The following is a 121896-nucleotide window of genomic DNA, read 5'->3' as shown; positions in this document are numbered from 1 at the left end:
GCCATTCAATCTCTCCATGATTTAACTTGTCCATGTTTCAGGTTTTTCCTTGTAAAATAGTGATAAATTATAATACCTACTTCACTGATTTTCTATGAAGATTAAAGGAGAATATACACTAGATTTTATTTCTTTCCTTCTTCCTTGCCCTGTTTCCGGCATTTTCCCTCCCCTGTTTCCTGCAGGGAAACCGTGTGGGGAATTTGAACCATTTACAAGATGGAAGCCAAGCGGACAGAGCCGGTCACCATCATTAGCCTTCGGGAGTTGAACCTGGGGACCCCAGAGCCACAGCCAAAAGGTAAGGGGATCATAGAAATCTCTGGACCTCAAGTTACCGTTTAATTCCCCCTCTTCCCTGTATTTACTATTTTTGTAATAACAAATTGGTTTTCCAGCATCCTCTGGGGTGAGTGATAATCTGCATACATTCCCTTCCCACAGAGGCTGTTGCTTTCACTTTGCCTTTCCTTGTTAGAGTCAAAGACATTCACTGTGGAGGACACCGTGGAGACCATTGGATTCAGACGTTTCCACATTGCCCTCTTTCTGATCATGGGCGGCATGGGGGTGAGTGCTTGGAGATCCTCTGAGTCTCCCAAGCTAATTCATCGTCGGACATGTAGAGTCTTCCACTTCCCTCCAGCTCGGGGTTGTCCGCTCAGGGACGGATGTGAGAGGGAGCGGGAACCCTGTGGGGTAGATAATCCCCAAATACTTTTCTTCCACCTTCGGCAGTTGTTTGGTTATGAGCAGATGAATATCTGTGTTCTATCCTCTGGAAATTCAATACCCTTTTTTTTTTTTTGCTAGCTATAGAACTTTTATTTCTCCTGTAGTTTCTGTTGGGTCTGACATTTAATCTTTTTTTTTTTTTAATGGACGTGTAGTTGATTTACAATGTTGTATAAGTTTCAGGTATAAACAAAGTGATTCGGTTTTATATATATTATGTATACGTGTGTGTGTGTGTGTATATATATATATATGAATATATATATTCTTTTTCAGATTCTTTTCCATTATAGGTTATTACAAGATATTGAATGTAGTTCCCTGTGCTAACAGTGGGTCCTTGTTGTTTATCTATTTTTTTTAATTAAAAAAATTTTTTTTGTTTTTTAGTTTAGTTTATTTATTTTAGGCTGCATTGGGTCTTCATTGCTGTGCGCGGGCTTTCTCTAGTTGCAGTGAGTGGGGGCTACTCTTCGTTGTGGTACGCGGGCTTCTTATCGCAGTGACTTCTCTTGTTGTGGAGCACAGGCTGTAGGTGCACGGGCTCAGCAGTTGTGGCTCGCGGGCCCTAGAGCGCAGGCTCAGTAGTTGTCGCGCACAGGCTTAGTTGCTCCGTGGCATGTGGGACCTTCCTGGACCAGGGCTCAAACCCGTGTCCCCTGCATTGGCAGGTGGATTCTTAACCACTGCACCACCAGGGAAGCCCTGTTTATCTATTTTATATATAGTATTGTGTATCTGTTAATCCCAAACTCCTAATTTATCCCTCCACACTCCTACCCAGGGTAGCACTAATTTTAGCACTAATTTTGCTCTATAGTCATTCTTTCCCAATGGTGAACTCATATTGTTTTGTACTCGTTGCTTTTTTGCTAGCTTTCATGAATCTTGCCTCTCCATCCCAGCTTCTTGAAATCAGGGACTATTTCAAAGACCCATTTGCAAGGGATGTGCCCTAAGATCTTGATGATGGTGAGTATAAAACAGCAATGCTGGGTTGACGTGGATGCTGGTGGCTAGCTAGGGTCACCTGCCAGCTACGTGGCTCCCACACAACACCTTCATAGTGTTAAATGCAAAAACATAGATCAGCAACGTCACAAGGGAATACGTGTCATAAATCCTGAGGGATACTCTCAAATTGTTCAAACCATAAATATTACATCCACGAAAGCCAAAGTTCTTCTGCACTTCTTTATCCAACTAGCAGTGCTGAATCGGCACATAATAGGTCCTCCCTATGTGGGGTAAGGGAAGGAGGAGTTTAGGACTAGAAGGATGATGGACAGACAGATGTGGGAAGAAGTGATGACAAGCTAGCACTTTGACATGGTGTTTTCCCTCCTTCTTTAAGGTTGCTGAGGCCATGGAGAGCACGTTAATAGCGGTTGTGTCTCCTGTCATCCGCTGTGAATGGCAGCTGGAGAATGGGCAGGGGGCGTTAGTGACCACGGTAAGTGACTGCTTCCTGTGCTGAGAATAAACCAGCTGAGGACCTAGGGCTTCTGCTTCCTTTCCGATCCCACTGGGCTGAGAGCCACAGGATCCGTCTCCACTTGGTGTGGTGGCTTCCCAAACTCATGCGTTTGCAGGCCCAAACTAGCATTTGAGGCCTTTCTCCTGTTTCTCTTTTCCTCTAGGGAGCATAACCTTGAACTGCTCGTTTTCCAGACCCTAGCAAGAGCCCGGAAGAGACAGATGCAAATCAGGGAAAGTGAGCCTTAGCCATGGGTTAGTTATGGTTCAAGTCAGATCACTAAGAGCCTACTCAGGCCATAGTGACCTAACCAATCACCAACTTACTCTCAGTGAATTGTGTGTGTTATGCATTAAATTTTTCTCAGAGACCATCATGAATAGCTTTATGAATTGGACACTAAGTTTTGCTACGAAATGGATTTAAGGATGTTACTCTTCATTCTTTCAAGAGGTATTTATTAAGCACCAAGTAATTGCCAGCAGACTGTGTGTGTGTGTGCGTGTGTGCGTGTGTGTCTGTGTGTGTGTCTGTGTCTGTGTGTGTCTGTGTGTGTGTGTCTGTATGTGTCTGCGTGTGTGTGTCTGCGTGTGTGTGTCTGTGCGTGTGTGTGCGTGTGTGTGTCTGTGTGTGTGTGTGTGTGCACGTGCATTCATTTACTTGAGTACTGAAGCTGGTTTTCATGAAGGTGAGACTTAATAGAGAGAAATCCCATGAGCCAGATGCCAACTCCTCACTGAAGGAGGGGAACATATGGGAGGTAGGTAGTTGGTGATGGGTAGAGGATGACAGTCAGATGGCAGAGGCCTTGAAGGAGGGTAAGGCTGCAAGAGACTAAGACCTCCCTCGCCCCCAACCCCTGGGGAGCTACAGAAGGCTGTGGGGTAAGGGGGGCCCCTACCCTCTCACTTACTGCCTTAACCAAATTTTACCTGGGAATTCTCACCTGTATTGGGTACTAGGAAAAATTCCCCCTCACCTGAGGAACTGATCTCTGTTCTCCTCCCAGATAATGTATATTATACGCCCAGTTGTGTTTATTTCTGTGTCCTGGAGGCCAGGAAATTTGGAGCCCAATTTTATGCCTAATCGTGGCAGCAAATCTGCCATTATTCTTTTTTTTTTTTTTTTTTTTTTTTTTGCGGTACGCGGGCCTCTCACTGCCGCGGCCTCTCCCCCTGCGGCGCACAGGCTCCGGACACGCAGGCCCAGCGGCTATGGCTCACGGGCCCAGCCGCTCCGCGGCACGCGGGATCCTCCCGGACTGGGGCACGAATCCGCGTCCCCTGCATCGGCTGGCGGACTCTCAACCACTGCGCCACCAGGGAAGCCCTGCCTTTATTCTTTTAGCTCTGTTTCCTTCTTTAAAATTGCACTTGTTCCATTTTTAAGTTTTCCTAATACTTTTAGAAGAGAGAGAGGGTATAAATAAAAATAACTAAAGACCTTATTAGGGCTTGTACCAATAGTTAAGTGACTCATTGTGTTTTGTTTTCTTTTACGTATAAAATATGTACAGTTTAGAGCTTCCCTGGTGGTGCCGTGGTTGAGAGTCCACCTGCCGATGCAGGGGACACGGGTTCGTGCCCCGGTCTGGGAGGATCCCACATGCCGCGGAGCGGCTGGGCCCGTGAGCCATGGCCGCTGAGCCTGCGCGTCCAGAGCCTGTGCTCCGCAATGGGAGGGGCCACAACAGTGAGAGGCCCGCGTACCGCAAAAAAAAAAAAAAAGTACAGTTTTGAAAGCATGCCTTGTCCATCCTTGTAGCTTTAGGGTTACTGCTGTAACGTTTTGTGTAGTTATCAGCGTACCACAGCTGGTTTGTAGGTCTGCACGTCTTCATTCCTGAGAATGTTGGTGGTTGAGGTGTGGTGCTTGCATCTGTAACTGTCATGAAACTATATTTTATGGTACCATTTCTATATTTATAGCTCACATTTCGTTGGTTGCTTTTTTTTTTTTTGTGGTACGCGGGCCTCTCACTGTTGTGGCCTCTCCCGTTGCGGAGCACAGGCTCCGGACGCGCAGGCTCCGGACGCGCAGGCTCAGCGGCCATGGCTCACGGGCCCAGCCGCTCCGCGGCATGTGGGATCTTCCTGGACCGGGGCATGAACCCGTGTCCCCTGTATCGGCAGGCGGACTCTCAACCACTGCGCCACCAGGGAAGCCCTCGTTGGTTGCTTTTATGTTGTTCCTACTGGTGCCTAAAGAGGCTCCTCGATGTCAGCAGTAACCTGGCTTCCCTTGTTAGGTGGGTCACAGCTCACAAGTCTTTTCTCTAGGTAATTCAACTCACCCAAGATGTGACTGCTCCCTGCTCCAAGTTCCTTGCCTCCTCCTGTCATTTAGTCTGTCATCCTGGCTATGAGTCCCATCTGTCCCCTGGGCTCACTGACCACAACCTTACTAACAGGAGGGGCTCAGACTGGTTTAGCAAAGAGGCAGCATTTTCACCATCTCCCAGGCTTCCCATCCCCCAACTTCAGCTCCACTTTCTGGACGGTCTGGCCATGAAGACTTAAGGCCTTAAGGATTGTGAGTGAATTATGTCCCTCACATCTTTTGTGAATAAGAGAGTTAGTGCTGGAGAAACAAAACTGTAGAAAGAAGCAGGCCCTCCAAGGTAGGGGAGGGAGAGGGGAGAGGGGAGGGAGAGAGAGAGAGAGAGAGAGAGAGAGAGAGAGAGAGATATTAATCCCCGTCTCTATGTGGTCCCCAGGATTAGAGTTCACAAGCTTTGGGGTTCACATAGGCTTGGAGTTAAGGTTTATTCTCTAGACAGGCTTAATAGTAAAGAACTCAGCCTTAGGAAAGTCACTTTTTTACACTGAATGGAAAGAAAGCAAGGAGTAAAAATCTGTCACTTATGCGGGAGAACAGAGTAAAATTTGAATTTAATTTTAGTTGACTCTTTACTTTTTTTTGTTGTTGCTGTTAAAGATTGTTTTTTTGATGTGGACCATTTTTAAAGTCTTTATTGAATTTGTTACAATATTGCTTCTGTTTTATGTTTTGGTTTTTTGGCCACGAGGCACATGGGATCTTAGCTTCCCGACCAGGGATCGAACACGCACCCCCTGCATTAGAAGGCAAAGTCTTAACCACTGGACCGCCAGGGAAGTCCCTGTTTCCTTTACTTTTATTAATCAGCTAATTCACTTTAATACAGTGTTATTAACACAGCATCTCAATAAAGTTTTTTTTTTTTTTTTTTTGCGGTACGCGGGCCTCTCACTGTGGTGGCCTCTCCCGTTGTGGAGCACAGGCTCAGGACGCGCAGGCTCAGAGGCCATGGCTCACGGGCCCAGCCGCTCCGCGGTATGTGGGATCTTCCTGGACCGGGGCTCTAACCCGTGTCCCCTGCATCGGCAGGCGGACTCTCAACCACTGCGCCACCAGGGAAGCCCTCAATAAAGTATTTTAAGTCCTAAGAACTAATTTCCTCCCTGCCACAGGCAGTTTGTCTATCGTTTCCTATTATTCAAGTTGATTAAAAAAAAAAAAAGTTCACCTTTCCCTTCTTGGAGGGAGTTTGATAATTGCAGGTTCCACAATAGAAACTGCTTATATCAGGAGACCCAAAGTTTGGAGATTCACCAACTGATATGACTTCTCAAAAAAATGGTGTGGCTGACATAAGGTTAAGATTAAAAATATATATATTTGACAAGGAAGGCCATCAGAAGAAGAGGAAAATGGAGCAGAACATGTGACCCCAAAATATGCCCCTTTGGCATGTGAATTATTTTGAGCTGAAGGCAATCAAGACCCAGCCGACTCAAGAAAAACTTTTACATTTCCCTTAACTACCTAAAAGAATTTAGATGGGGGGCCTGGCTCAGAGAGAGAGAGTTATTGCCAGAGATGACTTTCATCTGAATGACCTATCTGTGTGGCAGGGCAAAGATCTAATCACCAAACATCTGCTCTTCTTATTGTCCTGTGAATTACCACCCCCCCCCCCTTGAAGCCCCAGGTCCCCTCCCATTCCTCAGCTCAAGGTGGCACATAAGCCTCTACTGTCCAACTTGCCCTTGGGTCTTATATTTTTATGGGACTCCTGTACATACAAACTTAAACTTGCTTTTCTCCTGTCAATCTGTCATAAATCAATTTAATTATTAGACCAGCCAAAGAATGTAGAAGGGTAGGAGGAAAATTTTAACCTCCAACCAAGAGAAAGAGGCAGAAAATCTTGCCATCAACTACCGTCATCTTTCAAAAAATAAGGGCATGTTAATACCAACAATCAGAAAGAAAATTCTTCCAGAATAAAAAGCACCCTTCATAATGAATAAATTTGGATTTATGCAAAATGTGTCCCATTGTCCTTATTTTTATCATTTTGCTGAGGACTGACTAGATTTCATTACGGTGCGGCATCTATCCCAGGCTGGGCATTGAAAATATTGGCTTTTCCTTCCTTCAACTCTATCCTAGAGAGAACAGTGCACAGAGGAAACATATGGCTTTTGTTGTTCGAGTATAAATATGATTTTTTTTTTTATAGTTCCCTGTAGAAGAAATGCTTTTGAGTCTTCCTTATGAAGAGTCGGGGGAAAAAGAAAAAGCAAAGCAGGCAGCAGAGAGAAAGAGCTTTTTCACTGAAAAAGTGTTAGAAATGCCAGCTAACACCTTTCCTTTGACTACCCTGGAAGCAATCAGTCAGGGATCTTACTAGAAAGGAGAGTTAAGTAAAGCTTGGAACTGCTGGAGGCAGAAAAATAAGTCACCTAAAGGCTTACATGTAAGAGTACAGCTCAGGCTGAGTTACATTGCTGGTATCACACCCAAGTTCTTGAATTTTATCAAGGAAAAGCTATTGTGAGAACAAGTAAGGAAAAAAAGTAGGTTTATATTAGTGATGAAGAATGTTTCTAAATGGATGACTGGTTTTGGTGTTTGTTGAAAGTTAGGTTTCCCTGTAATAACCTGAAGGAAGACTGCTTCTAGACGTCTCAACTTGAATAAGACAGAGCATGCATGAATAGACTTTTTGAGTCTTCTTATTAAAATGGAAATTCACAATTGTACATCTGAGTAGAATGAGGCCAGTGCTGTCATCTTGGATCAGAGGCAAAGCAGTTACCTGCTTCTAGGACTCCTGTTTCTACCTGGTGTCAGTGACTTCAGGTGTGGGAATCGTCAACCTCTGAAGCCCTGAACATATTATACAGGAGTCAGGGGAGAGCTTTGTGAAAGCCTGTTCTTCAACTTCCAATCCTCCCACGTTTCCCGTCTTCTTTTAGTTCAGGTGGGTGAATGCTTAAGGTAGTAATTAGCATATTATGAAAACGCTGCTTAGAGGATAATTTCTTTTCACCCCACCTCCAGATGGTGTTTTTTGGCTACATGGTATTCAGCATCCTCTTTGGCCTCTTGGCTGACAGATATGGCCGCTGGAAGGTAGGTTGGCTCTGAAGGATGATTTAGAATTTTCTTTTGTGTGTTCTTTTGTGGTGACATCACCACTGCTTTTCTTTTGTGGACATTTCTCTGTCAATACCCAAGTTAGATAGTACGGAAACATCCTTCTCTGACACCACATGCCTGAATTCCAGGCTTGTCTTCCTGCTTTCTCATCCTTCCCCGAGATACCTGTCCCCATACCTTGTCCCCATAGTCCAGGTGTACAGCTGATGGATGAGCCTAGTTAGAACATAGCAGGTAGAATGTGAGAATTGCATGTATAAACATAAGCAGTTTCACATTAGTTAACTTGGGTGTAGCTTTGAAACTAACCCACTTGCTTGATGTCACACATGTATTGAGATTCCACATCAAGACATAAAACTATATCTCCTGATGATAAACCCAGGTCTCTCTTCTCTTCTTGTCTGATTTCTGGTGGTAAGGACCTCTCTAGACGTAAATACAAAGGGAGAAGTCCCCCACAAAACAGTAATAGGCTTGGATGTATGTTTTGAAGTGCACAAAATATCATAGATTCTTACAAATTAATATGAAACCACAAGTATCTCAAAAAAATGTGGAGAGCACAAAAAAGGCATTTTACAAAAAGAGACATACAAATGGTCAAGAAACCTTGAAAAAACTTTCAATCACAGGAGTTATTAGAAGCAAGATATCATTTTTTCCCTGTTATCAAAGCCATATCAAACACCAAATCCATAAGGAATTTTTACTTTTCTTAAAGAAATCTGCAAGTGTCTAGACACCCTCACATACAATTGATGTAATTTTTCTGACCATCAATTTGGTAGCATAAGCCAAGAACATTGAGAATATCCATTCTCCTTATCTGATAATTTGTCTTCCAGAAATCTAGACTGTTTAGGTCATCAGAGAACCACAAAGATTTATGCACAGACATTGTCACAGCTGATTTTAATAGAAAATGTGAAACCACTTCAACATTCAACCAGAGGGGAAAGAAAGGTTTATGTGTTATATTACATGGATTATAGTATGTCTTTTCACTGGAATATTTTGCAGCTATTAAGATTATGTTTTCCCTTATAATCAGTGAAAATAGGATAAAACTGTGTTAATAGTATTTTCTCTGGGTTGGAGAATCAAAAGTGATTTAAATATTTTTATATCTTTTTTTTCCCCATATTTTCTACTATAAACTTGTTCTTACGATTAGAGAAAAAGCAAATCCTTACATTTTCTCCTTATACTCATTCCAGCACAGTGCTTCGTTGTGCTCCCAACATCCCTGTAAGCAGGGAGGACAAGTTTCTACATTCTGATTTACAAGTTCAGGTCCCTGCCACCTGTGAGGGCGGAGGCTGTGGGGAGTTTTGAAGAATGGTCTAAACTCGGGATGTCTGGGCTTTCAGACAATAAAATGATATGAATTGTATTGTCTGATGATTGTGAGTGATCAGTAAGCTCGCTAAAAATTAGCTCCACAGAGAAGCAAACATCTGGAGGAAACTAAAAGTCACCTTCAGAAGTTAGGTTTGCTTCCTGACCTTCCATGGGGGCAGGTCCCATTAATGTCTCCTTTTGTTGCTTCAGATTTTGCTCATCTCGTTCCTGTGGGGAGCCTACTTCTCCTTGCTGACCTCATTCTCTCCCTCGTACATCTGGTTTGTCTTCCTGCGGACGATGGTGGGCTGTGGCGTGTCTGGCCATGCCCAAGAGTAAAGACATCACCTAGAGGACCCCAGAGGGAGATATGTGAACACCCAGAGACACATCCACTTAGTCTGTTAACCACATTCACTGTGGTTAATAGACTAAGAACATCAGTAAGTTTCAAATCTATACACTTCGCTTGTGCTAATCATTTTTGAGTCCCCCCCCGCCACCCAGTGATGGCTGCTTATTCCGCTAGGAGCTCTTTGCCCGTCAAAATGATGTCTGATGGTGAGGCTAGCAGGGTGCTAGACTGAGCATGTGTTAATTTCTTTGTTCCTAAGGCTAATCAGCATTTTTTAGATAAATAATATTTTGTTAGACTAAATGCTAACAAAAAGTGCCATATGAGGTAGGTAACAAAAATGTCAACCCAGACACAATCCATTAATTTATTGAGAATTTCTGGAAGACTTTAGTTTGACCATCAGCACCTGTAACATTCAGGAATAACTTTTAACGTGCCACGGCCCTGTAACTGAAGACGGTGTCAAAGTGAATTTGCAGAGCAGGTGAGACAGATTGAAACAGCTATGCTGCTGCTTGTCATTTTTCTGCCCTGGGTTAGGTGTGTAATACCTCATCATTCAGGGATGTGAGAGTTGTAATGCTAAATGTTCAGCAACTTGGGAGCCTCCCTTAAATTAACAAGGCTCCTCAAGCTGTTTTCTCCTGGGTGCCTTGGAGCAAGTTGCCCTTAGAATATATTAGGAGATGTCAAAGCACCTAATTATTACCCTAATGTGTTAGGGAAAGAATCATTCTTCTCTGGGGGCATAAGTTAAGCATCACTCTGTGCTCTGGAGCCCTAAAGGCGGAGAAGTTAAGTAGAATTTGAAAACATCCCTGAGGAAGCAGCTCAGTAAATATGTTAAAACTCCAAACCCTGGTTAATAACTGCAACAGATAAGAACAATTAGAAAACAGATGAGATATAAGTCCATTTGTTCTCCTATTCAAAAAATTAATATGTACTTAATTAGAAACCTGTGCTTTGACTGTCATCATTAGTTGGAGAAACAATTTGCTTTCTCTTGGGCGTATTTTAATTTCCCACATATGTTTTAGAAAAGGGAATCAGGCTTGGCAAAATATTTTGACAGTGTTTCTCTTGGTGAAAGAAATGAGGCTAATATCTCTTACATGGCTGAAGGTTTAAAATAACTTTGGGAATAAAAATGTAAACAGAAGAGCACTTAGAAGTTTATTTTATATTGTTTTCTTACATGGGTTAATAATTGTATTTTGGTGTGTGATCGTACAGGGAAAAATCTCTCTTCTGTTTTTCTTTACACACTCACTCAATAATTCTGCCAGTACTTCACTTCTGGCACCAAACGTGTGGATTTCTTTACACGCCAACAAATTCTCCAACACCCGCTGGGTGTCCTATAATTCCATTCAATTCTGACCCTCGCTGGAGTTTGCGTAGACCCCGCAGGTTTAGGGCTCGGTCCCACAAGACTGTCCTCCACTTCAGACACCAATCACCAGTAGTAGGTCCCCAGGTTACCCACAACTTGTCTGACTTGCTACAAATTGGAAGTTCCCACAAACTCCTCAGGTTCAATAATTTGCTAGAGTGTCTCAGAGAATCCAGGAAAAGTTTACTAATTGCAGATCTATTACAAAGGATATTTTAAAGGAAACATAAATAACCAGCTGAGGAGAAATACACAGGGCAAGGTCTGGAAAGATCCCAAGAACAGGAGCATCTGTCCCCGTGGAGTTCGCAGTGCACCGCCTCCCAGCACATAGCTATGTTCACCAACCTGGAAGCTCTCCGAGCCCGAGCCCTGTATGTTAGGAATTTTTATGGAGGCTTCATCACATAGGCATGATTGATTATTAACTCATTTTCCAGCCCCTCTCTTCTCTCCAGAGGAGTGGAGGTTAGGGCTGAAAGTTCCAAGATTCTAATCATGGCTTGGTTTTTCTAGACCAGCCCCCATCCAGGACTCATCAAGAGTCTCTGCATTAGAACAAATGATGCTCCTATCACCCAGGAAATCCCAAGGTTTCCAGGTTAGCAGGAACCAGGGACAGAGACCAACACACCTATTTCTTATCATTTTACAATGATGAATATTTATGTTTTTGAATTCTTTATCCCTGTGACAAGGAAAATTACGATTTTTTAAAAAAAGTTATTTGGTTTTATAAAAGCATGATTGTGTTTTCCCCCCTTCCTGTTTAGGCTAATCATAAAGACTGAATTTTTGCCTACAAAATATCGAGGCTATATGCTCCTCTTGTCTCAGGTAAGGTAAAATGGGAATTCTTCTGATCACTCTTCTGATCCTGTAGGATATGGTGTACATGGTGTTTCTTCTGGTTGGTTGATTGTTCTTTGATTAGCATACTCCTATTACTTGGTACCAACCAAAGAGCATTAGGGATGCTTGACACCAGAAGTCCAATTCCAAGGTTTTCTGAGCCAGGATGTATATCATCCAGCAGCAGCATTTAGAACACAGTAACCCCTTCCTTAGGAAACATTCTGCTGGCTGGTTTCACTAGAATGACAGAAGCTCAGGAATGCATCTGGGATGAACGTTCTCTCCCCACTGGGTCTTCGGTGGAGGGATACAGCTACCACCCCTTTTAGAGTCTCCCTTATGGATACTCGGGTCTGCAATTCCATAACTGGCTCATGCCTGTGGGAACTTCTGTAATTGTCTCCTCCCAGCTGAGCCATTTATCCAGGTGAGAAGGTGGGGATGCGCCCCCACCCTCCTCAGACCCCTGCTGGCTACTGACTAGAGGTTTTGCATCCAGAAGCAATCTAGGTGCCCTTGTACCATCTTTGATGTCATCATTATCCAAAAGCCCTGACTTTCAGAGCCCAGGAAAGTGATGACGCTTCCCACTGAAGCATCATATGTTGGGCAATAAATAAGGCAGTAGGAGAACATTTTAAATTTTATGTTTAATTTTTCTGACACTAAATTTAGGCAACAAAAAAAATTAGAAAAACCCTAATAAATACTGAACGCTAACTCTTTACATTCTTCCCAGCTTTCTTCTTCTGATCTTTGTTAAGATGAAGACCCATACTTTCAACAATTAGGGGTTAGATTTTACACTTAATGGTATTTAATGGGCACAATCCTGTTCAAGCTCATCTGTGAACATTGTCTCTTCCACCTGCTACTCATTCTTTGTCCTGTTTCCTGGTTATGTCTTCTCCTTGCTGGTCTTATTTTCCAGGTCTCCTGGGGTCATCTACTGATAATTGAGGAGTCCAGTGGTTTTAGCTATCTATGTACCTATTACCTCCCCCAAAATTATCTACAACCAAGAGCATCTCCTTGAACTGCAGACCCAGGTGGCCAGTTACCTGATAGCCACTTGAATATCCTGCAGGCTCCTCAAATACAACATTCATAGACCTGATCTCTTCATCTTCGTCTGGAGCCTCTTCTGTCCATGTCTCCACTGTCATTTCATAGCAAACTCTGTCCCCTCAGTTTTCTGAGCCACACATTCAAGAGCTGTCCTGGACCCCTCCCTTTATGTCATCATCATTCAATCAATCACCAAGCCCCACTGACTCACCCCCTATTAGTGGACCTATAACTCCAGTGTCCATCAGCAAATCCTGTTGCCTTTACCTCCAAAATGTGTGCGAAATCCATCAGATAAAAATTTTTTTTTTTTTTTTTTTTTGCCATTTCACTACTAAAATCCTTTTCAATGCCACATCACCTCTTACCTGATCTACTGCAATGGCTTATTACTGGCCTTCTTACACGTTGCCTCTTCAGAAAGATCATCCCTGATCATTAAAAGTCACTCTCCATCACATTACTTTCTTTTTTTCATAGCCTTATCACTTTCTGAAATATTCTTTTTTTTTTTAATAGAATTCTTTGGTGATGAAATAGTCACCCCTTAATTAGCCCCCCAAAGGGTCTTTTTTTTTTAACATCTTTATTGGAGTATAATTGCTTTACAATGGTGTGTTAGTTTCTGCTTTATAACAAAATGAATCAGTTATATATATACATATATCCCCATATCTCCTCCCTCTTGCGTCTCCCTTCCTCCCACCCTCCCTATCGCACCCCTCTAGGTGGTCACAAAGCACCGAGCTGATCTCCCTGTGCTATGTGGCTGCTTCCCACTAGCTATCTATTTTACGTTTGGTAGTGTATATATGTCCATGCCAGTCTCTCACTTTGTCACAGCTTACCCTTCCCCCTCCCCATATCCTCAAGTCCATTCTCTAGTAAGTCTGTGTCTTTATTCCCATCTCGCCCCTAGGTTCTTCATAGGTTCTTCATGACTTTTTTTTGTTCTTCCTTAGATTCCATATATATGTGTTAGCATACAGTATTTGTTTTTCCCTTTCTGACTTACTTCACTCTGTATGACAGACTCTAGGTCCATCCACCTCACTACAAATAACTCAATTTTGTTTCTTTTTATGGCTAAGTAATATTCCATTGTATATATGTGCCACATCTTCTTTATCCATTCATCTGTTGATAGACACTTAGGTTGCTTCCATGTCCTGGCTATTGTAAATAGTGCTGCAGTGAACATTTTGGTACATGACTCTTTTTGAATTATGGTTTTCTCAGGGTACATGCCCAGTAGTGGGATTGCTGGGTCATATGGTAGTTCTGTTTTTAGTTTTTTAAGGAACTTCCATACTGTTCTCCATAGTGGCTGTATCAACTTACATTCCCACCAACAGTGCAAGAGGGTTCCCTTTTCTCCACACCCTTTCCGGCATTTATTGTTTGTAGATTTTTTGATGATGGCCATTCTGACCGGTGTGAGATGATATCTCATTGTAGTTTTGATTTGCATCTCTCTAATGATTAATGATGTTGAGCATCCTTTCATGTGTTTGTTGGCAGTCTGTATATCTTCTTTGGAGAAATGTCTGTTTAGGTCTTCTGCCCATTTTTGGATTGGGTTGTTTGTTTTTCTGATATTGAGCTGCATGAGCTGCTTGTATATTTTGGAGATTAATCCTTTGTCAGTTGCTTCGTTTGCAAATATTTTCTCTCATTCTGAGGGTTGTCTTTCGGTCTTGTTTCTGGTTTCCTTTGCTGTGCAAAAGCTTTTAAGTTTCATTAGGTCCCATTTGCTTATTTTTGTTTTTATTTCCATTTCTCTAGAAGGTGGGTCAAAAAGGATCTTGCTGTGATTTATGTCATAGAGTGTTCTGCCTATGTTTTCCTCTAAGAGTTTTATAGTGTCTGGCCTTACATTTAGGTCTTTAATCCATTGTGAGTTTATTTTTGTGTATGGTGTTAGGGAGTGTTCTAATTTAATACTTCTTTTTTTTTTTTTTTTTTGGTATGCAGGCCTCTCACTATTGTGGCCTCTCCCGTTGCGGAGCACAGGCTCTGGACGCGCAGGATCAGCGGCTATGGCTCACGGGCCCAGCCGCTCCACGGCATGTGAGATCTTCCTGGACCGGGGCACGAACCCATGTCCCCTGCACCGGCAGGCGGACTCTCAACCACTGCGCCACCAGGGAAGCCCTAATTTCATACCTTTACATGTAGCTGTCCAGTTTTCCCAGCACCATTTATTGAAGAGGCTGTCTTTTCTCCACTGTATATTCTTGCCTCCTTTATCAAAGAGAAGGTCAAAGGGTCTTTTTTAATATTCTCTTCTCTCCATCTCTGTGAGGTGGAATGGAGTTATCATCTACTTCTCATCTTCTGATGGGAAAATAATGCTCAGAATAACACTCAGAATTGTTCTAGTTCCAAATTCATGGGGCCTGGTCATAGGTGGCTCTCATGTTATTTGTTGATATAAAATGATCTCAAGATAAATTTTTCAGTACAAAAAAGCAGTGTTGAGAAATATTTTTACTATGTTACCATTTGTGAACAAAGAGCAAATATCCTTATTAGCTTGTATATGTTTCAAGCAGCTTTGGAAGGATATAAGAAACTGGTGATATTGGTTTCTTTGGAGAAGAGGAACTGGACAGCAGGGAACTAGGAGTAGAGGCGGGTCTGTTCACAGTGCTCTCCTTTGTACCTTGAGTTACGAACCAGGGAATGTATTATTTATTCAAGAGAAGAAAGTCAATGTCTTGGGTCCCAGATTTGTAAAACTTTGGTGACATTGCTGACCCCGTCTTGCTGAGTCTTCTACTTATAGACAAGCAAACAGAGTCATGGAGAAGTGAAGTAACTTCCCCAGTTCATCCCGGTCCTGGAGATGGTGCTGCTCCTTAACTAAAGCCTCTCTCCCATCTCACCTTCTTTCATTCTTTCTTTCTTTTCTTTTTCTTTTTGGGGGCGCAGCTTATGGGATCTTAGTTCCCCAACCAGGGATTGAACCTGCACCCTTGGCAGTGAGAGCACAGAGTCCTAACCACTGGACCGCCAGGGAAGTCCTCCCATCTCACCCACTTACAATGCAGAAGAGGGTGGCTCCTGGCGGGGGCTGTGCAGCATCAACAGGAGGACATTAACCTTCCCTCTCCCCCAGGTTTTCTGGCTAGCCGGCTCCCTGCTCATCATCGACCTGGCTTCCGTGGTCATCCCCACCATCGGGTGGCACTGGCTCACCTGCATCACCTCCATCCCTGGCATCATCCTCATCATGGCCTTCATGGTAACCAAGCTCATGGGCTCCCTCTTGGCCTCCCCCTCCAGCTGGCCCAGTGGCCTTGTTGCCCCACAGATATCTTTCTCATGTTCACCTCTCTCCTTATTTAAGTATGTGTCTCAGTTGGCTCACTGTGGAAAGGGTGTTTTGGCAGAGTTAATGCACAAGCCCAGTCATGAAGGTGTGAATGCAGAACATGTTTGGGGGAGAGCAGGCAGGCTGGAATGGCTGGAATGTGGGGCGCTGGTGGGAGGCCGGCTGGGAAGACAGGCCTGCGTGCAGATTACAAAGGGCCTTGAGGACCAGGGGCACTGGGGGTTTGGAAGGGGTTATGTACTGGGAAGCTGGTACATGGCGGTGTGGAGGCTGTAGGAGGGAAGACAGAAAAGGTCAGAAAAGCAGTTAGAAATGATCAGATTAATCCCAGTGGGTGATGAGGATGACCTGAACTGCCCCCTGGCTAGGGAATGGTGAAGAGGATGCTGCTGGGGAAGAACCCACTGGCCTTCATTGCGTGGAGGTGCCAATGTCCCAGCATCAGTGGAGGGCTGTGCTGTTTTCTGAGTGTGGTGTTCAAAATATGCCGTAATCAGTGGGTTGTAGGCCTCTACAGTCAGGATGGTTCCTCCACTCGTGGGTGCTGGAGGCCCTGCCATGGTCACCCTTTAGGTTCTTGCACTGTGGGAGGTCCTGGGATTCCTGGGGGAGTGGCCGGGTGATGGAGGAGTGGAGAGGCGCGAGGGACCCCGGGCAGCGGCTGTTCACACATTGGATGGAAGAATTTCATTGTGTTAAGTAGGTTGGGTCAGACTGGGGTGAAGCTCTGTATCAGTCCACTGTCGTCCGAGATGGGACAGCGATAAGGAGAAGGCAACTTTTTGTTCCGCTAGGGTTGCAAGAGTACACCTGCTATATTTTTGCTGTAAAGCTTGCTACATCCTTTCCCATCTCGGGGAACTGGGACAGTGTAGTGTATGGAACCGTGATAGTGGTACCTCTGAGGTCCACAGCAGTTGCAACTCTGGTGTTCTTTGTCATCTGTGCCCAGTTTATTCCTGAATCTGCTTGGTTCAGTGTCTCTACCGGGAACACTCAGGCTGCCCTGGTTACACTGGAGCGCATCGCCAAGATGAACCGCTCAGTCATGCTGGAGGGGAAGCTCGTGGAGCCTATCCTGTGAGTTCTTCTCCTCCAACCAGGGGTCGCCAGAAATCCCCTTAGTGGTGGAAGGCTAGAGGGAAGGGCAACCGATCCCTCCAGTGCGGAAAAGAGCAGAGGGAACTGATACTAAATCCAGCTCCACCATGAGCCAGGTAGCGCTGTTACCTACTACCACTTTTTAAAAAAAAATTTATCGAAGTACAGTTGACTTACAATGTTGTGTTTAATTTGTGCTGTACAGCAAAGTGACTCTGTTATACATATATATATATTCTTTTTCATAATTCTTTTCCATTATGGTTTATCACAGGATATTGAATATAGTTCCGTGTGCTATACTGTAGGACCTTGTTGTTTATCCATCCTGTATATAATAGTTTGCATCTGCTAATCCCACACTCCCACTCCTTCCCTCCCCCTGCCCCGCCCCCCATGCTTGGCAACCACAAGTCTGTTCTCTATATTTGTGAGTTTGTTTGTTTTTCTTCATAGATGAGTTCATTTGTGTCATATTTTAGATTCCACATATAAGTGATATCATATGATATATGTCTTTCTCTGTCTGACTTACTTCACTTAGTATGATAAGCTCTAGGCCTATCCATGTTGCTGCAAATGGCATTATTTCATTCTTTTTAACGGCTGAGTAATATTCCATTGTATATATGTGCCACATCTTCTTTATCCATTCGTCTGTTGATGGACACTTAGGTTGTTTCCATGTCTTGGCTACTGTAAACAGTGCTGCAGTGACATAGGGGTGCATGTGTCTTTTTGAATTATAGTTTTGTCTGGGTATATGCCCAGGAGTGGGATTGTTGGATTATATGGCAACTCTATTTTTAGTTTTTTGAGGAACCTCCATACTATTCTCCTTAGTGGCTGCATCAATTTACATTCCCATCAACAGTGTAGGAGGGTTCCCTTTTCTCCACACCCTCTCCAGCATTTATTATTTGTAGACTTTTTAATGATGGCCATTCTGACTGCCTACCATCACTTTTCTCATCAATGAAATGGAAATAATAACACCTTGCAGAGCTAGTCTCATGATTTAGCCCCACTGTTTATAGGGGAGAGATTGTTTTATAATTTTATGTTCCTTGTATTGGCCTTGTCTTATTGATATCAAACGTATAAACCTTATTAAATGATTTTTTAAAATAAAATTTGGCATTTAAATTCTATTGGTTCCAGGACTGTCAAGGTCAATCTGCAATCATTTCTCACACCAGCCCAGACCACCCACTTCACCCATCTGCAGGCAGGTCAGTCACAGGCTCCTGGAAGAGCTTTCCAGCTCTGTCCTGCAATCTCCAAGACAGTTTATGTGAGATAGGAATTAACCTCTTGGAATGTTTGGTAAAACTTATCTGTAAAGTAGTTTATCCCTAATATTTATTTTAAGGTGCGTGGTAACAGAATAATTGGGGGTATCAGAAAGAGGAGTTCTAAAACTATCATTCAGTTTGTGTAAATGTTAATGCCTACTTAGTTTAATACTCTTGATTGAGTCAATTTTGGTAATATATATTTTAGAAAATTGCCCAGTTCATCTGGGTTTTCCAATTTATTGGTATAAAATTATTCCCAGTGTTCCCTTTTGTTTCAAATATCTACTGTGTATGTCTTCTTTTTCACTTTTAGTATTGTTTATTTGTGCCTTCTTTTTTCTGTGGTCCTCTTACTAGAGGTTTGTCTGTTTTATTAAACTTCAAAGAATGAGGGCTTTTTTGTTTCTGTTGTTTTTCTCTTTATTGGTTGTTTTGGTGGTCTCATTAATTTCTACCCCTTATTTTGTTTACTTCTTTGGCTTTTTATGTTCTTCTAGCTTCTTGAGTTCAGTATTTAGCTCATTTATTTTCAGTCTTTTTGATTTTTAATAAACCATTTAGTTGCATTCAGCAAGTTTTGTTACAGAGTAATTTTATTTCTATTTTGTAACTGCTATGAGTTTCTCTTTAACCAATGACTTATTTGTTAATGATTTTTTTATTCTTTGTTTCTAATTTAATTGCATTTTGACCAGAGCATGTTATCAATTATTTGGAATTTGTTGAGACTTCTTTTGTTCTCTACATAGTGACTTTTTATTAATATTCCATGTGTGCTTAAGAAGAACATGTGTTCTCATTGAGCATATATATTGTTATATTCAATATAATTATGCCATGTAAATATCTGATACCTGTTCTAGATTTTGCCAGGTTCAGCTAACAGTTTTTCAATAAGACGATGGTTTTGTTAGTTTCTCCTTATAAGCCTGACAGTTTACTCCATATAGTTTGAGGCTATCTTGCTGCATCCTAGCATAAGATTGACTTATTCAGTGTGTGGATTGATCTGACTACCTGAAATATTTCTTTGTAATGCTTTGGGCCTTAAATTTTATTTTCTTTCATACTAATATGTCAGAACTAGTTTGGGTTAATGTTTTCCTGGTGTACCTTTTTCTAGCTCTTCATTTTAGCTTGTTTATGTTGCTTTGCTTTAAACATATTTCTAATAAGTAAATAGCTGATCTTGTTTTTCATTCAGTCTGAGAGTCTGTATCTTTTAATAATGAGTTTGATCTATTTGTATCTATTGTGATTACTGGCATACTTGCACTTACCTCTGTCGTTCATTTTCTATTTCTTCTTAACTGTGTCTTTCCTTTTCTGCTTTCTTTCTCCTTTCTCCTTCTATTAGATTGATTCAGTTTGCTCCACTCGCCAACCCCTACCCCCATACTTCCTTCTACTGGCTTGGAATTTACGCATTCTCTTTCTTTTATTACAGCCCTTAAATAGTGAAAATGTGCGCCTACAATAGCTAATGTCATTTGGTATCTTTATCTGCCTTCGGAACAATACAAGAACCTTAAACATGTTCATTCTGATTTGCCCATCTCATCTTCCAAATCATTTTTGCCTGGTATTTTAATTTCATATTGTTCATAAGTTGTCCTGAATGAGACATTATTTTAAAGTCAGTATCTATTTAGATTTATTAATGTTTTTATTACTTTTTTATTAGTGTCAAACTTAATTTTTACAACCACATTCTTGTATCCCTCTCCTTTTTGTTGGGTTAATTTGGTTTCACATTAAATATGTAAATGTTGGATCTATGTCGGTTTAATTGGATATAAGAAGCATGATAGAGATCTAGCTTTGTCACATCCAAATAGCTAACCAGTTGTACTTATGTATTTTTACTGAATAATCCACCCTCTATATATTTGAATCTATTGTTGAATATTATGTTCTAATTGATAGGTTTGTAGATTCAAATATATATGAGATTTATTATATAATAAATAGAGCATTTTATATTTTTGGGAAAAGGATACAGGTTAATTGTAGGTCTAATATAGCACTCTTAATTATAGTATTTTATAATACAGTTTTCATATTTAGTAAGGTACTTACCCCTTGTAAAAATTCTTTTTCAGAATCTTCCAAGCTATTTTCTCAGTCCTATTTTTCTAGAACAACTTTGAAGTGAAGTGGGCGTGAAGATCTCTTTGAGATCCTATTTTCATTTCCTCTGGATATTTACCCAGAGGTGGGATTGCTGGATCACACAGCAGTTCTATGTTTAATCTTCTGAGGAATAGCCATACTGTTTTCCATAGTGGCTGTACCACTTTATGGCAGAGCCTCTTCTTGACCCAGCTCTTGCTCCATGCCTGAGCCGGGTCCAGAGCGGCAACAGCTCTTCCCACCCACCTCCCCAAATCTGACTCTGTCAGGGATTATGTGGCAACAGCAGGACAGGTGATATCCAAATGTACAGTTCTTAAGTGTCCTACACACAAGTGAGAGGTAGGCTTTTCTGGGTGTTTCTGACTGGTTTCCCAGGACATCACTGATGACAAAAACACTGTAATCCCACTGCCACCTGGCCTGCTGCTGGACGTGTTAAGTGTGAGATAGAGTGTGCTCAATAATAATGTGAAAATGAGGATTAAATGTCCCAAACTTCCCCACACTCACAATTGTAGTTTGGTAAGGTATTCTCACTTTGCTTTGTGGAGTGTTTCCCCTAATTATTACACATGCCTCAAAACCTAATTGGGAAATAAGAAACTCAAACTTTTGGGAAGCTCCCTGGCGGTCCAGTGGTTAGGATTCTGTGCTTCCACTGCAGGGGGCACAGGTTCAATCCCTGACTGGGGAACTAAGATCCCATGTGCTCTATGGTGTGGCCAAAAAAAAAGAAAGAAACTCAAGCTTTCTTCCAAAGAATTAAGGATGATTCTGTTATTTTAATTTATTTTCTGGAGTTTGGATATAAGCCCTTGTGGTTCAGAGGTCAGGACCCTACTAGTAGGCAGTATCAGATAACCCCCACCTTCCTACCAAGATACTGACAGTTACATCTTATCTTGCAAAGCATGGTGGGAAGACTAATTAGTTGCTAGGCAACAGTGATTAAATGAAGGAAGTGATTATGCTTTGAAGAGACTGGCACATAATCTTTAAGTGGCTATGAAATTTTGATTGTCAATATATAAAAAATAAACTTTGTTGCAGAGAGAGAAAAAAATCTTAGCAGAGACAATTAACTCAAAACCATGGACAGTTGAATGATCATGAGCATCCAATTCCAACCATTTTTGATGCGTATTTTTTACTTTGAACCCAGTAGTTGTTCCAGGACTGAAGAGCACCGAGGTTGCTTCTCTCCTCTTTCCTTTTTTCCTCCTCCTTTTCCGTCCCTCTCCACCCTCCTATCCCCCATCCTTCATCCCCCACCTTCCCTCTGCCACTGTGTATTAGTTCACCTGGGCTGCCATAACAAAATAGCACACACTGGGTGGCTTAAACAACAGAGATTAATTTTCTCACAATTCTGGAGGCAAAAATCCAAGGTCAAGGTGTTACAGAGCTGATTTCTTCTGAGGTCCCTTCCCTTGCCTTTTAGATGTCCATCTTCTCCCTGTGTCTTCACATCATCTTCCCTCTGTGTGTGTCTGTGTTTTAATCTCCTCTTTTCATAAGAACATCAGTCATAATTGGATTACAGTCCACCCTAATGACCTCATTTTAGCTCAGTTACCTCTCTCTTTTTTTTTTTTTTTTTGGCTGCACCATGCAGCTTGCAGGATCTTAATCTCCCTGACCAGGGATCCAACCCAGGCTCCGGCAGTGAAAGCGCCAAGTCCTTACCACTGGGCCACCAGGGAATTCCCCAGTGACCTCTTTAAAGACCCCATCTCCAAATACAGCCCCACTCTGAGGGTTAGGACTTCAACATATGAATTTGGAGCAACACAATTCTCATAAGAACCGCCCTCCCTCCTCCAGCCTCTCTATATGCTCAGCCGTCCCTCGACATTCTCCTTCCTCCTCCCTCTCACTGTACATCCTGCCCCTTTCTCCTCCTCCCTTCTTCCTCCCACTTTACTTCTCTTGACTTCACCTTGCTGCCTCCATCCATCATGCCCATTAGATGATCTTGTTCTTCTCCACGGTGGTCTATAGAGCAAGGCCCTGTGGATACAGAGCTATAAACAAGAGACCCTGCCTTCAGGGCTCTTAAATCTGGTTAGAGAGATGAGACGCACGTAGGAAAGAATTTGTCACAAAACAGAGCCCCGATGCTTAGAGCCAGGTGAGTGGACCAGGGAGCAGAGTGCGTAGGATCCGAGCAGAGAGGTGACCATAAGCTGGTGGGAGCCACCCCCAGAGAGAAGGGGGGCAGTCACTGCGCACTGAAAGGAGAGGCAGCCTCAGGGGAGGAAGAAGGCCACTGATGGCAGGAGGAACAGTGTGAGGCCAAAGGTGGGAATGCGCAGTGAGTTTGGTCCATTGGTGGCCGTCAGAGTGCCATGCAGAGGAGGCTGGGCAAGATGCTGTGGGCAGTGGAGCCTCTGCAGCTTCACTCCCAAGACACTGAGATGAAAGGCTTTGGGGGCTGTCTGAGGACGGGTCACACCATGCAGGAGGTGAATAAGTCCACCCATTTGGATTGCAGCCAAAGGTTCAGAACCAAATGACTTATTAGGATAAAAGGTATATATTTTATAATGACATGACTCTCCAATGACACTTGGGGCGGTGAGGGGACCACAGTCACATCTAAACCCAGGGGACATGGCAGAGAGGCAGATGGGCAGGACTCAGGACTGGTGCATGGGAAACTGGGAGTCCAGACTGGCTCTGCCTCCAAACGGCTGTGTGATCTTGGGCAGGTCACTTACCCACTCTGGGCCATATATTCTGTGTTGGAAAATGGGAGGATAGGGCTAGATCAGAGGTTTTCCAAAGATGAGTAACCAGAGCCCCGATACGTAAAGCAGATGAAAGTGGAGTGTCAGTTGCTCAAGTCCACCCACAATGAAATCCAGGAACTGAGCCTGAAAGTTGGGGGCGGGGGGGGCGGTGGTGTATGGGGCAAAAGACCTCTAAGTTCTCTGCAAGCTCTTTCGGTGACAATAAAATCCAGGACTCCCAGACCACACTTCTGGACTCCCTAGAGGGGGCCTGTAATCCCAGGTCAATTTGTGAGAAAAGAATAGTTGGTTTTCAACTGAGCACCTCCTCCAGCCCCCAAGCATTCCTAGCTTTACGTAAAAATCCATTACTGCCCAATCATCTGTAACCCATCCTTACTTATTTTGATCCAAACATACTTAATAGGCACTGACTATGGACAAGAACTTTTACAAATTACCCTGATGACACACAGAGAAATTGGGCACTGTATCCTCTTTTCAAATTCAGGCTGCTTGTTTTTTGCACAAGCCTCACACTCTTTTTTATTTATTTATTTATTTATTTTGCGGTACGCAGGCCTCACTGTTGTGGCCTCTCCCGTTGCGGAGCACAGGCTCCGGACGCGCAGGCTCAGTGGCCATGGCTCATGGGCCCAGCCGCTCCGCGGCATGTGGGATCCTCCCAGACCGGGGCACGAACCCGTGTCCCCTGCATCGGCAGGCGGACTCTCAACCACTGCGCCACCAGGGAAGCCCCTCACACTCTTTTTTAATGTTAGGTTTTTTCATCTTAATGTTAAAAGATTCTCCCATCAGTTTTATAGTTGCTTTTCATGTATACTCCTATTTTCCATACTCCACCCCACCTCTTGCCAGCACTGGTGAGAAGAGGAAGAGTGAAAGGGTTAGAATCTTAAATTCAATGAGTTTTGGTACTTGACAATGATAACAAAAAGTATGCAAAGACTGATTGGCTGAGACGAATGTGTTAAAAACAGTATTTATGTGAGGGGTATCCGGGGAGCTGAGTGGCTATCTCACCCTACCACATTCCCATGTTGTTCTTGTTTTCTGTGATCTAAAATATTAGAGTCACCTTTGCCTGTCCTTAACCCACTAAATCTATTCTGTCTCCCCCTTTCACTACCCCAGGAAAAAAGAGGAAGATTTACAGACCTATTGGATGCTAAATATTTACGGACCACATTACAGATCTGGGTCATATGGTAAGAATGGTATTATTTCAAAGCTAGGTTTAAATAAACAAGCATTTCAGTGGGAGAAAGCCCACTGAAGTAAATCCCTTCTGAGTGTTCTGGGGAGAAAACACAAGGCAGACACCAGCAATGCTTTATCTTTCTGCCACCAACCAAAAAATAGATATAAAATAACAATATAAAAAGAAAGAGAAAGAAAAATATCCAAATCATCTACAAACAGCTTTTAAGTTTTTCATCTGAGTGTATGAGCTCTGTACTAACCTTTTGCAGCCTGGTCTCTTCCCTCACCACATTCCAGGAACTGATCCTTTGAGGTCACTGATAATCAAATTCAAAGGAATAGACTCAGTGGTCCTCTTTATGCAGCCATGACCTTGAGTAAGCAAAGATTTTCTAAACAGGACGCAAAAAGTGCTAACTCTAAAGGAAAAGATTGATGAGTTTGCCTACATTAAGTTAGGAACTCTGTGTCCTGAGAAATCATGAAGAGCCTGAAAGGTAAGCCACCAACTGAGAGAAGAAATTTCCAATATGTATGTCCAACAAACTATATATACATGTTCTATATATTATTAATATATATTTCTATTATATAATTTTTTTTCAACAAGAAAAACATACACAACCCAGTAGAGAAATAGGCAAAAGACTTGAACAGGCACTTGACCAAAAATGTGTATCAAATAAACATACAAAAACATGTTCAACCTTAAAGTCACCAGGGAAATGCAAATTAAAACCAAATGAGACACCATTACAAATCCACCCAAATGGCTAAAATTAAAAAGACTGAGGACTTCCCTGGGGGTGCAGTGGTTAAGAATCTGCCTGCCAATGTAGGGGACATGGGTCTTCTCCCTGGTCCGGGAAGATCCCACATGCCGAGGAGCAACTAAGCCCGTGCGACACAACTACTGAGCCTGTGCTCTCGAGCCCGCGAGCCACAACTACTGAGCCTGCATGTGACAACTCCTGAAGTCTGCACACCTAGAGCCCGTGTTCTGCAACGAAGAGTAGCCCCCGCTCGCTGCAACTAGGGAAAGCCCGCATGCAGCAACGAAGACCCAACGTAGCCAAAAATAAATTAGAAAAAAAAAAAAGTTTGAAAAGATAACCTTAAAAAAAATAAAAAATGAAATTAAAAAGACTGACCATGTTGGGAAGGATGTAAAGTAACTGGAATTTTCCTGCACTCCTGATTGGCATTCAAATTAGTACAACCACTTTGGAAAACTGTTTAGAGGTTTCTACTACAGTTGGAAGTATGCATAGCCTATGGCTCAGCAATTCTACTGCTAGATTTCTACCCAACAGAAATGCATTGTAAAATAAAATAGCATTATATTATTTGTAACAGCTCCAACTACGAACAACCCACATGCCCATCAACAGGTATAATGGATAGATTCTGTTATATTCATAAAATAGAATACTACACAGTAATAAAAATGAGAAAACTGGTGCTCTGTGCTCAACATGGCTGAATCTTACAAATGTAATAATGAGCAAAGAAAGTCAGACACACAAAATACATATTCTGTGGTTCCATTTATATAAAGATTCAAGACAGAAACTATAGTGTTTGAATTCAGGAAAGTGGTTGTCTATCTGCCTTTCCCAGATATAATCACTAAAAATAGGTAGGCGTCTCCTCTTGAGACTCTTTAATTTTTAAAATGCTCTTAATATTTGGGGAATTCCCCGGTGGACTAGTGGTTGGGACTCAGTGCTTGCACTGCCATGGCCTGGGTTCAATCCCTGGTTGGGGAACTGAGATCCCGCAAGCTGCGTGGTGTGGCCGAAAAAAATATATACTTCATATTTGGAAATTAAACCAAAAAAATATTAAAGCTACCTTAATAACAAGGAGAGATATTGTGATTATTGTCTTCCTCTTAAATATTTCATTATGAGAATTTATAAACGCACATGAAAGTAGGGAGGATACCATGATGAACCCTGATTTACTCATTGCTCAGGTCTGACAATCACTCATATCTACCCATATTTACTTCAGCTGTTTTTTTCTGTTCTGAAGTATTTTCAAGCAGGCCCTAGACTTCATGCCATTTCATCCCCAGATACTTCATTAAGAGTCTCAACTACTTGAGGACATTTTCTTAGATGATTCCAATCCTAAAATCACACCAACGAGATTAACAATCGTCACTTTAACATCATCCACTATGCAGATCACATGTGATTTTCCTTGATTGTCCCCATCTGTCTTTTACACGTGACATGTGTCTTTTACAACCATTTATAAAAATGAGAGAGGCATGAGGGGGGCTTCTGGGAGGCTGATATTCTTTTTCTTTTTTTTTGGCCACACAGCTTGTGGGATCTCAGTTCCCTGACCCAGGATCGAACCCGGGCCCTCGGTATTGAAAGCACAGGGTCTTAACCACTGGACTGCCAGCGACTTCTCCTGATATCTTTTTCTTGACTTCGATATAGGAACTTTTCTGTATGTTATGTTTATATTTCAATAAAAATATCTATTAAAGAATAGAACAAAAGATAGTAAGAAAACATCAAGCAAAAGCAAAAACCTTCCATAGCTTCATGGCGCCCGAAAGGCAGAATTCTAAAGATGATGCCCAAGAGTTCCAACACCTGGGGATTCAATCAAACACTAATTTGGATGTAGATGTGAAGGGACTGTAGATGTAATTAAGGTTATGAGCCTTAAAATAGGGAGAGTATCCTGAATTAGGCAGGTGAGCTCAATATTATTGCTTGAGTCTTTAAAAGTAGAGAAATTTCTCCAGCTGGAATCAGAGATGCAGCAGAAGAGGAAGCGCGAGGTGAGGTCGAAGGAGAGCTTCAGTGCATGAGAAGGACGCGACCTGCTGTTGCTGGCTTCACAGACAAGGAATGAAGGAAGCCTGCAGAAGCTGAAAACCACTGGTCAACAGCCAGCAAGGAAATGGACACGAGTTCTACACCCCCGTGCAGCTGGATTCTGCCAACCATCTGGGTGAGCTTGGAGATGGATGCTTCCCCAGAAAGTGGAGCAGCCCTGCCTGCACCGTCATTTCTGCCACGTGAGACTCCGCGCAGAGAAGTCAGCCAGAGCTGCTGAACTGCTGACCTCCAGAACTGTGAGATACTCACTGTGCTAAAGCGCTAAGTTTGTGCTAACTTGTGGCAGCAACTGCAGAAAGCAAACTGTTGCAGAGTCTAAGCTCCTACTGCTTGCCACATGGCAGGTCAAGAAGAGACAGTGTGTTGGGGCGAGTAATATCGACTTTATTTGGAAAGCCAGCAGACGGAGAAGATGGTGGACTAAACTCTTTTTTTGCAGTACGCTGGCCTCTCACTGTTGTGGCCTCTCCTGTTGCGGAGCACAGGCTCTGGACGAGCAGGCTCAGCGGCCATGGCTCACGGGCCTAGCCGCTCCGCGGCATGTAGGATCTTCCAGGACTGGGGGCACGAACCCGCATCCCCTGCATCGGCAGGCGGACTCCCAACCACTGCGCCACCAGGGAAGCCCTGGACTAAACTCTTAGAGAACCATCTTAACTTGGAAGAGAATTCAGGCTGCTTTTATGCTAAGGGAAAAGGGGAAGTCGGAGGGTTCAGGATTAAAGGTGGGCTGCAGACTTCCTGGAGCCACCTGACCTTCAAGGGAAGCATAACATTTCTCTGTTCTGCTTGCTCACAAGGCTGCATCACGAGGCTGCTGCAAAACTTCGAGTCGTGAGCAATTACTTTTACTTTACCACACTTATCTCTGCTTATTTGCTAGCTGAAAACGAACTTATCTACAAGTAGTAGCCATAACTAACCCAGGACCACCTGGGATGGGAACTTGCTTCAGGGAACTTAATGAGCTGTTTGGGCACAAGCCACGTTTCTCTAATATTTAACTCTTTATGGTCAGGGCTACAGTACATAAGCTGTAGAATGAGGGAGACAGTTTCAACGCAGTGTTAGTTCTGTTCTGCCTCTTACAAAACTTCTTCCTGGCCTGAGCGGTCCTCCCCCATCTAGTTCCATCCTGTTTTTTCTTGCAAATGCATTTCCCACCATACAGCCTCCGCTAAAGGGCACCCCCTAGTATCCCCTTGAAACGTGTCCCCACTTTCCACTCCCCTCCCCTCCCTACACCGTGCCTTCTACCTGAGAAGCTCTCCCCACTTCTCCCCACCTCTCACGGTGCTACACCTCCTTCAGGCCTGGTGACAGCCTTTCCTAATGTCCATCTTTTTTTGCTTCCAGGCTGGGCATCTCTTTTCGCCTACTACGGGGTCATCCTGGCCAGTGCGGAGCTGCTGGAGCGGGACATGGCCTGTGGCTTGCGGTCGGAGTCTGAGGCAGTGGTGACCGTAGGGGTCTCGGAGGAGAGCCAGAGCCCCTGCCACTGCCAGGTGTTTGCCCCTTCCGACTACCAGACCATGATTATCAGCACCATTGGCGAAATTGCTCGTAAGTATCTCTCTATTGGGTGGCTCTCTGTTTTGGGTGGGGGACGTGCAACTCAGAGTCTCAGAGGAGAGAAGAGTGACTTGTCATACACTTGACTCCTGCCTGGTAGAAATGGACGAGTCCCCACATCATGCTGAGTTGTCTCCAGCGCGGATCCGTGTGGGGAGAAGTCTGGAGGAGTGGAGCTTTGAATTAGCGCACGTATCAGTTCTAACACGCATTCCCCCACATCGTAACGTCTCTGAAACTGGGATGTGTCTCACAATGGCATGTTAGATTTCAGTTGGAAGCACTGTTTCTGCTTTAATAGACATAAAATAATGGTACTTAAAAATCAATGGCACCTTGAATTTGAAAAACAGTATAAAACATTTAAAGTATAGGTCTAGCAAGTTGGCAGTTTACAATAGACCTGCGTGCTGTAGCAAGCATCCTGGGTGTAAAACGTCCTTCGTGTACCCCAGTGCTTGTCGTTCTCGGATCCCCGTGGGAAAAGCATATTGAAGGAGCCATGAAGTCGATGACAGTGTGACTGGGTCTTGGCTGGAATACGCATGACGTTTGGATTAAGTTGCTTCTTTCTGAAATGACAGGGAGGAATCCACGCCATTGTTAATAAATTTCATTTTCTTTCAAGGTTCTGAAAATTGCCTTTGTCATTTTTTTCCTAGTGAATCCTTTAACTATCCTGGGCATTAATTTCCTGGGAAGACGGCTGAGCCTTTCTATTACCGTGGGATGCACAGCTTTGTTCGTCCTTCTCCTCAATATTTGCACTTCAAGGTATTTGCTTTCTGTTTGCTTTAAAGCAATCTAGTTTTGTGCAGTGGTTTTAATATGAGGTCTCCTGACCCATGGCCTTCAGTGGAGGTTAGGGGCAAGTCCCTTTCACCAAGAGAGTAGAGTACAGGCTGCTTGTTTGACTAGAACGATCAAACAAGCCCCTGGTACCTGCCCCTCCCCTCTTCCCCCTGAGCAGGTCCATCGTCAGCACTCACAGGACATGGGTACCAGCTTGGGAGTATTCAGTTCACTTACTGAGATATTTAGGATCTTTATGCAAAGCTTCCTGGAGAATGGAGACTCTGGTTGTTTACCAAATGCTCTGCACCATTGTCAGGATAGGGATGTAGACAGCATACCTGTGGTGGGAAAATTCATTGCACTCTGAATTTGTGACCCTAGAGTGGGCCTCATTTATAATATATATGACTTATTCTGCAAACTGTCTGTACCATTTTCCAAGGGTGGTGGCAGAGGTGTGCTCATCTTGGGGGGCTGGGCTGGAATGGCACACTCTGGGGGGACAGGATTGAAGGATTGAGTCCGGCTTTTGCTTTCGGACCCCACGGTCAGGCCAGCTGAGGAGCAGCCCCTTCCTCAGGACCTGGTCTTCAGAGATGTGTGTTGGCATCTGTAATGTCCTGGGATCGGGGCCCCAGAAGGCCCTCTGTGTCGCCTGTGGTAACGTCTCGCTCTGGTTCCCTAGTGTCGGTCTCATCGGCTTCCTCTTCATGCTGAGGGCTTTGGTGGCGTCCAGCTTCAACACCATCTATATTTACACTGCTGAGGTTAGTTTTGGGGATGGGGTTGGTTCCATCAAGGTGGGCGAGGTGAGCTACTTAGAGCAGGTGTTTGTCTATAGATCACGCATCCCTGGCTTCTGTTGACTTTTGATGATTTTCTAAAGACATCCTATTAAAATGACACCAGAAGGTTTATTTGATGGGGCCTTTCTCCTGCCCCATGGGGTCTAGTGAAAGCCAGTCTGTGAGAAGAAAGATAGGACCTTCTCCCTTTCTCACTAAACTGCATCCATGTAAAAAACAACTCTTGCCCTCATACCATGCTTCCCGAAGAAATAGGGATAGGGCCCGGTACCTGCATGTTGCTGATAAAATGCAAAACACCCTATTTCTCCCTTTTTAAAATTAGAATGTAGTTTTCGCCTTTATTCTTTTGAAAGATCACATCCCACTCTGTCTGTTGTTTGTTGTAGGTAGCTTAAATTCAAATATAATAGTAATTTATTCTTAATTTATTGAATTACTGTATCTCCTTAATACATCACTTGTGAGGAGCTTCTCAGAAACCACCACTTTAAAGAGCAAATATTCCTAGAAATAAGCAATATCTGAGTAGGGAACTTAGTATTTTAACTGGTTTTGCCTTTCGTTGAGCCAGAGAAAGTGGTGCTATAGGGACTGCTATAGCTGCATTCATCTTCATCTTGGGAAACGTAGAAGTCTGTTTAGAATACAGATGACATATCAAAACCACAGAGAAAAAGATTCTTTTCCCCTCACATAGATAAAAATAGGAAATTATGACACATTTGACATATCTGTAGTATTTCATTTAGTTCCATTAACAATCTTCTAAAATTATTGTGAATTTGTGAACTTAAAAGTCTATGTGTATCGTGGTGTGCCTCTAAAATTATATTTGAAATATTCAATTTAACATTTTGGGATGTGTTCATTTAAAGGGTCATTCCTAAGTATTTTTTCCCTGATACTTATTGCTTAAAAAAAAAAAAAGATGTGTACCTGAAGTTGCTTGTCTTCTGTTATTTCATCTCCTAGAATTGTCAAAAATGAACAAAATAAATTGATATTCGAGCAAAGATCATCTGTATGTATCTGAATCCATTGTTTTCAATAGCCACTAGCCTCATTTTCTAGAAAAAGAAAAAGTTTCTGTGAAAAGGCACTCCACCCCCAGACATTCTTATAAATATAGCAGTGCCCCCCAGGGCAGGAAAGCGTCTTGTTTTTTGCATTTGACAGATGGTGGCTAACACGATGTGGCCAAGTAAAGAGGCCACGTGCTTTGCTTCAGTGAATTGATGAAAACTGATCAGTATTTATAGTGTTAAGAGAAAAATTTCTAAAATTAAAAGAAGCATTCTTTCATATATTCTCCCTAAAATCTTCTTTATTAAATACTATTTGCTTATTTATTAAGAACTCTGAATCAGATTAATGAGGTTTTACTGTAAATGCAAGAAAGTTGCAGCAAGAAAGTAGATTGCACCATAAGATCTTACAACACAAACATGGTGAACGGTGTAGCATGTATGTGGCACTCCCGTCAGTTCTTTTCACTGTATCTGTATTAAAGGTTTGGTTGGATTGTTATTACTTGGGGAGTATTTTCTTTCCATTCAGTAGAACCACCTTTATATGTTTATAGCTCTAAAGTGGAAATCTTCTGTCTGACTGCAAGTACCTTTCTAAAATTACGTTTGGAATATTAAACACCTATTTTGGAATTTGCTCACTTAAAGGATAATTTCTAAGTGTTTATTTTCTGATATTGTTAAAATTCAAACTTGTGTACCTGAGAAAATGAACATCTTTCTATATCCTGTGTATCCATATAGAATATTTGGCCTTTTATATATACCAAAGCCTGACCTGTGGAGGGAAGGGCAGAGGACTTGGGAGAGAGGGGTTTAAGCTAACTGATGCTTTCTACGCTTCTCCACTCCAGGTGTACCCCACAACGATGCGCTCTTTGGGGATGGGGACCGGTGGCTCCCCGTGTCGCATTGGTGCGAGATGGTGGCGCCATTTATATCCCAGGTACAGCCCAGGGAGGATATGTCTAAGGGAGGTGGGGAAAGAGGGACCTGGCTCCCTTCAGGTTAAGGGTTTAACCAAGGATTTGTTTACTTGAGTTTCCTTGAGGTGTTGTTTTCCCATTGTCTGGTTAATTTGGCTGGGAAAAGAGGCTAAATTGATGCTTCCAGTCTTCCAGTCAATAGCATGTATTGCATTGCATGCAGGGTTTAGATTTTGCTGGACATTGTTGGGGGAGGATGCAAAAGACATGGACGACACAAGGAGCTGGGGCAGCTGAACGACAGTGAGCTCCAACCCTGACACTGTCAAGGGTGCAATCGAAAAACAGCCCAGAAGTGCAGGGAGGCTGCACCAGGGTGCAAGGATGTGGCCCTGGGCAGGTTAAGTCCAGCATTTAGACGAACCAGGCACAGGCTGGGAGAAAATCCAGGGGTGATCTGGACCGTTGGATGGGCCCTGTTTCAGGAGAGAAACAGAGGCAGATATGGTGCCCCACATGGTCATGGTTCCTCAGAGGGCCAAACAGCTTGCCCCTCTGCTCTGATCTTTCTCTTTTGGCCATGAGAAATGGAAATCCCCCTGAGCTGGCTGCAGCCAAAGACGAGAGTGAGGCTGGGCCCTGGGTGGGCCTGATCCAGGCAGTGAGGGCTGTCCGGGACCCAGGCTCTGTCCTCCTCACATCTATCTGGGGCCCAGGGTCACTGAGCATTCAGGCTGTACTGCCTCAAGACCAGTGTGCCATGCTTGTCCACGGACATGGCCGCCCCGCAAATCCCAAACATCTATCCTTAGTTCCAGGCACCGGAAGACACCAAAGTACTCTCTGCACCCCAGAAGGATGCGCTCTCTGGCATCTCACTGGTCAGGCCTGGTCAGTTGTTCATAGTTGAGCTAAATCAGCTGTGGCCAAGAGTCAGGCTTATGGATGAATGCAACCTGGGAGGGGCAGTTTTCAGAGAAAGGGGGTTGACATGGGCTAAACAGACTGTAACGTGTATTTCTTATAATTTAATGGGATTTTGCTACCACCCTTATTAAAACTATTTTGGGAATATTTTGCCTACTTAATTAAAAATGAGGGCAGTTTTGGTCTTGCAGTTGTACTTTTCACAGTTCTTTTGCACTTATTATTTCAGCATGTTCAGAAAAGAACATAATGCTGAAAGGCAGCAGTAAAATATTGATCCTATTTCTGGATGGTCAGACCGAGGTAGAGTTTATTCTCCAAGCTTTAATTAGGAATAGTCTCTTGGTTCTCAACCGCTTGGAACATTTTCTCTGGGTATTTGTGGGCATTTATCTTTGAGGCCACCCTGCTTTCGGTGACTTTGTGGACCAGGAAATATCTCAACTAGGACCAGGTCTCCTGGGGCATAGGGCTTTGTTCTGCTTAGCATCCTTCTCGGGGAGCTCTCAACTCTTCACAGTGACGTCACCCAACTTTCTATGCCCCCCTCATCTGTAAAATGAAGATAAACAATAACACCCACTACGTAGGTTTCTTCTCAGTATTACGTGAGATTAATACATACAAAGCACTGAGCCCAACATTTGACACATAGGAAGCCCTCAATAAGTGTTAGCTAATAACCATAACGGTGATCAACAGCATCAAGGCCAAATGCTAAATATTCAGATAAGAGTATTTCTGTTACTGAGAAATATTTAAGCCCAGTTGAGTGATTTCAATCACTATGCAATTGGAATGTTTTGCTTTCCTCACCAGGTTTAGGATGGGAAGTTAGAATCTGGGAAGCTTTGTGTTTGCTCGTAGAATATTTGCCTGGGTTTGGAGTGGGGCCGGCTGCTCCAGGTAGACAGGAGAGCTTGGTGACACTCTCGTGAGCTCAGCAGGCAGTGTACCCTTGGACGCGGTTCTCAAGCTTCAGTGCATATCAGAGTGACTAGGGTAACTTGATACCGTGAAGATTCCCGGACTTCACCCAGAGATTCTGATTCTGTATATGGGACCATCACCCACAGTTTTAGCAGGAATCCAGAGTGAATCTGATGATATTGGTCTGGGGACCAATGAGAGGTGTGGCCATCAGCAAGGAAATTGACTTTACTTTCACTTAATTCTTCTTCTTCCTCCCCTTCCTTCCCTTCCCACTCCCCTTCCCTTTCTCCTCCTCTTTCTTGTGTCCTTCATTTAGGAACTTATTTTGGTGACTCATTCGACAAGTTGTTTTCAGGGTAATTCTCTACAAACCGCCTTTTTCACAGTTTGGCAGTTAGAATGCCAGAAAGGACTCCATAAGCTACCATCTATATTTGATAGAGTAGAAGCAAGACTTTATAAGGGAATTCCTCACTTCCACTGCAGGGGCCGGGGGTTTGATCCCTGCGTGCCGCGAGGCATGGCCAAAAAAAAAAAAAAGAATTTATCCCAGTTCAACTTTCAACCAGCATTTATTGCACGCTTACTCTGTGCCTGACATTGTTCTCTTTATTTATAGCAGTAAATAAGCCAGACCAGGGTCCAGTGGTGTGCTGCAACTGGCCTGCACTGGCTTGTGAAAACTGATTGTTAAATTTTCAGGAAATTACTTTGCAAGCCAGTTGATGTCACGTTGTAGCTTGAAATTAGCACGGTGGTGATTTTTATCCCATGGCCACAGGCAAATGCTACCATCAGGACTGTTTCTGGAAAGCCTGTTAAACATTTCGCAGCGCATCACCACAAGATTCCTGCTCTCAAGAGGCTTACTTTCAAGTTGGGTGCTTTACAAACATGCACAAAATTAAGATGATTCAAATTAATTATTTGCGTATCTTAATTATTTGCATATCTGTAAAGCACTCAACTTGAAAGTATGTTGGGAGGCAACGATAATGAGTGAAAGGGATGACAGGCCTTCCCCCCACCCCCTCTTTTGGCTCAAAATTCCTTTACTGAAGGATAAATTGAATTAAAATCCATACGTTCCATGAGGGACAGGCCTTTTTAAAAGACAAGGCTTCATATAGCCAATATTTTAGAGTAACTGTAAATGGAGAGTAGCCTTGAAAAATTGTGAATCGCTGTATTGTAGCCTGTCTGTAACTCACGTAATAAAGTACATCAACTGTACTTCAACTTAAAAAAGTTATAAAAAGAGGCAAGGTGACTTTGGAGTTGAGACCTGAAGTATAAGAAGCTGACAACTTGTAACGGGTAACAGCATTTCAGGTGGGATGACATCTGGTGCAAAGTCCTGGGGATGGGAAGAGCTTGGTGTCTTCTCGGAATAGAAGCTACCTGTGATGAGCAAAGTGCAGAGAAGTACAGGGAGAGAGTGTGCCTTGCAGGCATACTTTGGATTTTTTTTCTTAGGAGGAGTGGGAAGTAATTGAAGGGTTTTAAGCAGCGTCATGATCAGTTTTGCAATTTACAAAGAGCACTGTGGTTGCTGAAGAGTGAACTGGCAGGGGATTGGGAGAGGGCAAGGGGGGAACAAGCTTATCATAAGACTCTAATTTCACATCGCCATGTGCTCAAATGAAAAGGGAGATTTCAGAATTCTGGAAAACCATTTCTCTTATAGAGGGAAATACTACATAAAATTTTTTAATTTCTGCCCAGGAAAAAAAAAATACTAGACAAGGATGAAAGACAAACCTTTACTTTTCAAGGGTTTCAAAAAACCCTAATTGAATTGTCACAGCTGAGCAATGATTTTGTTGTCCTGTTGAATGCCTGACCTTCCTCAGAAGCATGGAAACAATGAGTCAACGCATAAGATGATACACAGAACTTCACCAGTTAATGGGAATAAAAAATCTATCCATTTCATAGTTTCATTAGTGATTTCTAGTAAGCAGTAAACTTACTGAGAAACTATGTTGTCCAAGATAAAGTCAGACACTAGTTAAAGTGGTAGGGACAGATTTTGATTAGTAATTATTGCAGTAGGGAAAAAGAGTCCAGTGTGAACTGAATTCAACTTTGATTTGTACAGAGGTGACTGGGCTTTTTAAAGGGAGAAGAGGGAGTAGGACAAGGAAGGTCTCAACAGAGAAAGGGAAGTGAAAATCGGCAAAAAGTGGTAAGAGGGGTTGGTCCACGTGAAACCCAGACAGGAGCCCTATCTCCAGGTATCGATCGGAACAAACAGTAAATTTTTTGGAAGCCTTGAGTATGTTCAGGTAGGCACTTTTAAGAGAGCTAGGGTCATCCGAGAGGTGTGGCTTTGAGCTGTTAGAAACTGTTAGTCTTTGTTCAAATTTTTATATACCAAGATTGAGGCTTAGGTGAGAAGCAGCTTAGAAAAGCCTGGCTAGGGTTTGGTCAAGGAGAAAGTTTTTCTCAATGTCAAGTGTGGTTCATAAATACATTTGTGTTTATTGTATTTTCAGTGATTTAAGAGATTTCCAAAGGCAATTTTGACCACGTGATTTTTTCTTCTTCCACACTGAAAACACAAAAATTAAAAACTTAGAAATAAAATTTTACTACCCTAATATTTTACTGGAGATAACAAATATAAATATTTTAATGAAGCCCTTGCAATATATCTAAGCATATGTACATATAAATATGCATATACATTTTACTCAAATATGATCATAGTTATATACTTTTTATTTTCTTAATAGATTTAAAATACTTTATTGGAATTCAATTGTTAGCATGATATTTATGGTAACATTATTCATAGGGTGATTCTTTCCACTTTAATGAGGTCTATTTTTATTAATTTTTAAATTTTACTGAAGTATAGTTGATTTACAATGTTTTTAGTTTCAGGTGTACAGCAAAGTGATTCAGTTATACATATACTCATTCTTTTCCAGATTCTTTTCCCATATAGGTTGTTATAGAATACTGAGTAGATTTCCCTGTGCTATACAGTAGGTCCTTATTGGTTATCTATTTTATATATAGTAGTGTGTTTACGTTAATCCCAAGCTCCTAATTTATCCCTTCCCCGTTTCCCCTTTGGTAACCATAAGTTTGTTTTCAAAATCTGTGAGTCTGTTTTGTAAATAACTTCATTTGTATCATTTTTAAAAATTAGATTCCACATATGAGTGATATCATATGATATTTGTCCTTCTCTGTCTGAATTACTTCACTTAGTATGATAATCGCTAGGTCCATCCGTGTTGCTGCATATGGCATTATTTCTTTCTCTTTTATGGTTGAGTAATATTCCATTGTATATATGTACCACATCTTCTTTATCCATTCCTCTGCCTGTGGACATTTAGGTTGCTTTTATGTCTTGGCTATTGTAAAAAGTGCTGCAATGGACATTGGGGTGCAAGTATCTTTTCTTTTTTAAAAAAATTAGTTAATTGATTTTTGGCTGAGTTGTGTCTTTGTTGCTGCGCGCGGGCTTTCTCTAGTTGCAGCGAGTGGGGGCTACTCTTCGTTGCGGTGGCGGGCTTCTCATTGCACTGGCTTCTCTTGTGGCAGAGCATGAGCTCTAGGTGTCCAGGCTTCAGTAGTTGTGGTTCACGGGCTCTAGAGCGCAGGCTCAGTAGTTGTGGCGCACAGGCTTAGTTGCTCTGTGGCATGTGGGATCTTCCCGGGCCAGGGCTCAAACCCGTGTCCCCTGCATTGGCAGGCGGATTCTTAACCACTGTGCCACCAGGGAAGCCCCAGGGTTGCATGTATCTTTTTGAATTATGGTTTTATCTGGATACATGCCCAGGAGTGGGATTGCTGGATCATATGGTAGCTCTATTTTTCATTTTTAATGAACCTCCATAGTGGTTATACCAATTTATTTATTTTTATTTTTTTAATTGAAGTATAGTGGATTTACAGTGTTGTGTTAATTACTGCTGTACAGCAAGTGACTCAGTTATACATATGTATACATTCTTTGCCATTATGGTTTATCACAGGATATTGAATATAGTTCCCTGTGCTATACAGTAGGACCTCATCCACTCTATATATACAAGTTTGCAGCTGCTAATCCCAAACTCCCAATCCATCCCTCTCCCACCCCCTCCCTCTAGGCAACCACCAGTCTGTTCTCTATGTCCCTGATTCTGTTTCTGTTTCATAGATAGGTTCATTTGTGTCATATTTTAGATTCCACATATAAGTGATGTCATATGGTATTTGTCTTTCTCTTTCTGACTTCACTTAGTGTGATAATCTCTAGTTGCATCCATGTTGCTGCAAATGGCATCACTTCATTCTTTTTTATGGCCGAGTAGTATTCCGTTGTATATACGTACCACATCTTCTTTATCCATTCATCTGTTGATGGTCATTTAGGTTGTTTCCATGTCTTGCCTATTGTGAACAGTGCTGCTATGAACACAGGGGTGAATGTATCTTTTTGAATTATAGTTTTGCCTTGATATATGCCTGGGAGTGAGATTGCTAGATTATATGGTAATTCTATTTTTAGTTTATTGAGGAACCTCCATACTGTTTTCCACAGTGGCTGCACCAATTTACATTCCCACCAACAGTGCAGGAGTGTTCCCTTTTTCTCCACGCCTCCTCGATCATTTGTTGTTTGTAGACTTTTTGATGATGGCCATTCTGACCAGTATGAGGTGATGCCTCGTTGTAGTTTTGATTTGCATTTTTCTAATAATTAGTGATGTTGAGCATCTTTTCATGTGCTTTTTGGCCATCTGGCCGTCTTCTTTTTTTTTTTTTTTTTTTTTGCGGTACGTGGGCCTCTCACTGTTGTGGCCTCTCCCGTTGCGGAGCACAGGCTCCGGATGCACAGGCTCAGCGGCCATGGCTCACGCGCCCAGCCGCTCCGCGGCATGTGGGATCTTCCCGGACCGGGGCACGAACCCGTGTCCCCTGCGTCGGCAGGCAGACTCTCAACCAGCTGTCTTCTTTGGAGAAATTTCTATTTAAATCTTCTGCCTGGGACTTCCCTGGTGGTACAGTGGTTAGGACTCTGCATTTCCAGTGCGGGGGGCACGGGTTCAATCCCTGGTTGGGGAACTAAGATCCTGTGTGCAGTGCAGTGCGGCACCTCCACCCCCACTAGATCTGCTGCCCATTTTTCGATTGGGTTGTTTGTTTTCTTGACATAAGCTGCATGAGCTATTTGTATGTTTTGGAGATTAATCCCTTGTTGGTTGCTTTGTTGGCACATTATTTTCTCCCATTCTGTGGGTTGTCTTTTTGGTTATGGTTTCCTTTGCTGTGCAAAAGCTTTTACGTTTAATTAGGTCCCATTTGTTTATTTTTGTTTTTATTTCATTACTTTAGGAGGTGGATCAAAAAAGTTATTGCTGCGATTTATGTCAAAGAGTGTTCTGCCTATGTTTTCATCTAAGAGGTTTATAGTGTCCGCCCTTACATTTAGGTCTTTGATCCATTTTGGTCTATTTTTGCATATGGTGTTAGAGAATGTTCTTTTTTTTTTTCTTTTTTAAATTATTTATTTATTTTAACATCTTTATTGGAGTATAATTGCTTTACAATGGTCTGTTAGTTTCTGCTTTATAACAAAGTGAATCAGCTATACATATACATATATCCCCATAGCTCTTCCCTCTTGCATCTCCTACCTTCCCACCCTCCTTTTTAAATTTAAAAAAAATTTTAATTTTTGGCTGCATTAGGTCTTCATTGCCATGTGAGCTTTCTCTAGTTGTGGCGAAGGGGGGCTACTCTTCATTGTGAGCAAGGGCTCTAGGTGCATGGGCTTCAGTAGTTGTGGCTCAAGGGCTCTAGACTCAGGCTTAGTAGTTGTGGTGCACGGGCTTAGTTGCTCTGCCTCATGTGGGATCTTTCCAGACCAGGGCTCGAACCCATATCCCCTGCATTGGCAGGCAGATTCTCAACCACTGTGCCACCAGGGAAGTCCCATTAGAGAATGTTCTAATTTCATTCTTTTACATGTAGCTGTCCAGTTTTCCCAGCACCACTTATTGAAGAGTCTGTCTTTTCTCCATTGTATATTCTTGCCTCCTTTGTCATAGATTAATTGACCATAGGTGCATGGGTTTATTACTGGGCTTTCTATCCTGTTCCACTGATTTATATTTCTGTTTTTGTGCCAGTACCATACTTTTTTGATGACTGTCGCTTTGTAGTATAGTCTGAAGTCAGGAAGCCTGATTCCTCCAGCTCTGTTTTTCTTTCTCAAGATTGCTTTGGCTGTTTGGGATCTTTTGTGTTTCCATACAAATTTACAATTCCTTTGTTCTTGTTCTGTGAAAAATGCCATTGGTAATTTGATAGGGATTGCATTGAATCTGTAGATTGCCTTAGGTAGTATAGCCATTTGACAATATTAATTTTTCCAACCCAAGAACATGGTATATCTTTCTATCTGTGTCATCTTTGATCTCTTTCATCAGAGTCCTATAGTTTTCAGAGTACAGGTATTTTGCCTCCTTAGGTAGGTTTATTCCTAGGTATTTTATTATTTTTGATGCAGTGGTAAATGGGATTATTTCCTTAATTTCTCTTTCTGCTCTTTCATTATTAGTGTATACAAATGCAGGAGATTTCTATGTATTAATTTTGTTTTTTTGTTGTTTTATTTATATTTATTTTTGGCTGTGTTGGGTCTTTGTTTCTGTGCGAGGGCTTTCTCTAGTTGCGGCGAGTGGGGGCCACTCTTCATCGCGGTGCGTGGGCCTCTCACTGTCGTGGTCTCTCTTGTTGCGGAGCACAGGCTTCAGACACGCAGGCTCAGTAGTTGTGGCTCATGGGCCCAGTCGCTCCGCAGCATGTGGGATCTTCCCAGACCAGGGCTCGAACCCATGTCCCCTGCATTCGCAGGCAGATTCTCAACCACTGCACCACCAGGGAAGCCCTGTGTATTAATTTTGTATCCTGCAACTTTACCAAATTCATTTATGAGCTCTAGTAGTTTTCTGGTAGCATCTTTAGGATTTTCTATATATAGTATCATGTCATCTGCAAACAATGACAGTTTTACTTCTTTTCCAATTTGGATTCCTTTTATTTCTTTTTTATTCTCTGATTGCTGTGGCTAGGACTTCCAAAACTATGTTGAATAAAAGCGGTGAGAGTGGACATCCTTGTCTTGTTCCAGATATTAGAGGAAATGCTTTCAGTTTTTCACTGTTGAGAATGATGTTAGCTGTGGGTTTGTCATATATGGCCTTTAGTGTGTTAAGGTAAGTTCCCTCTATGCTCACTTTCTGGAGAGTTTTTTTTTTTTAATCATAAATGGGTGTTGAATTTTGTCAAAAGCTTTTTCTGCATCTATTAAGATGACCATAGTTTTTATTCTTCAGTTTGTTAATGTGGTGTATCACACTGATTGATTTGTGTATATTGAAGAATGCTTGCATCTCTGGGATAAATTCCACTTGATCATGGTGTATGATGCTTTTAATGTATTTTTGGATTTAGTTTGCTAGTATTTTGTTGAGTATCTTTGTGTCTGTGTTCATCAGTGATTCTGGCATGTAATTTTCTTTTTTTGTAGTATCTTTGTCTGGTTTTGGTATCAGGGTGATGGTGGCCTCATAGAATGAGTTTGGGAGTGTTGCTCCCTTTGGAATTTTTGGAAGAGTTTCAGAAGGATGGGTGTTAGCTCTTCTCTAAATGTTGGATAGAATTCACCTGTGAAGCCATCTGGTCCTGGACTTTTGTTTGTTGGAAGTTTTTAAATGACAGTTTCAATTTCACTACTTGTGATTGATCTGTTCATATTTTCTATTTCTTCCTGGTTCAGTCTTCAAGGTTCTACATTTCTAAGAACTTATCCATTTCTTCTAGGTTGTCCATTTTATTGGCATACAGTTGCTTGCTGTAGTCTCTTATGATCCTTTGTATTTCTGTGGTGTCAGTTGTAACTTCTGTTTCATTTCTAATTTTATTGATTTGAGTCCTCTCCCTGTCTTTCTTGATGAGTCTGGCTAAAAGTTTATCAATTTTGTTTATCTTTTCAAAGGACCAGCTTTTATTTTTTATTTATTTTAAAAATTTTCTGTATGTATTTAATCTCCAGTCTTGTTCAACTGCTACAGTCTTTGTCACACATTTAACAGATATTTATTGAGTTTCTACTATGTACCAGACTATGTGCTAGAAGAATTCAGATACATTGATTTGATTGATTGGATTTCAAAAAGCTTAGAGTACAGTGGGCATCCAAAGGTTTGATATACATAAAACTTCTTAATAAGGCACCATCATTCTACAATTTTTTCTCAGTTTCTAAATTTGGAGTCTTTTTAATACTTGGGGAATGACCTAATTAACCAACAGCACTATGATGCTGAAAGCACTTATATTATAAAAAATATACATGATTATTCTGTAATTTATTATAAGGCAAATATGCAGGGCATTTGCTTAATTATTATTTTAATAGAGTACTTTGTCCATTTAGGGAGTTAAATTTAAAGTATCATGATAAAATCATAATAATTATGACATTTAGGTAACCTCACCTAAACCTATAACTTCAAATAAAATCAGTGACTCCCAAATGTGTATTTTTGGCCAACAGCTTGCTTTTGAGTTTCAGAAACTTGAAACCAATGCCCTGCTATACATTTCTACCTAAGTATCCCTCAAGTACTTCAAATTCAAAACGTTCATATATAAACACAATATTTTCTCTTACAGAGCTGCTTTACCCTCAGTATGTTTTAGATTAGTTATTCATCCCAGTCCCAAGAGTTAACCTAATCCCCTGCTTCATATTTTTTTTTCACACACACACACTGTATTTTATTTTTACAAGAGATAAATAAACTGACACCAAGCATTGTAAATGGATGACCACAACAAAAGCAACAGTGATTGCAATTACCAAACACAAAACACACTCATACTATGTCATAATATTGACATTCAGTCCAGGAATCCTCCACTGTAACAGCTCCTTTACTTTGCAGTGAAAACTGCTTTGTATATTTTTTGCCTCTGAGTCCTTGTGGGATTTTTTTTTTTATTCAAACAAAGTCACAAAAATTATAATTCTCATCAGTTCACTCAGTCCCATGTATTAATTTTTTTTCATCTTGATCTTTTGTTAGCACTTTTATGAGTTCATCAGTTTTCCATTAGAGTTCTGAAAATGCTTATTCATTCAGTTCAGCAGTATAGTCAGTTACCAGAAACCTGTGCTTGTCAGAGTCTTTTCCATGAATCCTTGAAGATGAAACCCTTTTACAGGAACATTTTTGCAAAACCATCAGAGTACACCCAGAACTGTCTGTAAATGACAAGAGACTTAAAAATGACCACGGTTAAAGATTTGATGAAAGTTCATAATAATGCAACTGACAAGGAAATTTAGTTATTTCTGAGATATGCATTTTAAAGTAATAACTAGAATTATGACTTATAACATTATACCAGAACATATAAGATTTTTAGAAATTTCATGTAATGTCTGAAACATTTATATTAATATATTGCCATACATATAACCCAAAAAAAGTTTAGTATTAGTTGTTTTTTTTGTTTCTTTTTTTATACTGTAGGTTCTTATTAGTCATCAATTTTATACACATCAGTGTATACGTGTCAATCCCAATTGCCCAATTCAGCACACCACCATCCCCACCCCACCGCGGTATTCCCCCCTTGGTGTCCATACGTTTGTTCTCTACATCTGTGTCTCAACTTCTGCCCTGCAAACCGGTTCATCTGTACCATTTTTCTAGGTTCCACATAATGTGTTAATATACGATATTTGTTTTTCTCTTTCTGACTTCACTCTGTATGACAGTCTTTAGATCCATCCACGTCTCAACAAATGACTCAATTTCGTTCCTTTTTATGGCTGAGTAATATTCCATTGTATATACGTACCACATCTTCTTTATCCATTCGTCTGTCGATGGGCATTTAGGTTGCTTCCATGACCTGGCTATTGTAAATAGTGCTGCCATGAACATTGGGGTGCATGTGTCTTTTTGAATTATGGTTTTCTTTGGGTATATGCCCAGTAGTGGGATTGCTGGGTCATATGGTAATTCTATTTTTAGTTTTTTAAGGAACCTCCATACTGTTCTCCATAGTGGCTGTATCGATTTACATTCCCACCAACAGTGCAAGAGGGTTCCCTTTTCTCCACACCCACTCCAGCATTTGTTGTTTGTAGATTTTCTGATGATGTCCATTCTAACTGGTGTGAGGTGATACTTCATTGTAGTTTTGATTTGCATTTCTCTAGTAATTAGTGATGTTGAGCAGCTTTGCATGTGCTTCTTGGCCATCTGTATGTCTTCTTTGGAGAAATGTCTATTTAGGTCTTCTGCCCATTTTTGGATTGGGTTGTTTGTTTCTTTAATATTGAGCTGCATGAGCTGTTTATTTATTTTGGAGATTAATCCTTTGTCCATTTGCAAATATTTTCTCCCATTCTGAAGGTTGTCTTTTCGTCTTGTTTATGCTTTCCTTTGCTGTGCAGAAGCTTTGAAGTTTCATTAGGTCCCATTTGTTTATTTTTGTTTTTATTTCCATTACTCTAGGAGGTGGATCAAAAAAGATCTTGCTGTGATTTTTGTCAAAGAGTGTTCTTCCTATGTTTTCCTCCAAGAGTTTTATAGTGTCCGGTCTTACATTTAGGTCTCGAATCCATTTTGAGTTTATTTTTGTGTATGGTGTTAGGGAGTGTTCTAATTTCATTCTTTTACATGTAGCTGTCCAGTTTTCCCAGCACGACTTATTGAAGAGACTGTCTTTTCTCCATTGTATATCTTTGCCTCCTTTGTCATAGATTAGTTGACCATAGGTGCATGGGTTTATCTCTGGACTTTCTGTCTTGTTCCATTGATGTATGTTTCTGTTTTTGTTCCAGTACCATATTGTCTTGATTACTGTAGCTTTGTATACAAAGCTTTGTATACTATACAGTATAGTCTGAAGTCAGGGAGTCTGATTCCTCCAGTTCTGTTTTTTTCCTTCAAGACTGCTTTGGCTATTCGGGGTCTTTTGTGTCTGCATACAAATTTTAAGATGATTTGTTCCAGTTCCGTAAAAAAATGCCATTGGTAATTTGCATTGAATCTGTAGATTGCTTTGAGTAGTATAGTCATTTTCACAATATTGATTCTTCCAATCCAACAACATGGTATATATCTCCATCTGTTGGTATCATCTTTAATTTCTTTCATCAGTGTCTGACAGTGTTGTGCATACAGGTCTTTTGTCTCCCTAGGTAGCTTTATTCCTAGGTATTTTATTTTTTTTTTGCATTGGTAAATGGGAGTGTTTCCTTAATTTCTCTTTCAGATTTTTCATCATTAGTGTATAGGAATGCAAGAGATTTCTGTGCATTAATTTTGTATCCTGCAACTTTACCAAATTCATTGATTAGCTCTACTAGTTTTCTGGTGGCATCTTTAGGATTCTCTAGGTATAGTATCATGTCATCTGCAAAAAGTGTCCGTTTTACTTTTTCTTTTCCAATTTGGATTCCTTTTATTTCTTCTCTGATTGCCGTAGCTAGGACTTCCAAAACTATGTTGAATAATAGTGGTGAGAGTGGACATCCTTGTCTCATTCCTGATCTTAGAGGAAATGCTTTCAGTTTTTCACCATTGAGAATGATATTTGCTGTGGGTTTGTCATATATGGGCTTTATTATGTTGAGGCAGGTTCCCTCTATGCCCACTTTCTGGAGGGTTTTTATCATAAATGGGTGTTGAATTTTGTCAAAAGCTTTTTCTGCATCTATTGAGATGATCATATGGTTTTTATTCTTCAGTTTGTTAATATGGTGTATCACATTGATTGATTTGCATATATTGAAGAATCCTTGCATCCCTGGGATAAATCCCACTTGATCATGGTGTATGATCCTTTTAATGTGTTGTTGGATTCTGTTCGCTAGTATTTTGTTGAGGATTTTTGCATCTATATTCATCAGTGATATTGGTCTGTAATTTTCTTTTTTTTGTGGTATCTTTGTTTGGTTTTGGAATAAGGGTGATGGTGGCCTCATAGTATGAGTTTGGGAGTGTTCCTTCCTCTGCAGTTTTTTGGAAGAGTTTGAGAAGGATGGGTGTTAGCTCTTCTCTAAATGTTTGATAGAATTCACCAGTGAAGCCATCTGGTCCTGGACTTTTGTTTGTTGGAAGATTTTTAATCACAGTTTCAATTTCCTTACTTGTGATTGGTCTGTTCCTATTTTCTATTTCTTCCTGGTTCAGTCTTAGAAGGTTATACCTTTCTACGAATTTGTCCATTTCTTCCAGGTTGTCCATTTTATTGGCATGGAATTGCTTGTAGTGGTCTCTTAGGATGCTTTGTATTTCTGCAGTGTCTGTTGATACTTCTCCTTTTTCATTTCTAATTTTATTGATTTGAGTCCTCTCCCTCTTTTCCTTGATGAGTCTGGCTAATGGTTTATCAATTTTGTTTATCTTTTCAAAGAACCAGCTTTTAGTTTTATTGGTCTTTGCTATTGTTTTCTTTGTTTCAATTTCATTTATTTCTGCTCTGATCTTTATGATTTCTTTCCTTCTACTAGCTTTGGGTTTTGTTTGTTCTTCTTTCTCTAGTTCCTTTAGGTGTATGGTTAGATTGTTTATTGGAGGTTTTTCTTGTTTCTTGAGGTAGGCTTGTATTGCTATAAACTTCCCTCTTAGAACTGCTTTTGCTGCATCCCATAGGTTTTGGATCATCATGTTTTCGTTGTCATTTCATTTGTCTCTAGGTATTTTCTGATTTCCTCTTTGATTTCTTCAATGATCTGTTGGTTATTTAGTAGCGTATGGTTTAGCCTCCATGTGCTAGTGTTTTTCCGTTTTTTTCCCGTAATTGATTTCTAATCTCATACCGTTGTGGTCAGAAAAGATGCTTGATATTATTTCAATTTTCTTAAATTTACTGAGGCTTGATTTTTGACCCAAGATGTGATCTATCCTGGAGAATGTTCCATGCGCACTTGAGAAGAAAGTGTAATCTGCTGTTTTTGGATGGAATGTCCTATAAATATCAATTAAATCTATCTAGAACCAGCTTTTAGTTTCATTGATCTTTTCTATTGTGTTCTTCATCTCTATTTCATTTATTTCTGCTCTGATCTTTATGATTTCTTTCCCTTTACTAACTTTGGGTTTAGTTTATTCTTCTTTCTCTGGTTGTTTTAGGTGTAAGCCTAGGTTTTTTATTTGAGCTTTTTCTTGTTTCCTAAGGTAAGATTGCATTGCTATAAACTTCCCTCTTAGTACTGCTTTTGCTGTGTCCCGTAGGTTTTAGATCATCATATTTTCATTGTCATTTGGCTCTAGGTATTTTTTGATTTCCTCTTTGATTTCTTCAGTGATCCATTGGTTGTTTAGTAACATATTGTTTAGCCTCCATGTGTTTGTGTTTTTTACAGTTTTTTTTCCCTGTAATTGATTTCTCATCTCATAGCACTGGGGTAAGAAAAGATGCTTGCTGTGATTTCTATTTTCTTAAATTTACTGAGGCTTGATTTGTGTCCCAAGATGTGCTCTATCCTGAAGAATGTTCCATGTGCACTTGAGAAAAAAGTGTATTCTGCTGTTTTTGGATGGAATCTTCTATAAATATCAATTAAGTGCATCTGGTCTAATGTGTCATTTAAGGTCTGTGTTTCCTTATTGATTTTCTGTCTGGATGATCTATCCATTGATGTAAGTGGGGTGTTAAAGTCTCCCACTATTATTGTGTTACTGTTGATTTCTCCTTTTCTGGCTGTTAGCATTTGCCGACCCCTGCCTTCTTAGGAGATCCTCCAAGACCTGCAGGTAGGTCCAGCCCAGGATCCTATGGAGTTACTGCTTTGTGTTGGGTCCCAGTGTATTTGAACCCTTGTGAGTGCTCTCCAAGAGTGCAGTCTCTGTTTGCCCCAGTCCTGTGAAGCTCCTGTACTCAAGCCCCACTGGCCTTCAAAGCCAACTGCTCTGGGCGGGTTCCTCCTCCCAATGCCAGACCCTCAGGCTAGGGAGCCTGACATGGGGCTCAGAACTCTCTTGTGGGAAAATCTTTGTGATATAATTATTTTTCAGTTTGTGAGTTGCCCACCCAGTGGGTATGGGATTTGATTATGTCATGAAAGCACCCCTCCTATGGTCTTGTTGTGAATTTTTTTTGTCTTTGAATGTACAATACCTTTTGTTGGTGGGTTCCAGTCTTTTCTGTTGATTGCTGTTCAGTAGTTAGTTGTGATTTTGGTGCTTTCAGGAGAGGAGGTGAGCTCAGGTCCTTCTACTCCACCATCTTGTCCAGAATCAAGGGGCTGCTTTTAGTTTGGATGCTTGCTGCCTCTTTCATCAGTGTGTGCCTGCCGTTATCCACTTGATATGGGGTGTGCAGGTGTGGTGGCTCTTGTGCAGTCCTAGGATGGTGGGGGAAGCACTTGGCGCCTGCTTGAAGGTCTCATAGTGGCAGCTGTGGCCAGTGCACTCCCGGGACAGCAGGGGCAGGGCTTGGTACCTGCTTGTGGATATCCTAGGGATGGCTGTGGTCTGTACACTCCCGGGATGGGAGGGCAGTGCTTGGCACCTGCTCACATGTCTCATTGTGGCAGCTGCGGCCAGTGCACTTCTGGGACAGCAGGGGCAGGGCTTGGTGTCTGCTTGTGGGTTTCCTAGGGGTAGCTGCAGTCCGCACACTCCTGGGACGGGAGGGCGGTTCTTGGCACCTGCTCACAGGTCTTGTAGCAGTGGCGGTGACTTATGCCCTGCTCCTGTTGGCAGTGTCCTGTTGCTTGAGAATGCTTGTAGGGAAAGAACCTCTTATGGTGGTCCTGCCCCCTCTCCTTGTGCACCCCCCATTAATGGCAGTTTGCCTCTCTGGTGTGCCCAGGCTTCTTCTGTGTACACCCTTGGTTGCCACAGTCCAGCCTCTTCAGGCTGTCTCTGCACAGCCAACCCCAGTCCTACCCCTGGGTCTGGCCTCTGAAGCCTGAGCTTCAGCCCCCAGCCCCCACCTGCAGCAACAGATGAGTGTCTCAGCCTGGGGAGTGCAAGATGGCAGTGCTGACCTTCTGTGCAAGTTACTTTCTGTTTTGCCTTCCACAAACCGGTTTCTGCGCTCTCCTCCAAGGCTCTGAAGCTCCCCCTCCATCCAGGCTGATCTCCCCCGCCACTGAGGGGGCTTCCCAGGGTGTAGGAACCTTTCCTTCTTCACAGCTCCTTCCCTGGGGTGCAGGCCCCATCCCAATTCCTTTCTTTTTCCTTTTGTCCTACCTGGTTACATGGAGATTTCCTTGCCCTTCTGGGCAAGAAGTCTGAGGTCTTCTGCCGGTGTTCTGTGTTAATCCTCCTACTTGTAGATCAGTTTTTAATGTTTTTGTGGAAGAAGGTGAACTCCATGTCCTACTCCTCCACCATCTTGATCCCATCCCCATATACTTTTTAAGTTGAGATACAACTGACATATAATGTTATATTAATTTCAGGTGTACAGCATAGTGATTCCATATATTACAAAATGATCACAATAAGTCTAATATCCATCACCATACATACACATTTTTCTTTTCTTGTAATGAGAACTTTTAAGATTTAACCTCTTAGCAACTTTCAAGTATATAATACAGTATTAACTGTAGTCACAATGCTGTACCATACATCCCCAGGACTTATTGATTTTACAACTGGAGATGTGTATGTTTTGATCCCCTTCACCCATTTCACCCCCACCCCTGCTGCTGGCAACCACCAATCTGTTCTCTGTACCTGTGACAGTGTTTGTTTTTAGATTCCACATAAGTGAGATAATACAGTATTTGTCTTCCTCTGTCTGGCTTATTTCACCGAGCATAATGCCCTTAAGGTCCATCCATGCTGTTGTAAGTGCCAGGATTTCCTTCTTTTTCATGGCTGAATAATATTCCACTGTATATATACATACCACATTTACTTTATCCATTCATCCACTGATGGACACTTAGGTTGTTTCCATGTTTTGGCTGTTGCAAATAATGCTGCAATGAACATGGGAGTGCAGATAACTCTTCAAGCTAGTATTTTTGGTTCTTTTGGATAATTACCCAGAACTGGAATAGCTGGATCATATGGTAGTTCTATTTTTAATTTTTTGAGGAACTGCCCTACTGTTTTCCATATTGGCTGCACCAATTTATATTCCCACCATTGGTGAATGTGGGGTCTTAAAGTTCAAAAGAGTTCCCTTTTCTCCACATCCTTACCAACTCTTGTGATCACTTGCCTTTTTGATGATAGCCATTCTGACAGGTGTGAGGTGCTCTCTCACTGTGGTTTTAATTTTCATTTCCCCGATGATTAGTAACGTTGAGTAGATTTTCACATACCTGTTGGCCATCTGTATGTCATCTTTGGAAAATTGTCTCTTCGTGCCCTCTGCCCATTTTTACATTGAATTGTTTTCTTGTTATTGAGTTGTATGAGTTTTTCTGTATTTCGGATATTATTCATTCATTCATTGGTGAATGTGGGGTATTAAAATCCCCTACTATTACTGTATTGACATCTATTTCTCCCTTTAGATCTGTTAATATTTGCTTTGTATATTTAGGTGCTCCTGTATGGGGTGCATAAGTATTTACAAATGTTATATATTCTTGTTGGAGTGACCCTTTTATTATTATGTAATGACCTTCTTTGTCACTTAAAGTCTATTTTGTCTGATAAAAGTATAGCTACCCTAGCTTTCTTTTTGGTTTCCATTTGCATGGAGTATCTTTTATCATCCTTTCAGTTTCAGTCTGTGTGCATCCTTACATCTGAAGTGAATCTCTTGTAGGCAACATATAGGTGGGTCTTGTTATTTTTTGAAAAATCCATTGTCACTCTGTCTTTTGATTGGAGAATTCAGTCCTTTTACATTTAAAGTAAGTATTGATAGATATATACTTATTGCCATTTCTCTGTTTTCTGTCTTTGTTCCTAGGTTCATTTCTTTTTGTCTTACTCTCCCTTTCTGATTTGACAATTTTCTGTCATGCTATGCTTGGATTCCTTTCTTTTTCTCTTTTGTGTATCTACTCTAGATTTTTGCTTTGTGGCTACCATGAGACTTACATAAGACATTTTAGAGATACAGCTGTTGATTTGATAGCAGCTCCAGTTCAAATGCTTTCTAAAGCTCTACATTTTTACTCCCCACGCACACTTTGTTTTTGATATCACAATTTACATATTTTTATCTTGTGTATCCATTAACACATTATTGTAGTTATAGTTATTTTTACTACTTTTGGAGTGGGCAGAGGAAGAGCAGGAAGATGGTACCAGGCAGTCTTCTGGTCTCTGGAGAGGACTATAGTTGGTCCCTAGATGTGTGTTTAATTAGAAGCCTGCCACTCAGGTTGCAGCTGTGAAGATAAGCTTACAGGCCTCTTTCCCAGAAAGAAGGTGTTTCAGTCTGCTGGCTCTCTGTTGCTGTGCCCTGGGGTGTAGGTAGTTAAGAACTCTTTCTCTGTTAGTGTCTTGTGGGACCCATAAACATAAACCTTGCTGGCCACCAGAGCCAGTTGATCAAGGGGTGTTCCCTGGGCAGTAGCCACAAAAATTGGGACACCATACATGTACACAAGCTCCTTTTGGGGAGATAGCAGAGATTTGGAGCAAGGCAGAGAGACAGCACAAAGATGGCACCTGCCAGCCTTCATCTTTGCAGAGTATTTCAGTAGGCTCCTGGATGTATGTTAAAGCAGATGCCTGCCCCACAAGGTGATGGTTTAAAATAAGCAAATAAGCCTCTTTCACAGAAAGACTGGATGTGTTTCAGTGGGCTGACTCTGCACTGGTCCCCAGGTGGGTAGCCAGGTGAGTCCCTGGGAGCCCTCTAAGGAAAATGCTCAGTTTGCTATAGCCTTGTCTTATAGTGGGTGCAAGCCCTCTTGGCTTTCAAAACTAGATGTTTTGCGGGTTCATCTGTCAGGTGCAGGTCTTAAAAGTTGTGGTGCCAGATGTGGGGTTTGAACCCGTCACTCCTCATGGAGAAGCTCAAGGTTGTGAGTTCCCCTCTTTTTGTGTGTCACTGAACCGGGGGCGGGTTCATGGTAAGATTGTGTCTCAGCCTCTTCCACCCATTTTGATGTGGGATTTTCTTCTTTGCCTGATGTGTAGGAGTCACTCAGCTAGTTTTGGGGTTTCTTTCAGAGGATACTATTTTGTATGTAGCTGTAGATTCAGTGTGTCCGTGAGAGGAGGTGGGTTCATCTTGAACCCAAACCTTCATGGACTTTTTTTTTTTTTGCAGTACGCGGGCCTCTCACTGTTGTGGCCTCTCCCGTTGTGGAGCACAGGCTCTGGAGGTGCAGGCTCAGCGGCCATGGCTCACGGGCCTAGCTGCTCCGCGGCATGTGGGATCTTCCCGGACCGGGGCACGAACCCGTGTCCCCTGCATCGGCAGGCGGACTCTCGACCACTGCGCCACCAGGGAAGCCCTCATGGACTTTTTATAGCCTGCTTTTGGCATGCAACAATATGTTACATTTCTCAATGTTGATAAAAATAAAAGTCAAGCCCTTTTTCACACTGAAAAATGTCATATGTATACTCCAAAAATTACTTCCAAGAACTTTGTCAGTTCTGTATTGTTAAATGTCTAGACTATTTGATATTTGTCTATTATAAACAACAGTTATAAGCACTCCTGTGCTTACATTTTTATCCAACTGTGCAATTATCTCTTTAGGATAATTCCTAGAAATTGGATTGGTAGGTCAGGGGGTCTTCTTATTTTCCATTTTGATACATTGTGCTAAAATTCTCTTTGGGAAGGCTGTACCAGTGTGTTAGGCCTTGCTGCTTCACATACTGGCCAACTAGTTTTGTTTGTCTATTTCATCTTTGCCAATATTACTGGCAGTAAATGATATCTTTGATATTGTAATTCATGTTTCTTTGATTAGGAATGAAACTGAATGTTCTTTTCATATTTTAATTGGCTATCTTTTTTAGTTTGTTCACTCAGGTCCTTGTCCATTTTTCAATTTGGTCTTTAATAAATTGATTTGTAAGAGTCCTTCATATATATAAAGGATTTTAATCATTTTCCTGACATACTGCAAATGTTCCTCCCAACTTTGTCCTTCCTTCTTGTTTATGGTCCTCTTTCTCTGTACAGAAACTTAAGGTTCATAGACACTCAAATTTATCAATATTCATGATTAGAATTCTGAGAATACACATCTCTTTTCTTCCAGTCCTTCTCTGGTCTTGTCTTTTTTTGGGGAAAAGGTATGCATACTTTTTATTGAAATATGACATACATATAAAAGTGGCCATAAGTGTACAACTCAATCAATTTTCTCAAAGTGAAATGCATCCCAAATTCTGACCTAGAGATCCCTGACGTGCCCTCTTTCAGGCCATCATAGTGTCGAAGTGTGAGGTCTGATGTAGGAAACAGCTTTATAATTTCCTATATGGCAGGCCAGTTGTCCCTACACTATTTATTTAACTTTTTTTTTCATTTATTTACCTGTATTTTTACTCATGGATTAGAAATGTCTGCTTATATTCCCACAATCACTTGGTCTGTTTCTAGCCTTGCTATTTTAGTCCATTGATCTGTGTGGTTTCGTCACTGTCATATTCTTTTCATTAATCAGGTGGGGTTTATAGTACATTTTCAAAACTGGTTGTGTAAGCTCCACCTCATTGCTATTCTTTCTAAGATTTAGAATCATTTGCAATGTGCCTCCCTTGTCTGCCCAAATCCTATTAAGATTTTAATTGTTAAGTCATTAAATGTATCAGTTAATTTAGGAAAAGTTGACTTTTTTTCTTAGTGTTGTCTTCCCATATAAGAACAAGGTTCTTCTCTCCATTTGTTCAGTGTTTCTTTTGTGTTCCTTGCTGGGATTTTGTTTTCTTCAAATAGATCCTGCACATCTTGTTAAGTTTATTCTTAGGCATTTTAAGGCTTTTCATTGTTATTGCAAATAGATGATTTTCTTCCATTATAACTTCTAGTCTAACATTCTAACTAGCTATTGGTATTTAGAGAGGCTATTCAGTTTTTTGTCTATTGATTTTTCAAACCGCCAGCTTACTGAACTCATTCTGATGGGTTTTCATTTGAGTCTCTGAGTTTTTCAGGTTTGTCATTGATCTGCCCTGTGCTTTCAATCTATCCCTCCACGTTGAATCCTTCTGGTCAGCACTTTAATGTTAAGATTCCATAGCTTACAAACTGTAATGTGAACTCCATTGACTCACTCTTTCCTCTTCTTTCCAGTCAAGCTACTTAAAAGAGTTCTTCCTCCTCACTGTCTCATTTCCTTCCCCCCATTCACTCGTCCACCCGCTCCAACTGGCTGCAACCTTCCTGACTCCATCCAACAAAATGCTTGGTAAGGTCCCTGTGAGCGCCACGTCTCTAAATCGAAACGTCGTTTTAACCCTGCATTTTGCGGGACCTCTCCTTCACATACGGTTCTGATGGCCTCGCCCTCGCGCGCTGTCCCCTTCCTACGGTATCGTCACCTTGCATTTTGTGGTCTTCCTCCTGCATCTTCCACTGCTCTTCCTCAGTCTCTCCGTGGTACACCTTCCTCTACTCTTTATTATTGAGGATTCTTTATTTTTTTATACAGCAGGTTCTTATTAGTTATCTAATTTATACAAGTTAGTGTATGTATGTCAATCCCAATCTCCCAATTCATCCCCGCTCCCCCACTGAGGATTCTTATTGCTTAATATTAGATCCTCATCTTTTCATATTTTACTCTCCACTTAGGTGATTTCACCCATTTTTATGATTTTAATCACCAACTATATGCTCATGACTCCCATCTTTATATCTCTAGTCTAGGCCTTTCTTCTGAGCTGCGATTCATATATCCATTCACCTCCTCCACATTTCTGCTTGAATGTCTCAAACTCACCTTAAATTCACCACGTCCAATATTAAAATCATGACATTTCTCCCCAAGTCCACTCCTCTTCACAGTTTCCATCAGTGCATGGCATCACTACCCAACCTGGAACTGTCCTTTGCTGTTCCCTTCTCTCTCATCATTATAGCCGGTCCTAAAACCATGTGGATTTAACATCCTAATAATAGATGCTGAATCCTTAATCTTGTCTCCTTTTCCACCACCAGCATCACTCTGGTTTGAACTACCATCACCTTTCCCTGGATGGCTAAGGTAGCGTCCTGCCTGGTCTCCTCTGTGCTCTTACTCTCCTCCAACTCATTTTCCTCACCGCATCCGTGCAGATCTTACATTGTTCTTGTGCTTAAACTCTTTGTCATCTTGCCCTTGCCATTCCTCAACAATAAAGACCAGAATCCTCAACATGTGCTATGGGGCTGTGGCAGTGAGGCCCCCGTCTTGTACTCTTACCTGCTTGTAAAATTTCAAACACAGAAATGTGTAACTGAGAAAGGAATAATTCTCTGTAATTCTATCACCAGAGATAACCACCAGTGTATGTCTTAATGGTTTGGGGTATATTCTTCCAGATGCTTTTTTATGCATATACATTATGTCTCTCTTGGTATATCTGTTGTTATCAGTAATATACCAGAGTTGTATGAGTGTATCTATAAACTTATTACATACATATTATACTAGAGGCTTGTAAATATGTAGATAGACTTACTTAATAAATAACTACATCTATCTGTGTATCTACCTGTTATGGTCACCTGCAGAGACAGATGGAACTTCCCTCCACTCCTCCCCACCCCCCCAAAAAAACTGGGGGTCAGATGTCAAGACTGATGTCACATACACACACCAAGAGGGTATAAAAGGTTTATTGTTTAATTACATAGCTGAGATCTCTGGGAGAGCAGGGTAGCCCTCTCAGGCAGATCCAAAATGGCCTGAGAGAGCAGGCAAGGAGATTGGCTGGGGTTTTTCTTGCGGCCAGATTTGAGTGTTTCCATGCTAGGGCAGGGGCTTGTGTGGTTTGAATCTCCTACCAGTACCAAAGGATGAAGCATCCAGGCTTTCTTACCAGTTTGTTCAGAAATAGGGGTACAAGGGGAAGAGGGAAGGGTGAGGCTTAAAGGCTGTCAGCAGTCATCAAGTGGAGTCAGACTCCTCTTTACACTATGTATCCATGTGTGTGTGTGAGTACACATGTGGATAGGCCCATGTTCAAACATACACATACACAAACCTGTCCATCCGTCTGTCCACACATACCTACATACATATCTACATATTGCAACTGCCTTTTGTCATTAATAATCATTTTATGTTAGTATGTGGAGATCAACCTCATTCTCTTACGTAGGTGCATAGATTTCTATTGTAGGGATGTGTACAATTAGATGGCCATTACCTTGTTGATGAAGTTGTTTCTAATGTTATTTCTTTCTACTTTTACAAACAACGGGGCACTGAACATCATGCACAACTTTGTGCGACTATGTTAGTCATTGAGCTCTCTTATGTTCCGGATACTGTGAAAACCCAGGTCCCAGATTCTTTGAAGTGACGTTCTAGTGGAGAATAGACAAGGGACAAACAAACAGTTTGCTAACATGTTCAATATGATTACTGATATAAACACATATAAAACAGGGGAAGGAGATGGTGATGGGAGCGGTCTGCTATATCGGGTGGTTAGGGAGGGCCTCTACAATAGGGCGGAGTCATGTGGGAATGGCCACAGAGTATGTCTAAGGAAAAGCATTCTTTTTTAATAAATTTATTTATTGTATTTATTTTATTTTTGGCTGCATTCGGTCTTTGTTGCTGCGCGCGGGCTTTCTCTAGTTGCAGCGAGTGGGGGCTACTCTTCATTGCGGTGCACGGGCTTCTCATTGCGGTGGCTTCTCTCGTTGCGGAGCATGGGCTCTAGGAGCGCGGGCTTCAGTAGTTGTGGCATGCAGGCTCAGTAGTTGTGGCTTGCAGGCTCTAGAGCACAGGCTCAGCAGTTGTGGTGCACGGGCCTAGTTGCTCCGCGGCATGTGTGATCTTCCCAGACCAGGGCTTGAACCTGTGTCCCGTGCATGGCAGGCGGATTCCTAACCACTGTGCCACCAGGGAAGCCCAGGAAATGCATTCTTACGTAGAAAAAGCCTACTGAATAATTTTTGAGGTCAAAGGGTGTGCATATTTTAAATTACAATGGATCTTTTAAGAAAATTTATATACTCCTTGATATATTAACACACTCTTAAACAAGCAACCCTGTTTCTTTCCGTCATCACTAAAAAGCCTTTTTTAACCTTTTTTGATATGGTGGACAATAACTCATATCTCCTCTTAATTTGTACTTTGTTATTAGTAAGGCTGAGCATCTTTCATCTGTTTATTATCCATTTGTATTTCTTTGGTAAACTGCTTATTTATGGGATTTGCTCTAATTTCTTCAGGCCATTAGCTATTTATTATTATACTACAGATATTTTTTCATTGTTCATGGTTTACCTTATGATGTTACTATCAAAGTTTTTGGCATGCAAAATATAAATTTTTTTGTAGTCAACTTACCAATTATTTTCACGTAAGGAGTTAGTGTTTTGGGTCATGCTTAGTGGCCTTCATTAATCCATATTTCTCAAAATGTTTCTTAAACACTGAAAGTGCAAAGGCTTTCAATGTTTCAACTAAAACATTAAATTCTTTGATTTATTCACAATTTACTTATGCTTGAGACCTGAGGTAAAGGTCCAGCTTTAAAAAGCAACAACACAAACTGACTTAATGAGCCTGATTCAATAAAGCCAAGAGAGAGAACTGGGGAACCGGAGGTCTTCAAGTCTTTCCAGCACTTTTCTTTGGCCAGGCAGAGGAAGAGGCTGCTGAGGTTACTAGGAAGCTGGAGAAACAGAAGAAACACTTGAAGAAGGAAAAGGCTGGCTGCGATTGCCCTTGCGTCTTCAGAAAACAGCAGCAGGACCCTGGAGGAATGTGAGGGGACAAGTGAAAGAGCCGAAAAGAAGCCAAAGCAAAAGCCCCAGGAGGCTCCTCAGGAGAATGGAATGAAGACCCACCTGTCTCCTCCAACCCCCCCCCCCCAAAGAAATCTTTTTCCAAGGAGGAGCTGGTTAGCAGTGATCTTGAGGAAACAGCTGGCAGTGGAAGTCTCACCAAGAGGAAGAAATCTTTCCCCAAAGAGGAACCAGTGAGTGACCCTGAAGAGTCAGGAAACAAGAAGGTCCCCAGGCAAAAGAGGAAATTCTCTTCCAAGGAGGAGCCACTCGGCAGTGGACCTGAAGAGGCTGCTGCCAGCAAGAGCAGCAGCTCCAAGAAAAAGAAAAAGCTCTGAAACCTCCCCCAGGAAAATCAGAATGGACGTTTCCCTAGTGGGGCATAACTTGCAGACGTATTTCCCAGCCCATCCCCTATCTCAATAAAAACCAAACCAAAACAGAACAAGCAAACAAAGCAACAAAACAGTGCTTAGCTGGTTGCTCCCAGGCCATTCATCATCCTTTTGTCTGGCTCCTCTCGGTTGATTTAACACGCCCCTATTACAATAACCAAATTTCCATAGATTCTTGGATCTGTTTTGTGACTCACTGTTTTACTGATCTATTTTGGCACTGATATCATATTGCTGATGACTGGAACTTTGTTTAGTGCCTCTTAGCCGAATAACCTCTCCAGATTCCCTCACCCGCACATGTTTTCAGAAGTGTCTTGATTTTTATAGATATGTTAATGCTTTCAAATTAACTTCAGAATCAGTTTTTCCCCCCAGATTGACTCAAAAATACTACTGGGATTTTGACTGAGAATCCATTAGAGTTACTACAGATTACTTTGAGAACCATTTTTTAAAACAATACTGCATTTTTCTAAGAACTAAACAAATTTATTCAATTTTTCATGTCCCTTAGTAGGGACATGAAAAATACCTTCATATATGTAATACATTTCTTAAGTTTATTCCTAAGTACTTTATTTTTGTTCCTATTTATCTGTGTCCAACAAAGTTAATATGCTGTATTTTCATTCCAATGTTATTTTGTATTTTTCTTGAGACTTCTTTGACCTGTGGATTGTTTAGCAGTGTTTGGAGATTTTGCTGTCATCTTTATTTGTAGCTTTGATAGCATTTGAGTCAGAGAACACATTCTATAATTTCAGTTCTTTTAAATCCTTTGAGGTTAATGTTATGGCCCAGATATCTTGGTGAATGTTCCATGGGCAGAAAAAAATGTGTATTCTGCTGTTTGTTCGGTGGGTGTTCTATAACTGTGAATGAGATCCTCTTGGTTGATGGTGTCATAAAGTTCTATATCCAGCTGATTTTGTCTAGTAGTTTGTCAATTGAAGTCTCCAACTATATGTAGATTTGTTTCTCCTTTCAGTTTTTTCTGAAAGAATGTAATTTGAAGCTCTTTGGTGTATAAACCTTTAGGAGTGTTTTCTTGTTGGACTGAACCTTTTATCATTGTGTAGTATCCCTCTTTGTCCCTGGTCTGGGCTGATTTTTAGAAGCAGAGATTTACAGATCTCTGTTTTTTGATACAGTGAATCTGGAGTGGGGCCTGAAAATATGCATTTTAACAAAATTCCCAGATGATTTTTAGTGGTTTTGGTTTATTTGGTTTTTTTCGATATATACCCAGGAATGGAATTGCTGGGTCATATGGTAATTCTGTTTTTAGTTTTCTGATAAATCTCCATACTGTTTTCCACAGTGGCTGCATTCTCACCAACAGTGCAAAGGTTCCCTTTTCTCCACATCTTCGCCAACATGTTATTTGTGTTCTTTTTGATTATAGCCATTCTGACAGGTGTGAGGTGATATCTCATTGTAGTTTTGATTTGCATTTCCCTGATTAACGATGTTGAGCACCTGCTAACATGCAGATGTGCCTGTTAGCCATCTGCATTTCCTCTTTGGCCGGATGATTTTTATAATTAGGTATTACTCAGAGTTCTTGCTTACAAACAATAGAAATTGACTTTGGTTAACTTAGGCAGAAAGGAATTTTTTATTTTTTTAATCAATTTTATTTTTGGCCATGCTGTGCAGCATACAGGATCTTAGTTCCCTCACCAGGGACTGAACCTGTGCCCCGTGCAGTGGAAGTGTGGAGTCTTAACCACTGGACTGCCAGGGACATCCCAGAAAGGAATTTATTGAAAGAATATCCAGTAACACTGACTTGATTGCTAGAGTCCTGCTAGGAAGCAGAGCCCTAAACCCCTCTAGGGAAGCCAAAGAAATGAAGGAATTGCTCTCTCCGATCCTAGTTGGTAGAGCACAAAGTTTTATGACCTAAACTTAACCATGAGGCTCTCACAACATTTCAGACTTTGAATCTGGTGCAAAGAATATGAAGTAGAGCTAGTTTAGAATTCAGCCTGGTGGTGGTGAGAATTTTGGTGTCAAAACAGAAGTGGCAGTAGTGGCAGAACCTAGACACATGCCTAACTGTGGCATCATTTGGTCATGGGTCAGACTGCCTGGTCTCCTTTGGTTTCTATCCCTTTTCCCTTTTATCATCCTGGTTTCCCAAAACTCCTGTTTGGCGAAAATTGTAACATTTTATTTTGGGAGATAAAATCAGAAAATAGTAACTATCACTTGCTAGGTCAACTACGAAATAGTAAATGTGGTTAATACCATGGGTTCTGTTTGCCTGACAAATGGCATGATTTATACTGTTTTAGAAGGCAAACAGGCGGACTTCCCTGGTGGTCCAGTGGTTAAGACTCTGCGCATCCAATGCAGGGGGTGCGGGTTTGATCCCTGGTTGGGGAACTAAGAGCCCACATGCCGTGTGGCACAGACAAAAAAAACAAAAAAAAAGGTCAAGTAGGCCTTATACACAGGATGGGCTCTCAAATTGTGTATCTTAGGGGAACCTTAGTGGTGGTGACAGCAGTAGGGATCTGTTATGTGTCAGGGATCTATCTGTGACTTTGGACAAGTAGTCACTTAGCCCTTCCTTACTCTAGGATTATCTGTAAAGTGAAAAGGTTGGACTAGACCAAAGACTAGACTAGTGTCTAGGTCTCCAAACTGCAATATTCTGTGACTCTAGAGAGCCTCGTTGTTCCTTAATCATTTCAGTTAACCATCCTTGTGAGATTAGTTGACAACTACTACCATGTGTTTGGCTTTTTGCTAACTTTGGGCAAAGTCCTAGGGAAACTGATGTGTGAGATGGAGTGTCTAAACCAGTGGTCTCCAACCTCTTTGGCACCAGGGACTGGTTTTGTGAAGACAATTTTCCACGGATGGGGGTGTGGGTGGGGGAGATGCCTCAGGCGGTAACGCGAGCGATGGGAGCGGCAGATGAAGCTTCGCTCGCTTGCCCGTCACTCACCTCCTGCTGTGCGGCCTGGTTCCTAACAGGCTGCGGACCGGTACCGGTCTGTGGCCCGGGGCTTGGGGACCCCTGGTCTAAACTAACCAGTATCAGGATGGGAATGGTGTCCGTTTTTTCTACGGTAAGTTTTGATTGGTTGTGACCCATGAAGCATCATGAACACACACACGTTATCATTTCAGAGACCAGGAAATTACATCTATTCCCAAAAGGCTTCCTCCTGGTTGATCCTGTCAGAACTGAAGAGGGAAAGTAGACTTTTAGCAGAGGGGGTACTGCAGGAAAGGAGAGGGTTACAAGTTAAGCTGAATTGGTATGGGAGAGCGGGTAGGAAAACAGGCAGCTCTCCCGTCTTCCCCAGGTACTGGGTTGCTCTGGAGAAGCCTGAGGGCTGAATGCAGGGAGAAGTCTGACTTGGCCAGTGCATGTTAATGTCACTCGCAGCTCATGGAAGAGTGGCACAAAATTGCCTACAGTAGCTTGGCCCAAATAAATAATAGACCTAGGATGTCAGGAATGCACAAGTTACAGAACGGCTGCAAAGCCCTTTGTTTACGTATTTGGTGAAGTGAATTCTTATTTTCTCTTTAGCATAAAAGTCAGTTTAAAAGTGACTGGGGCACAATCTATTTAGTCATTCCTTGTGCTTTGCAGGTTCTCATGAGTGCATCATTTCTGGGAGCCTTGTCTTTTCTCATCTGTGTTGTGTGTGCCATTTCTGCATTTACTCTCCCTATTGAGACCAAAGGACGGGCCCTACAGGTAAGTGATGCAGGACTCTCGTAAGCATTCTCAACTAACACCTTTTGACTAAAGGAAATAAGCTTGGAGTATGGAAATTCTTTTAAGCAGACGATGATGCCCAAGTCTGTGCTAACACAATGGTACATCTGTTTAGCAGGTTCCAGTAGAAAAAATGGGTATCCACTGTTCCTGCATATAACTTTGAGCAGCAAACCAATTATTCATTTCAAACCTTTCCTTCCTGTAAAAGTTGACTAAGATGAATGATATTATTGACACCTCAGCTTTCTACCCTTCACTTTTCTGTTTGTAAGCATTGCTGCAGAGCTAAATGTGGCCAGAGGATCAGAAACAGCTATTTGCATTGCCCTTAGGATCACAGGGTCATTACTGTTGGTCCAGCTACCTTTCCCCCAATTTTGTCAGCTGCCTGTGGTAAGACTGGAGGCAAAAACTTCTGTGCTGCCCCAGTTGTCATCCAATACTAACAGACACAAAGTGCATAAAAAAGGATATCCCAAAAGTATAAGGTATGCTCCCGGGGGCAAAGTTGTATCAGAGATGGCCTCTCCTAGCCCCCTTAAGGTTGGCTCCATCTCAAAGTACAGCTGGTGGCTCTGTTGTTTCCCTGCCTTAAACGTAAAGCTTGTTGCTGGTATGCAAGGGTGTGTGTGTGTGCGCGTGCACACGCCCACAGGGAAAGGGGGAGAACACCTGGGGTTAGCTGTACACGGGTGACCACTGAACAGCAGGGGAGTTAGAAGCACCAACCCTCCAGGCTGTCAAAAATGCCAGCATAATTTATAAGCAGCCTTTGGTATCCAGTTACTCGCATCTGTGGATTCAACCAACCACGGATCGTGGATTGTATAGTACTAGAGTATTTACAACTGGAAAAAAATCCACGTAAACGTGGACCTGCACAATTCAAACCCACGTTATTCAAGGGTTAACTGTGTCTTATCTGAGCTGCCACATCTAAATGGGACTGTGAAGTCATCGTGCTCCTTTGGCTGAACATGGCTTGCCTTCTCTCCCATATCCTATTTATAGTGAACCAAGGACACTTGTTAATGTCTGTGAGTAGTTGGAAAGTATTTTTGAGTAAAGGGGGCGGGGGGGGAGCAAAACTAAAAAAAAACCCCGGTTTACACCAGTCTTCATGTTTTTTGCTTGCCCTAGATCCAAAATGTGTTATTCCATTTTCCCAACTTTTTTTTTTTTTTTTTTTTTGCGGTACGCGGGCCTCTCACTGCCGTGGCCTCTCCCGCCGCGGAGCACAGGCTCCGGACGCGCAGGTTCAGCGGCCATGACTCACGGGCCCAGCCGCTCCGTGGCACGCGGGATCCTCCCGGACCGGGGCACGTACCCGCGTCCCCTCCATCAGCAGGCGGACTCTCAACCACTGCGCCACCAGGGAAGCCCTTCCCCCTAACTTTTACTCTTCAAGGTAATACTCATTTTAATCACAGATTAGATAACCTGCTATGTAATTATAAATTTAGGGCTTTGTTTAGATTCCTTACGTGGAAAGGTGACCCATTCATTGCATACCTGAAGCCAGGGATTGAATTAGGTGATTCAAATGATTCCTTTTAATCTTAAAGGATTGTCACATGCTTCAAACAGAAACTAAGGCAAAAGGAGAGTTGTGTAACTCGAATAAAGGAACATACTGTCGGACTGGAATTTAAATTAGACTGCAAAGTTAAGTGATGCTAAATCTTATGCTAATTTTCTGTGATGGTGGCTTTTTTAAAGTAGTAACAATACATATAAAATGAAACCTGGCTCATCTCACGTGCTTTACGGATTTCCAATTCAAGCCCTATCCACTTATGATGACCATTCCCTCTTTTGTTGACTGGGACTTGGTTTTAGGAGTGTAGTGAAATTATTTTGCATGTATGCTTACAAGACATTAATCAGTCCCTACCACTTTAAAATGCGGATACAATAAATACAGTTGTATGGGCATGTAGCCCTTGATGGCTCTGCCACACAATGGCTATATGTCTTTGGGCAAATCTTAAAACGTGTCTGTGTGTATCTCAGTGTTGTGAGCACTTAACATATGAAACTATCTGGTGACTGATACAATAAAACTCCTAGAAATATTTAAAACATGCCAAAAAATTTAACCTTCTACAGCACAGACAGCATCCCTAATAATTTGGATGAACCAACCTGGTCAATAGTTTAATAGTAGTAATTCCACTTTAGAATGACTCTAAAAAGCTCTTATTTTGATGAACCTGGTAAGTAATCAAAACACTCTTGAAAGAAGTATTTATAATGTGACTTTTTTCCTGAATGATGTCTGTATTGCACTAGAATAACTGAATTATAAAGGTACTATTGCACTGTCAGGTACACAAAGGTAAATGTTAGACCCTTAATTCCTTATAAGCTTATTAAAGAACCTTCTATTACTAGTTTTTAGTGCCAGATAGTTGAATATGGAGAAGACTTTATAAAAAATTAAATGTATTATCTAATAAATTACTCATTTTCCAGCAACTTAAATGAATTAAATAAAGACCTGCAACACTATGTCTACCAAAGAAGAAAAATATACTTTTATCTTCACAAAGAGCTGTGGCACATTTAAAATACACCTGGCTTGGGCCTTCGTGGTAAGAATCTGCCTGCCAATGCAGGGGACACGGGTTCAAGCCCTGGTCCGGGAAGATCCCACATGCTGTGGAGCAACTAAGCCCCTGCACCACAACTACTGAGCCTGCACTCTAGAGCCCGCGAGCCACAACTACTGAAGCCTGTGCACCTACAGCCCGTGCTCCAAAACAAGAGAAGTCACTGCAATGAGAAGCCGTGCACTGCAATGAAGAGTAGCCCCTGCTCGCCACAGCTAGAGGAAGCCCGTGCACAGCAATGCAGACCCAACGCAGCCAAAAATAAATAAGTAAAATGTATTAAAAAAAAAAAAAACCACCTGGTTTAATTTCAGTACACTACTTGGTAGTTAAGAAATATTGATTATGTATTTTTGAACAATAAGACACATGAGAATGCAGTAGGTTAGCTGTATATGTTGTCTCAGGGAAGAGATCAATAGAGGACTTTTATAAAATATTCATTAAAGTTGGCAAAGTGTATCTAGGAGAGATGGGTAGGGGGAAGGTGGCTTTCTTCCTTGGCATCAAGTCTGTTCAGGTATATATGAATATGTAATAAATATCAGACAAAACATATACTTGATATTCTCCCATGAGGTTTATAGCAAAAATTGGACTGAAATTTTGTATCTAAGACTTGAATTTGAGGTGGTATCATTAAGCGTTTCAAAACAAATAGAAGTCATCCAACCTGGAAGAAATGGACATATTCTTAGAAAAGCACAACCTTCCAAGACTGAACCAGGAAGAAATAGAAAATATAAACAGACCAATCACAAGCACTGAAATTGAAACTGTGATTAAAAATCTTCCAACAAAGAAAAGCCCAGGACCAGATGGCTTCACAGGTGAATTCTATCAAACATTTCAAGAAGAGCTGACACTCATGCTTCTCAAACTCTTCGAAAAAATCGCAGAGGAAGGAACACTCCCAAACTCATTCTACGAGGCCACCATCACCCTGATACCAAAACCAGACAAAGGTGTCACAAAAAAAACTACAGGCCAATATCACTGATGAACACAGATGCAAAAATCCTCAACAAAATACTAGCAAACAGACTCCAACAGCACATTAAAAGGATCATACAACATAATCAAGTGGGGTTTATCCCAGGAACGCAAAGATTCTTCAATATACGCAAATCAATCAATGTGATACACTGTATTAACAAATTGAGGGAGAAAAACCATATGATCATCTCAATAGACACAGAAAAGGCTTTTGACAAAATTCAACACCCATTTATGATAAAAACCCTCCAGAAAGTAGGCATAGACGGAACTTATCTCAACATAATAAAGCCCACATATGACAAACTCAGAGCCATCATCGTTCTCAATGGTGAAAAACTGAAACCATTTCCACTAAGATCAGGAACAAGACAAGGATGCCCACCCTCACCACTATTATTCAACATAGTTTTGGAAGTTTTAGCAGTCAGAGAAGAAAAATAAATAGAAGGAATCCAAATCGGAAAAGAAGAAGTAAAACTGTCACTGTTTGCAGATGACATGATACTATACACAGAGAATCCTAAAGATGCTACCAGAAAACTGCTAGAGCTAATCAATGAATTTGGTAAAGTAGCAGGATCCAAAATCAATGCACAGAAATCTCTTGCATTCCTACACACACAGATGATGAGATATCTGAAAGAGAAATTAAGGAGACCCTCCCATTTGCCATTGCAACAAAAAGAATAAAATACCTAGGAATAAACCTACCTAAGGAGACAAAAGACCTGTATGCAGAAAACTATAAGACCCTGATGAAAGAAATTAAAGATGATACAAACAGATGGAGAGATATACCATGTTCTTGGATTGGAAGAATCAACATTGTGAAAATGACCATACTACCCAAAGCAATCTACAGATTCAGTGCAATCCCTATCAAACTACCAATGGCATTTTTCACAGAACTAGAACAAAAAATTGCACAATTTGTATGGAAGCACAAAAGACCCCAAATAGCCAAAGCAATCTTAAGAAAAATGGAGCTGGAGGAATCAGGCTCCCTGACTTCTGACTATACTACAAAGCTACAGTAATCAAGACAGTATGGTACTGGCACAAAAAACACAAATATAGATCAATGGAACAGGATAGAAAACCCAGAGATAAACCCATGCACATATGGTCACCTTATCTTTGATAAAGGAGGCAAGAATATACAATGGAGAAAAGACAGCCTCTTCAGTAAGTGGTGCTGGGAAAACTGGGCAGCCACATGTAAAAGAATGAAATTAGAACACTTCCTAACACCATACACAAAAATAAACTCCAAATGGATTAAAGACCTAAATGTAAGGCCAGACACTATCAAACTCTTAGAGGAAAACATAGGCAGAACACTCTATGACATAAGTCACAGCAAGATCCTTTTTGAACCACCTCCTAGAGCAATGGTAATAAAAACAGAAATAAACAAATGGGACCTAATGAAACTTAAAAGCTTTTGCACAGCAAAGGAAACCATAAACAAGATGAAAAGACAACCCTCAGAATGGGAGAAAATATTTGCAAATGAAGCAATTGACAAAGGATTAATCTCCAAGATATATAAGCACCTCATGCAGTTCAATATCAAAAAAACAAAGAACCCAATCCAAAAATGGGCAGAAGATCTAAATAGACATTTCTCCAAAGAATATATACAGATTGCCAACAAACACATGAAAGGATGCTCAACATCACTGATCATTAGAGAAATGCAAATCAAAACTACAATGAGGTATCACCTCAGAATGGCCATTATCAAATCTACAAACAATAAATGCTGGAGACGGTATGGAGAAAAGGGAACCCTCTTACACTGTTGGTGGAAATGTAAATTGATACAGCCACTATGAAGAACAGTATGGAGATTCCTTAAAAAAACTAAAAATAGAATTACCATATGATCCAGCAATCCCACTTCTGGGCATATACCCTGAGAAAACCATAATTCAAAAAGAGACATGTACCACAATGTTCATTGCAGCACTATTTACAATAGCCAGGACATGGAAGCAACCTAAGTGTCCATCGACAGATGAATGGATAAAGAAGACGTGGCCTATATATACAATGGAATATTACTCAGCCATAAAAGGAAAGGAAATTAAGTTATTTGTAGTGAGGTGGATGGACCTAGAGTCTGTCATACAGTGTAAAGTAAGCCAAAAAGAGGAAAACAAATACTGTACGTTAATGCATATATATGGAACGTAAAAAAAAAAAAAAAAAAAAAGTTCTGAAGAACCTAGGGGCAGGACAGGAATAAAGACACAGACATGGGCTTCCCTGATGGCGCAGTGGTTGAGCGACTGCCTGCCGATGCGGGGGGACGCGGGTTCGTGCCCTGGTCCGGGAGGATCCCACATGCCGCGGAGCGGCTGGGCCCGTGAGCCATGGCCGCTGGGCCTGTGCGTCCGGAGCCTGTGCTCCACAACGGGAGAGGCCACGCCAGTGAGAGGCCTGCGTACTGCAAAAAAAAAAAAAAAAAAAGACACAGACATAGAGACTGGACTTGAGGACACGGGGAAGGGTAAGCTGGGACAAAGTGAGAGAGTGGCACTGAAAATATATACACTACCAAATGTAAAATAGATAGCTAGTGGGAAGCAGCCGCATAGCACAGGGAGATCAGCTCGGTGCTTTGTGACCACCTAGAGGGGCGGGATAGGGAGGGTGACGCAAGAGGGAGGGGATATGGGATTATACGTATATATACACACACGTATAGCTGATTCACTTTGTTACACAGAAGAAATTTACACAACACTGTAAAGCAATTATACTCCGATAAAGATGTTTAAAAAAAACCCAAAAAAACAGAAGTCATCAAATTCACAATTAAAATTAGAATACGTAAATTGTGACCTCCATACTTTATAATGAAATTGCTTATTCATAAAATAATATGTTTAAACTCATTGCAGTTTTGTATATAATAACCAAAGCAGCTGGGAATAAATTAATTTTTTCCCAGAGAATGTCTGTTTCTACTGTAATTTCATTAATTTTATAGGGGGAATCTGATTCCCAAGATGGAATAAAAAATTAGAGTACATCAAGCTCTTCTACCTCGTGTAATCATATGCCCTTTGTTGAGCAACCACTTGCATGCATGGTATCATACCTGTTCACACAGGTATGCTGTGGAAGAAAAATAGCCAAGGTTTTACATTTAGATTTAGTCTTTTACTGCTGTTCAGGCTTATTGTAGAGACTTCTGAAATTGGGATCCCCAAAGACTTGACTCACCTACTTCTTCCCCTAACTCCTTCCACTCCCATTTTGCACTGGAAAGAAAAAGAATTTGCTGCTACCATGATGAAGTGTCCCTGGACTAGCAAACTAAGTGTATGACAGGTTTATACCCCTGCTTCAATAGCGGTGCAAATCATTCCTATTTGAACTACAGGCACAAATGGCTTAAAGTCAGGAAACCTTTTGTATATAGGGCCAGAGTAAACACTACAGACTTTGAGCTACATATGGTCTCTGTCAACAGCCCCCGCCAGCCTTTAGAAATGTAAACATTATTAGCTCTCAGGCTGTATAAAAGCAGGCCATAGGTTGAATTTGTCTAACAGGCCATAGTTTTGTTGAAACAAGTTGTAGGCCCAAGACGGAGCCACTCCTGCCTGGGTGCGGCCTCAGCAAACCAAAATTTAAATAACCTTCATGTCCCTGTAAATGCTCCGCTTGACCAGAAACACAGTATATCCAGTTGGCCAAACACCAAGCCAACTTTGGGCTCTCTACTCACCTCTTTGTTCCTTATTCTTCATCCTCCCACCTTCAGCCCCACTTTGCAGTTCTTTGAGCCCTTGCAAATGGAGAGTGCCTGCTTCATCAAGTGTCAGTTTGTTTGGACTGCCTAAATTGTCTTCTTTGATCATCTTTAACAGTCTCTGGTGATGAAGATGGAATCCAAAGCTGACTGCTTATGGCCTGTGGGACAAGATGCACAGGCGAACGACCCACTGAACCCTTTGCATTCATTGTTTTCTCATCAAAACCGAGGGCAAGCCACTTTTGGATTTGAGCCTCTGATCCCCCGCACACAGCTCTGATCCAAACCAACTTTATGTGAGGAAAAGCAAAATGTATTCACACACACACACACACGTGTATATATATTTCCCAGAGAAGTTCCAGGACAGCTATAATAGGAGCCTACAATGGGTGGCAGCAGTTAGGGGATGCATAAAGATAAGTCCACAGCATAAAGCACGGGGAGACTTGGAAAACTAAAACAAGAAATTAGTACTACTTGAACTAATGGCACAACAAAATCTAAGTAGCACAAGTCATACTATTAAAGTCATTTAGGGTGACTGCCACTTTCATAAAGAAATCTTCTCGGGCTTCCCTGGTGGCGCAGTGGTTGAGAGTCCGCCTGCCGATGCAGGGGACACGGGTTCATGCCCTGGTCCGGGAAGATCCCACATGCCGTGGAGCGGCTGGGCCCGTGAGCCATGGCCGCCGAGCCTGCGCGTCCGGAGCCTGTGCTCCGCAACGGGAGAGGCCACAACAGTGAGAGGCCCGCGTATGGCAAAAAAAAAAAAAAAAGAGATCTTATCATTTAAGGATTAAATAGGTCAATTGCTAATGTGAATCTTGAAGCCAAAGCTGCAAAATTGGTGGGCATGGATCAAACACTTAAAAGATGTTAAAGCACTCGCCACCTAAATCTAAGGCTCCTGTGCTAAGTTGGTCATGCAACGGGTTACACTGACACTGCGCCACCTGACAACCTCAAGAAAAATTCTGTGCAACAAGGTACGCTGTAAAATACCACAAAATCCCCAACCTAGCAGTACACCTCTCTTAGGTATTAATTTGGTTCTCAAACATCCAATGCTTACCTAAGAATCGGGATCCTCGAGTTTCAAAGAATTGAGCACTCCACCTTCCGGCACACCTGCTTATTTTGTCTAATAATTGTGGTCCTGGAAGCTGTAGACATCTACAAAAATGGCAAGTCTCACTAAGACAACCTAGCATTACAATGGCTATCATGGGGAACATTCCAATTAGACATATTGTTTAAGAACCACACTTGAAAGTGTTTCCAAATCAACCAGAATGGGACACCTATTTTAATTGGTATGCATTAGATTCCAAAAGGCTTCAAAATTCCCAATCAACTTCATTGAAAGATTCAACGCAAAAGGCTAATTTTTCATTAAAGAACGAAACAAGACAATAAGACCAACGTGACTCCTAAAACTCCCCTCTATTTTCCTTTACCCAAGTACTCACTGTCTACTAATCCTCTTACCTGAATTGCCTTTCCATTCTGAAGAGACAAGACCAAAAACAAAAATTCAAGTTGGTTTTCAAATTGCAGCATCTCCAAGGCCAGAAACCTAAGATAATAATACCCACCCCCTCCCCTGAACTTGAATACCCCCATATCTACTCTCAAAGGAGGGCCCTCATGTGGGTCCCTCCCAGGGTTGATGGGACTCTGAAGGATTCTGATAAACTTCTATCAGTTATTCCCTGAAACAGCCAAGTGGAAACTAAAATTAAAACTCATGGAAAACCTTGTCAAATTCTGGTAGATACCAGAACTTACACTCTTCACTATAAACTCCACTCTCCGGGGTATGCAGAATGGGGTTCTGGGGAAACTGACAGAAGCCACAGCCAGAGGTGAGAATTCCTACCAATGTCACCTCTTCCTGAACCCTGTAGTTGCTGGTCAAGAGAGAAATTTCACGTCCTTCCTTTTCCAAATTCAGACCCTTGGGAATTTGATTTGGGGAACTCATTGGTTATTGATCCTTTCTGTCCCAGGGATAACTATTGCCTTCTTGTGTCCTGAGAACTTGGCTTTCTGCCTGCTGGCACATGCAGGTTGTTGGTTCTCATGTATGGAGGCAGCTCAGCCATCAGGCCCCAGAATATGGTTGGACGGAAATGTGGGTTGTATCCCATTTGCAGCCTACCAACTGTTGCCAGCTCTCAGAGGAACTGTCCAAGTACTTCATTCTTTTGGCTATCTTTGGGAGTGGCTCTAGATCTTGGGAGTCTATTTTGGTGGTGTTCAGTACTGCCAGGAATAGTTACTGTTTGTCCAGTTTGAAACTTGATAAGGTATTTGAAAGAATTTTTTTTTTTTTTAAAGTAACTTTATGGTCAGAAGTTGGCTGAACTAGAAGCTGATATTCAGAGCCAGACAGAAACTTTTTAGGCTTTCTCCCCTCCCCCACCCCCAAGCTAAAAATAAAACTATGTACCCAGAGGGAAGAAAAAAATATTCCAAACAACTCTAAATCTAGAACATAGGAATCTTTTAATTTTTATCTTAGTTGAAGATCTTCTCCCTGATATAAAGAAGCAAACTGAAGATAAAGTAGATGGTCAAGAGGATGATCAAAAGGTGGTACTAGGCCCATTCTAGGCCCAAGACAAAGCCACTCCTGCTGGGGGTGCCACCTAGGCAAACCAAAACTTAATAACTTTCATGTCCAATAAATGCTCTGCTTGACCAGAAACGCTGTATATCCAGTCAGCCAATCACCAAATACCAAGCAAACTCTGGTCTCTGTACTTACTTCCTTGTTCCTTATTCTTTACCTCATAAAAACTTCCTGCCTTCCACCCCGTTTTGCTGTTCTCTGAACCCCTGCAAATGGAGACTGCCCTCTTCATGAAATGTTAAATGAAGTTTGTTTGGATTACCTAAATTGTCATCTTTAATCATTTTAAATAGTTTGCAGACCTGTCTTAGTCTAGTTATTAGAAAGTCTTAGGCTAAAATATTTTTGATGCAAAGATGTCTAGGCTACACATGTAGGGTTAGCTAAACAACCCATGACAAACTGTAATTCAAAACACCAAAGCTGACATTAGCAGCAATTTATAATTAAAACCAAAGGATAGCAGTGATTGAAAACCACAGTCAACCACTGATAAAACTGATGCTTACGCACCTTCCCAAGGATTTTAGGAACTTTCAATACCTGTGGAGGTATCCAGGCTTAAGATACTTTACAATGTTGTCTAGTACTGTCTAGTACCCAGGCTTCCTAGAAGACACTACATTAGTCTATAGCAAATTTTATCAACATAATTTAATTCAAACACTCAATTTCAGAAACCCTTTATAAACTCATATATATTGCTTACCTTAATAGTATCAGGCACTAGTAGAAATGGAAGTCAACAAATTTTAAGTCATTGACTTGTAAGAACTTTTTTGGATTGGTTTCACAGCCCACTAAAAGACAATACTGGTTGACATAAAACCCAGCAATCTCACTACTGGGCATATACCCTGAGAAAACCATAATTCAGAAAGAGTCATGTACCACAATGTTCATTGCAGCACCATTTACAATAGCCAGGACATGGAAGCAACCTAAGTGTCCATCAACAGATGAATGGATAAAGAAGATGTGGCATATACATACAATGGAACATTACTCAGACATTAAAAAGAAACAAAATTGAGTCATTTGTAGTGAGGTGGATGGACCTAGAGTCTATCATACAGAGTGAAGTCAGGCAGAAAAAGAAAAACAAATACCGTATGCTAACACATATATATGGAATCTTAAAGAAAAAAAAATGGTTCTGATGAACCTAAGGGCAGGGCAGAAATAAAGACACAGATGTAGAGAATGGACTTGAGGACAGGGAGAGGGGGAAGGGTAAGCTGGGGCAAAGTGAGAGAGTAGCATTGACATACATACACTACCAAATGTAAAATGGACAGCTAGTGGGAAGCAGCTGCGTAGCACAGGGAGATCAGCTCCGTGCTTTGTGACCACCTAGAGGGGTGGGATATGGAGGGTGGGAGGGAGATGCAAGAGGGAGGAGATATGGGGATATATGTATATGTATAGCTGATTCACTTTGTTATACAGCAGAATCTAACACAACATTGTAAAGCAATTATACTCCAATAAAGATGTTAAAAAAAAAAGATAATACTGGTTGAGGTATTAAAAACAGTAACAACTGGAATCTCTATAAAGCATATTTTGCTTTCTGCAATAGGACAGAGGTGGAATTTGTCTGAATCCATAGTTTTATGTATAGAAGGGAATTTGATTTCTGTAAGTCTCTTCAGAGCACAGTCTATAGTGGCAAAAAGAAAAAAAATCCTCCTGTAAGATGAACGTCAAAACCTTTATTCTGGACTTTTTGTATTTTGGGCTTTTCTAACATACACCCTCATCAGTAAATGCCTTAAACAATCAGATTAGAGAACCAGCATCACTGCCAAAGCATGGGACCTGGTGGCTCACTGAGCTTGTTGTCTCTCCTATTAAGAATGCCCTGATTTTCTTTGGGAAAATGTCACTTCTCATATAAGTACCTTCCCCTTCCAAGGCTGAGACATTTGTTTAACCCTGGTTGATCCTTATATTCCATCCCCTCCCCTCAGTGAGAACTAGGCTTCAGCCACTGTTTTCTGACTGAATTTTCTGGCTCACTTGTCTTGGATTAAAGGCAGTAGAGGACATGGGTAAGGAATTCACATTCACAAGTATGCTCATATATGGCAGACGATATTAAAATAGCCTTTCTTCCACACCACATTTGAAAATGTGGGAAAGATAGAATTTTGCTAAATGTTTAACTTCTAAGGAAGGATTTTTTTTCTAGGACTCAAATTAGGACTATTATTCTAGTTAAAAACACATTTAAGAATCAAAGAGAAGGCTTTTCCCACCCCCATCAATGTAACATCTAGAAAATATTCAAAACGGAGTTTTAAAAATACTTGTAATATCTGAGAGTCAGAACTTTCCAAACTTTATAGGTGAAATTAACATAGGCAAACTTTCAAAGTGACTTATAAATTCCCCACTTTTTTTGTCCCCCCCCCCCCCCCCCCCAAGCCCCACCTCTTCCAATAGGTTTCAGACAAGTAGAATATTTCATGGCATCTTTGGTTCTCCTTTCAGGGGGGTGGGACTCCTCGATTGAATATTATCTATCACCCTCTTCCTTCCTGTTTGCTAAATTAACTTTCTGCTTAGTTAAAGCTGGTGAAATCCATGTGTTAGAGTTTTTAAAAAAAGTTTTCCTATTATTTTATGGACTAGTAGATCATCCCTATATGTATTGATTTTATAGAGGAACACACAAAGGCAGTAATGGAGACCCGAACTAGTTAACATTCTACTGCATGACATACAGTAATTTTTCCATTAAAAATACCTTGTTGTGGTAAAATATTCACAGTAAAAATTCATCAAAGCTGATTTTTATTAGAATCAAAGCACCAGTTGACTCCCGCAAATTAAAAACAACAACGAAGACTACTGTCTCAGATATCCTTCACAATAAGTGAAACCTTCATGGGCAGAGAAATCTGTGATCTGATTGGCTAGCATTATTCTCACTCAAAAGCATGAGCCACCAACCTGTGAATTTTAGTAAATTCACACCAAAGATGAAGGGGCAATATAAATAAAAAGACATGAACTCTTAACTTACATGAGGTTATATAATACTTTAAAAAATATGTATATGCATGGTTATTTTAAATGAGGGCCTCTATTTCAATAATTAGATGGCTGAACTCATGGTTATGTCCATAATTTTAATGGTCAATCAGATCACTCAATTTCTCTCATTCATAACAGATACAGATAAACAGAAAATAAATATACCTTCTATTTAAACCTAAAAACCTTTTGCTTCAGTGCAGCAACCTACTGTTGGGATTCACGTTCACTTGTAGATCGGGCCTCAACAAAAGGGGGAGTTCCTCCTTTCATTGTCTAACTAGTCTCTCCACGGAGCCCCAATTTAAAAGTTTAAACACTGTAACAGAATAGAAAGTTGAAACACAAATTCATAAATGGAGCAATCGGCTATATACTCACCCTTTTGACTGTGGAGTGAATCTTTTTTGAAAGCATTTCTAAGTTGTATTACATCTACACTACTGTGTAGTAGTAAAATGTGGAGCCTATTCTTTAGCTTGGAAAAGAAAGTAAAGCTACCAAGGGAAGAGGACATTTTCCTCTCAGGACCTTCCAATTTCCTACACTTCCATTCAGAAAAGATAAGCAGGGCCTGTTAATTTAAAGGACAAAATAACTGCATTGCCAAGTGCTGAAGTACAGTAGTATTTTGAATTTAATATGGTATACATTATCCATTTATACTTCTACCAAAGCCATGTAAGTCACTAACTGTGTACTGGGTTTCCTTTTTGCTGGAAAGATCAGATGCTTGGCACCTGGGAAAGCTTTCGATGAGTTTCCCAGGATTGAGTATATTCTAGCTGCCACATGGCCTGCTCATCATGTGATCCTATTCAGCATTGGGGGGTCTTGCAGATATGACATAAGGCTATTGGTTCTAAATCCAGAGGGTAATCTCCTGGAGTTTTTGATCAGAGGTAAACACTGGAGTTTTTTAAGTTTAGGTCAAGGTTGCTTGAGTTGCACTGACCTTCTGAAAGGAATGCTCTCCAAATGGGCATGAGGTATAGTTAGGCTCATCTTATAGCTTACTACTATTATAATTTAAGGACTACTTTGCTGGGATCCACCTGGACACACAGGCACCTGTTAATAAGGTCATAGGACTTTAATTTTCAGATCATTAAGAAAATGTTATTTGGAGAAATACTTTTAGTATATATTATGTATGATTACAGGAAAGATGGTTTTCAAGTGCCTTTCATTCTGCAAAAAAATGATAAAGGTGAAAGAAAAACATTGTTTGAAAAGATTAATATGGCACTGAATAATAACAGTGAAAGTTTTGGGTATATTAGTAGAAATTCTGGCTCAGATGCATTTACAAAATTATAATTTTTCTCTCTTAAGTGCTACTTCCCTTTGTGATCATCCTCAAAATTTACCTGTGGTGCCCTGCTTTAACTCAGGAGACAAGTATCGAAGAAAAAACTATCATAAGAATAGTATTCTAAAATAAAAACAATAAACTTATTAGGAAAAGCTCCACGGCTGCTGTGCTAAAAATGCTGGAGCAAAAGAAGACAATTGGTGGTATATGCACTATTATCAAAATTTGTTCAAGTCTTTGGAGAATAAATGTCAAACACATATTCAGAACAATACAACAACTACCACCACCCTAAAACACATATTTGGAAAAGTGATTAAGACTTTTTAACCTTTAGTACATAACTGACATATTATGGACTAAACCTAAGTGTACACAGAAAAGATGCTCTTGCCAGGAAGTTCTTTTCTCATTTTATCTTTAGCAGTATCTGAAAACCCAGTGACTTAGCCACAGGATATTTTCAAATTGTCCATTTTAAGAACTAATGCCTTGTGGATACAAGCAAATCCTCTAGGTTTAATTCATGGGAGATGACACTATCCAAAGGATAAAATTCTTTCAAGTCAGCTATATTTTCATTCTATCAGCCTAGAGAGGAAAATTTCCTCAGCCAATTAATGTTTTATAAATAAAGGTTTACTTTGGCAAACTAAAAAAGTTCACATATAAGTATACTGTCAATTGTTAGATTAGCAAATGGCACAATAATTTTCTTCTATCTTAACCTAGTTTCCTTCTTTGATACTGAACAACAAGTAAAAGGAATAAATGAAAGTCAGTAAACTAGCTAGGTCTGACCCATTAAGAATATGCTTGCCCTCAGAAGGTAGGTCTTTTGTATCTCTATCGGGAGAATGAAAATGAAGTCGAGAATTAAGTCAGATGAAAGATTCAGTTTGAGGTTCTGACTCTGAAGAATGGGAAATAGATGCTTCAGAAAAAAATGTAAATTTCACTCTAATTTCCTCCAGTTGCCTGCTCCCAAATTCCACAACACACTTCATTCCAATTTATGAAGACAGATGAAAACCACAAAAACTGGTCCCTTCCAGGGGAATTTATATTTAATGCCCAATAGGGTATAAGTTGAAGAATCCTTACATCAAATACGGCACACACTGCTGTATTGCATATTCTGGACAGCTCCACTAAAAGCCATACTGAAAACAACGAGTCTTGTTATAAAAGGATCACCTGCACAGTTAAAAAGCAAACAACAAACCACACATAGACACACAGCAAAACCAAACGAGTACACTTACTTCCTCAGTGGAAGAAGGTAGGTTTAGAAATGTACGAAAAATGGGCTTGAAAACCTGCTATACCAAACACACCTCTATAGACAGGAAAAAAACAAAAACAAAAATCAAACATCTGTTTTCCTTTTTCTTTAATACAATTGCCATCTTACATGATATACTATTAGGTGCCTTCTTAATAGCATCTAATCTACTTTTTCGTTGCACCAGTGGGCATCCTAGGATAGAACTCTTATTACCACTCATAATCATTGGAGTACTGCTCTTACGTACAGTACACCTAACTCATGGTTGGTCCATAGTTAATGAGTAGTGGTATTTTCTAAAAATGGATTAACGCACACATCCAAACCACATTAAATTTTCAACTTAGAGTTCAAACAAAGTCTATTTCCTTTCTATAGTTGCTATCACTCCAGACTGCAGTTTGAAATCCAATAAGTGGGGAGAATGTCTTTTTATTTTGTTGTTGATGCTTCTTTCTTTATTCCTTTCTCCTTCCTTCCTCCCTCTTTTTCTTTCTTAATAAGGTTAAAAAAAATGGGTTATTAAGGAAATCAGAGTCTAGTAAACATTGAAAACTTAAAGTGGTGACAAGCTCTTCTTGGTAATGATGTTAAATTACTGACAAAAATGTTTTTTGAAAACAAAAAAAAATCTAAAAACCAGCACACGCCAGTGGTGTTGCTTATTTAAGCAACTGGCGTTCCTCTATGCTTTTGAGGCGTTTCTTCCGGGGCTGTACAAAGTCATCATCTGAGTCATCACTAAATTTATTATCTTCTGATTCATTCCTGAATTCTACTTTAGGAAACCGTTTTTCTGGATAAAGGTTCTTCAGAAGTTCTTCAAAATAGCTTTCAAGTTTTATACCAGCATTGGCTACTTCTGAATCAGGCTGTTGAATAAAAATAAGAATTAAAAAAAATTTTTAGATAGTCAATAAAGTCGTGGATTTCTCACATTTTTGTTCCCTTCTAGCTGAAGATTATGAATATCAGTGGATTGTTTTGGAAAAAATGTTTATGTATAGCTATGATATAAAGTAAACAAAAGTCTGGGGCTAGACAAAATCTAGAGAAGATCAGATAAGAAGTAAATAAAAGGCTTTGACTCATCTGGATTACCAAAGAGATATCACAGAGATGCCATAATCAGAGAATCATCTAACAGGTATTTTTAGAACAAATTAAATGAAACGTGGAACTCTGGAATGAGTAGCCAATACAAAGGACAAACTATCAACAAAAGGCTGTAAGTCTGATAGATGTTTAGATAAACTAACAGATGATAAAGTTTTTGAGAAAATTCTTAATTAAGAACTGTCTAAACCACATTCTTAATATTTTAATATCAACATCACAAAGACTAAACTCTGGTGAAGTGCCATATTTCAAGAAATAAAGGTGCTTCTGGGTTAGATAAAAATATTTTCTAAATTGTTTTCAAGTTGTCACCATATAATAAATCTTTGAATATACATGTGGATAAAGTCTTCCTAACTACCTCTTTCATTCCCTGACAGACTTGAACTTTTGGTTATTTATGCTACCACAGATAGATATCTTGATCTCCTCGTTTGTCGGTAAGGTGTTTGGTTTAACATTACTTTCACATTGCTATTATTTTTTTTTCTTCTCACCTCATTGAATTCAGCACAGTTTTGAAAGATCAATCTAAAATCAGCTACAAAATCTTCAGGCTTTGTATACATGGAATAATCTTCTTGTAGTCTTTTCTTGATGGTTGACAAGTCCATTGGATTTTTAATTATTTTGTAATAATCTGGCACCTTTCAAAAGATATGAGATGCTATAATAAATAAATTCTACCTGGTCCTATATAAATCCTATAAGAAGTAGTATAAAATTCAGATTGTTCTCATTGCTTTTCTCTGTTCTATTTTGTCATTGATAAGGAAATCTATTCAGCAAAATTTACAAGTGCCTGAATGCTTCCACACACTGGTAAATGTTTAGTGTCACTTTTATCAAAAATCTTCACCAGTTATTTTTCATGAAAAAAACTTACCACATTTTCCCTCTTACTATTCTCCTTCATTATTAAACAAAAAGCAATCACTAGAAAAAGTATTACTTCTAGTAAGATTTGACATGCTTTTGCTGCATGTGTTACAGCAAGTGGGCTTTGAATCTGGGTTTGAACCCCAGCTCTGCTACTCACTAGCATTCTCCTGGGTAAGTTACTGGGTTCAGTCATTTCACTGAACCTGTTTCTTCATATTTCAAATAGAAATAATTCTACCAATCTCATAGGATTTTGTAAAGACTAAATGAGATGATATATATTAAGAAAAAGGGGGCTATTTTGCTGCTGCTATTAATGCCAAATGTAACTACAAGCCAACATCATAAAAAGTGCCAAATTCTAGGTTAACTTTTTAAATGAATAAAGTGTTTACTGGCATATTTTTGCCCTGGCTCTTTTGGGTACAAAGGGCCCTTCCCCCTAAAAACTATTTACAGTGGATCCTTGAACTGTGCAGGTACACTTATACACGAATTTTCTTCACTGAATTCATACTATATTACTACAGGATCTGTGGTTGGTTGAAGTTGCAGATACAGAGGGCTGACTGTAAAGTTATATGCAGACTTTCAACTGTGCAGAGAGTCGGTGCCCCTAACCTCTGTCTTGTTCTAAGAGTCAACTGTATTCCTTTTTCCTATCTCAACTTCTCAAAACTTGTTTTCAGGACAGAAGTTCACTGTTTATCAGCTCAATGTATTTGCTAAGCTTGTTTTCTTTTCTAATGTTGCATTAAATTTTCTAAATTTATTGAACTGTTCAACAAATCTATTAGCTTTTAAAAGGAATTTCAGACCTCAGAGAAGAACACATTTTGAGTAGCAGGCCATTTCCAGCACTCTAAAATTATGCACTGAAGTCACATCAAATTTTAAATATGAAGCTTTTTGAAGTCAATGGTAAACACACACAAACACACACCTCTTCCTCTACTGTTAAAGTCTACTTATTACTTGAAGTTTGGACCTATAAATCAAAATGTGTACAGAGATTTGGAGAGGTCTTTATCTCAAATGGCAAGTTTTTTTCCCAACAGCTTTAGGATATATACCTAAAACTCCTGAGAGAGAAACAATTGATAGAAATCATCCCAGGGAATAGTAGGTAAAATACATGAGATGAGAAGAAAGAATATATGAGAAAAGAAGTTTTGGGCCAGTTTGTTAACCTTAAAATGTGCTTAAGATTAAAGCATGCAGTATGTATTAATAAGCTTTAAGATTTGGATTAATGTAAGAAACTTACTATTGAAAAATGGTACAGAAACTAGATTGTCATAAATTTCAGAAAAATCATCCCACTGTACAAAAAAAGCACAAAATAACATCCATACTTACAGTTAGAGGAACTGGGTCTTGAAAAGCCAGGCTCATTTCATGGCAATAAAGAAATAAAAGTAGGCGTTCACACTTCTAAGCAATAAATAAATAAATAAAATGAAAATATAATGAAATAATGAAGTCACGGCTAATTTTTAGCAACAACGTTACAGGTCTCAAAGTATCAGAATAAAGGTTAAAACCAGATGAATACAAGAAAAATACTGATACTTGGAGCTTTGCTGTCCATTTCAATCATTTACTACAGTGTACTGTTTGACATTTTGGGGTGTATGTCATATATGAGAGCAGTCGTTATAATTAGAGGAACAAAAGCAGTATCACTAGAAACCTATCTGAAGTTCTTTAAAAATATATTTCCACTTCTCTCTCCAATTTGTGTACTGAATTATTAATAGTACACAAATTAACAGAAGAACATCCATCTGTTGAGATCCAGATATGGAGCCCCTGCCATGGGGTGTTGGGTCCTAAAGACCCCCCTCTGAATGCAGATGGTTCCATCATGTACTCTGCTACTTCTCTGCTTACAAGTTTACCCCAATAAACACTGTGTAGCAGTGGCAGTGCATGCTTCAGCTCTCTCTTGCACGACAACTTTCATACTGACTGTTCTACTTAATAATTTAGCAAAGGAGCTTCTTTAGTGATAAAGAAGTGTTGACTTAGTAGCTTTAAATGTTAATTACAGTTAAATATATTAGCTAGCTTTGAGGTATAAATCTAGTGCCATTTGGTGAAAGGATGTAATTATTTCCAGGAAGAGTAAACAGAAAAACCCATCTCTTTGGTGCCAATTCTTAACAAATTCTGAGGAAGAAAACATATCTGAATCAAACCCGAAACTGACTAAAGGTAGACTAAATTTAAAAGTCTAAATCTGCCATTATTTAAGACTGTTATTTTTTTGTGGAAAAAGAGTACTAAAGAAAAAAGCAGTATAAAATTGGACTGAATATACACTTCTTTGATGAAGACACATCTGCATTACAGTAATGCATCTAACCAAAACAACTTAACAGTCTAGGTTGGAAACTTACCCTTTTATCTATTGGTGTTAGTTTGATAAGGCCTTCAGTTTTCTTTTTTTCTGAGTTGTGAATGGGAGCATCACAATCATATTCAACCTCTGGTTTAGATAAGTCTCGGCAGAAAGTGCAAATCCACTCTCCACTGTTGGGGAATAAAGTATCTGGCTGAGTTCCTAATGCATCATTGCTCTCTTCACCACCTCCCTTTCCCACCTCCCTCCATGCCATCTATTATGCAGAATTACTTATTTGGCATCAGTGTTAATCACTGAGGATTTAGCACACATCTGCTTTGTACGTGGCACCATGCTGAGTGAGCTTGCAAGCAGAAATAGAGTTCACAGGCCCAAGTGGTAAACGTTAGCCTAGTTAAGGAGGCATGAAATATACACAAAATAAAAAAATAAACACACACATTAATCTATGGCTGATGTGAGGCACAACTGACCTTTCCCCCTAAATGATTTAAGAAAAAGAAGCACTCTTGGTACTGTTCTTATAACTTTAAAATTATATTTATTTATTTATATATATATATATTTTTCGGTACATGGGCCTCTCACTGTTGTGGCCTCTCCCGTTGAGGAGCACAGGCTCCGGACACGCAGGCTCAGCGGCCATGGCTCACGGGCCCAGCCACTCCGCGGCATGTGGGATCTTCCCGGACCGGGGCACGAACCCGTGTCCCCTGCATCGGCAGGCGGACTCTCAACCACTGCGCCACCAGGGAAGCCCTGAAATTATAAATATTTAAAAGTACAGCCTTGGAAGGGACTTCCTGGTGGTCCAGTGGTTAAGACTCCATGCTCCCAATGCAGGGGGCCTGGGTTCGATCCCTGGTCAGGGAACTAGATCCTGCATGCTGCAACTAAGAGCCCGCATGCCGCAACTAAAAGATCCCTCATACTGCAACTAAGACCCGGCACAGCCAAAAAAATAAATAAATGTTAAAAAAAAAAAAAAAAAGAGTCTTGGGGACAAGGCTCACTTAAACAAACAAACAAACAAAACCTACAGCCTTTGAAGAACTAAGATATCAACCCAATGGCTCTTCTCTATGACCATGATCATCTCATAGGGTTTGAGAATTTACTCAAGGTATTTGTGAACAATACAGCTCAATGGCTGGCAAATAAGATGCACTAAATTATGGCAGTGTTGTGCATAAGGATAACACTTTATGGTACTTCCCTTGTAATAATTTAAAGGGCCAGTTATTTTTTTTTCTCGTCATAACAGACTAGGTTTTTCAGAGAAGCACTGGGAATGGGAGGCAGGGTATGGGAAACCCTGTGTTGAAAATTTTGGCGTATGCATTTATGCCAAGTGGACTTCTATTTAAGTTTTTACAAAGGTTTTATGTTACAGTGATCATCAAAAGTTTACTGCTGTTATTATTTATAATGAAAGAATGTAAGAAAGGGAAGCAAGCACCATCTTACCTTGGAAAATTTGCCAATGTGGGCACATGACAAGAGAGATGGAATACTTTGGGACATTTCTCACAGCATAGGAGTTCCCCTCCGTTCTGACAAACTGCACACCAGTCCTCATTGGGGTCATCCTCTTTCCTTGTCTCTCCAACGTGAAGGGGTGACTTCTGCGAGGCATCTAGCCACTCAGACTTTCCATTTGAGGAATTTTCCTGGTTAAGTCCAGGTTGATCTCCTGTGCTGTCAGGGGCATCTGATCTTAACACAGACTCTTCAGATGCAGAGCTCTGACTGCTATTTAAGAGCAGGGAGGTGAGTATGCTTCTTGGATAGTTGGTCTGCAGTGGAAAGAGTTAACATATGCATATGGGTATCTTAAACTGCCATTCTTTATTAGCACTACTGCAATTCTGGACTGCAGTCTGCCCACTCATGAGCACCTGGTTATTTCAAAGGAGTCTGTGAATCTGCATGAGACCAGAATACGTTTACTGCTAACTGTCCCTAATGGTAAAGAAGACATGGACCTCTACTGAAAAATATCTTCAAAACAGAAGATCAGCAGCTGTAACAGGGTGTGGATAACACAGGGAAAATCTTTGAATCTGCAATGGCTATAGCAACGGGTGGGTACTGTAGAAGTCAACCACGTGAACTATAAATACATTTTACTGGAGCTGTTAATTCAAAGTATATCTAAACACAAAACAGGCCTACTATAGATTTTTTATCATTCATAAAAAGGTATACTGCTTTAATTCTTAGAAGTAATTTCACCTCTGCAAGTGCCATTAATAACTTTAAAATGAACCTAAATGTTATGTTTGAGCCTAGAATGGTGAAAATTTCAAATTAATAACAAAATCTATTATCTCCTTTAAACATTTTTAAACATTTTGAAGTAATAAATGTAGATTTAGTTAAAAGCACAGGTATATAATATCATTCCTTGGAGGCAATTATTTTCAAATTATTTAGCTTTTTCCTCTGCTATTTACCTCCATACTTCTAAACAGTATGCTTATAATTTTTCAGATTTTCAAAGTTAAACATATTTTCAGTTTTTTTTTTTTGCGGTACGTAGGTCTCTCACTGTCGTGGCCTCTCCCGTTGCGGAGCACAGGCTCCGGACGCGCAGGCTCAGCGGCCATGGCTCACGGGCACAGCTGCTCCGTGGCATATGGGATCCTCCCGGACCAGGGCACGAACCCGTGTCCCCTGCATCGGCAGGTGGACTCTCAACCACTGCGCCACCAGGGAAGCCCTTCAGTTTTAAATGTATATGTTTTCTCTTCTATGGAAGGTCAGATTTTTCCTTCCTGATTCTCCACACCCTCCTTATACTTACACACACCATTCATACCATCCTCTGAACATAGTTTTATTAAGCACTGTTTTCTTTTTAGTTGGTAGGCGCCAGTATAACTGTTTATAGCCAGCATCTATTCCAGCTGGTCAGTATCATTGCTGTACTGGTTAAGTATCCTGAAAAATCAATTTTTTGTCAAATGCATATTCACGTTATATCCTGATTATATCTAGTTTTTATTTAAATTTGTATTCAGGTGTTTGTTTATATCATTATGACTATATACTGTTCATTGCATAACCACAGAATGTACTATGACTACACTTCCTTTTTGTCTAACTTTTTGTTTTTCCTGTGAGTCAATAATTACCATATTTTAAAATTTAATCCATTTGCTTATTTTTCTAGATATCTAAGTCATTCTCACAATCCCCAACAGGGTTATAAAATGTTTCTCAATACTGTCAAAGCATTTTTCTCCCACTACATACATTCCTAATGGAGTCTTCTGTCCTCCTCCTACAGGGTGTACTGGAGGAGCTGTTGTATTGGGGACTAACTACCCTTTTCTTTGCCTCTCTTCTGTGTTAGATCCCAGAAATGGGATCTTATGTCTTTCTCTTTCTGGTTTAATTTATTTTTGATGAAGCATATTCTCAAATATCTTCTCAAATGAGTGCATGGAATTAAGTTTTTGAGAATCTGCATGCATGTCTAAAAATGTTTATTTAATCTTTACACATAATTGATAATTTGCCTGGGTACAGAATCCTGGCTACAAAATATCTTTCCTCACAATTTTGTTATTTTCTCTATTGGCTTCCAGCTTTGAGAGTCTATGTTGAGGACTTGGTGACACTATGATGTCTGATCCGTTATGTAAGGTGTTTTTTTCCTTTGGAAGCTTTTAGAACCTGTTTAGAATCTGTTTAGAATTCTGAAATCGATGAGGATATGACTTGAGTCTTTTTTTCATTTAATTGTTCTGGTACTTGGTAGGCCCTTTCAATTCAGATGCTCATGCCCTTCAGTTACAGGAAGTTTCCTTGTATTATTGCTTTGGCAATTACCTTCCATGTGTTTTACTCTGTTCTCTCTTTCAAATGCCCAACCTCCTCATTTAACCTCTGACTTTTCAAACTCTTCTCCCTGTTTGCCATCCATCTTTTTGTTTTGATCTACTGAAAGATTTAAATATAATAGTTTTTATCTCCTACGAGCTATTTAAAAGTTTCTCTCATCCTATCCCTCAAGTAGGAGTAGTATTGCAATCATAATATAATTACATTTTGAGCCCTAGATTCTTCATCTGATTCTTGTTTCACTATAACAACAGGAAAATCATAATTTTCAGGTGGTCCACTGTTTTCTTGTTTTATTCGGATTGGCTCCAACATGACCACTGGGACTTTGTGTGTAGAATCAGCTCCTGCTGGTTTGCTGGAAGAGCCAGAGCTATAAGTATAAGAAAAAAAGAAAGAAAGAAAGAAAGAAAAAAATCTAAGAAAGCTACCTTAAGTATCTTAAAACAAGGTATAATAATAGCTTTTCGGAGTAATGCTGTATCTTCACAGCAATGGTAACTATGTTACATCAGCAGTAAATGATACATAACTGAAATGCATCTGCTGTATGCAAAACAGTTTCATTTATGTATAAAAAATGTTCCACATATTAACCTATCAAAATGGTTACATTACATACCTGGAAAGGTATTTAAATAAATTTAAATAAAACCTGAATTAAAACTGACTTCAATATCCTGAGGCTCTAAAATTGGGCAGCCAGATCTTAGAACTATCTTAGAATTAGCATCTTTTTTTAGGATTTTCCTTTCGTTCTCAAGTCAGTGACAAAGAGAAGTCTAGGCTCACATTAACGATTTACTGTCACAAAGTGTGAAGATAATTAACTAGGTTCATAATTTACTGGTGTTCTGCTATTTTAAAAAATGTAGTGCAACAAAAAAGCCATTTACAGATAGCTACTCTGTTCTCATAGGATTAAAGGCAAACTTTTCCCCTTCAGAGTATGCTACTTCCATACAATTAGGAAAGTAAGAATTGGGTTCACTATCTAGGAGAAATTTGCAAGCGTTATGAGTGGGTGTGTAACACATAAAATACAGTTTCAACAACTGTAAAACAGAATCAATGTTTGGTTATTAGAAATGTCAGAACACCAATTTTAGTATAAAATTATTATTTGTTTTCCCTAAGTTTTTATTTGTGCATGTTCCTATATAGTGCAGTGTGTTACACAGAATTCATTTTTGTTTTTTCCTTGCTATTATACTAAAGTCAAATGTATTTTCTTATTTTCAACAAATAAACATTTTTGTATCTCTAAAGATAAAATTGTACTCTACTAAACCCATTGATTTATTACATTAACATATAATATATAATAATTATTAAACATTTAACTTAAAAATAAGGGAAATTGCTTAAAATGTATTGAGTACCAAAGCATGCTGAACACTGGCGAGAGAAATCTAGTTACAGATTTTATAGGCTAGAGAATAAGTTAAGTCAGTTTACCTTCCTCGGCTCCCAACGCTGGAGGCACTAGGTGAACGTATTGGTGGGTGTACACTTGTCATAGTAACAGGTCCTGAGATCATACACATTCGTAAAATGAATTAATAACTGTATTTAATCCCTACTCAATGTTCTCACTTAGTACTACATTGAAACTGGAAACACATAATGAAACTATATAAAACAAGAGTAGCTGCTGAACTCCCAGCACAGTCTAAAGTCCCCCTAAACTGGCAGGGCTGTTCAACCTCAGCAGTACTGACATTTGGGCACAGATAATTCTTTGATGTGGGGGCTGTATGTGCATCGTAGGGATGTTGAGCAGCGCCCTCGGCCCCTACAGTTATTAGATGCCATGGCACCTCTACATACTCAGCATGCAGGGGTGTGACAATCAGAAATGTCTGCAAACACTGTCGAATGTCCCATGTTAGAGTAACCAGGGTAGGAGCTTAGTGAGGACACTAATGCCAGCAAAAGCTACAGAGGACAATAAAACGTTGGTAGGGCTGGTATAAAAGCAGTCCAAGAGAGAAAGCCCCACAGAGGCTAATGAACAGAAGACACTGAAGCAATGTATAGAAGATACTTTGTCCCTTGCCTGACACAGAGTTAGTACTGGATAAACGTTAGCTTTAGTAATAGTGCCAAAATGGTTTCCAGAAATGTTTTGTCAAGTTATACTCCCACCAGCTATGTATCAGAGCACTTGTCCCATCACATCCTCATCAATGAGTATTTTCACTATTTAAATCTTTGCTTATTCAATAGTTACAAATTATGTCTTTTTGATTTTATAATGACTACTGGTGAGACGGAACCACCCATCTTTCTTCCTCTCCCCTGTTTTACTAACTAAATGTATTTCCTCTTTAGGGAATAATCTACTCATGTCCTTTTGCAATACTGTGTACTTTCCTTATTAATCTGTATGAACTTGTTACATAATTAAACAGTTTCTCTACCACATTTTGTCAACAATTTCCTTTCAGTTTATGTTTTAAATAAGTACCTCCTTTAAAATTCGACAACTGCTTAATTATGCTTGTATGACTGGTGAATGGCTTAAGAAACTCTCCTCTTTCCTTATTTTGGTCTAAGCCATCTAATTTGTCAAGGTCTCCGCGAGTAGCATTAGTCAGAGTGCCTCTCTCTTGAAGGAAATATCCAAAATTCTTGAACACAATTAAATAGCGAAAAAAACCACCAAGAAGAGTGATTGTCACTGATAAATTTTGATGCTAGGAGAATTCCATGCAAAAAGAGATGATACTACAGGCAAATTATCAAAAAGAGAAAGTACAATACTAATTTCCTCCTGGGAGCACTATAGTGCCCATAAGTTCCTTTCAAATTGAAAATGTACAGAGGTTTAACTTTTGCTTCCCACTTCGAAAGTACATTAATTATAAAGAGTACCCAAAACACAGACCCATTTTAATCATCCAACAGAAAAAGGGAGGAGGCATAGGGTGATTTTTTTAAAAAATTATTATAAATAGAATAAAAACTGAAAAAAAAAAACACTAATAAAATTTTTAAAAAGCCCACTTTACCTGTAAGGCCTGGAGATGGCACTGATGAATTCGGTGACTGGACGGTTCTGTTTGAGGGTGGTCTTGGCTGGCCATGATCTGTACTAGTATCTTTCCTCACAATATTGTCCAGCATAATAGTACTTGAGCAGTCAATCTGATGAGAAATTATTTCACAGCATTGTGACTTTGCAAGTTAAAAGCTACTTTGAATTTATAAGAAAATTTTAATAGTTTAATTATTATCAGGTAATAAAACATGTAAATATCATATTTGAGAAGTTCTGATCCATACTTTCCCCATAAACAACCTTGAAAAAAGCTTTCACACTTCTTAATATTTCACCTTAGTAAATATACTGAGTCACACTATTTCAGAAGTCATGAGCCAGGAGAAAAGAGTATTGTGTGCTACATCCTTAAAAATTAAAACAAAATTATAAAAAGAAATTCTAATAATGTTTCTTAATTTATTTAAAAATAATAAAAGGTACCAATTTAAAAAAAAGCAAACTTGGTAAGAGTAGCAGTTTCACATTTTGCAAATTTCTTTATTGTCTGGCTTAATAACAGCCAACTGGAAACTTGTATCTTTTACTCAGTCTGCTGAGATGTGTGGTTTTGGCTGAAGAATAAGAAGAAAATCTGGTCTTACACAGAGAGGACCTTGTAGAGCCTCTAAAAAGGTTGTACGGACCCCCATGTCCTTGGCCCACACTTTGAGAACCGATGCTCTGGTATGCACTAGATTGATGAAACAAGTCTACGCATAACACATTTTCAGAACAGTAACCTCACTTAAATACATTCTTAATGTTTGGTATGAAAAAATTGATCCCTTAGAGATTCCTGCTTTAATGCAACAGGTATACAAATAATTGACTGCTTTCCTAATTGACTGCTAAGCTAAAATATCGATAAATTTCTACTGAATAAGACTTTAACACATTGTAATTCAACTATTCTTCAATGAAAAAATTAAAAAAATATTTGCATCTAAAGTATTAATTTCTGCTGTACAGAAAAGTGATTCAGTTATTCATACATATATTGTTTTTCATATTCTTTTCCATTATGGTTTATCACAGGATACTGAATATAGTTCTCTGTGCCATGCAGAACTTCATTGCTTATCCATTTCTATATATACCAGTTTGCATCTGCTAACCCCAAACTCCCAATCCAACCCTCACCCACCCCCCTTTAAATGCAAGTATTTTTAATGCTTAAATATACCATTTATTCCCCAAGAACGTTTTTGTGATTAAAATCCAATTTAATAGTTCCAGCCTTTCTCAATCAAGATTCTCCAAGAGAATTAAGTCCTACAGTCCGAGGGCATAGACTGTATATAATGAATTTACTTCTTGCCTCTGCATCTAGAATGGTACTACTTATGAACCATCCTTGGGAGGACTGAGGAAATAGTCACTCAAATCAGTTTCTTTATTCTGTGGTTCAGATGAGGAATTTCAGTTGAGAAAGCTGGTGGACAAAGTGTCATCTGTATCTGAGGACGGCAGAGGAAAATTTACTTTTTGTGGGTCCTCTTTCAGTAGGGGAAGGAGGAAGTACACAGGGTTATTTATGTTTAATATTCTTTGGGCACTACCTTGGCCAATACTTTTCAGAGAGTGCAAAAAGTACTGGAATGACTAAATTTGTTAGATCTTAATGTAAAAAAACGTATTTACATTGTGGAATAATCCTAAAAGCTAAAATAAAATTATAGGAATGACACACAGAAAGTTTCCCTATCGATCGCCTATGCGTGAAAAATACATGTACTCTACCCATTTGAAGTATAAACAATTATTTTAAAAAAGAAATAACTCTGGTAAGGTTAATGATGCAACTTTTAGGAAATATTAGTTGATCTCAGTAACTTGAAAAACAAACTAAATAATACAAAATTTTAGATTCCTTCACATCCTACAAGATTTCTTAAAAGTTTTTATTGTCTGTATGAGTGATTACCTTAAGCTTATAAGATGAGAAAAGGTAAAACAAGTATCAACTTATGTATAAAGATTTGTTTATTCAATGTTATATTTTCTGTCTTTGAAAAATATTTTTTAAAAAGTTATACTGACAAAGAGCTTAGAGGGTAAATGTGTTTAATTTAAATAAAAATGAAATCAGAGGTAATTTTGCACTGGTTAGTAAATGTTATCATTTCTATTATTATGATGATGATTTTTATTTGAGGGGAGCTCTTCCTGTGCCAGGCACTGGGCTTTACTTGCATTAGTTCATTGAGTCTTTTTTTTTTTTTTTAACATCTTTATTGGAGTGTAATTGCTTTACAGTGTGTGTTAGTTTCTGCTTCATAACAAAGTGAATCAGCTATACATATACATATATCCCCATATCTCCTCCCTCTTGTGTCTCCCTCCCACCCCTCTAGGTGGTCACAAAGTACCAAGCTGATCTCCCTGTGCTATGCGGCTGCTTCCCACTAGCTAGCTATTTTATATTTGGTAGTGTATCTATGTCCATGCAACTCTCTCACTTCATCCCAGCTTACCCTTCCCCCTCCCCGTGTCCTCAAGTCCATTCTCTACGTCTGTGTCTTTATTCCTGTCCTGCCCTTAGGTTCTGCCCTTCAGAACTAATTTTTTTTTTTGATTCCACATTTACATGTTAGCATACAGTATTTGTTTTTCTCTTCCTGACTTACTTCACTCTGTATGACAGACTCTAGGTCCATCCACCTCACTACAAATAACTCAATTTCATTTTTTTTTATGGCTGAGTCATATTCCATTGTATATATGGGCCACATCTTCTTTATCCATTCATCTGTCGACGGACACTTAGGTTGCTTCCATGTCCTGGCTATTGTAAACAGTGCTGCAATGAACATTGTGGTATACATGACTCTTTGAATTATGGTTTTCTCAGGGTACATTTCTATTATTAAACTTGTCTCCATCTCTTCTGGTGTCTTAAATGTTAGACTCCTTCTCTAACCTTATTCTACTGTAATATATCACATTCCAGCAATTCAACCTTCCAGTACCTCCTCCCATGTCCTCACCCTTCCTTCCCAGCTTAGATTCCATAATCCATCACCATAATCATTCATTTACAAACACTTTAACTCCAGTGCCCTGAAAGACATTCTGTAGTATGTTCAAGTGTTAATATTAATCTTTTTATTATTCCTGCTGTTACCATATTTCTAAAGGATAAAAACAACTTCTAAACACAAACGCACAGCCTATAATCCAACAAACCCATGCCTTTTACCAGATCCAAGTTCACTTAAAATTTTTGAAACAGATTCTTAGAATAAATTTTATGTATACTTACATCTGGAAGAGAAGGAAGATTATAGGGACCTCCCACGGGTGAGCTCAAATCAATCATAGGTGACCCAAAAGCCTTTCCATCGTATCCTGCTGCACTAGTAATGGTGGGACTGGAAGGAGTAGAGGACGTGCTGTTGGCAGCTGATGGGGTGGCCTGCCCACTGCTGACCTGCCACTGTGGTAGCAAGAAGGAAAGAAGAAAGGTTGTCTATCAGCAGGCCTGTAACATAAAATGTCCATCTAATCCCTGTTCCAGACACAAAACAAAGTAAAAGACACAGTCTGCTATTTGAATTCAACTGTAATTTTAATGGAAAGGGGAGAGGACACAAGTATATATAATTTTCATTAATCCTGTCCAAACGTAAAAAATAAAAAGAACTGATTTTTACCAGAAGACAACAGTTAGTATTCACAAGAAAACCACAGCACCCAATCTTGGAGAGCTTACACATATGGAAAAGAAATATAGACATGTACAAAGCAACTTCAAGGTAAAAATGGAGGGCTGAAAACATACATTTTCTTCTGTCCCTACCTGATACACCTGAAAGTAAAATGACAGTTAAGGGAATTTTTTTTTTGAAAAAGGCACTGACCCATAAAGACAAAGAAAACAGGGGAGAAGACAGAAATCACATTTTGGAAGCTGGAAGGCAAATGGACAAAAAGCAAATGAACTAGTCGTAGCCATTTGGATAAAGCTGAAATCTAAGCTGGCAGTGGGAAAAACAGAGAAGCAAATCAGCATATACTGTAGAACCCCTAAGAGCCTGAGAATTTGAAGCATAAGAGGTGAAACTGGGACTAAAACCAGGATGATCTGTTGAGAGTCTGTTTAAGAAGGATTAAATCTCACGTTCGTTTGCTACTTTACCTGTAGCTACCCCAAGATAATAAGGACCACCTCCACCTCTGCAAAAGAAGGCTGGAAATTAATTTTCTAGAATAGGTAAAACAGTCTTTGGGCTGACGAGCATCAGGCTCAGCTGAAGGCAGAAGTATTGCACTTGGGCTTCCCCAGTGGCACAGTGGTTAACAATCTGCCTGCCGATGCAGGGGACACGGGTTCGAGCCCTGGTCTGGGAAGATCCCACATGCCACGGAGCAACTAAGCCCGTGCGCCACAACTACTGAGCCTGCGCTCTAGAGCCCGTGAGCCACAACTACTGAGCCCACGTGCCACAACTACTGAAGCCCACGTGCCTAGAGCCCGTGCTCCGCAACAAGAGAAGCCACCAAAATGAGAAGCTGGCGCACCGCAAGGAAGAGTAGCCCCCACTCGCCACGGCTAGAGAAAGCCTGCGTGCAGCAACAAAGACCAAAAATAAATAGATAAATAATTTAATTAATTAAGAAAAAAAGAAGCATTGCACTGAAAATGACGAGTAAGAAACCATACAGACGCTGAATGCCGAGCTTCCTGCCCACTCTGCCTCCGGCCCGCTAATAATCTTCTTCCCCCAGCTGGCTTCAATGAGCAGCCAGGCCCTGCATTTCAGGCATGAAACAGAAAGATCTTTTGGGAATTGGACCACTACCTATGGACAGTGACCTTAGTAACTCTCCTAATAAACATGCCTAGCAAACCTCACGTAAGAGTGAAATTCAGCCATCAAACGTTAGCCCCACACCCTGGCTTTCAGGTTTTTTTTTCCCTAAACACCCATTTCTCATATACAAACAGGTACTTAAGCATCAATAAACATCTGAGGAAACTCTTTGTCATTTATGTTAGAGGCTGAAATAAACACATTAATAAAGGAACGCTACAGGGTATACAGAGATGAACCATGCTGCTATCTATACTTTACTTTGAAACCTATCAAAAAATGAGAAGGTTTGATTGACAGATGGATGGATAAATGGGTATATGGATAATAAGTGAGAAGGCAAATAGAGCAACCTGTCCCCTATACAACTCTTTCAACTTACTATGTTTGAAAATTTTTATAATAAAATATAGGGGGGAAAAAAGCCACTAAGAGGTATCTTAAGACTATGCAGGGGAAAAAACTCCCAAACTCAGTTTCATTTATATATGGACTACACAATATAGAGTGACAGTGATGGAAATATTCTAACTTTGAAAAATCTAATTTACATGCTCCACTGAAAAAACTAAGTAAAAAGCCCTGTGAATATGAATGTCATCTTTACCACCTACCCACCCCTCGTATCCATCCACCTGTCTGTGTCTCTCTCTCTTCCTCCTTCCCTCCCCAGAATAAGCAGTTACAGTTGATGTGTATCTTTCCAGGTTTTTTCTATATATATATGAGATTTAAAAAAAAAAACAAAACCACAAAATTGAAAATAACTCACAAAAAAATCCGACAAAGTTTTTTGCCGTGTAGTATACTTCGCAGATCATATATAGTTTACTGCCTTTTCTTAATAGCCAAAAAGCATTTCCACTGTACAAGTATACTATAATTTGTTAAGCTACTCTATCAATTAAAACAAATTCCCCATTATCTTTTATCCTAGCTCGTTCATTTATTCATTCATGTTTAGACTTTTGACCAGGAAACATTTTTAAAAACCTTCTTAGAGTGCATGTCTACCCATTAAAAATAATACATAGGGACTAGGTGAGGAAATATTTGAGTACCCAGAATGCTCCAGGTGCTTTTATATACACTAGCACTAAGTCTCAGCAAAACTCTGCAACGTACTCACTCACTCTACAGTGGGGGCAAAGGAGACTTTAAAGAGTACACTTGTACAAGGCCACAAAAGTATTAGGAAAATAAACAGAATTTAAGACCAAACTGCAGTCTCGTCCCTTTTCACCTCACCTCTAATGATGAAACAGAGATAGGTATAAATTTTATTGAAAATAATTAAAATATTATTTTAGAAAGTATTAATATTTTATCGAAACCAAACTAATTATAAACATATACACACACACACACTTAGTGTATGTACTTTTAGAATACTACTTTCAAATCATTTGATTAAAATGAATGTCACAGAATTATGGGAATAGCATCATATTCTTTATTTTGGTCTTGGCAAAAAAATTAAACTGAAATCAATCTACTAGTCCTAAGCTGGAAAGGCTTGACACAAGTACTTGGAGAAGACAAAGCACTGGGAGAACTTTTTAAAACAGTGTAATAGGGCTTCCCGGGTGGCGCAGTGGTTGGGAATCCGCCTGCCGATGCAGGGGACGCGGGTTTGAGTCCTGGTCTGGGAAGATCCCACATGCCATGGAGCAACAAAGCCTGTGCGCCACAACTACTGAGCCTGCACTCTAGAGCCCGTGAGCCACAACTACCGAAGCCCACGCACCTAGAGCCCGTGCTCCGCAACAGGAGAAGCCACTGCAATGAGAAGCCCACGCACCTCAGCGAAGAGTAGCCCCCGCTCACCACAGCTGGAGAAAGCCCGCGCGCAGCAACGAGGACCCAATGCAGCCAAAAATAAACAAATAAAATTTATAAAAAAAATAAAAAAAGTGTAATACCTAAAAAATATTTTTACCTGTAAACACTAAGAATATATATATAATATATATTATAAATTTATATAATACAAATATAAATTATAACTTAAACATTAAACCTTCTAAGAGTTAATATATAACCTTAAATATTAAACTTTATCAGATGTATACGTACTACATATTAAAACTGTGTGATACTAAGTTTGTGCCCAAGAAGTCTCCCTGAAACACTTTGAAGATTTGTTTATTGGTCTCTCTTTAAGTATGCAATCTGTATTTGTTAGAATAATTCTGTCTTAGGAAATTTAATGCACTCACCTAAAAGCTACACACATTAACATTGAAAAATTCATACCTATGACTCACCCTCCTTCACTTCTGTATAAGTGGCTTGATTTCTCTTGTTAATTACAAAGCATCAAGATCCTCTCTTAGCTTTGTCTCTCTCTATAGGGCAGTCTGTAATAAACTTTGTAATCCACATTTATTTAAAAAAGGAAAAAGCTTACTCTTGCTCTTTATCACCATTGCTCTATCCATAAATTCAATGTGATTTGGAAGTAGAGAGAAGCAGAACAAGCAACTGTGGAGAAGTAAATATATATACCTGTTTTATGGCTTGTTGAGCCAGGAAAGCCATCTGCAGGGGGTTGGGCTTTATTGCTTGTCGTGGCGTACTCTGGTTTGGTGGATATCTTAGCTGTTGAGGATGAGGAGGAAGGACTGGTCCATTGGGTTTGGGGCTGTGATTCTGAAAATTTATCAAACGTGGAGGAGGTTGCTAGAAAAAAAGAAATTCAACCAACTCAGTGACAATCATCTCCTGAAAGACGAAGTATAAAGAACTCCATTTTATAACTTTTACAGAACGACAGCAATTCTGTCACAGATGAATCATTTATTAAAATTACAGTAAGGGTACGGGGGGAGGGGACAGCCTTCCAGAATGTGTATAAGCAATTTAAAGAAAAGAAGTTTTATTAGGAAAGACCCTTGGGAGAGGATTTTCCAGCTGCAAGTAGGTTAAACTAGGATTAGATCTAGGCCACACTGGGAAGTAGGGAAAATTTGTCGTTGGTATTCTTCTAAGTCCCTGATGATTATATTCTGTAAAGAATTGCCCTCTTCAATCTTCCTAAAACAATGTGATGGTAGAATAATTACTAACATTTACTGAGTAGTTATTACATGTCAGGTACTACTTTAAGTGCTTTACATGTGTTAACCCATTTAATCTTCACAATGATCCACTAAGGTAGGGATTACCTCTGTTTTACACAAAAGAGAACTGAGATATAGAGAATTTAAATAACTTGTCCAAGAGTAACAAAGATAGGAGGAATGGAGCTGAGATTTGAACTCAAGTCCTCTGGCTCCAAGCAGTAAAACATAAATAATGAACAGATGAATATTAATAACATTTAAAAATTAATGAATCGGATCTTATTGAGATCAAACTATGTGCCAGGCATTGTGACTGGCATTTTACATGTGTTATCTCATTATTACCCTCCCCTCATTTTACAAATTAGGACACTAAACATTAAAAAGCTGGGATAACTTGAAAAAAGTCACACAGCTCGTTAAAGGCAGCACTAAGGCTTTAATCCAAAACTAGTCTGCCATTTCATTACCCAAACAGGTTTTGGTGTTTAGCTGGGGGTTAAGGTACTAATTACGGCTTAGAGGATGAGTCTCTCTAAAAGAAAACAGATTTTGAAAGGACACCCTTCAAGGATAACACTGGTTGATTATAGGGCAGGGTAGGGGCTGGGAAGGCAAGCCTAGTTTGCTCAATAAATGCTAGCCCTAGAAATTGAGACCAGTGTTCTAGAAAAAGGTAACCGTATACGCCAGTCTCACCTTGACTACCCAATTCTCTCTAAGGCTGGCAACTTATTGCAAAGTAAATACTTACTTTCAGGCTATCTTAACTGCATATGAATAAGAACTTCTCAGAAAGGGAACTATTAACTCCCACATTCAAGGTGGGAAAAATAAATGTGAAATTTATAAAGGCTGAAATAGCAACATCTTAAACTTTGACACTGTGAAGGCAGACAGCCATAAAGTGTAGCTCTGCCCTCTTTTTGTTCTTTTCCTTCTCCCATTTTTGGAATTCATCTCCTTTCCTGGGTAAATTATTTCTCTTTCCCCTCTCTTGCAAATTAGTTGGCACTGGGTTCACCGTCAATAACTTTCAAGAGTGACCAGCAATTACAGACCCAATGAAAAGTAGATTTAGACACTATTTCAAGATCAAGGGAAATTCTTGAAATTCTATTCTTCTGGGTGAAGAACAGAAAAATATTACAGAAAACGAGAAAATGAAAACATCTTATAAAAGCGTAAGCCTGAAGCCATAGCAATTCTCTTTGATTCTTCTATTAAAGTTTTGTGACTTGAAGGGTTTTGTATCATAGAAACACAAACAGAAGAACTGGGGAATCATAGTGGAAAACTTCTAAGTTAATCAGAGAGACAATTTTTTAAAAAGGGGAAAAGCACCCAAAATGATCCTTAAGGGAGAACAGAAGTAGTTATAGAAGTCTTCTGCCTACCCCTGCCCTGAGATTTATATATTGATTCAGTCAAGAAACGACACTTGATGCCAGAGTACTGTACTCTGTGAAAAATCAGTGTGGGACTGGATGTCGACTCTCCCATCAAGGAATCCCAGTGTGGTAAGATGTAAGGTGATTTTTCTTTCCTCTCCCAAACTGTTATAGTTGATTGAGTTAATTTCTAAGAACCCTGTGACAGGAAAAGCAACTTGAAAGAATAAGACTAGCAGCTAGTTATAAGCATAGAAGAAATAGCAAAACCAGTGCTATTTTAATTAAATGGAATCAATTAATTTGCAAGAAGGAAAAAAGGGAGAGAATAGAGAAATAATTGAGAGCTTAAGCAAACTGACATATAATCATCACTATCCTCACCTTCACCGTAAATACTTTTATTATTACAGGTTTTCATTTTATTCTAGGTCAGTATAACCATGAAGCATAGCAGATGCCCTTCTAACATCCACCCACTGTTTAGGAAATTAATGTATACATATAAATGAGAGTTATCTCCAGAGCAGTAAATCTAGCCCGGGAGTGACAACCATTATGTATAAAATAACATACTTAGATCTAACAAACTTAGCCCTGTCCATTAGAGTATGATAGAGTATACTGTACACCGCTCAAAAACAGAGATGCATAATGTTTATCAAGTTTGTACCACTCAGTCATATAACTATGTATTCTAGCTCTGTATCACACAACTCTTTAATCATTCAGATTACACGGCTCATCTTCAGAGGAAGAAATAGGGAACTACTGTATAAGTGATTTTTAGAAGGAGGCCTTTAAATTGACCTGGCTCCTATTGGACAGATGTAGAGTATGATTTGAACACACCCACAAAGAGGCACACATACACCCTGCTTACAGACAGATATTTTCCCACATATATATGCAAATAAACTGTTAGAAAACTAAGAAAGCAGGTGGGTAGGGCAGTGTAAAAGTTTACAGATGAGGGGAAACTGATGAGTGAAAAATGTAGGAGTGGGTATTTGGTACGGAAGAGATAAAATGAGAGATGAGAGTACTGGAAGGAAGTTCGGGAGTCATTGAGAGGGGACAAAAAGAGAGGTGTGTGAGGTAATGGCCAAAAGATGAGAAAATGACTTTACAGTTGATCTTTGAACAACACAACATGGGTTTGAACTGTGCAGGTTCACCTAGACATGGATTTTTTTCAATAGTGAATACTTCAGTACCACACAATCCGTGGTTGGTTGAATCCTCAGATGCAGAACAGTGGATACAGAGGAACCACAGAGAGAGAGGGCCAACTATAAGTTATACATGGATTTTCAACTATGTGGAGGGTTAGCACTTCTAACCCCCGCATTGTTCAAGGGTCAAATGTATTGATAAGTGGGAAAATTAGGCTGCATAATAAAGATTGTACATTATATATATCATATAGCAGTAAATCCTAGAGAGAAATAATAAGATCAAAAGCAAATTTCTGAGATAAGCAGGCTAAAGGCTCGATCAAGGTCACTTCTGGTTTGTCACTGCTTATATAAAAAACTGTTTGAGAATGTGACCAAGTCACGGAGTATATATTAAAATGCCTCAGTTCTTCACTCCTTAGTGAAAAGGGAATTAATACAAATGATGGATTTACCTTATTTCAGGTTAAATATTAAATAAAAAATCACTGTAACATCTCTCGGACACTTAAGATAAATAATCATGCAAATGCTTAGTACTAGTCACTTAACAAGTAATTATTTTCTCTCTCTTTTCCTCTTCACATTTATCTTCAGAACAATTTGGGTGCTCTGCAGTCTACCTGCAATATGTCACCCTGCAGCCTGCAGAGGTAGTGACAAAATTATTCCTCAATTTTCTTAACAAAATCTCAACTCTGCCAGTTGCACTCCTGATATCGAAAGCGTACATGTCTTTTCCCATTGAACACTCACCAAACAAAGACCACTTAAATTGCTTGTTATTTACTTCCTTTTAAAACCTAGGTTAAAACAAAGTTCAAGAGGAATAATCAACTGGTCATACTAATATTCTCCTGGATTTGACATGCCTTCTTAATCAAATTACTAGACAGCCATAAACTTCAAATACATCACACCTCAGGCCTTCACAGAAGCAATTTAACAAAATCAGTATCTACATATGCCCACAACTTTTATTCAGGGTTGAAATAAGAGTCCTATGAAAATCATGTTTTGTAAAACTGCTACCAAAAAATGCTATTATGCCATTTAATTGCTTTTTCATAAAGAACCACATTATATATTCCTCTTAGTGCTAGAAAAATACTAGTAAAAAATTTCTCCTCTAATGGCATGTTCCTTTTAATCAAATAATATAGATATTATTCCTGTTTCTTTTTTTGTTTGGCTGACAAAAAGTTGAGCTAAGTCTTGCTCTCAAGCATGATGAGAACCCTTAGCCTAGCTCTGCATGCTTTGAGTATTCTTAACACTTATTAATCCCTCTGCCATTTCATTTGTCATTTACTGTAAATCAGTTCAAATTCTTCTGAGAAATAGGGAGTATAAATTAATAAATAAAAGTAACTGAAAATAACAGACAATTTGTATGGATTAAAATAAGAATGGTTCATGGAACATTTGCTCAGAAATAAAGTTTGAAAAAGGTAAACTTCTAACGAATCAAACCCTTGCCCTTTTCTATTTCATTTTGTCCTAGTTTCTAAGATGCAATGTGATTTTCTAAACACTGCATCCTTACAGAGAAGAGATAACCTAAAGTATTAGTCATCCTGAAGCACTAATATAAGAATTATGAATTACAGGTACACAACTTTTCCCATCAATCATATGCATTGGTTATTTAGGAATGGAATCATTTATCCTCTTATAATCTGAAGATGAAAGAGAGCAGATGAGAATAGGTGTCCCAATTAAATAAACCATTAATTTCTTTTTGAGAAGGGCTAAAATCTAGAGTTAAATCAGGGATCCTTAATGTGATAAATTTTTATAAATTCATGTATTTAAGTCAGGGATGAAAGATGCCTTGGTTATTTTAGGAGCTGCTGAATACAACTGTACTATAATTATCTAAGTTAGGACAGGCCTGCTTCCAAATTTACCTGATGAGAGATGGAAGGTTGCTGGATGGGCCCCTGCATTCTAGGGTTTGGTAAACCCACAGGTGCTGGCCTCCGTTGCACCTGTTGCCTCTGAGCCATTACCTGTTGCTGCATATGCTGGAGTCGTAATTGAGCTAGGCTGATCTGTGTTGGAAACTTGGATAACTGGTTTGAAGATAAACCACCTGGTGGCTGTGAATTCTGTTCCATGACAGGATTCTGCTTAGGCATTTGTGGTTGACTCTCTTTATCTTCGATTACTAAAGAACCTAATTAAAGAGAAAAGGTTAAGTTCTAAAGATTTTCTGGTAGTGAAATACCGTATTTTGTAGGGCTATTTTTACTGATCTTTAGAATTGCCAAGGAACTTCTTTTTCTCTCAGGAACCCTTTATACTCTTAAAAATAGAAACCCCAAAGAGCTTCTGTTTATGTAGGTTCTATCAATCAAAATTTATCATATTCGAAACTAAAAATGAGAATTAAAAACATTTTTCCTCACTAATTCATTTAAAAGTGACAACCCATAATAACACATTTTTATGAAAAAATACTTATTTTCAAAAAAATGTAGTGAAGAGTGGCGCTATTTTACATTTTCGAACATCTCTTTAAATGTCTGGCTTAATAGCTGAACTCTCATACCTGTTTCTGCATTATCTAATATATTGTTTAAATATATGAAGAAAATCCAGCCATACATGGATATGTACTTGGAAACAGGAGGCCTGTCATCACCTGAAGGAGCCTCAGACCCTACTTTGAGGACTGCTGTTGCATATCAAAACACAACAAGCAAACCTGACACTGGATCTAAAAACAATACCACAGTATTTCTGATTTAGTTATCTCTCAAGTTCTTTACACCTTCACAGAGTACACTGTTAGTTCTCTGATGGAGAATACTCTGCCTTATACCTATACTGTTAGAGTTTAAAGGTACCTCTAACAGGTGTGGTCCAAGCATAAGGCAAAGCTTGATTTCTTCAACAGCAGAGACTCAGTTAAATGTTTCTGATTTAATAAACATTTGTATCCTAAAAAATACAGTTATCATTCATTAAATACTTACTCTGTATTAGATACTGCGACAGTAGGTCTATGTATATTGTTAAAGTCCTCTGTACAGATAAGGGATTTAAGGTTCAGAGAGATTGAACAACTTACCCAAAGTCACAAAGACACTAACTGAATATTCATCCAAATCAACATTTTTCCCTTGCAGTCTTCTATAACATGTTTCTCAGAAGCCGTAAATAACCAAGTTTGGGAAACTTGTCTCCTTAGAAGATTTAAAATGTAAATCTCATTGTAAATGGCAATTTACAGAGCTGTATAGGACAGCTCCGAGAAGTCCTACAGTAAAGGATATTGTTTTACAAACTCCTCACAAACAGATGTTTTTGTTTTCGCTGTAGACTTATCTAAAACCATATCCATTTATGTGTATACAGTTACACATATTCTTAATTTTATTTATGTTTACATCATGTGGTCTATCTTTTAAATGATATGCTTACAAGTACATACAATTCTACATATGACTATTTGTGTGGATATATAACTGTGACAGGTTCTCTATATAGCTGCATGTATGGTGGAGGGTAGGAGATAGTTAACTTATATACACGCTTTGTATTAAGATGCTTCTTTTTAGTTACATAGGTGAGAGTGTGTATGATTCCAGTTGCTTGCTATGTATCAATCAATCAATAAATATGTGCTTCTAGACTGAGCTGCAGGAGTCAACTTATGACCTTTCCTTCAAAGGGTCACCTTATTACCATTCCTTCTATTCTTCCCATGTATGAATGAGGTTTGCGTAAGCCTATTTCTTCCTTTCCTGGTGTGTTCTGAGAGCACTGGCTCTCTCTCCAGCCGTTTCTTCCTTTCTTACCCAGAATCTAGCTTAGGGATTGAGAGAGCAACCATCTTTCAAGATTTTGAAACAAAGTCAATGAGCCCAAAAACTGTCATCAAAGGGAATACTGGTGGTTGATGAAGAATGTATATGGAATTCTTAAATTTCTGTTTCTATAGTCTCCCTGTGAGAAGTTAAGAAAGGAGGCAAAAACTGAAGACTTTTTCTACTAGCACATAATGTAGCAAGTACTGCCTGCAAGGATATTTGATGTTACCAAATGATACCATAATGATAGTCTCCCTTTGTGACAACTCAGTGCGCTCTAGTACTTAAAATTTGGGCACTTATCTGTACATATGGTACACTTCAGTTAGGAGGTTAAAAATTATATAATAATTACATAAAAGGCAAAAGAAAAAATGAGAAGTCTTCCCTAGCTAGATAAAGCAAATGAACCATTAGGTGCCTGATGACTGGCTCTCAAGAGTAAGTAAGCCAATATTTGTATGAGAAGTCCTGTTTTAACAGAAAACATTCTAAATATAAAAAATCCTATATTAATGGCAGTCACAAGTCAAGAGTTTTATCAACCATTCTGATAAGTATGTAATTAACAGTACAAGCAAGATTCTATGGGAAAGAAAAAAAAACCTCCTAAATCCAGAAATCTAGACACCCTGTGAGTCAATATAAAGGATGTTTCATATCATCCACATATTTACATGTGTGTTTATATTCATGCATGTGTCACGCATATACACATGCTAATGAAATACTAGTGAAAATTCCATGTATTTAAAACAAGATGATAAACACACTTCGGGGGTAGAAGGGAATACATTTTCAATAATCTCATAATCATTAAGAGTTCCAGAAACAAATGGCACTTTGAGAAAATGTACATAACAGCCTACCTAAATTGATAATATTTTGAGCCCAGAAACTAGGATCACAGTGAAATTGGATGGTATTGTTGGTCACTGGGGAAGCATCACACCTTGCTCGAAGGAGGTGCCGTAACCGGTATGTAATCTAGAAGAAAGCAGAGAGACAACTAAACATCAAAATCTTTATTAGCGGGCTTGCCTGGTAGCGCAGTTGCTGAGAGTCCGCCGGCCGATTGCAGGGGACACAGGTTCGTGCCCCGGTCCGGGAAGATCTCATATGCTGCGGAGCGGCTGGGCCCATGAGCCATGGCCGCTGAGCCTGCGCTCCGCAATGGGAGAGGCCACAACAGTGAGAGGCCCGCGTACCGCAAAAAAAAAAAAAAAAAAACACAAAAAAACCTTTATGAGGCAAGTAATTTATTAAGTTCCCAATAAATACACAAAAAATGGTTTCTGTATCATATATATGCTAACACAAAATAAGCAATCATATATATATATATATATATATGTTATAAAAAAGTGGACATACAACGCAGTTTTCCTTCCAAAACATGTTATTAGTTTTGAGGTACAACTCAGTTAGCTATACTGTTGAATACAAAAAACTAACTTTAACTATCTTAAAGTTAGTTTTTTGAATTATTTAAACTTCACAGAAGCACCAACGAAGTATTTGTAAAATAAAAAATTTTCACAAATTCTGCTCTTTTATTTATTTTACTTACTCTTTCAAAGAAGGATGCAGAATTGAGATTAGGCGGCTAATGAATTACAGAAAATACAAATTACTCTCTGCTCAGGAAACATAAGTACAGCTCATAACTAGGCCTACGAGTGGGATGGCTCTCCTTGCTCCTATGCTGTGAATCTCGGGTCATCACACCACCCCCCCCATCTCCTCCACACTGCAGTCCTCAGTGAATACTCAGTCACTCTCCCTCAGTCTTTTTTTTTTTTTTTTTTTTTTTTTGCTGTGTGGGGGCCTCTCACTGTTGTGGCCTCCCCGTTGTGGAGCACAGGCTCGGGATGCTCAGGCTCAGGGGCCATGGCTCACGAGCCCAGCCGCTCCGCGGCATGTGGGATCTTCCCGGACCGGGGCACGAACCCGTGTCCCCTGCATCGGCAGGTGGACTCTCAACCACTGCACCACCAGGGAAGCCCTCTCCCTCAGTCTTGAAGAGTTTAGCTCCTGGCTCACCATCACGAACGCCAACATTACTCCTGTCTTAATTCTTGATGACTTTATATCCAACTAGATGATCTTTCTTTCCAGCTTACTCCCTTCTAGTGCCCAGATACCAATAATCCTACAAACCCTAAAGGTCCTATAAACCTTTGCTCTTAAAATTTTCCCTGTCCTTCGACCTCATCTTACCAATACCCTTACCCTAGCCCTCAGTTTCTCCTTCCGACTCAAATCCCAGGGTTAATCCTCATAATCATTTCCTGGTATATACCCTCAACCCCTCTTTCTCTCACATGTCAAACTACACATACTCCCTTCCCTCTCCTCAACCTTTTCCCCAAACAACCACCAACTAACAACACTGGTTAAATCTAACTTTTGACTCACTATAATTGGACTGATAAAGGAACTGACCAAACTTCAAACACAGCCTGCTTACTTTAGGTAGGGCCCTAAGGTTGACGGGCCTCTGGTCCTTCATGTCCCTACTCTCCTAAATGACTATTTCAAACCTCCTTTCTCTTTTCAAATCTCCAGCACCTCCTCCCCCATTCTCCATCTCAGCTGATGGTCCTGATTACTGTTCACTGAAAAAACAGGAACAATCAGGGAACTTCCACAAACTTCCACCACCTACCAGTATTAGCGTTCCCTCCTATCACAATGGATTAACTGGCCACGCTTCTAGCTAAAGCCAATCCTTGCACTCGTGCAATAGTGCCCAACATCCTCTTGCCGACACAAAGACACTGCCCAGCAATTTTCTCCCCTCTCCTGTATCCATCAAGCTTTCCATTTTACTGCATCAGTCCCATTAACACATAAACATGTTTAACTTTTCCCAGCTAAAAACAGCACTCTTGGCTCCTTTTCTCCTGCCATCAACTGCTCTCTTTTCTGGCAAAACTCCCACTTTTCTGCTCTCTTTTCTGGCAAAACTCTTCAAAAGACCATCTATAATGTCCCCCGTTCCTCTCCTCCCATTCTTCCCTGAAACCATTCAGGCTTAGTAGCTTTTCACATAGGTGGTCACTTGGCCCTCAGGGAAGCATTTTCTTCTCTTGGCTTTGAACAAACTATGATCTCATGGTTTTCCCCTTATTTCACCAGCTGCTATATTTTAAGGCCGCTGAGAATAGGTTTGCGTCCCAATGTACCATCTCAGTTTCCATTGTTGGTTCTTTCACATCTCCCACACCAGGAATGTCCCAGGGCTCAGTCTTGCAACTGCTCTCTTTTCTCCTGCACCCACATACTTTAAGTGATCTCATCCAGTCTCATCGTTTATCCGACTCTTAAATTTATATCTCAAGCCTGGACCCCTCTATGAACTTGCACTTCCAACGGCTTGCTCAATATCTCTACCTGATTCTCTAACAGGTACCTCAAATTTAATATGCCTAGAAGGGAACTCTTGATCCTTCTCTTCAAGTCTACTTGTCCTATGATCTTCCCCACCTCAATTATTGGCAACACTATTTTTCCTACTGCTTAGTCCTTGGTTCCTTTCTTTTCCTCATGCCTTACGTTCCACCTGTCAGCAAATTCTGTTGGCTCTATCATTAAAAGATATGGACAATCCTACCAATTCTCCCATTATCAACTCTACTGTTACTACCCTGGAAAAGCTACCTCATTGCAGTAAGGTTATAAATAGTCTCCCTTATTTCTCCCTTGCCTTCAACCACCTACAGTTTTTTTTCAGCGGCCAGAGTAATTGTGTTAAACTGTAAATCATATTCTGTCATTCCTCTCCTCAAGTCCCTCCAATGGTTTCTCATCTCACTTAGATTAAAAACCAAAGTCCTCATAATCAACTACAAGGCTCATATACTATTTGGCTTTCCAGTACTTCTGACCTTACTCATCCTAGTGTCTTGCTCATTCACTGTGTCCACCCTCTTAGGCCTACTTGCTGTCCATATCACAAATAACTCCCACCTCAGTCTTTGCACTTGCTGTCTGTACTTGTGCTCTGCCTGAATACTCTCCCCGAGTATCTGCATGGCTTGCTTCCTCACTTTCTTCAGGAATCTGCTCAAATATCACCCTCTTTAGATAGAATTCCATATCTAAAATCACAATCCTACCCCAATGCTCCTCGACTCTTCCCTTAATTTACTTTTCTCTAGAGCACTCAATACCATGCAATGGTCTATACATTTTACTTATTTTGGTATTGTGTATCTCTTCATTAAAATGCAACTTAAAAAAGTATTTATTTATTTATTTCGTTGTGCTGGGTCTTAGTTGTGGCTCAAGGGTTCCTTAATTGCGGCACATGGACTCCTTGGTTGTGGCAGGCAGGCTCCTTAGTTGTGGCATGTGAACTCTTAGTTGTGGCAGGCAGGTGGGATCTAGTTCCCTGACCAGGGATCGAACCCAGGCCCCCTACATTGGGAGTGCAGAGTCTTAACCATTGCACGACCGGGGAAGTCCCTAAAAATGCAACTTCTTGAGGGCAGAGATTTTGCTTTGTTTTCTGTTCCCTTAGTACTCAGAATGCCACCTGATACATAACAGGTATAAATATTGCTTCATTCGATTGCTAAATTATCTTAAATAGCTATAATAAATTCTGTGTAAAAAAACGTATTTATTTTGGGACTATGTAGGATACATGGCACAGTGTTTAGCAAACAGCGCTCAACACAATGTTCTTTTGCCTAAGTTTTTCTACCTTTCTTAATTTTTTTTGCATCTTCTAATAATTCTCATTATAAAACATGCTCATAATATGCTAAGCAAAAGAATTATGGCAAAAACTTTCCTATGAGGAGTCATAAACCCTGGCTACTGTAAAAGATAAATAAGGATTAATTAAATATACCTGTTGATCCCTTCAGATGTATCTGAACTTAAACTCAGGTTTCACACTGAAAACTTAGCTACTGTTCAAAAAGCAAAGGACAAAATTATTTTAAAAACTATGGAAGATGTCAAAACAGCTTTTCAGATGGCAATACTGTATACTGTCTCCTTGCTATTGAAGTTAAAATAAACTTAAAAAAGAAATTTAGTATTCGAGTTTCTAATCCTGTAAAATATAACATAAGGTTTTGTCTACACTTATTTATAGCTTCTGACAAGAGATGTTATCTGCTACCTTATTTATTTACCATCAATCTTTCACTGAGTTCCTATATATCAAGCACTGGGTAACACAAAATTTTTACCCTTTAAGAAGTAAAAAGTCTAATGAAATTCACAGAAAAATATGCAAATGTAATAATGGTAGATAAAAATCAGTAATAGTATGATGGATATATGCATAAGGGCTTTGTAAACACAGAGAACGGTAATCCAACCCAGTCTTGGTCATGGAAGGCTGCCAAAAGGAAAGGAAGACACATCTAAACTGAACCTGGTAGTCTCTACAAACATGAGGATTTACTCAGGAGAAAGAAAAAGCATTCTAAGAAAGGCTAACAGTACCCAGGCAAAAGACCATGACATTCTGAACCCTGAGGACTAAAAGCAAGGAATTGTCGATGTGATATTCAGGAAACATAAGTCTTTGAAGATTAATTATATGGGAGGACAGGGGAAAGGGACTAAAAAAGATTGTGGATTTCCCTTTTACTACCTATACCTTAACAGCTTCCTAATCACTAGTATTATAGAAATATCTATCGCTAGTAAAAAGAATACTGTGTTTTACTCTCCTGGTCTCTTCTGTCGGTATTTCTTGCCTTGGATAAACTCAATGTTTGACAGATGACAGAAGAATCCTAAGGAAATACTGTGAAAATGTTTTAAAATATATTTAAAACTGGACTTCTGAAAGGATCCTGCTATTCCAATGGGTTTGGTCTTTTACTGATTATAATGCCTATAGCAAAAAAAAACCAACTAAGAATTACAAGCTAAGCTTGAAATTTCAGGCCAGCAAGACGTTTCTTTTTAATTTTTAAGCATATAAAAGCCATCATTAAAAAAATAACCTTAGTAAACATGGCTATATTTATGAAGCATAGAAGCTGTAAAGGACAGAGTTGCATAATATAGTGACTTTCAAATTTTCTGAGGTTAAAAATCCTTCTAAATGTTTAAAAGTAATCACAAGCCTTAGCTCTGCATTCACTATAGGTAACTTATTTTACTAGCTTTATCTGCTGCTAGTGATGCGATTGGGTTCCACAGGCTTTTAAAAATTAAAAAACACAATTTAGTAAATCAGGAAGCTGGTAATACTGGTTCCTTATGCTTCACTGTGTTTATTTTCTCCTGTGTATAATATAGAGACCAATCTTCCTCTCTCCTATTTCAAGAGATCATTGTGCAGATTAAGTAATCCCATCTTCGAGTTTTTACTGTTTTGTCTTATAATCACAAACAAAATCATAGAATAAAATCAGAGAAACAAATTCTTAAACTGATAAGGAGATTGAATATCTGATTGTGTGAATAACATGCTTTCTTACACACATACAAATAAAAATATTCATAATGGGTCTAGTTGAAAAAAAGACAATTCTCTCATTTTCTCCTTTTATCCGTTTTGTTTGACTTACAGGAAAACATAAGTAACAGAGAAGGTATGTACTGTATAGAAGCTGTTTTTCATTAGACCAATGAAGCAGTAAAAAGGAAGAAAAAGAAAAAAAAGACTCAAGATTGACCACATCATTGATAATTATGAAAGAAAATAATCTTAAGAGTTGAATACAATTCATGACTAGGAATACTTATATAAATCAGTTTTCTAATAAGTTACTCAATATTTGAACCTAGTTTACGGAAGTTTATCCTGAAGTGCATTTCCTTATTTCAAAATGGTCATAGAAAATTCCTTCCACAAAACTGAGTGGGTGAACAGAAAACAGATTTGGATGTCATAATTTGATTTCAAAGTGTAAATCTCTGTGGAATCTTTAATAAAATAAGAGTAAAGCAGGAGATTTTAAGAATGCTTATGTGGTGTGACTTCCACGGCTGAATGTCTTCTAGATCCTTTGCTACTAAAGGTGGTCTATGGAGCAGCACAGCAGCATCACCTGGGAGCTCGTCAGAACCACAGAATTTGGCCTCACCCCACATCTACTGAACCACCTGATTAGTATGCAATGACCATATTTTCAGTAGCAAGGTTCTAGACTATTCTGAAAACAGCTGAACAAATGAGAGCCACTTTTCTCTAGCAATGGGGTTGAAATATCCAGCACCATATATCACTGACAGAGTAAACAACGCAGTAGAGACAAAAGGAACACAGCCTCTGGGTTCAGGTGTCCAAGCTGAGTGGCCTTAGGCATGTTACTTAACTCTGTGCTTTGGTTTCATTACCCATACAATGGATGGATAGGTATACCTATCTCATAAAAATGATGTAAATGTTTAAATAAAATATTACATGGAAATGCTTAGGATTAGTGCCTGGCACACTACAGGTGATCAGGAAATGTTTACTCTTATCTTTATTGTTAGTATTAAGTTCAACTGCCACCAAGACAGAGAAAACTTGGAAAAGAACAAAACAGGAGGGATGATGGTAAATTAAAATTGAAGATACGCCTCAATCATGGCAATATAAGATTTTTTAAAACCAAAATATTTAGATTGATAAAAATTAGAAAAAGGTAAAAAGCATTTAAGTACAGACTAATGAACATTTCTAAATTTTAAGCATTCTAATAACGCCATTGTTTCTCTCTGTATTTTGATAGTATGTTAAATGCCATACTTAGTTTATCTTACCAGTCGCTTGCTATAAAGTAATGCTGTACTGCTGCCACTGGAAACTGCCCATTTAGAAAAATGCATGACATGTTCCAACTGTTTAGAAAGTCCAGCCACTTCCTGCTGCTGTTGCATAAGTTTCATTCGATGATCTTTTGCAAGACTCTGAAAAAAAAAAAAGTTTCAAAATTAGTTCTGCATGTAACATATATTTTAATGGTCATCATCAGATTACCCAATTAGAATAACCACCACCTCTAAGAACCCAGGTGATAGCAACCTATCCCTTGGTACAAAGGCTCATTCTCACTGAAGTAAAAACCGTGCCCCCAGTGCTGTAGCCACCACCAACGCCACCCTGCCTCTGCTGCCTGCCCCTTCTCTCCAAGGCCCTTGGTCTGGTTGTACATATTTTGGGATGCAGGTTTCTGTTCATGCATCTTCCAGTATCCAAAGAGGTACAAAACCGTGAATTAGCTATAATACAGTAAATGCCCATTAAATTCAATACTCACAAATAAAATAGATGTACCATCCAGCAATCAAGTAAAGTTACCAGATCACATGACTTACTCAAGCACATGATTTCACCTTTTAGGCATTCTTATCCTGATTGCAACTAGTTTGTGCCAAGTCATGCCACGTGGTAGACAACATTTATGCTTTGTGTGTAGTAAAAAAAAAAAAAAAACGAAGCGGGCTTCCCTGGTGGCGCAGTGGTTGAGAGTCTGCCTGCCGATGCAGGGGACATGGGTTCGTGCCCCGGTCCGGGAAGATCCCACATGCCGCGGAGCGGCTGGGCCTGTGAGCCATGGCCGCTGAGCCTGCGTGTGCAGAGCCTGTGCTCCGCAACGGGAGAGGCCACAGCAGTGAGAGGCCCGCGTACCGCAAAAAAAAAAAAAAAAAAATTGTAAGTCAATAAAGTTGATTTAAAATAATACCGATGACGAGGTTCATCCCTAGAGATTTGGGGATGTGGTCATCTTTTGTTCCTTATCTTGATTTTTAAAGAACTCCTCAAGTGATTCTGATTTACAGTGAAGTTTGGAAACAGCCACAGCAATGTGTGCACTATTCATCTCTGAGAAGCAAATCTATGTGACATTTGATTTTAAGCAGAGCTTTGAAATCTTTTAAAATAGTTTAAATGCTTCTATCTAAAATAAAACCCAACCAAACAAAAAAAACACACCACCGCCCGCCCCCCAGAACCTTGAAAACACAGTTACTGTAAATGTATTCCTCCTAGCCGAATACTTTTTCACTAAGTATTTGTTTCCAAGAGGAGAGAGAATTATTTTGGTCTTTGTTTCCTGTATGATTGATAAACCATGGGAATGACCATGCTTTCCCAGGAGGAAGAGAACCTTCTGACAAAGACCTTATAATTTTGTCAACTATAAAATAAAGATGTCGAACTAAATTTTTTCTATGAGGCTTTTTTTAAAATCTCAGAACATCAGGATTCTTTTATTCTCTTCTTAATTTGCTCCTCTACTGTTAAATTCTTTTTGCACCAATATATTAAATGGATACCAAAATATCATGCAATTAATATTATGTTAAGATACCATGTAGAAGTTGTAACCTCATGCTATTTGAGTCAAACACTGACTCTGGATCTTGACCTTCATGAATGTAAGAAAGCTGATTAAGTTAGTAATATTTTTCTTACCTGCAGTGACAAACAACTATCTTAAGTGCCTTGAGCATCTCTCCCTGAGTACTGCTTTCACAATTAAGACTGCTGAGGGCAGGAGGCACATCCTTTTACCTAATTTCTCATAAGGTTAAATGTATATATTTGAGAACTAAATATAACTAACTAATGTAACTTTCTGAAAAACTTTGCTCAATTGCACTCCTCTGGTGACCCAAAGCTGTCAATTCAATGAATCTCTAAAAAGATTCATCTCTTTACATCTCTTTAATATTTACTAAGCTCCTCCTTCAAGCAAGGCATTATGCTTTGTGCTCTGAAGTAAACAATAAGGATTAAGACATTCCTACTGTATCATAAAGCCGTAAACTGTCAGCTACAAGGTAGAGCCTGAGAATGGAGAAAAATATTACTGAATCAAATGTAAACAATTATATGAAAAAGGCTGTGATTTCAAATTCACAAATACACGAGAAAATACTACGTTAAATCACTACAACATACTGTCCCATTAACAGTAACTTACCTCAAGCTGATGCAGTAGAGCTTTTCCTTTTTTATTTATTTCTACCATCAATGTAAATATGGCAACTTTAATATCCTGTTCCACCTGCTTCTGATTTTGATTTACTTCTATTATCCTGAAAATTAAACAAAAGGGGGAAGTCTAAAATCTAAGGCAGAAGATTTGTTTTACAATATGTAATATTGATTTTCTAATCCCTAAATTAGACCAAAAAGTTTTCAGCTCTTAAAAGCGCATCTTTTTCTAAGGGTCCTTCAGTTTAAATAGACTTTCTTGAAGATGAGATAGCAGAAATATTAATTCTTCCAAAGGACATAGTCAATTCAATCTTAAAATCAAAATGTATAAAACTGCAAGAGAATGAACACATCTTAAGAAAACATTATTTGGAAAGATTATGACACCTGGAAAAATTCTCAGCCTAAAAGGTCGGACAAAAAAATGATTTATAAACAAGATAAGGAAAACCAGGACTGAATGAGTTCTACTGTATTCACTGCAACTAAGAAGTAGAAAAGCTTAAATGTGTCACTATTATCTTAGTCATCTGAACTGTTACCCATTCATTATATCTGAATAAAAGCAGAAAGACAATCATAGTAGTTTGCTACTTTTAATAGCACATTTGTCTTGAAATAAGCAGCCAAATAACTATATGTTTTTATCAACCAGCATATACATTTTTTCCTTTGATTAGAGAAAATGGGAATGCTATTTTCATGGAGATCAAGATGGATAGGAAAAAAAATACATAGCATTATACCAGAATATCTTATAAAAGCAGAAATAGAATAATGAGGCATCCACCATCAAACATTCTGAGATAAACAAAAAGCTTTATTTCTAAGGTAGATAGCTAGTGGGAAGCAGCTGCAAGGCACAGGGATATCGGCTCGGTGCTTTGTGACGGCCTGGAGGGGTGGGATAGGGAGGGTGGGAGGGAGGGAGGGAGACGCAAGAGATATGGGAACGTGTATATGTATAACTGATTCACTTTGTTATAAAGCAGAAACTAACACACCATTGTAAAGCAATTATACCCCAATAAAGATGTTAAAAAAAAAAAAAAAGCTTTATTTCTTCTGCCTGCTTATCTTCCAAAACTTAAGATGAAAAGGGCAGGGATTTTATTCTTTGTTGGAAATTCTTTTTTTTTTTTTAATTATAGTTGATTTACAACGTTGTATTAGTTTCAGGTGGACAGCAAAGTGATTCAGTTATACATACATATATATATTCTTTTTCAGATTATTTTCCCTTATACGTTATTACAAAATATTGTGTATAATTTCCCTGTGCTATACAGTAGGTCCTTGTTGGTTACCTATTTTATATATAGTAGTGTGTATATGTTAATCCCAAACTCTTAATATATCACCCCCCCACCAACATTGGAAATTCTTCAAGATAATTATTTGATATCAATATTGGCTAGAGGATCAAGGAAACCAGATAGGTCTAGGAAGCAAACAACCTCAAAAAAAAAAAAAAAAAAACCCCAACAAAACAAAAAACCCAACTAATTCAAATCCTCATGATGGTAGAACAGGATGAAAAAGGGACAAGTAATGCCATGTTTGCACATGCATAAAGATGAATTAATAGCAAAGTCAGTCCAGTAAATTTAATCCTTCTATAATCAGGTAGCTATAAAGACACAAAGAATTAGCACCTAATCCAAAGAGTCTTTAATTTTTACCACAATTCAAAAACTAAAATCCTTCCACACCATAATGTATTATTTTGTAAAAAGAGCATAAACTACTACTACTAAAAAAAAAAAAAAAAAAGGTAAAAAAAAATTTGGAAAATTCACACTATGTGATTTTAAGACTTACTATAAAAAGCTCTAGTCATTAAGAAAGTGGGGTATTGGCAAGAAAGAAAGCACAATGGAAAGAGAGTACAAAATAATCTCACACATATATGGTCAACTGATTTTCAACGAAGGTACCAAGGCAGTTTAATAGCAACAGGATAATCTTTTCAACAAACAGAACAAGTGTTGGAACAAATGAATATTCATATGTTAAAAAAAAAAAAAAGAGTAAACTCTGGCCCATAGGTCATACCACATACACAGTGAAAGAGTAAGAAAAAAGTCAAAAGGGTGAATTTCATCAACGGTGGATCGTTTACATAAAATTAGGTCTTTTACAATTACTACTGTTTGCCACTAGATGGTAGAGATTATCTACCCTTATCATTCCATAAATATTCATTATATATTTTCAATTACTCAGATACAAAATTTTAAACCCACCAATTACATCAATTTGGCAAAAATACAGTACTGTTATTAGAATACAACAAAGGAAATAGTATTTGGTCAACTACAGTTCTCATGTGAAAGAGAAAGGTAAAATGAAATGAGAGCTGATAACAAAAGAATAATAGAAACTAAAAGACGCACAAGAGAACTTTTATTATCACAATGTATAACAGATGTAATAATAACACCAGGGAGTCAAGAAAAGGTTAAATTATGTTTAAAATCTCCTTTAAGGAAAGCAGGTAAGCCAAGGAATTCCTTGGAAAAAAGTACCAAATGCCCCACCCTAGCCATGTTGAAAAATGATGAGTAACAGATTGTGACGACTGATCTTAAGGAAGATGAACTACAAAAAGGCTGATATACTTTTCCCTATGAACAACATTCAAAGCCCCTGCAAGGCCTCTCTTATTCAGGCTCTTTCTAATAAGCATTTCTTTATCTATTTAAGCAGTGGCATGTTACTTTCATGTGCAAAACAACAAAAGAAAGGGAACATGGGGTTTCACAGGTGTTGTAAAATGTCAGCATGTGCCTCAAATGGGATGCAAAGGGGGGTACTAGGCAAACTCCCTCCTCACCACAGAGGTCAATGGTTTGCTCTCCAATCACTGAATTTTAGGACATGAGCCTTTGGACAGTTGATGATTTACCCCCTTGGAGGACAAACAGTATAACAAGCAATATGTAGAAGCTGTTTAAGTACTGTATCTGACAAGGAGTAAAAGGTATGTGAAACAGTTTAACAAGCCCTGTCTCCTGGTGTTCTATGATCTCTGCCTCATTGCAGTTAAAAGCTGACAGCTCAGGGGAGGCATCTCTAAGTCTAGCAATCCTTAAAATAACAATTATGTATCTAATTAAGTGTTAAAATATTTTACGGTACTATAAAAATAGTTTTGTTTTTAAATCCTGGCATTTCTTGGATAACTGGAAAACAAAAAATAATTAAAAATTATTAATACTTACCTGATAAATGAGCTGTTATTAAATGTAGCTTATTACCATAATAGTTTTGAAATTTCATGGCTGAAAAGAATACTTTCCAAACTTCCCAGAAATCCAAAGTTTCTGGAAAAGTCTTATCAACTATGTGTTATTAGACCCATCCGACAGCTTACTTGGATGTACTTCACCATGAGTTAAGTAAAATGTCTGTTCTTAAAGTTAATATACTTAACACATTATATATAGATGATTTAAGTAATACCATAAATATAAATTTACCTGTTTTGGATCTGATTTCCTGTGAATTTTATGTATTTTGTTTTTTCCATCAGTTTGGTGATTAGTGTATCTATGATCACTTTCTGATTCTGAAAAGCTTCTTCTATAAATTGATATCTGAAAAAATAATAAGCAATTTATTTCATACAAATGTCTGTCTAAAATGAGGAAAAGCCCCAAAGCAAACAAATAACTGATAGGAAACTATTTATGAGTATAAAGGATATAAATAATAATCTTTTTAAAATACCAAATATATCCACAGAAGGCAGGTCCCCCCCCACCACAAATTCTCTCTTAAAAAGGAAGGAGTCTTTACAGATATTAATCATGGACACTCTGTTTTCTTAATTTCTATTTTTTAAATAAATTTATTTATTTTTGGCTGTGTTGGGTCTTCATTGCTGTGTGCGGGCTTTCTCTAGTTGTGGCGAGCGGGGGCTACTCTTCGTTGCAGTGTGCGGGCTTCTCATTGTGGTGGCTTCTCTTGTTGCATCTAGGCGTGTGGGCTTTGGTACTTATGGTGTGCAGGCTCAACAGTTGTGGCGCACAGGCTTAGTTGCTCCGCAGCATGTGGGATCTTCCCGTACCAGGGCTCGAACCCATGTCCCCTGCACTGGTAGGCGGATTCTTAACCACTGCGCCACCAGGTAAGTCCATGGACACTCTTTAAATAATTTTTAAAATCTGAGAAAAACACATTCAATCATTCAGTTTTACAAGCTTAACAGGCTCCCTTGGTGGACCCGGCAAAAAGTAATCATAGATAAATATCTATGTAGATTTATTAACTATTTTGCAATTTTATAATTATGAAAGTTTGATGCTTTGTAAACAAATATTTTGAAGATCACTTTTAAATAACAGGTTTAAATATACTTTTCAATATTCATTGTGCTACAGGTCACAAATAACAAATATTGCATGCTTTTAATAAATGGGGGGAAGTGAGGCGATGGGGGTAAAACTCCTGATGTTATGCCTTGCACGTGACAAAGCTTCAAGCAACAATATCATAAAATACCTAAATTAAAAAAAATTGACTTGAAAGTTAAGATAACAACCTCTGACAAACTATGTAAGATGACTCTAAAGGAGCTCTAGAGAAACAGATGATGTGTAAGATACATAAAAAGAGTTTTATTAAAAGTTTTTCATAAAATGCACAAAATACATTATTTTACATAATGTGATTTAAAAGTGTGAGTGTAATTAAATCAGTAAGTATTATAAGTAGGGTTGCCAGAGTTAGAAAAAAGGGGGAACACACAGTCAATAATATTTCTATTGGATTTCTTTTGTACATAATCATATCATTTGTAAATACTGACATTTAAAATTCTTTCTTAGGTGCAAGTTTTTTTATCTTAGTAAACTTTTTTTTTTGTTATACACTCTTTGGGACCCTAATACAATGTAATTATTAAATGAAATGATCAAACTGGTCGTCTTTATTTAGGTTTATCCTAAACTCAATGCAAAAAATTTACAATATTCCATTATGATGTTTTCTAGCTCTTTTCATAGATAATTTTTATCAGGTTTGAGAAATTTTCTTTTATTCCTAGTTTGCTAAGATTGTATATCATGGATATACATTTTTTCTTGACTGTTTCTTCTGCCTCTGTGGAGATGGTCATATAATTTTTCCTTTAGTCTTTTAACAGGACGAATTACATTAATGATTTTCAAAGGTAAAATGAACTTTGTATTCCTATAATAAGGCTAACTTAGTTGTGATTCTATTATCCAAAAATCACAATGCTCCTGGACTTGGTTTCCTAATGTATTTCTTAGAAATTTTAAGTTCATTTCATGGGTAAGACTGGTTTGTAATTTTCGATTTTGATTTCTCATAAAACAAGTTGGAGAGAATTCATTCTTTACTGTTCTATGGACAAGACTGTATAGGAAAAGCATTATTTTAACCTTACCTAGTTTGTAGATTCATCAGTGAAATCATTTGGGTCTGTAGTTTTCTTTGTGGGATTTACACTAAAATAAAGGACTGTTCTGATTCTCTATTTTATATTGTGCTAGTTTTGGTAAGTGTATTTTCTAAGAATTATCCCATTTCATGTAAAAATTTCCAAATCTCTTGACAAAAAACCTTTTTATATTTTTAAATGCCTGTAGAAAATATGGTGATGCCCCCCCCTTTTCACTCCTGGCATTGGTTTTTTGAGTCTGTTTTCTTTTTAATCATTCATAAAGAGATTTGTTAATCTTTTGAAAGATCCAATTTTTGGCTTTGATTCTGCATTGTGTTTATTGCATCCTTTTTGCTACTTACTTTGGGTTTAATTTGCTGCTTTTTCTAACTTGAGATAAATGTTTAGGACATTTACTTTTTATCCTTAATATCTAATATATGCATTAGCGATATATATTTTCCTCTAATCATGGCTTTAGCAGGATACGTCAAGGATAGTATTTTCACTATCATTCAGATAAAAATATTTTCTAATATTCATTGGAATTTCTTCTTTGATGCTTTAAATTTATTTTTACCTGCTTATCTTTGAAATAATTTCAAAGTTAGATTTGCAATAGCACAGAGATCTCACATATACCTTTACAAAGATTTTCAAATATTTCCTCAGCAAAGTCCTTTAACTCCTTAATAATTAGTATGCATTTCCTAAAAACAAGGACATTCTATTATGTAACGACAGTATAATTACTAAATACAGGATAACTGACATTGAGATAATACTTTCATCTAATCTACAGACCATTCTCCAATTATGTGATTTGTCTCAATAACGTCCTCTATATCATTTCCCCTCTCTAGTCCAGGATACAGACCAGGATCATACATCATTGTGTTTTGATATGAATTACATTTCTTCATTTTCCAATATATGGAGATTTTTCTCATTTATTATTGTTTTCTAGATTGACTGCATTGAGTTTACACAAGAATTTATATGATTTCGATCTTCTGAAATGTAAAACTGCCCTGGCATATGGTTAATTGATTTTTTCCTTTTTTATGTTTGGAAATAATGTTTATTATTGGGTGCAGTGTCCTTAATGTCCATGAGGTCATTTGCTAATTGTGTTTTTTGACTCTTACTGAAATATCCTTACTGAGTTTTAGTCTGCTTGTTTTGCCAATTACTGAGAGAAATATGTTAAATGTCCCACTATGTGGATTTGTCTCTAAGTTCTGTCTTTTTTCTTTATATTTTGTAAGGCTATGAGGAATATAAATTTAGAACTATTATATCTTTTAGATAAAAAGAGCCTTTTATTGTTATAAAGTTTCTCTCTTTATCTCAAATAATGTACTTTGATATACCAGCTTACCTTTGATCAGTGTTTGTATGGCATAGCTTTTCTCATCATTCTTTTTATATACTTAGGTTTTAGATGTTTCTCTCACAAAAAGCAAGTAGCAGATTCTCTATTTGCTTTCTTATCCAGCCTGGAATCTTTTAATTTGGAACATTTTATCCATTCACGTTTATTATAATTACAAATATATTTAGAGATATACCAACTTATCAAGTCTTATTAAATCCCATTTGTTCTTTGTTCCTATTCTCTTTTTTGGCCTGTGTTTAGACTAATTGTTAATTTTTCTACTTCCTCCCTCTGTTATCTTGATAATCATATTGACTTTTACTATTTGTTTAGTGACTACTCTATGCATTAAAAAATGCAGATCTTAACTTATCATCTAAGAATAACTTGTAGTTTACTACCTTCTTCCTAAGCAATGCATGAACCTTAGAACATGAACTCCATATCCTCCTAACATATCTGTGTGATATTTAACACACACATGACACATCAAGACATTACTGTGTAAGTCAACATTTATTTAGATTTACTCATACTTATCATTTCAGCCGTTCTTTCCATCATGCATCACCTACCGTTTTTCTTCTGCCTAATGTATGCTTTTGTGAGTGTTTACTGGGGATAACTTCTCCCAGTTTATTTTGTCTGAAAATGTCTTTCTTATAAACCTTCATTTCTGAAGAATATGTTCACTGGGTATAGAATTTTAGTTTTATAGTATTTTCTTTTTGCACTTCAAAAATATTACTTTATTTTTAAATTATCCTGCTGGGGAGTTATGGGGCTTCTTGAATATGGGTTAGATGTCTTTCTTCAGTATTACAAAGTTCTAAGCCATTATATTCTGCCCTCAAATGTTGCTTCCTTCCCATTCTTCTGTCTCTTTCTTGGACCTCAATTACACCTTGTGTTACATCTTCTCGATCCCTCTTCCATTTTCCATCTTTCTGTTTATCATGCTTCATTTTGATGTTTTCTTAATTTTCTCCCAGTTCATTAATTCTCATTTCCTGGCATGTCAGATCTGCTCTTAAACCCTCTATTGAGTTAATTTCAGTTACTGTAATGTAAGTTCTAGACATTGTTCACATTGTCTTATCTCCTAGCATATTTGGTTATTTCTAATTGTGTGCTGAACCATTTTGTAAAACTCATTATTAAATAAATCTGAGGTCTAGGATGATGTTTTCTTCCTCCAGGGAGGATTTACATTTTATTCTAACAGGTACCTTGGGACACAAGCAATAAGATTTCAATTTAATCCAACTTTGGGTACTGAGACGATCTGATTCTGCACTTTAGTTCCAGTGAGGAACTGTAATATTTACTAGCTAATTCATCTTTACCATAATAGTGTAGACTTTCAGAATCCCAACTCAAGGCAAGAAGAAGCCTTTAACCCCTATGACCCTGAACTCCAATCCCTGTCTTTCAGCCCTGTGAGCATATTAAAAGCACCCCTCAACCTCTAGGCAAATGCTTCCAAGGGGAAAAAAGCCTGTACCATTCTTTGGATTGGGTTGGAGTCCCCACTCCAACCCAATCCTGGTCCAATAATTCTTTATTACCAAGCTCTAAAAATATCTTATCAATGATTTCTGTATTTTGTCCATGTCTTCTAG

At 39.4% G+C, this 121896-nt stretch overlaps 2 protein-coding genes across 4 annotated transcripts in view; one reads left to right on the top strand and one right to left on the bottom strand.

Moving 5' to 3' along the window:
- The first annotated feature begins 219 nt into the window (after positions 1–219).
- SVOPL (SVOP like) lies at positions 220–72190 on the top strand. Its single transcript, XM_029233275.1, is given in 17 exon segments — positions 220–301; positions 479–570; positions 2090–2188; positions 7547–7618; positions 9200–9324; positions 11517–11580; positions 15788–15913; positions 16956–17087; positions 24426–24499; positions 28718–28730; positions 28732–28924; positions 29596–29707; positions 30414–30495; positions 32420–32485; positions 32488–32511; positions 62246–62353; positions 69873–72190. Coding segments are annotated over 17 exon segments (1629 nt in total). The 3' UTR covers positions 70038–72190.
- A 6303-nt stretch (positions 72191–78493) lies between these two features.
- TRIM24 (tripartite motif containing 24) overlaps positions 78494–121896 on the bottom strand; it is a 90714-nt gene continuing 47311 nt past the window's right edge. Inside the window, exons 5-19 of one of the 3 annotated variants that reach the window (XM_029233267.1) lie at positions 116966–117082; positions 113467–113581; positions 111299–111445; positions 104440–104557; positions 101765–101931; positions 96627–96800; positions 92567–92740; positions 89273–89408; positions 87717–87789; positions 86463–86631; positions 83877–84205; positions 82444–82576; positions 81401–81475; positions 79657–79806; positions 78494–78912 (exon numbers count right to left, since the gene is read on the bottom strand). In XM_029233267.1, the coding sequence (XP_029089100.1) occupies positions 78703–78912; positions 79657–79806; positions 81401–81475; positions 82444–82576; positions 83877–84205; positions 86463–86631; positions 87717–87789; positions 89273–89408; positions 92567–92740; positions 96627–96800; positions 101765–101931; positions 104440–104557; positions 111299–111445; positions 113467–113581; positions 116966–117082 (2287 nt within the window). In that variant the 3' untranslated portion in view covers positions 78494–78702. Of the gene's footprint in view, positions 78913–79656; positions 79807–81400; positions 81476–82443; positions 82577–83876; positions 84206–86462; positions 86632–87716; positions 87790–89272; positions 89409–92566; positions 92741–96626; positions 96801–101662; positions 101932–104439; positions 104558–111298; positions 111446–113466; positions 113582–116965; positions 117083–121896 lie in introns of all 3 variants that reach the window. The other 2 variants (XM_029233266.1, XM_029233268.1) reach the window with 2 other exon arrangements.

The sequence above is a fragment of the Monodon monoceros genome, unplaced genomic scaffold (assembly GCF_005190385.1).
Source record: "Monodon monoceros isolate NGI ecotype Baffin Bay Population unplaced genomic scaffold, NGI_Narwhal_1 Super_Scaffold_2, whole genome shotgun sequence".
NCBI classification, from domain to species: domain Eukaryota; kingdom Metazoa; phylum Chordata; class Mammalia; order Artiodactyla; family Monodontidae; genus Monodon; species Monodon monoceros.
The sequence above is the reverse complement of the archived record's forward strand: the minus strand, read 5'-3'. Positions and strand labels throughout refer to the sequence as shown.